Genomic DNA, 123,294 nt, shown 5'->3' with positions numbered 1-123,294 from the left:
GTGCGTTACGACAACGGCGCAACTTAGACTACTTTCAGATTTGTGCGCCTGTGTAAGCGTGTTCGTGACGTACAGGATTGCACCTTTTTGGGTCGACCGAGGACCAGAAATCCTGGACTGACTCCCATTCTCCGGTCGGTTTGGTCTAGTTTCGTTAGGTTTATTTTCAGGTTTTTTAGGTTTTTGTATTTATGAGGTACACTCAAAATTAGATAAATAAGGGTTCAATTTCTAAAAACCAATAATTCTCGGTCCGATCGATTTCAATATCTTATCAAAGCTCTTATTGGTCGTCTATCATTTTTATCGTGGTTTTTCGATTTTGGTCCATTCACACAATTTTCGATTGGTCTAACTGTCTAAGAACCCAAACTGAATCATTCGATTGGTTCAACTTTCCTGTTCATTTTCATTTAGGTTTCGTTTTGACACCGGTACTACATCCCCTCCCTTGTCATAACATTGAAAAAGCAAGCAATCCTCTGGGAAGCTTTATCCCCTCAATTTGCCTGCTCATCAATTTCCTCAATTCCATCTAATAGGGGGTAAAAATGACCACCCTACCCCCTATCAGAACACACTGTCTGGGTGGGATCCACCTCCCTCTATTAGAAGGAATTGAGGAAAGTGACGGGCAGGCAAATTGAGGTGATATTTTTTCGTAGAACAATATGAATCAAGAGCAGCAAATATCTTTTTTTTAGGAGAAAAAACCTGTTGGATGTACAGAGGACGCTCTAGATTAGTTACTTGTTAAATTTCTAGTCACTCCATTATCATATGGTCTACTTTACTTTGCATTCTTTTCTTAGTCAAAAAAATTGCTTGTCTTCAACAAAATTTTCAACTTCTATTATAATGCATAAACAAACACTCTATTTGGTTATATTTTTCAAATTCTGAATTTTTGGAGGCCAAACTAGGATCTAACCCATCCTGGGCCTGGAGGAGTGTGCTAGAAGGTCGTAAGGTGCTCAATGAAGGATTGGTTTGGATTGTTGGTGATGGCAGCAAGATCAAGATTTGGGAGGATGCTTGGCTCCCATCTTCTCCAACTCTTCGAATCCAATATCCAAATTACAGCTCTCAATAAGGAATTTTCATGACAGAATTGATTGATCAGCATAGCAGATCTTGGAAGGTCGATCTTATTGATTCTCTCGTTCACCCAGTAGATAAGGCAGCAATCCTTAGTATTCAAATCAGCATGTTTCCATTTCAAGATTTTTTAACTTGGGGAGGGGCTAAGAATGGTGTTTATTCAGTCAAAACAGCCTATCATTTCCTCTCTAACTTGAAGGATTTTAAGACTGCTACTGCTGCATCCACCTCTACTCGGGTGCCTTCTATTGTCCCTGACAAGACTTGGAAGGTGATATGGAATTGTTTCTCCTTGTCGAAGATTAGAAGCTTCTTATGGAGAGCCTGCTCCGAAGGTCTGGCTACTGGGACTGCTCTCCAACGTCGAAGGTGCTCAGTTGACCCCATTTGCCACCGTTGTGGGAACTCGGAGGAGACTGTAGATCACATTATGCTTGACTGCCCCTTTGCTCGTGCTGTGTGGTTTGGTTCTCGGTTGTCATATACTCCCCCTTCCCCTGCCCCAAGCCTCAAGCAAGTGATTCAAAGCTGGAGCTCTCTCCCCTCCTCTACCTCGCAAGCGGCTAAGGAAATTGCTGGTCTTTCTGCTTTTATATGTTGGTATTTATGGAAGGCCAGGAATGCTTTCGTATTCAAAGGACACCGATGGACTCCCCTCGAGGTTATTTCCTTTGCTGAGAAGGATTTTCAAGAGTTTGCTAGTCAGAATGGCCCAGCCACTAAGCAGCAGATGGCTAAGAGTCCTATGCAACAGGCAAATCTTTTGTGGAACCCACCTCCTCTTAGATCCCTTAAGCTGAATACTGATGCCTCAATGATTCAGGGAAAGGGAGGCATTGGATTTATTTTTAGAGATCATCAAGGAAATCCAACTTCTGCACACTCCGAGCCGATGGTCTTCTCTTCCATACTTCAGGGCGAGGCCCTTGCTATTCGAGCTGGTGTTCTTCAAGGTTATATGGATGGAACAGACCACCTTATTGTCGAGTTTGACAATCAAGAGCTCATCTCTATGTTGACAAGAATACAACAGGAAGCTCCCTTGGAGATTTTCTCAATTCTAGAGGACATTAGGAAGCTTTCCTCCTGTTTTTTATCTTGCACATTTCACTTCATTCCCAAGGAGATCAACAGTGTGGCTGACTCCCTGGCCCGGAGGGTTGTGTCCGTAGTGTGCCGGACTACTTGGCCCCTTTCTACTCCTTGGTTATCTGATCTTTGTAATTCAGATACCTTGTGTTTTTCACGCTCTCCTAATATATAAGTTTTTCTTTACCCCCCCAAAAAAAAAACACTCTATTTGGGACCCGGATCCTCACCAGAGTGCATCAGAAGGTTGGGTAGCACTTGGGATGTATGCTCAGGTGTTGCCAATTGTCGGATGCGCGTTGGAGAGGATCCTCTTCCCTCTATTTGGCTTGAAACTTGACCTCTACATGAGGAAAAATGAATGGTACGTACCTTTGAATAAAATTTAAGCCTCTATCATATATTGATTTTTGGGTAATTTACACATACCACCCATGAGGTTGGATCCACATCCTCTACTTCCTCAACCCTACTTCCATGAGTTCCTATCGCACCACGTGTCCTGACAACCATCCAACGGTGGTTATTTAAAAAATTCAAAATTTTTTGAAATCCACATTACATCCATTTGAACCACTTTAAACCTCAAACCAATCCCATCTGACTGGTTTGAAACAAACCAAACCGGTCTTAACTCCATCGATCTAAACACATTCCATGTCACTCGGGTTCCCAGATCCAGAACCTCTCCTCTCTTGAAACCCTCCCTTTCTCGCTCATCCCTCTCACAACTCCTTGGTGGCGACGGCGACGGTGACATCTGGCTGCTACTACGACGGCGATGGCGATGGCGATGGGGACGGCGACGACTACTGCGACGGCAACCAGTGAAGGAAGGCCGTGAGCAAATCTGGCTGAGCTTCGGTCCTCTCTACTGCAACCAGATGTCACCGTCGTCTTCGACGGTGAAATTTGTTAACTGAAATTCTTAAGCTTGTTTCACAAGTTCTAAAATGGGTCATGGCTATTCCGCTTATTAGGTTTTTCAAAGCTAACCTTTCTGGTATTTTGTGAAATTTTAAGCTTCCCAAGTTGAGCTAAGGTGAGAAGATGAAATTTTATGAAGTATGTGACAAAAAAAATTTTTATCAGCTTTCTATAGAAACTCAAGTTTCTCGGCTTTGCTCTTCTGGAAGTTGTGGTAGTGGTAGTGGTTAGACTTGATTGGATGAACCAGAGCGTGAGAATGACTGGAAAGATTATTGAGTGACCTCCTAAGCTCTTCAAGATCAAAGGGAGTGGGATTTTAATCCTCTCCATTTCTAGATCCATTATTTTCTATTATTTCCCCCTCCCACTCAATTTGATAAAACTAGCACGGCCCTGTACGTTACAAGAGCTCCCTCTTGATTTACCCACTTCCATGGCGATATTTGATTGGGGGAGGAACCCAGAAGGGATATTCACATACTTTTGATGAATATTATGTTCTAATTGAAAAGCTTGGAGCTGCTGAGAAGTTCAAGGCCACATCGATAGAATATTTTTTTTTTTTGGTAAACCACATCGATAGAATATTGCTGCAGATGAAAGATGAAGGGTTGATTTTTAACGAATCCCTTTTTATTGTGACTATGAAATGGTATGGGAGAGCTGGGTTGCCTGGGCAAGCAACTCTCGTCTGTGAAATTACTTTCAAACTTCTTTATCGTGTTGCAAGTCAGAAATTGATTTCGGGGGTTTTTGTGTTAAAGTTTGGAGTGGTCATGAAAGCCTTCTGTTCAGCGAATGAGATGGATTATTATGCCTACTCACTACGAAGGGAGATGATGAAGCATGAGTGTGTACCCATGTAGGCGCAACGTATGAAGATCGATCCGCGACCTCTTTCTGGTGTGGTGCACCCGAGTGTGGGAGCGGTGTGGGGATTGTTGTTGATGGTGTAGGGAGTCGCCACCTAGATCAGGGTCTAGGACCCACAAATAGTGCCCGTTCTTCAGAGAAGGGCGCTAATTAACTCCAATGACTCAATGGATGGTCTGCTCCAGATCTCTGGGTAGGTGTCAAGTTACGGGCTGGGAAGGTGTTAGGCACCCAGCAACCGCCCGGTCGACGACCGGTCTTCCTAGACCAAACTCTATTGTATACTGTTGTGTTATGCATATTATGCACCTAATTAAACTATTTTATTTTTTGTGTTCTGATTATCTTTGTTGAAATTTATGGACCTAATTAGGCTAATTAAAATTAATGTTTTAATCCTAATTACTACCCCTAAGTTAGGTGATTATGTAGAGCCAAAATGGCCAAAATTATGAAAATACCCCTAGAGGACCAAAATATGTACAAAAGCAAGAAGTCACATTTAAATGCTGAAATGATTAAAACATGATTAATGGCATGCATGTGAATCATTAAAATATATACAATACTACAAAGTGGTAAAATTACCAAAATGCCCCTATTAAGGCAAAAATACAAATATGCATGAAAATGCAAACTTATACTTAAAACATGCTTATGAAAGTTAAAACATGCAAATAAAGTGATAGAAACCTTTGCAAGGCCCTAAATATGATTTGATCATAAAATGACCAAAATACCCCTGAGGGCAGAAGTGACTTTTTATGCATGGTTATGATTCATGGTGGGCATGTATGCATGTGAAAACATTCTAAAACAACTTAAAACAGAATTTAATGCTTAGAAATGTATTTTTTCTGATTTTCTTGGATTTTCACAATAAATAGAAAAATGACATCTACATCCCTAACATGGTAAGGAACACCTATGAAAATGATCAAACTTTCATGTCAGTTATTAATGATCCCATAAAATCAATCCTGATGAAATATGTATCCCATAATTTATTTGTGAATTTTTATGCATTTATACTATTTTTAATATTTTCTGAAATGCTAAAAAGAAGGGAAAACAAAGAAAAATACAAAATCCCCATCACAGATCCAAATTGGATCAAACCAGAGCCCACACCCACTAATCAAAACATGATATTTAACATGGTCATAATGATTTTGTCCAAATCCCCACCCACAGATTCAGATTTTACATAATCCGAAATCCTTCACAGGGGCAAAAATATCACAAAAAACATGATTTGGAGCTTGAGAAAATTAATGGACATCAAGCAAAGTGGGGAACATCTTCCCTAAAATTTTCAGAAATTTACCACTCTTGTGTTATTTTTAAAGATTTTTTAACTGAAAACAGCCTCTTTTAACTAAAGAAAATCAAAAGAAATACATAAAAACTAAATAAAGATATATAAAACCTACCCTTGAAGCGTGGAAGTGTCTGGGCTCAGTCTACATATCCTTGGATAGCCGGAATTATCGCCGGAAGGCACCGAAAGCCACTCCAAGTGTGTTCGCCCCGAATGGCAAGAGTGGTGAACAAGGGGTATTTGAGGAATTTTATATGTCTATGAAAGCATGATATGGAGATGTCTCTGAAATGGATGGACAGAGGGGAGAACGAACTTCACAATGATAATTTTTTCATGACTTTGCTCGGTCTCTAAACCCTCCAAATGGCCTGTTATTTATAGGGGAAAAACTGTTCGAGGAAATGTCTCAAAGACACTTGGGGCCTTAATGGCTGGGATAAGGCGAGTGATGGGCTGGCTGGGCTTGCGTGTGCCTAGGCCTCCTGGGCAGCCTGGGCCTGTGCAGCCTTATCTTGGCTCAGGCAAGTGGGCATGAGGCCATCAAGCCATGTGTGGCTCAGCCTAAATGGTGGGGGTTTGTCCCCTGCCGACAGTCCAGCTGGGCCGGGTCAGACTAGGTTGACCTGGTTTGGGTCAACTCAGTTTGTCCCACCTTTTTATTATTGTTTTTATTTTTTTATATATTCCTTTTAGAGATTCCATTTTAAAGGTCCACATTCAAACATCAATATCTTTTGATCCGAATGGCCGATTTTGATGCGCCACAGATCTCCGCGAAGGTCTCAACATGTACTTTCCATCCGTGTGGCAGATATGGTCAGATTTTGCCTAAAAATGGCATGAATATCGAGGAAAACACGTAAATGGTGTTTCACACTGATCAAGGTCCAAATGATACCGGAATTACATGAAATTTTATGTGTAAGCACAATATGACCAAATAAAGTTATCCAAATGGTTTCAGGTCACATCGGGTGGCTTGGGTACCAAGAACCATGCCAGGGGCAAAATGGTCATTTTTATAAAAGTTATCCGATTTGGTCGAAACTTTTCGTGAAAGCTTAATATGACCAAATAAGGTCATCCAAAGTGTTTTGGACCAAATCGGGCAGTCCAGATACCAAGAACCAGGCCAGGGGTAAGACAGTCATTTTGACAAAAATGCGTCAGATTGGAGTGAAATTTCACATGTGGGCTTAAAATGGTTAAACAAGGGTGTCCTAGAGATTTGGGCTCTACTTGGGACAGTTTGGTTACAAAAAGTGGGGTAAGGGTAAATTGATAATTTTCTACCATTTGGTCACCACGCAAGCCAGTCGAGCTTTAATCATCATCGCCGAGTCACACTTCCAAGGTGCCAAAATTCAGCATCTACAACCCAATTCAGTAATGTATAAGAATACATGCTCTCACCAAGGATGACAGGGTGAATGAGGCATTGAAGCTTCTGGAAGAAATTTTTTCTGATGGGAGTATGCATTCATTCTTTATTGAGATTTGAAATCAAGTGAAGAACCAATCAATGGTGCTCAATCCCAATTTCAAATTGCTGCAGTAGAGAGGACCGAAGCTCAGCCAGATTTGCTCACGGCATTCCTTTGCTGGTCGCCATCGCAGTTGCGGTCGTCGTCGCCGTCGCCACCGAGGAGTTGTGAGAGGGATGAGCGAGAAAGGGAGGGTTTCAAGAGAGGAGAGGTTCTGGATCTGAGAACCCAAGTGATGTGGGATGTGTTTAGTTTGATGGAGTTAAGACCGATTTGGTTTGTTTCGAACCGGTCAGATGGGGTTGCATTGAGGTTTAAAGTGGTTCAAATGGATATAATCTAGATTTCAAAAAAATTTGAATTTTTTAAATAACCACCGTTGGATGGTTGTCAGGACACGTGGCATGCTAGGAACTCATGGAAGTAGGATGGAAGTAGGGCTGAGGAAGTAGAGGATGTGGATCCCATGAGGTTTGACGAAAAGATAATTTTACCCTCCAATTTTGGAAAATTCTGCATACCCCCTTAAGGTTTGCAAATGGTAACAAATAAGCCCATTTCGTCAATTCATGACTAACAACGTTAAAAATTTAAAATGAACTGATAAAATTGCCCTTGTAAGAAAACAAACAAAAAAAAAAACCTGCAACTCATCTTCCCCTCGTTTGGGGAAGATGAGTTGCTTGTGGGGAACATCATAAATTCCAGATTTGTTGTCGCCTAGGGCTACTGGATCGATCCAAACCATTTGGGGAATAATAGTGAAATAAAGCAAAGGTAATATTGGAAAAACCAGAAATTAGACATTAAGAAATAGAAGAACCTTTCTTCTTCTTCCTCGATGAAAGACCAGGCAGTAGCTCCAAACCTCGAAGAGAAGAACTCCATGCTATGAGGTTCACTCGAGCAGAAATTTTGGACTCAGGTACTAAAACCCAATCTCTATTGGAACCAGCCAACAAACTCGAGGTTCAGCAACCTAAAAATCAAGGGGTTTGACAGGAAGCAGCACCTGGCGGAAGTTAGGGTTTCAGACCTTCTGCAAATATTGTTCCTCACCACAGGAATGGGGTTAGGACTGGGGGTGCAAAAAATTTATTCGTATAAGGGTAGAGAGTCTTCGATCTAAGTTTCAGATCCATTGAACAACTCAGAAGGAACTCAATCAATTCTGTCATAGCTCAATTGGTTCGGCAATAACAGAGTAGGGTAATAACAGCGTACCAAAGGAAAAGAAGTAAAGAGAGAGGAAATAGTGAGAGAGAAGAGAGAATATCAAAGGGAGGGATGAGAATTGCGCACTCAGCTCTTGGCAACAATACGGTAAACTAGGGCTGCAACAGGGTTGGGTTGGGCCGGGCTTTATAGAATCCTAGTCCAACCCTAAGTCCCCTTAGCTAGGCCCAAGCCCGACCCGACCCTGACTCAGGGCCAGAAAAATCCAACCCTGACCCGCCCTCAGGGTCGGGCCGGGCCGACCCTAATTGGCCCTGATCATGGGGAGGGGAAAAGAAATGCATGGGTTGGAATGGGTTGGGAAGAACTTATTAATTTTACATAAAATAACAATATAATAAATTATATTATAACACTTATTGTCTTCATATATAGTATATTATATAAAAAAATGTGGGTGAAATTTAAAATTCATAATGTATAATTTATATCAATATATATTTTATAGTATAACTTAAATCAGGGTCGGGCCGGGCCAGGCCAAGCTTAGCTTGAGGCCTCAACCCTAACCCGACCCAACCCTAACTCAGGGCCAGAAGTTTCCAACCTTGACCCGCCCTCAGGGCCAAATATCTCAGCCCAGACCCTGTTCGGGCTCAGGGCGGGCCAGGGCGGATTCGGGCCGGCAGGGCCAAACTTGCACCCCTACGGTAAACCCTTTTCATTCAATTTTCAAATCTCAAATCGTTGGGTTACATGCCCTTTATAAAATAAAATTCCTAATCCTATTGTAAAACTGAAATCATAACTCTTCTCTAACTCTATGTAATCCAAAACAGAAGACAGATTTTAAATAAAATTGGATCTTACTTTCCAACGATTCTAATAACATGAATACAATAAGAAAGATTACAAAGAATCCCTACTTGATCATCTTCTAACTGCATCAGATCGTAATCTGGAATTTCAGAGCTGTCTTCCATGGTGTTCCCTACAAGGATACCTGCAACTCATCTTCCCCCAAACGATTTGGGGAAGATGAGTTGCAGGTCTTTTTTTTTTTTTTGTTTGTTTGTTTTCTTACAAGGGCAATTTTGGCTACCGAATTGAGTGTGATGCAAAAGATCAAACTTACATCTTTCATTTCAAGTTAAAAACTCGGGAAAAATATTTTATCAGAATAAAAAAGAGGGATATTAATCATATTCTAAAAATAATCTAATTAAGATTAAGTTTTTCTCAAGTCTGCCTACCAATGGCGATTGTATCCCTATGATTGGACTTTGGGTTCATCATTAACTCCCACTTCTTCTTATTCATGATCCCAAAAACCCTTTTCCAATCCAATCAAAGAATCATATGGAGTGCATTATCATAAGAACCACATAATCATATGGAATGGATGAAGAGATTCTCTCTTCACCATAGGTGGAGAGAAATTGAGTCCATAAATCTATGTACATGTGGACCGAGTTACCTCAAGCGACGATGAATAGTTGATGGCTATGATTGCGCTTAGATGGGACCGAGTTACCTCAAGCGACGACACACACACACACACTGCTTGGTCGCGTGCCCCTATTAGGTTTTAATAATCGGTATTGGTGCCGGTCTCTGTTGATACCAATCCGGATTAGTTTGGTTTACCTCTGTTTTCTTAAAAAATATAGATTTTTTTTTTTACATGTTTACCCCTTGTTCGTAATGATCCACCCACCCACACACACCCTGCTTGGTCGCATGCCCCTGTTAGGTTTTAATAATCGGTATTGGTGTCGATCTCTGTTGATACCAATCCATATTAGTTTGGTTTACCTCTGTTTTCTTAAAAAAATGGATTTTTTTAAAATATTTTTACCCCTTGTTTGTAATGATCCACCGGTATGGGATTGGCCAAGAATTGGTAATGGTCTTCATAGATACTGATACAAATCAGCTGATCCGATACCGATTCCTCAAACCATGACCCCTATGCCGAGACACAAGGAGTGGCAAAATGACCACCCCATTCCCATGTTGGATGCCTAGCATGCGAGCCATGCCCAATCAACCAAGCAATGTTCTCATTGCTGTGTGTGGGCGTGTACCTGTGCCCACACACAACCCAACACAAAATGACCGCCACACCTTTGGAAAGGCCCAAGGGGTGCGATGGTCTTTTTGCACCAGACTGAGGGCAGGTACACACCCGCACATAGCACCAGATAGTATTCCTTTTCCCCAAAAAATAAACTTTTCATGTAGACCACATTTTTGGGTGAGAACGGGTCCGATGGGACGGGGCCATATCCCATGTGATGAGCCTGCACGTTTAAGAACGTCGTGCAGCCCACCAAACCAACACGCCAACTTAAATGGCCCACCAGACTTTTGCAACTTTTGTACGGTATTGGCTATTTTTATTTTTCATTGATGCTCTGGAACTTTGCATGTGTATCCATAAAGAACCAATTAAAACCATTTTAGCTGCGTAGTGTGGGTGGATCCAGCATCCGAGTTGGGTTTTTTTTTTTTTTTTTCGGTAAAAAGTAAATTCATTGAGAAACCGAGTTGATACAAGCAGTGACATCTGAGTTGGGTTTGGAATTTATATACATGGGGACCTTTATCTGCTCCATTTCTTCGGCAGGTGCATTTTCCCAATTTCCTCTAATAGAGAGGGCGGAAATGATAACCCTACCTCTACCCGAGTGAGGTCCACCCCCCTCTATTAGAGAAACTTGGAGAAATGGACCGGACAGAAAATGGAGTAGATAAAAATACATAAACATGGGAGAGGGTTTCCCACACCACCAATGTGGGAGGAATCTCTTACGTCACATCAATGACGGCACAAAATATCATTTTATCAACAAAGGGACTTTCGATCATGGTGAGAGAGAGAGAGTACTAGTAAGTGTCCCACATGGTCAGGATAAAAAAAAATTCCTACACGATAGATGTGTGGGATTATGGATGCAATTCACAGTGTTAGTGGTCAGCAAAACTGATACCAATACAATTACATATCGATCGTATTGGTCCATATCGGGCCGATGTTGCATGAAAAAGTAAAATTTCACCAAAATCTAATGTGCAAGTTGATTCACCGATACCGTACCATATCAGTATCGACTATGCCTGATATCGATACTTAACCATATGTAAAATCTTAATTTTAATTTAGTAAAGGGAGAGGGTTTTCATAGCCCACCAATGAGGAGCTAGTGATGAACAGTTTTGCATGTAGGGGGTAAAGAGGTCATTTAATGTGAGAAGGACAAAGATGAGAGAGGGAGAGAAAGGGCGTGCACCTCATTGACAACCTTTTTCCTTCAGTAAGTCATCAAATAAATCATTTGAGGGAGAAGGTTCACTGAGCAAGCGGCAAAGAGGAGCATAAATTGATATGGTACATAAGAGGGCAGCAAGGCTTTCTCATGTAAAGAATAGAAAGATATACTCAGAGGTGCTAGCATACAACAATGTCACAACGTGTTTACGGGTTTAACTTAAAAGAACAGCCATTAGGTGGATGAGGTTATATTTATTCCACCAAAACAGGGTACTAAATTGGATTATAAGTTCATGAATCAAATTCATTTATAATCTAAACAGCCCCTCTCTCTATCTCTCTCTCTCTCAAATCTAGCATGAAATAAATATATAATTATGATTTCTTAGATCTAGATTTGCACACTTTGCTTTGCTTGTTAATTAAGTTAGTTGAACATTTAATCCTTCTGAGTTAATAAATTATAAAAGGGTTATTTCCAAATGCCTCCTTGAAAATGGTTAAACTTACAGTTGCCCCCTGAACTTTCACTAATTCCCACTACAAAAAATATGATTTTTCGCGATGGTAATAAACCGTCGCCAAAAATAGTTTTCTGTCGCTAAAAATATTGGCGACGGTAATTTTAACCGTCGCCAGTCCGTCGGCTAAAGTGATGTCGGGGAAAATAACGACGGTAAAACTGCTCCCGTCTAGCAAAATTATTTTTAGCGACGCTTTACGTTTCCATCGCTAAAAATATATTTTTGGCGACGTTTAGTGTTTCTGTCGCTAAAAATTTATGTTTTACGACAGTTTTAATCGTCACTATAAATGTAAATATTAGGCGACGGTCTTTGGTATACCGTCAGGAAAAATCTAATTTATATGACATAAATAACTGTCGGTAAAAATGAATCTTTAGCGACGGTCATATGTTTACCGTCGCCAAAAAGCCTCTTTTTTTTTTCCCCCCTATTTATTATAGGATATTCATTTCTTGTAATTCAAAAAGGGAAATTTTCACCTGTAATCTACATCCATATATAATATTCATTCCCTAAAAGAAAAACCATTAACTACAAAATCCATATAAATATTGCATTAATGCATTGCTTTCCATTAACACAAACTCAAAAGGATTCCTTTAAAATTCACTTTCAATCAACTCTCCACCAATGTTGTTATACCCAAAACATCAACAAAAAACAACCCAAAGAGAAAAAGTTTCTAGCCAAAGGAACATCATAATCTAATACTCCTTCCAATAAAATACGTCATCACCGTTGCTCTCCACATTGCAGATCAAGAACATCATAATTTAGTCCTCCTTCCAATCTCCATCCTTTCGAATTTCATAGTTGGAACTTTCTAGCTTCTAACTTCATTGCACCTGAAGGAAACATAGATGAACAAATTACAAATAAGTTAAAATCCTTTGAAGGACTAAAATAAACAAAAAGGGATCATCTTGACAAGTCATCATCTTGACACTAAGAAGTGGCAAACCATATCCACCTATGAAAGGGCTTCATATTCCTAAGATCTGAGAAGGGACAAGTAAGGGAGGAGAAAGATCAAAATTAAAACAAGGGTACTGTTAGTGCCACTACAACAGAGTAGGGTTGAAGAAAGAAGAAGAATAGAACAGCTAAAATGGCTAGAGAAGAAGGAGAAGGCAGCCGCACAGCCAGTAGATGCACCACACCAAAATTCTATCTTTCAAAAAACTGCAACTTTCATTGGTTACAACCTTGTATTTAAATAGGGAAATAAAGACTCATATCTAGACTAAAAATGAAACAAACACTAAATCAAACTCTACCACTACCTAGCTAGGGGTGTCAATAAAGCCCGGCTGGCCCGAACCCACCCGAACCAGCCCTGAGCCCGGCCCGGGCCCGACCCTGATTTTTTGACCCTGAGGGCGGGTTTGGGTTTAGTTATAGTCTGACCCTGGCAGGGTCGGGTCGGGTCAGGGTTTAGATCCTGGGCCTAGCCCAGCCCGACCGACCCGACCCTATATTAATTATAGGTATATAATATTACATATATATATATATATGTATTATATACTTAATATAAGTATTTTCTTGACAAAAATAAAAAACAGAAGAGAATTGTACATAGATGACTACTAGCTTTGTCATCATCATGAAGTGGGAACCCATAAAAAGAGTCACTGACATGATTGTTATTTAGTTGTAGCCCCTATAAGCTTCCAGGCCTATTGAGGGGACACCGTTACAATTGTAGAGAGAGAGTTTATACACACACCATTTTTTTCAACATATTTATTAGCTGTCCCATAGGTTGAGATCCTATGTTACAAAAACATGGTCTAATGAGACACGTGGACGGTGCCATAAATCAGGACCAACCCGACCCGGCCCGACCCTGGCAGGGTCGGGTCAGGGTTGAGAGTTTCTTGACCCTGACAGGGTCGGGTCAGGGTCAGGGTCAGGGTTAAGGCCTCTAGGGTCGGGTCAGGGTTTAGGCAGGCCCGGCCCAACCCGACCCATTGACACCCCTATACCTAGCCTATCGAAAGTAAAACAAAAGATGACAAGAAATCCAAATGATAAATCTAGATCTACATAAATAAATAAACTTTGATATCCTACTAAACGAAAACTAAATTTGGACCCGATTCATCTCCATCTGGGCTCCCCATCGAGTTTGGGCTAGTCCAAGGAAGTGTTCCTGCATCAGATATCCTCTACAAACACTTACCAACAATCTACGATATACAGATACACAAGCACTCAAGCAGCCATCCTCTCATGTAATAAACAAACCACAACCTAAAATAAAAATATCTACAAGCTACATATGTCACTATTTTGTTAATAGAAAGGTCACCATATTAAACCATTGTAAGTACCGTGGTCCTCGGGACGAGAGTTCCTCAGCCTTATGGCGACAAGGATTGGCTTCGATGAATAACGGCGTATCATTCCGATATATCATCATGGAGATTGGGGTCCTGCTTTATAAAGAAATGGAGTCGTCACCTAGGATTAGGGCCTAGGACCCAATGGGTGTAGCCCCATCCGGGGTTAGCGGAAAGGGCTACTTGATTCCATATGGTCTGGTCAGAGATTCAGGGTAAGTAGTCAGGTTACGAGGGTGGGAAGGTGTTAGGCACCCACCTCGCCCGGATAAACCGATCTTTCTACTAGATGCTGGTTTTTGAATATTCTCCGTTGATAATATATCTTATACTAACATGTAAGGCTAAATTATGATACACTAATCTTGATAAAGGGAGAGAAAATCATTTATTATGTACACTAAACGAGTTGTTTTAATCGTCTACATTATGCCAAAAATAATGAAAGGGAAAGAGACAGATACCTGTCTAGAAATGCAAGAAATAAATGAAAGCGCACCGAGGGCGAAATATGTGATGTCCCACGGCTCAGGTGGAGACGGACGATCGGCTTGTCTCTCTCTTGTCGGATAGAATGAGGCTATACGAGATGAGTTTTATCACTCAGACTTTGGCCAGAGTAATGGCTATATAAGAGATTCTCGTTATCTGTATACAGACAGAACAACGGCTGTAAAGGGGGTTTTTCGTTATCTGTACACTGACGGGATAACAATACCCAAGAGCAGGATCGCTCTATGCTTGGATGGGTAACCGAAGGATCTACCCAAGTCGAAGAACTCCACTCACTCACATACTCAAGAGAGAAAGACGGAGGAAAAGAGGGTGAAAAGGGGGCAAAACAAGCTCTGGAGGGTCTCCTTACCCGAGAAAAGCTTGAGAAATGAGGGGGGGAGACCCTCCTATTTATAGGGAGGGGTCCCCTCTCTCTCCTGGCTAGATAAGTCCTCCACGGCGCCGTGGAGATCTCCACGGCGCCGTGGAGATGTCCACGACATCGTGGGGGACTTTTCCACGGCACCGTGGGTGACGTCAGTAGGCTGATGTCACACCCCCTCATGGCGTCGTGGAAATCCAGTACACATCCCCACGGTGCCATGGGAAGGCGTCCACGGCGCCGTGGGAAGAGTCCACGGCGCTGTGGTGGGGGAGGGTGAGCAGTACCTCCTTCAGCATTTGATAAAAAGTTCTTATAAGTCATTTTAGGGATGTTAGGGTGATTTGGTTTATATGTAGGGACAAGAGTCCTTCTTGAGAGAGATACCGATGTCTGTCCATCTCCTGTTGTCATCATCGCCGGGGGGTGACAAAATTCAGTGTCTACAACCATCAACAATCATCAATAAGACATGAGAGTGCGGATCAAAATCCTCACAACAAAAAGAATGGAACAGTTCCTAACCCACCTCTCTGCATGTTTTGAGTAATTCACTTTCGTCCAGCCTACTTTAACTAATGCCTCAACATATTCAGCAAGTGCGGAGGGATTGGAATGTAGTGAAGGTTGACTTTCAAATAGTCTTCTCACTCCTTCTGGATCACTTCGGCGGTAAAGCTCTTTAAGTAGTTTGGCATCAGTTGCTCCATCTGCTTCACGTGCTCTCCAAGCTAAAGTGCCAACATAGCTTGACAGACGCCTTTGATGCACATCCAAAAGTCTACTCTCTGCAGGCAAAAGGAAAAAATATGATGAACAAGTAATCAACAAAATAACCAACTATTAAAATAAAAACCAAAGCGACAGCTGCAAATATGCATGGTTTGCTTTGTACAGAAAGAGTCATGAACATCTCTGCCTGTTAAGAAGTTTAGCAACTATTTACTATTCAGTCATAGCAAGCAACCATATAAAGGTTGGTAACCCAAGCAAGAATATTAGTATCAATAAATTGTTGTGGAGTCGGTCTCTCTGTAGGTGGATTCCTATTTCCTAGGCATTATCTCTTTTCTGCTTATCTTGCACTTCTAGTTTCTATTTACCATTATGGCAACCCAATCTAGGTTCCCAATAACATAATCAACCATCATTCCCCATGTTGTCTCCATCAAACCACTATGCAACAAAACCCCTAACCTGCTCACTTCAACCTTAGACACCGATTGGAGTGTTTTTCACCTATTTATTTTCTAAAACCCAGTTCATGAAATTATTCAAGTCCCCTAAACCATTGTTGTTATTCACCTAAAGCTCTAGTTCTACCATCCAAACTTACCCATCTCCCATCATTAATTCCAACCCTAGCACTAAATTGATCCTACAACCCTCAAGCTACTAGTCTTCCCCTACTGCAAACAGCAGCAGTTTTAGAATATTTTTACCTAATCGACTACCTAGTTTGGCTGGAGGCTGCATTAGTTGCAACTATTGGAGATACTACCATTGTGGCACCCTATTATTAGATCAAATTTGGGTATCCTGTGATTGTCCTACATATGGTCAACACAGAACAAGGTTTGGGCAACAGAATATAGTAAGACTTTAATTTTTCTTTCCCTCTATATATTTGTTGATGTTATTATATAATAAATCACATTAAATGAATTAAGACATGCCAGAACTGACATTCAACCATACCAAAGAAGTGACTCACTGCAGGCTAACAAGCTTACTAATCACACAGTACATTCACCCACTGTGATAATAAAATTGAATTTAACTATGCAATTAAAAATGGTATATCAGTAATCATACCTTCCTAAGGCCCACATGCACAATGGCGTTTTGTCAATTTTAAAATCAATACGACCACGTCTCACCTCTTGCACTACCCCAAGAACATCACCGTCACTGAAACTAGCTATGTAGCAGGAAGAAAATAATTAAGGGCATTGCGATCGATCCATATGTTTACATCCATTCAATATCAACAAGTGGATAACTCACTTTGGGGTTTGGTATCAAACCACGTGGTCCAAGAATTCTTGCTATCTGTAACAGGAAGATCAAAACCTTTATTTGAAGAGAAGTACTAGTTGATTTGGTTATACATAATATAAATAGTATAAAAAATCCCATACCTTTCCAAGACGGGGCATGAAAATGGGCATCCCAATACACTTGTCAAAATTGAGTTTCCACCACCTGCAAGAATCCAAGTTGAGAAGTTTTATAAGTTAAGATATAGTTCAAATTAGAGAAAACATTATATAGTGAGATAACATGATAAGTAACAGTGACTTGGTGATAGCCAAAAAACAGCAAATTTTGTTTTCTCTCTACATGGTCTCAATTCTCATTCTAGATCCTACTGGTATGATATCGTTTATCGTAAGGATGTAAATAATAGTGTTAAAAAATTAAGGCAAGGTATTATGACAGTCATAATATATAAATTGAAAGGGAAAGTTCTCCCTCTCAGTTCTCAGTGGTTTATTTATCAGAGATCAGAGATTTCATTTATTGGAGTATGCAAATTACTATTTTTGATTCCCTCAATAAGCTCATCTGCTCCAACTATATCAACCCTTGCAGCTCTAGCTTCATCTGCAACAGCTCCTTCAGCAAACATAGCTACCCGGACAATCTAATAAGCAATATATTTCCTTTTAATGAACAAAGGAAAATTGAAGGTCACCTTTCCAGTACCATGTGGCAGACTTGCAGCACCACGCACCATCTATGGCCAAGTCAGATACAATCAAAGTGTAAATGTAAGTTGAATATCCAATCAATTTAAACACTGAAAATTCTAGTAGCAATAGTTGAAAGACATTAGAATTAAAATAATTTCATACAACTTGAAACAACAAACAACTTGAATAGAACTTTTGATTTCCCATCTCACAAATATAGGGTTGAATGTGCCGCTATAAGAGCTGCAACTTATGCCTGGCTTGTATTTCTTTTGGATAAAAGAGAAGAAAAAAGCAGCATGTTACATAACTGCACAGAAAATTTGATAAAGCTTGTCACTCAAAGCACTCCAGGGTAATGAAAATTGGCAAGCATAACTGTCATTCAAATAGGATTTGATTTTCTGTGAACAGAGTTTTATGAAATCTATAAAATGCATTAAAATCTGGAATATGAGAAAAAGATTAAAGGAGACACATAGACACCAAAGTATCTCAGATGATCAAAGAACAAATATAGCGCAAAAGATTACCCCAGAACTCCATCTCTCAGATGATGAAATCGCAAAATGCAGAGTGAGGCTGAAATCTCCAACTCTCACAGCGTCGGTTCCTTGTCTCCTTCCCCTGATGATGAATAACAAGACATTAGCTATTCAAAGTCTTCTACTCTTCTACTCTCCTCCTTTACACGGGCGATGAAAATGGGATTAAAAATAATACTTGGTACCGATGCATTCAACTTCAAGCCCGCCGGTTCCGTCGTTATCTCCTTATCCTGGTGGAGCGGTGGAGCAATGGAATAGAGATTGAAAGAGGATTAGAGCGATTGAGAAAGATTTGAGAGAGATTGAGTGAATAATAGAGCGCAGGGATTTTCAATAGAGGGGGAAAATAGGGTTTCGAACTTCTGATTATGGCTATAGAGATATTAGGGTTTGAGAGATTGAGTAGTGAGAGAGCGTAAGTTCGGGGGGAGAGTGATAGGAGAGAATGGCGGGATTTTGTGAGGGAATAATGGGTGTTGTTTGGGTTTAAGAGAAAGAAAAGCGGGAAGAGGAAAATTGCCAAGTTAAAAGCTACTCCTTGACGACGGTAAGAATCCAACCGTCGTTTAAATTCTATTTTCCACGACGGATAACTAAAAAACGTCGTCCAAAATTTATTTTCAACGATTTTTTTTTTTTTGGTAAGGTATTTTCAACGATGGATAGGTATAAAGCGTCGCCCAAATTCAATTTCAACGACGAATAGTTATAAAACGTTGCCCCCATTATATTTTCGACGACGGTTAATCCGTGAACGTCGCCCCAATTCCATTTTCGCCGACGGTTAAATGTAAACCGTCGCCCAATATTATATTTTGCTACAAAAAATTATAAACCGTTGCTTAATTTTATTTTTATCGACGAATAAATATAAACCGTCGTTCTATTATATTTTTCACCACGGAAAATTGTACACCGCCGCCCAAATTATATAGGGCGACGGTAATAAACTAACCGTCATCGAAAATCATATTTGGCTACGAAATTCTATTTCTACCGTCGGCAAAAATCATATTTCTTGTAGTGTCCACGTGCACCCCTACTTTCCAAACTAAGTACCATTATAGTCCCTCCCGTTAGACAGAGACATTATGTTACAACGGATCCTAGTTTTTGAACATCGATGGACCATTCTACCCCTGTATAAGGTAAAATGACCAAAATGACCTTACTTGAAAAAACACACAAAAAAAAAAACCTACAATTCATCTTCCCCAAATCGTTTAGGGTTTGGGGAAGATGAGTTCTTGAATCAGAAATCAAGAATGAAAGTGGTTTAACTCAGATTGTACATGTAGGATGGGTGCAAGGAGGTGGTAGGAGGAAGGGTCTTCAAGTGTACCACAACTCTGCTCTCACTGGAGGGAGAGACAACAGATAGAGAGAGAGAGTTATGTGAGAGGATGAGGTGGGTAGGAACAAGAGAGACTGAAGCCCATCGCTCATCGTTATAGCTTATCCTACTGTTGTGGCTTTCTGCACCTATCGTGTCTGCAACTCCAAATCTCCAACCAAGGGAGGAAGAACAGAACAGGGAGAAGGGGAGGCTAAAAAAAGAGAGGAGCAGAGCAATGAGGATAATAGGGAGGGAAAATGGGGGAGGTAATAAAAACCCTAATTTCTTTTATTATCCAGAAGAGAAGAGCTTGATCGACTTTTGATTAATTTTTTTGCTTACAGTTCTCACTTGCGATGCTTATGTAATTTTTGTTACATCATCATGCACCATCATCTTCTCGAAATACCAAATTGACTCTTGGTAGTACCCATTCTTCCCAAACCCATTGATGATACTGGTCCATGAAACTATATCTCTCTGAGGCATGCTTTGGAACAGCTCAAGAGCAGAACCCATATCGCCGTTCTTGCCAAGGGCGTCAAGCATAGAATTGAAGGCGACAATGCACGGTATGGTAATTTCTTGAGCAGCTCTATCTCTGATTAACTTCCTTGGCTCCAAGACCTCCCTCTCTTTTCCCTTTCTCTTTCTATTGATCTAGAAGAAATTCAATTTTCCAAACAGATGCCTCGGCAGATTCCTGAGTTTTCCATTAGAAAATCAAGAGGGGTAGAATTGAATTTTTTTCTTGATTTCTGATTCAAAAACTCATCTTCCCCAAACCTTAAACGATTTGGGGAAGACGAGTTACAGGTTTTTGTTTTTTTTTTCCAGGTAAGGTCATTTTGGTCATTTTACCCTATCAAGGGGGTAGAATGGTCCATCGATGTTCAAAAATTGGGATCCGTTATGTTATAACGTCTCTGTCTAACGATAGGGAATATAATGGTACTTAGTTTGAAAAATAGAGATACATATGGAATTAGTGAAAATTCAAGGGAGCAACTGTAAATTTGGCCATTTTCAGAAGAACATTTGGAAATAACCCATTATAAAATGAAAACTGTTTCACGTGTGTGACAAATTTAATTTGAACCGCAAGATAGCCGATTATCATATTTTGAAGGCAAGTCTGAGTGAGAAATTCAACATATGCTTTCCTCCACCATCTCCATTGGGTTTTCTTCTCTCTTTAGAAGAAAATTTTAACAGAAGAGACCTGTTGGTTAAAGCATTCAATTTTCAAAATTAATGAACTTTAATATCACTAACCTAATCAACTACCTTGTCTACCTTCTCTTATGGACAATTCAAATTTTCCAAGCTATCCCTCTAGCTACTTGTTGGTTAATAAGTCTCACAAATCACATTTAATGATATATTGAGATCTTTACTTCCAACCATCTCTCTTTTCTCTATAGCTATTTAATTAATGTGTCTTGAATTATTACTCTTTTTCTTTAAGGGGACAGACACGGCGGTGTATGCCGTGCATGTGAGAGGGTGAGAGTTTCAAGGCATTAAATAGGAGTGGAGTTTTATGATTTTTCTAACTCCTTGTGAGAGGGGACACGATCGTACATGCTTGCACGGCCGTGTATGAAATCTTTGGCCTTTCTTTAAGTCTCACTTGCCATGAAAGTCTTGGTCTGCTCCTACATGGTACCAACAAATGGCTTTTGAAATTTTGTTCACAAATACTGATTCTTCTACAACAGATGAGTATATATGTTTGTGATTTTCTATTAGACAAAGTTATCCTCCACCCATTGAGAACGGTTCACCCACCATCCTAAGGTTTTAATTGGTATGTTTCAAAATACTCTACCGATACCCATTCCTGCCCTCTCCTGCCCCTTCTTGGTGAATGAGATCTCATTCACAGTGGGTGGAGGGAAACTCGATCCTTTTCTATTTGAATGACTATAAAGAACTTCTTATGCTTATTTGGATTTTGGGTTGGGTTCAAAGTTCAGAAAATTGAAAACCAAGATCCAAGCATATGGGTGTTTCATTGGGTAACCAAGATCAACCAGAAACCCATGGTCCTACTTAAGATTTGTATCAGCCTAATATTGGGTGTTTTTATGAATAATTTAGCGTTTAGTTTAAGATTAATTTCCATGTAACCATGTATCGTGAACTATCCTATTTGGTACAAAAGAAGAGACAAAACCTTTTTGCATATGAGACAAAACACCATAATGAAAGCACCATTTATTGTACGGAAGTTTAAGTTGAATGTTAATTGCCTGAACCTTTATGGGCCTTATGGCACTAGCATGGTTTTAGATATTGGGAGCAGAACTGCCGTATCAGCATGGGTCATGGCCCATATCGATACCTGGCCCACAAGAATCAGCTGATGTATGATACCGACAGTCTCATGTATTGGCCCAATACCTATTGATACGTATCAATATTGGTATTGTCGGTGACCGATTGATACCAATGCCGATACCATGAACTACATCCATCGGCACCAAGCTCGTTGTAAACAATCGTGGTTACACCAAGCAAAACCCCTTAGTTTTTTGGATCTAGCTAGTTAGTAAAATGCAATTATGGGTCTTCTCCAAGAGAGAAGAAGTTGAGAAATAGCAAAAACCCAAAAAATCTGAGAAACCCCCCAAGACCCACATGTACATGAGTTGGGCCTGGGTTTGTTATGCTCAAATATCAGGTTTGGCCCAGGATCCTGCCCAACCCAAGCACCCGAGTTGCAGTACTTCATTTCCTACTCAAGGTGCAAACCTAGAGGCATTGCTGAGCACCAAAGAGGATAAAAATCCACTTCCATGAAGGTTAGAGCTGTTAGGGCAGCACCAACTATGCTCTTGTAGCAAGCTTTGCTAGGGCAATTTTTGTAGCTATAGTTAGTTAACTTAACACAGCAAGCAAGAGTTTTTTACATGCTAAGACAAATGGAAACTTGAAAGCAGAAAAAGTGGAGCAAAGAAAATTAAGCCCAAGAAGCAATGGCCCATAAACAGTTAGTACTTCATCAGGATTCAAGCAAAAGGTCCACTAGAGAGCAGAAACTTAATGTTGAATGAATAAGATGTCTCTTTTTGTCCATTTGAAAGAAGAAGAAAATAAAGAAATAGCAGAAACATTGGAGAAGGAGACAGACTTCCAAACCCAATATATATATATCCACTGCATAATCCCTTGGAGCTAACCTTAGTTTTGGGATTGGATTGCAGAGAGCTAGAGTTGACATAAAAAAACAAGCCTGATATGCATAAAAACGACCCACTTATGGTTGATCGACATGTGGCATGAGGTCTAGGCAAAAACAACCCATTTTTACCGTCATACATCTTATATATATAGGGGCACTATACAAGGTAACGGGATGCTTAATTGCATTTATTACTTTCACCTAATTATTCACTCATTCCCTACTCTCACTGCTGTTGCTTGGATTATTGACTTTAGCATCGAAGAATCCACCTCGGAGCCAGCTCTGACCCTCTCTTTTGTTCTATTCTTATCTTGTGATGTGCAAGTCACACTTACATGGCAAGTTCAGATTCTAGTGGCAACAGAGCCCAATGAAGTAAAACCCCATATTGGACCATGATCATGACCTAGGAATGCTCTCATGTGGAGTTCTCTCCATGTTCCCTTTCCTTAAGCTGGGCCTTTTCAACTGTGGGGAGAGGAATAGACACACCGCCTTCATGCGGTAAACTCGAGAGCAGCACCAATAAAGGCATGTACGTGACAGGGTAGTATATAGAAGGGACAAGGATCATTAAGGGGGGAGAGGCACAACGGGCACTAGCTTGTGGTATGCGGGCAGTGTGTCCAGTCTTTTTCCATAAAAAAATTAATATGTTATTAGAGCAATACCTAGAAATCTACAGCTCTTTTAATCACCCTGACCACATAAGTGGACATGAAATCAAAAATGGATCAGTGCACACAAGAGAATCTGAAGACCCATATGGTATTGCACTCTCATACAACCCCTCCTCATTGCTTTCCTAAACACCAAGGACAGCACCCTCCAGTTCATAAGACAAAATAGAATACCCTCTCTGTTGTTTCCTAAACAAGAAGAACAGCACCTTATACAGTTCATTAGACCTGAAGAAATTCTTTGCAACACTGGTAGTACTCATGACACTTATTGGATCTCCATTGCTATATCTTCAAATAATACCAGAGCCAGCTATAGATTTTAAAGGAGAACCATCTGTAGAGTCCATCACCTCTAATTTTTTCTTCCCTCAAGAACCCCTGCATGGATCCACTAGTTCACCAAGGCCCCGTTAGTCCAGTAGAGACCGGCCTACAGACTCTTAACCGTGCTTCAAAATCAATCCACAAATCCAAGCGACAGAATACAAGACATCATATCCTTAACAATCCCATCTTGAAAAGCAATATTAACTTTGAGTGATGATGAAGGGTTTTGAGGCATAGTTGAGTGCCTCGTGGTGTAATGGAGGATGACATTACATGCATATACCTGAGGCATCAAAATCCATTGAGATATGTGCGGATCCATTGATGTGGGTACCATGTAATTAATTACTTTGTGAAGAAGAAACATCAAAGTTGTATGAGCATGCAAAGAGATAATGGCATGAAGAGATCACTTTAGGGTTCAGGAGGTTTGAAAAAATCTTTTAAGAACAGCTAAATAGGTGATTGTGGGGTTCATCAATTCCATCTTATTCATTGACATTGTGGAATTCATCACTTCAGCCCCCACTAAGGTTGACCACTCCACCTCACCTCACCTTACCTTATTTTAGTGCATTACCCCCACCAACAACAATAGCAGTGGTTGTAGAAAGGTGCATACATCATCCATCTACTTAATAGTTCAAAGCTTTTGGATTAAAATCTAACATGGTATCAGAGCATCGTGTCTATTATACTAATTAAACATCCGTGTATGATTATTCTGTCTTTCTTTCCATTTGTACACTCATTCCGGCTGCAACACATATAACCGGAGGAGAAGCACTCCTATATTAATTGGCCCGACCCCTCTACATGTGCTCAATCATTCTGTCTTTTTTCGTACACAATCATTCGATTAAAACTCATATACTAGTTGGACCTCTCCACCTAACAGATAATTTGAACTTTTGAATTGAAATATATAACATATCATAGTAAATTCTCTGTTGGATCTTATCTCAATTTGAATATTTATCTTTCTATCTTTGGACTCCATTAACTAGTTGCCTCCTCCTCTTTCTTGCAGTCTCACTGATTTGATATTTCCAATTTTTTTTTAATGTGGGTTTCATATCAGATCATCTTCTTCAAGTGACCCGTAAGTCCGTAACTAGTTGTGGTTGTAGTAGTTGGTGGTGATGGTGGATATCACGTGCACCATACCTTGTCCAACCCTTCATAAGAATCCGACAAAGATTCACTTGCTGACGTAATTAAAAGCACTTCACTCAATCACGTGGGTACGGCCTGGGCCACAATAATGTGACGTGTCATATGAAATGACATCATACGTGTATGTGGGGTTGTATCATAATTTCAATGTCAGCGGCGCCGAGAACAGTAAACCAATAATGGAACCCAAACCGAAAGACATTTTTTTTTTTTTTTTAAAACTCAAAAAATAAGCTAAAATGTAGCACTAAGTGTGTAAAAATAGCAAGATAGTCCGTTCTTCAATTCATTATCGTTGATTGAAGTCCATCCAATCTCAGTCATTGAATTACTTACCTAAGACCGGCTGGGATCGTATTCTCTCTTTCTCTCTCTACCCTACCCTCTCCCCTCTGCAACTCTGTTAGTGCTCACCCCATCTCTTTCCCTCGCCCTATACCATTTCAGTCCCCCTTCCCCGCCATCTCTCTCCCCCCTCCCCCCTCCCCCCTCCCGCCTCTCCATATCCCTCTTCCCTCCCCCACCACTCTTCTCCAACTTGCCAATTGGGTATTATGGCCCCGTGCAGTTTTGTGGCAGCAACTGCATCTGGCAGAGGCTCGGCGGTGGTGGAGAAGGCAGATCCGATGGGTTTGGTGTTGGCGAAAGTAGAAGCAACCATGTTGAGGTTTTACACGAACGACACCCCGAGCTTGAAGATCACTCCCATCGTCATCCTCGTCATGAGCCTCTGCTTCATCGGCTTCGTCACCGCTGCCCACGTCTTTGTCAAGCTCTATCGTTACAGAAATGTTCCTGGAGCTTGATTTCTAATTTCTTGCTCCCCACCCCTTCTTTAATGTTGTTTTCCACAATCTCATCCCCCAGAGTCTCAGTCACCACTTATTGCTTTTGCACGTAATTTATTGGAAATCAATCAATCCAGTTTCACATTTCATTCAATCTTCTCTACACTGGGGAAGAGTCATCGGTGGCTCGTCGCCGCCTTCTTTCTCTTATCAGGTAACCACAATCTGTTTCTGCAGTTAGATCCCTTTAAAATGTTTTACAGTAACAGCCGAGAACCAGTGTCTCTGCAAAATTCAAATAACGATATAAATTAATCTTTTATTAAATCTACGGCTACAATTAAAGATAAGTGAGATTAAGTTGGCTGTTCTCCCGTTCTGCTACCAGCCACCCCAAAGAATAATTAAATTCAACATCTCCTTTCTAATCTCCATCTTGTCAATCACCGACCATCTGTATCCACGTGGCAAAAAAAAGAGATCGATGTAACGTCCATGAAAACCGGAACTAAATGGAATATTCTTTTATGTTGGTAAAAAAATCCTTGCTTCACCACCCTCTTAAACGTTACACTGTTAACACCATTTTTATTGTAAGTTGATGGTAATACTCAATTGCCCTTGTTATTTAATCTAGGGGTTTTTTTACAAATGCCTCCCTGAAAATACCCATTTGTTCAAATGTCCCCTACAACTTTCTGATTGCAAATCCCCTTTACTTTCAAAACTTTTAGTCGCTGATGTTAATTTGGAACGTTAAATGTTAGTTTCAGGATATCTAATGACCAAAATGTCCTTCTAAAAAAAATCCACCATAATTTAAAAATAAAATGATCAAAATGCCCTCATCTTCTCCAAATGGTTTAGGGTTTGAAACTAAAAATCAAACCTTAAACCATTTGGGGAAGATGAACCCTAAAGTCAAACCTCCAAAACTGAAAATCAAACCTCCAAAATTGAAGTTGTAGTGAAGAAATTTGTGGATTAGGACGTATTGATCGACCCTTCCTGCATCACTCCGATTGCGATCCCACCCTCCGTTCTTCCTCTCCACCCCATGTTGCCCCAGCCACACCCCAATGCCATCCAGTGAACCTAGTACCCAAAAAGAAGTAAAAGAAACAGATGCAGTAACAAAGTCAATACCGGAAGAAGAAACCAAGTTCAGCTCACAGAAAAGCTCAAAATTTCACTTAAGAGACACAACAAGGAAGCCAAGCCATTAAAGAAGTTAAGAAATTACAAAGAGAGGTGAGATACTTCACGCTGGGAATAAAGTCAGATGAGCCGCTAAATTTAATATGTTCGGAGGATTTTGCATCTTATGAATGGTCAGCACTAAGAAATTACCATGAATTACAGAGAAAAAATGGTTTACAGTCTCATGATTGAAAGAGGCGAATTGGCTTTCTACTCAGGAACCTACCTCGTTCTAAGCTTTTCTTGGGCTCGAGCTTGCTCTCCCCTATCTCGAAACAGTTGGTGTCAGACCAAAACTCTTGAAAGGTTGCCAAAGCTTTGCTGGATTGAGTTTTCTTGCTTTTCATTCACTCGTTAAAAGTGAAATCTGTTCCATTCAGTTTCGATAGGACCATGTCGATCAATACACCCTAATCCACAAATTTCTTCACTGCAACTTCAATTTTGGAAATTTGATTTTAGGATTCATCTTCCTCAAATGGTTTAGGGTTTGATTTTTCAGTTTCAAACCCTAAACCATTTGGAGAAGATGAGGGTATTTTGGTCATGTTATTTTTAAATTTTGGTGGGTTTTTATCAGAAGGGTATTTTGGTCATTAGATACCCTGAAACTAACATCTAACGTTCTAAATTAACGACAAGGACCAAAGTACTACAAAGTTTTGAAAATAGGTGGGAGTTTGCAATTAGAAAAATTGTAGGGAGGCATTTGGACAAATGTGCATTTTCAGGGGGGCATTTGTCAAAAACCCCTTAATCTAATTCCAGAAAATTATCTCCTCCAGTTTCCTGCTCGGCCTAATTCCCCAGTTCCTCTAATATGGGGTGGTAGACTCCACCTGAGCAAAGTATTTGGGTAGAGGTAGGGTGGTCACCTACCCGGTCAGGTTTGTAAGTTCCTCTCATAGGGGGTTGGAAATGACGACCTCACCCCCTGCCTGGATAGGGTGAGGTCATCATTTCGGCCCTCCCTATGAGAGGAACCTACGAACCTGACTGGACAGGGAACCTAAAGGGAGAAAAATTCGATCATTCCAACCTCCCCTGTTAGAGAAACTAAGAAATTGTGCAGAGCAGAGAAATGGAGGGGAAAAAGATCCTCTAATTCTTCTTACTTGTCTTATTTACATATGATCAATTTTTTAATTTTGTTTTCTATTTCCCACTCAAGACAAATTATAAATGTGTAACATATTTGGTATTCAAATTATAGTCTTAAAAATCATGATCAAAACTTGGATAAAAAGTCAAATATGAATAAAAATGAAGAATAATTTCTTGTTCGATAATTGGGGAATGCAAGTGGTATTCCAAAAGGATGCTCATGGATGCTTCCGCTTGTAGATGTAGTTGTGTTGCACTGTGATGGTTCTTTTGTTCAAGATAAGACATCTTAATTATGGAGGTTGGTTCGTGATGCGACTGGTGTTCCTATATTTTCCTATAAGTGTTTGTAAAAAGTTTGTGATGACAAATCTATCGTGGGTCCGGAGTTATTTGCTATTTACATAAGTTTGATGTTATTTCTCGAAAGAGATTTCTAGAAGATCTCCATCTAATCAGATTCGAAGTTGGCTATAAATATTTTTGATAACTGAGGAAATAATTATTTATCGGTCTAGAGATCAATTGGAAATATCTACCACAGTTGATTAGACTAAACTTTGTTGGATAGTGGCTGGTGTTGTTGAGTAATACATTTATACTGATGACATAGTGAACAGAGGAATGGTATTTGTTTTGATATCAATGGCCGTATTGATATGTACAAGTGTTATGGTAGTGTTCCTGAAAGTTGTGGTAATGTACTAGTTAGTTGGATTCATCAAACAAGTCAGACACTTGTTGGCTAGTTTATTGACGTTTCTGAACATGTGTGATAATGTTCAAAGGTGTTTGGTAGTGTTTTATGGTGTTTTGTTATGTTTGATGGAGGTTGAAAGCAACAAGGTTTTGGTTAATGTCAGTTTTCGAAACTGCATCATAGGAGCACGCAGAAGGGATAATTTTGGAGTCAATTTTTAACATCTTTTGGTTGAATCTGAAGAAGTCATGAACTGGAGAATTGTAGTGTGATGAGTCTTCTTTGCAACGCAATTGGAATCATCGAATTCTAAGTTTGTATGAAGAAGTTATGTTGATTTCCGTACTGTTGTACAATTTACAAGCAAATCTAGACAGACTATGAGTTTAGATGTGATACGGCACATACGGTGAGTATTCCAAGGTGTTCTAATGATATTCAAACTTTCAATAATTTGGATCCCACCTTTCATGTTTTGAGCGTATGAGTCATGTGGATGCATGTGGTATATCATGATGCATGATGTGCATGTGAAAGATATCGTTGAATATAAGGCATGATATACGCATTTGATATCATGAAGTATGATTGATGATACAATGTTGATGAGTATCATGTGGTTTGCATGATGACGTCCATGGTGATGGCAAGATGAATGATGATATCATGCATGTTGGGATACATGGTGGTGGATATTATCTCTTATGCATGCATGAAGACAAGGCATGGTCTTATGTAATGCATGCATAATGGGATGTAAGTGTGTTCGGTTATGATGATGGAATGCATGGGAATGCATTGTGATGCATGGTAGTTCATGGGTATGGTCATGATAACATGTGTGAGTGGCATATATGGATAGCCGATATCATGGTAGCAACTCTTGAGGTGGCAGCCTAGTGTGGTTCTATTGCTCAATATGGCAGCAGCCGGGTTGCTCATGAAGCCACATGGCTATTGAAGGTTGAAGGTCAAGGCCACATAGTAGCATTGCCCACCAAAGGTTGAAGTGTTTTGTTGGTTTGGCCGAGGTGGCATTTTTTGTTGTTTTGGAGTAATGTGGGAAGCTACAAGGCCACATGACCTTTTGGTTGCCAAGGACTAGCAACTCTGATGAAACATGAGATGGCATGGACATGATCACGAGTTAATTAAATCGCATGTCTATTAAAAATGTTGTGGGACCCACACATTCAATGATATGGTAACATAAGACTTGGTGACACGGCATTGAAGAGTTAAGGTGTGAAGTGCTATGTGTGATGTGGCTATAAAGTAGGCCACATGGCCTGGGTAGCAGTTGGGCAGCCAGGGCCCTCACACATGGGCGGCAACAGGGCCACATGGTCAACAGGCTAGGCAGCATATAGGCCAGCAACAGACACATGGCATGACAGCCGTGCACGCTAGGCAGCATGCCTGCAGAGGCCCTTGCACGCAGGAATGCCAGGTATGGCCATGGCCCTGGGTGCATGGCCCTTGCGGCAAAGCAAAGCCTTGTCCAAGGCCTAGGTCTTTTGTCGAGCAAATGTGAAGCGTCTTTATATGGGGTAATTCAAAAGTCGGCATTGCTTTAAAATAAACCTCAAAAAGCCCAGGGATCTTTGTGAATATATTATTGAGCACATGCAAAAAGGTTCACTTAAAGGATTCTATTTATGTTTAATCTGAACCATACATCTCATATTAAATCTGATGGATAAGGTTTTATCAACACTTTTAAATGAAGGTCTAATGGCCAAGATGACACCCAACCTGTTGTGATACTTATATCAGCCACGATTTTAATGGTGAGCCGTAAAGTGTCACTAAAAGGTCCTAAATTGATAATTTTGCCCCTGCACACGAGAATGGGTATAACTTTGCCTATAAAACTTCAAAGGAGTGATTCAAATTGGAAATTTTTCAGAAAAACGTGAAGAACACATTAGGATGCAGGGGAGAGCTCATCTGTGCCCAAAATTCAATTTTGTGAGAAAGATGTTCAATGCATTTGGATGCATGGAATCACTTGAAGATTGCTTGAATTCATCACTTTGAAGGTGTGTGAGCTTGGAGGAGTTTGTGATGATGCTTGTGAGTGAAGAACTTCAAGTGGTTAATCTACTTTGGTGAACTTTCTTAAGCTCTTTGTAGATCCTTGATTGTTGAACACTTCGGTGAGCTTTCTTAACCTCTTTGGTGAGATTTCTTAACCTCTTTGTAGATCATAGTGAATCATATTGGGGATTGGGGTTTTTATGTTTCACCATTTCATTTTCATTGTAATGTTCTTGTGAGTTGTTGCTCACAAGGTGTTTGATAAAAAACCTAGATAGACGTAGGTACTCACGGTAGGGGCTGTGAGGTGAGTATTAGTGCAAATATGAAACCCAATATGAGTATTGTACCGTAGATGTAAGCATATTGCCGAACCACGTATTTTTGTGTGTTGTGTGGATTGTTATTTGTGCATTTTGAAGTGTTGTGTGCTTGCAGAGTGGGTATGCTACTCTTGATTGACCTTACCAATCTTGGTGGAAGGCGGCGGGGGTACACACGAATTGTAGTTGAGCAATGGGATGCCCCAGCTAATGGTGCTTATAGGTCACTTGCCCGTATCATGGTTCTAAGTTTCGGTATCATCTCGCCCGTATCGAACAATATGTACCAGTTTTGCTAGTCACTGATACCGATATCGTATCGATAGCACGATACGAACAAAGGGTAAAATGATTAAAAAACAAAAAAAATTATTTTTCAAAGAAATTTAAGGATAATTTTATCCGATACAATCGATCCAGGCCGATACCGATTCGAATACCATGCACTAAAACCATGTAATGGATACCCATCACTATTATACTTTGTTCAAATAAGGGACAGAGATTGAGCCCACGTACAGTTGGGGACTCGATAATAAGTAATGATGATGATGTCAAGGGATAGACAAGGTATGCGTCTTTTGATAGACATATGATATATGATTTTATCTTCTCCACCACCACTCCGTTCTTTTCCTTTCTTCTTCTATTGGGATAGACTGCTCCACTAATCGGTTTGACATTACTTCTATGCTCTGCACGAAAGGAAGAAAGGCAAACAAGGGATAGAAAAAATGAGAATAAACATTTAAGAGGAAGATTAATTTGACTATACTCTTTATAAAAAAAAAAAAAGTAATTGGAGCTTTGATTTCAAAAAGTATGTCATATATGGTTTAATGAAGCATTGGAAGTTTATTTTTGTGAACAATAACATAAAAATGATTAAATGGAGTTAAGCTAAGCTCACGCAGCTTGAGCTTGGTAAAGCAAAATTTGGGTTGAGATGAAATTTATTTTCTACACGCGATAGGGTCTAGCATAGGCTGAAATATAACTTCTTGATAATAGCGACATTTTTTTTGGTCAAACGCACGCGCCAACTCAAAAGGGTTAACATAGGTTTGAGATGGTAAAATGCATCTCATCTAAAAAAAAGCAAAAGGTTTTATGGATGATCTTGTCTATAGAGTATCTTTGGATGATCAATCTAGTCGGAGAGAAAGAGAGAGTGTGTATATATCACTTGTCAAATTTCATACTTAAATTTAATTATGTACCTTGTTATTGTGCGTTTTTTTGATCGTCTAAATGTTGTCGTGCACCATCTTGGTAGTCTAGTATTTTGAAAGCTTTATTGTGTCACTTGATTAACTTCAATTAAATTGAAACATAACATGTCAAGAGGGGAACTTTGAGTCAATCTCTCTCAAAAAAAATTTAATCCTCATCAAACATGTTAGGTATTGAGGTAATCCCACATTGACTGTGGATGTTCCAACTATCAACTATAAGAGCCACAAGAGGTCACCCCACTTTAAACCAATTGGTTTTAAGATGTAAGCTTAATATGGTATCAAAGTGCGTATGTTAGGTTTATGCCAGTGGTGGGCCCTTCTCGACCCACGAAGACAAAGTTTAGAAGGTCTACACATAAGGTGGAGTATTGAGATAATCCCACATCGTCTATGGATGCTCCGACTATCAAGTATAAGAGCTAAAAGAGACCAACCCACTTTAAACCAATTGATTAATTTTAAGATGGAAGTTTAATACTAAGTTATCCATATATACCCTACGGACAAGTGCGCCCATAAAACTTGCTCTCATAATAATTAATGTGTGATTTTGGCACAACACCCATGGATAAAAATGGTGAATAGGCTCCTACCATGTTGGGGCTGAAATTTTATAGTTAGAAAACACTGGAAGGTCCTTTGAAAATCCAAGACTGTCAAAGAGAGTGCATGGACATACGTAGAAATAAATGAAAGAATAAATAATTGAATCCGAAATTGAAATTAAACAATTGATTCATTTAAATTATTTAATAAATATCCAATAATCACAATTGCCATATATTACAAATACGACAAACCACACCAATATTGCATGTGGGTTGCCCACTTGCAAGTCACTTGCTTTCACCATAACTTTAAGCTTTCTTTTGTGAAATTTAAAATCCAAAAACATTGACTTGATTTTTATCGAAGTTAAAAAAAAAATACAAAATGTGAATTACCTTCATCCAATCACCTGATATAAGATACTTTAAAGAAAAGTATCTAATTTTTTATTTAAAATGAAGTCAAAGGTTACATCACCATTGAAACTAAAAGATCTGTCAATATTAGCCAAATAGTAGATCCAAGTGTGGATTGGGCCATTGGATTAATAGAAAGAAGAATTACCTTAAATTTTCATTCTACTACGTACGTAGTTACGCACGCATGACCCACTTCTTCTTCGTGGTTGTTAGATATAATATACAAAAGGAAAGGAGAAAAGAGATGCGCTCACCCAGTCACCCTTCCTCTTTAATCTACGTTTAAGTACGAATCTTTTGGAAGTTGAGGATGCCGGACACAACTGCGAGCGGCGGCTCCAGAAAACCACTCCTTTGATGGTGGTTCAGTTTATGCAAGGCCAAAAGCAAGAAGACACATGTCAGGTTAGGAGTGGATATTCTCCTATACTCCCCCACAAAGTTGTTGGGGTGTAATTTTGGCTCTGTCGGTCCGAGCCTGCCTTGATCTGCCCTGAGCTCAAATAGGACTTGGGCTGGACTTTTCAGCCCTAAGGGTGGGTTAGGGTTGAAATTTTCAGGTCTTGGGTTAGGATCGGGTTGTGCCAGGGTTGAGGCCTCGAGCTAAGCCCAGCCTGGCCCGACCTTGTGTTAGGTTATGCTTTATAATTTTTTGTTTACATTTTGCATTTTTTGTTTAGTATCTAATTATCTATTGGTTTATCCAAAAAAAAAAAGGGTAATCATCTATTGAACAAAAATATTTACAATTTCAAGATTGGGCTAAGTTTTTTAATATAAAGAAAAGTCTAACAGCCAATTGAGTAGGAAACAAACCAATACCCAATTACATGTATCTCATTTTTTTAATGCATAGGACGAAATAAATGGCAAAAAATCAGGCTAAAGCATGGCCAACCCGGCATAGCCCAACCCGATCAGGGTTAATCTGGGCCGGGCTGGGTTGGGCAAAGCCTGACAGGGTTGGACCTGGGCTAAGACATCTTAGCCCGGCCTAGGGCCGGGTTGGGCTTGGGTTCAGCTAAGAAGACTCAAGGTTGGGCTAGGGTTTTAAAAAACCTGGCCATGTTTCACCTCTAATTTATATCCTTGTTAGGCCACAAACCATTCGTTTGATGGGGGTGTGGTGGTCATTTCGCCTGTGCCCTTGTATTTGGGCACAGGAGCACCATCATTTTTTAGATAGATACCTATTTTATGGGGAAAGGAGGAAAGATGAGAAACAAGAGGCTCGAACCCAAGACATCGTGATAGGGTGGGCTTTTACGTTCCACATGATACCAACTGCGCTAAACAGTTCTCAAATGAATAAATAAAGGGGAAAGTTTTCACTATGGGGCCACACCCAGACATAGTGGGGACGAAATGACCGCCTCACCCCCATGAAAGGCAAAAATCCTACCACTGAGATGCCAGTGTGCGGTCTCATTGGCTGCCACACGCACTTGGCCCCTATGCTCCCCCACAAAGAATGATCCCCTTGTATCTCTTTATCTTATTAATTAAAGGAAAAGGAACGACAGCTGGTGCTTTACCATGTAACTACAACCAGGCACAACCCTGTGGGAAATGACTGATGCATCCCTTGAAAAGGTGGAAAGGACCAGGGATACGCCGGTCATTTCACACATGGTTGTACATGGGTGCAAATACACACTAAGCCACAACACTAGTTAGAGGGTTCTTTATCCCCTCCAATTCCTTGCCTGGCTCAGTTCCCTATTGCCCCTAACAAGGGGGACACAATGACCACCCTACCCCTGTTCGGGTGTGGTCCACCACCCCTTCATAGAGGCAGTGGGAACTGGGCCGGGCAGTGAACCGGAGGAGATAGTTTTCCCCGGTTAGACTTCTTTCTCCCCTTAATTAATGGGAAATTATCAACGCTTCCCCCTGACGTTTGCCTATATTTTAAAGCACACCCACTAACTACCATAATATCAACCGTCCCCCCTACTTTACCAAACTAATTCCACAGAGACCCCCTATTGCTAGTTAAGAGCTGTTAAGTGGTGATGTCAACAGTTAAATAATTTTTAAATGACAATTCTGCCCTTCTTAGTGGGCGAACTACCTAATCTACCCTTTCAATTAAAACACCCACAAGCCCTTCTTCTTCCTCACACTCACATACACCCTTGGAGAATCCACTACAACCTACCAGTCTTCTGAAGAAGAGACCTACTCCGGCGATAAAACAGCCCAGCGTCAACCGACCACCATCCTCCTCACTCCGGTTCTTCTTCTTTTAATGGTATGGAAATATGGTGTTCTTCATTCATGGTGGTTTCAGTTTTCAAATTGGTTTATAAATGCCCGAGTTTGGCTGTGGAAGCCTATGGATTTCAGGTACATTATGGTCAAGTTCTCTTTTTGCCACATGTATTTGAACAATAATGACCTCTCTTAAGCTGCTGAAGTGCCTCTGGACATGGCTTGGAGTGCGAGAGAAGTGTAAGTCCTGGCTGCCCCTTTACCTGCTATCACTTCAAATGATGAAACCACTTTTTCCATTTGATGATAGTAAGGCAGGAAAAAGATTCTACTTTGATGTGTATCTCTTCTTCTATTTAATATGGAACTTGCTGAGCGGAGATTACTTTTTTCTCTATTACTGTTTATCTCTTCTTCTTCTTCTTCTTTTCCCTGCCATATAGAATTGTAGAAAGGTAAACAATGCCAATGGCCGGAAGCAATGTACACGAACCAATGGGAGATCCCTTTGCTTGAGTTATGGACGTCAATGCATCAAAAACTTTCGTTGCAAGACCAATCCTGTGGTAGAGAATGTCACTAAAATTGATATTTAATTGAATATCTTATGACGTCTATGGCTTGAACTTACAAGGAAGATTCATCAAGTCTATCGCATGGCTCAGGACAGAGAACCCAAAGTCACAATACTGTAATTCCCTCCTCTCATTGGGGGTCTGAGGCAGATGATCGTCTTGATGAGTCAATTTCTTGCGCACAAAAGAAGGGCTTCAAGCATCCGAGAATCTGTATTGGAATTTGGAAATCATCGATCATGGTTTCCAATTTGCTTTCGTCTCCGTCTCCGTCTCTGTCTCCATCTGCATCCCCACCTCGCCCCCATCAAGAATCATGGTGATCATCTCTTGGGCCGGCCAAGCAACCCCAACTGCTTAATGGCGCCTTCGAGTAGCAGAAGTGTTGGACAAGTGTGTGTCCATCAAACCTGGTTTGGTCTGGTTCAACCCAGTTCACCTTTGTATTGAACATTTATACATTTTAGTTTAATATTGTCACATGCGATATAAACTTTTTGAGCATTATGTGTCCGTAAGTTATACTTAAAATGGTAGTCACGACTAGGGTTTGGGCTGGGCACCCTTATCATATGGTCGTTGCATTGGGTATGCCTAGACATGTGATGTCAGGGTACGAATGCGAGTGCTCACATGTTTGATGTGTGCATTGGCGAAGAATCTACTTTGTCGATTCCCTCATGTATTACGACCGGATGTAGGAAGGGATAGACATGTGTCACCGACACCCCACTGAGGGAACCCCTCACCGCAAAGTGTGATCGCATTCTTTGGTTCATCAATGACCGAGACTCAAGCGAGTCAAAGCCGGTGTTCGGGAATGCGTGAACACTTTGTGAGTGAAGGAGTTATCCAACACATCACCACGCCCGATTGGGGAACACCAAGATAGAGACTGCTGTGCATGGTCGGATCGAATCTGGATCCAGTACCATTTTGGAAATGGTTTTGCAAAATTTATTTTACATAAAATGATACATTATTTATAGTTATTTCAAATAAAGTGTTTTATCGAGTTTTGTGGGACCCGATCGGATGCACAGACGCTCTTATATGGATATGTACTATGGATTGGGGTTTGGCAGTACATGTGTACATGCCCTAGATTCCATAATGATGGTGTTGATTAGTGGGGGGGTTGTATATGATAAATTGTTATCATACAGGGAGTTATTTGGAATTTGCTAATTTAATTGGTTCTTTATTTAATTAACAGATTTGGTGCTAATTGTAATTATTCATTAATAATTAAATAAAGAATCTAATTAATACTTTCCCTATTAGATTCTGCTTCTTCACCGTGGTAGCACTTTGAGTTTAAACAGAATCGCGGATCGAGAGAGAGAGTCGGACTCTCGGTAGGGCTCTATTAAATCTATCTAGGATTTAATTAAACCGTATTATTATAAATAGGGGACCATAAAACACAGAAGAGGAAGCTCTCCACGTTTTTGGAGCAGACACTCTCTCTCCTAAATTTTTGGTTTCTCTCTCTCCCTCTTGTGATCTCTCTTCTTCTTCTTGCTTCTCTCACCTGTGTTTGAGAGTTGGGGTTTATGAAACCCTAGATATGTGCTGAGGAGTTTGAGGGCATCTGGGATTGGCGTGTAGAACCTTGGTAGCACCATTGGAGGTTCAGATCCGTTTGCTTGGAGCGTTCACTGGAGGAAGAACCACTGCTATTGGAGGAGCAACACTTGAGGCTCACTAGGTTAGCAGTTCTTTATTAATTCCTTCTGTTCATTGATTATTAATATTTATGGGATGCGAATGAAACTCGAATCGATTAATTTCCGCTGCGCATTCGAGTATGGGATGGATCCCTCTTGCCATGTGATGGACTAGAGACGATTTTCTCCGTCCCTATTGTGATAATTAATTTTATGGGATGCAATAGGGAAGGAGAAACCCTAATAGGGATGCACCAGGGTTCCCATGGAAAACCATGGGACACCCTAAAATTAAAATGGGGCACCCAGGGGACACCATGGGATAACCCAGAGCGTGGAATACCCTAATTGGTTTATAATTGGTTTCCCTACTGAACCATGGTTTGATCCCTGGACCGTTGTTTGACCAACAAGAAGAACACTCAGCCAGGTCATCCCCTTCGAGATCAGAACGTCTCCTCTAGCGCACAAGCTGATTGCTCTCTTTGACATCAGCTTCCTGATCGCGAGTAGAACTACAGGAAGTCAAGGACATACAATCATCGATCATGTTTTCTAAAGAGAACAAGAAACACCTGACAAACGGTCTCCGGATTACAGTTGCCAAGCCGATTGTTCAATCCAATTATCAACGACGAAGAAGAACAGTAAATGGGTCCCACTTCTATTGATAAAAAATAAAAATAAAAATGGAAGAGAGGGAAGAGAAGTTTATGGGTTTTCACGTGTCCCCTGAATAGGGTACGTTTTTTATGTTTTAAGTGTAAAAGGTGATTTAGTAAATTATATACATTTTAGAGGTTATCACTGTTAAAAAGTAACGGTTGATATTAAGGTAGTTAGTGGGTGTGCTTTAAAGGATCCAGATCCTCTACTGTCGAGCTGCCTGGTAGGACCGTGCTGCCCAGACACGGGGCTGCACACAATGTCCACCTTACCCCCACTCGAGCAAAGCGTTTGGGCAAGGGTAAGGCGGACATTGCGTGCAGGCCCATGTCAGGGCAGCACGGTCCTGTCAAGAAGCTCGGCAATAGAGAATCCAAATTCGTGTTTTAAAATATAGGGAAACGTCAGGGGTGGCCCTGATAATTTCCCTTAATTTAATTAACTAATCAAAATCATTAACCACGGATGGAGAGAGAATGACAAGTGGCACGACGACGAACGTAAGTGTGGCGTGCAAAGCGATTTCCTTCCGACAATGAGGTCAAGTCCCACCAGGAGCAGTACGGACACAGCCCTTCCGTCTATCTCAGATGACGTCACATGCGTATCCCTTTAGAGTATTAGACCCATACCACCATCGCTTACGTCAACCCCCATTTCCTCCCCCCGCCCCCCTCCTCTCTTTAATTTATGACTCTGAGTCGTCGTGTTACCACTTACCCCCCATTTCTGGGAATCTGGGCGAGTGAGAGAGAGAGTCTCTCCCCTGTGGGACGTATAGCTGACGTCATGGTCACTCCAAACCATGTGACCTCCAACACTCCCCGGTCCCCCTGGGGGAGTTTTTCCCCAATATAAAATTCCAAAAATGACCATGACTAATTCACCATCGATTCCATTGGCCTAAAAACAAGACCACCCGATCTCCTCACTGACGTCAGCAACTGCAAAAGCCAATCCATGAGGATCACATGTAGAGCGACGTACTGAATCGGCCTCATTGTGAATCCTTATAAAAAACCCCACCGTCGACGAAACAAGAAACACTTGCAAAAGCAGAAGCAAAACCTCTTCTTCTTCTCTCTCTCTTCTCATACATAAACACAGTGACCGCCGGCGATGCAAGGAGTAAGAAGCTTATCAGAAGGAGGATTGGCGCCGGGGTTACTGACAATAGACGGAGGGGAAACGACGGAAAGGAAGATAGAAAGGCTGATAATGGAAAATCCGGTGATCATATTCGGAAAAACTTCCTGCTTCATGTGTAACGTCATGAAAAATTTACTCTCCACTCTTGGTGTTCACCCGCCCGTCATCGAATTAGAAGAAGCCGAATTGGGAGCACTCGCTGCTCACGATAGCCAGGGTGATGGTGGAGGAAGATCAGGGGTTCCGCCTCTGTCTACACCTTCTTCACCTACACCGGCAGTGTTCATAGGAGGTACGAGGTTGGGAGGATTAGAGAGTCTGACTGCGCTTCATCTCAGTGGACAACTGGTGCCTTTACTCAGAGATGTTGGTGCTCTCTGGATATGATATATATGCTGTCTGTGTATGTGTGTATCTTCTTCTCCATCATCAAATGCTCGCATCAAATCCCTAATCTGTATTTAAATGTCGAATTCTAGTTTGTATACAACATATCTGTGCCTTTTTCTTCTTCTTCTTCTTCTTAATTTGGGGATAGATCATAGGAAATTTGATCGTCCTTTGTAGCTTGTTCGTAGGGTTTGGGATTGAATCGATGCACAGATGTAAATAGAATATCGATGAAGAAAGAAGGTAAATTTACCACATTTGTTTTTTTCAGTTTCAGAAATTTTGTATTTTTTCTCATGTGGGAGGGAGGTAAGTAGGGAGGATTTAGATTCGAACTCTTTCTGCAATTTTGTATTTTTTTTTTTAAACTATATATATCATCGATCGTTCTTCGTTTTTCTTATAAAAGGAAATCTAAGGAGGAAGCTAGTAAAGTGCATTTATTAATGCATTAGATTGTGTGTGACCATGAACGGATGGTTGGGAAATTCGATCCCGTACCCATGTGGAATACTTTTATATTCCTTTCTTTCAGTACTATTTAAGCCACGTTTTTGCTAGGTTCAAGGAATCACCTGATTCGAATCAGAATCGGCGTTTTCTCCGAATTATGTGGATTCTAACCCTCCTCATTATGGATCGGGAGCTCCAGAGTCATGATCCGGATCGTCCAATCTCAGATATCCCTGCAACTTAAGTTTCTTGTATTAAAATCGGTATAAATTTATGGTTGTGATCTGCTATAAGTTTTCTCTGGATGAGATTTAGTGAGTAGACCTTGTCGGATTTATTGGAAAGGATCTTGAACTTGAGGAAATGACCAGAGTTTCTTTTTCGTCTTCTAAAGCCATCATGTTCATGGTGGAAACCCAAAACCCTAATTTCTAGTGCGGAGAGGCATGAATGGAGGAGGTGGTGTTCTTGTAGCTTTTGAGGAATTTGGGAATTAAGGCATGTGCCAGTGTGGTATGGTTAGGTGAGGTCGCTAAGACCATCACCCCGAAAACTTAAGCAATAAAACGACCGGCAAGCTTAGGATTCAAGTAATCCCAATACTTCGCCTGACCTCAGGTAACTTCTTTGGTTTGAAAACTAGGGTTAAAACTCAGAAGTTGCTAATAAGCTCTTGCACGCCAAGAAGGAATAAGCATGAGTAGTTGAGAGCCATTTGAGCTTTGCTACTGCTCAATACCTAGCAATTGGTTATGTTCCGCTTCTTCTTCAATATATATATATATATATCAGTTATGCCCTTGCTGAAGAAGATGGAGTTGCATGAAGCGAATGATAAGGATTGAGAAGTTCTAGAATTGAGGGTAGAGAGAGGATTGCATAGATCTTCATTTCACCATTGAATCAAGGCCCCATCTTTTACTGGAAACCATAACCTCTGTGGATGCCTAGTACTCGACAAAGGAAGAGGAAGGAGGAGATGAGAAGCAGAGCGGAGAGAGAAAGAGAGAGTGAGTTGCAAGGGTGAGGGAGTGATTGAGAGAGAGAGAGAGAGAGTTGTGGGGGTGAGGGAGTGATTGGGAGTAAGAGAGACTTGCAAGACAGAGAGATAGTTGTGCAGGGGTGAGGGAGTGATTGGGAGTAAGAGAGACTTGCAAGAGAGAGAGATAGTTGTGCAGGGGTGAGGGAGTGATTGAGAGGAAGAGAGAGTTGCATGAGAGAGAGAGAGAGAGAGAGAGAGAGAGAGGGAGGGAGGGAGGGAGAGAATTGCAGGGGATGGGGAGAAAGAGAACTAGAGAGGAAGAGGGAGACCCAGAGAAGGCAAGGGTACAAGCGAGAGAATTGTAGTGGACACGAGAGAAAGAGAACTAGAGAAGAAGAGGGAGAACCGGAGAGGGCAAGTGTAGAAGAGATAGAATTGCAAAGGACATGGAGAAAGAGAGCTAGAGAGGAAGAGGGAAAGCCAGAGAAGGCAAGTGTAAAAGAGAGAGAATTGTTGGAAGGGATATGGACAAAGAGAGCTAGAGAGGAAAAGGGAGAGCAAGAGAAGGCAAGGATAAAAGAGAGGGAAGAAGAGGGAGAACCGGAGAGGGCAAGTGTAGAAGAGATAAAATTGCAAAGGACATGGAGAAAGAGAGCTAGAGAGGAAGAGGGAAAGAGAAGGCAAGTATAAAAGAGAGAGACATGTTGCAAGGGATATGGACAAAGAGAGCTAGAGAGGAAAAGGGAAAGCAAGAGAAGGCAAGGGTGAAAGAGACTGGTTCATGTCCTTGTACAAATATTGTCAAAAACCCTCCAAGGCCACTCACATGGAATCCAGTCCTACTGTGGTTCTTTCGTGGATTCCATGTGAATGACCCTGGAAGACCTTGGATGGTACTTATACAAAAACATGATCCTCACTCAAGCAATTTGGATCCTCTATTGTTGGGCTGCCCGGCAGGATCGTGTTGCCCAGACACGGTATTGCACGTAATGTCCCCCTTACCTTTACCTAAATGCCTTGCCCAAGTGAGGGTAAGGCGATCATTGCACGCAGCACCGTGTCTGAGCAGCACGGTCTTGCCGGGCAGCTCGACAGCAAAGGATCTGGATCCTTCACTCGAGAAAATTGCAAGGAACATGGAGAGAGAGAGAAAGAGAGAGAGAGGGTTGCAGTGGTGGCGGAGAAAGATTTTTTTTTTTTCATTTTATTCACATTGATTTTTAAGACAGTTAAGAAACTTTGGATCGTCTTGCTAGAATCGGGCAATCACAACTCACCCGGATGGGAATTGCCGGGTACTGATTCTGATTACTAAAACCTCTCTCTCCCTCTCCTTTAACTGCCCACACCCACCCTTCCACACTATTTCTAGAGTTCTGCATGCATGCCAGAACATTTTTTTTTATTTTTTTTGATAAAATGCCAGAACATCTCCGTTGATCTCAAAAAGAAAAAACCAACCCAAGTTGACGTTTCTTTGTGTATAAACTACTTAGTACAACTACAATTACTAGAGTCTCATTAAAAACAATGTTCTCTCTCACTCTCATTACCAGAGAGTCTCATTAAAAACAATTTTCTCACTCTTTCAAATCCAATAGTAAAGCAGGGTTAAAGTTCAACACTTCGACTCTGAGTTGAGTTTCAACTTTCAACCAAAAAGCATAGACACTTTGAGTCGAGTGACTGAATCTGTCAGTAGAGTGAGAAAGAAGTAAAGTTTCACAAATCATAATGGAGAGAGAGAGAGGAAAAGGAAGGTGATCAAGTGCTTTCATTAATTAGCTCTATTAATTATCTTCTGGTTGGTATCGAATACTGATGCCTGATGGGGGTTTCCTTTCCGCACCTTTAGGGGTTGGAATTGACGTTCCACACACATGCATCACTGTTTTTACCATTAATTAATTATTATATTCTACTATATAAAATGAATTAAATAAATGAGTCTCAAGTTCTATAGTTCTATAGTTCTATTTACCTAAAAAGAAAAAAATTCTATAATTCTTACTAGAGTGTTCAATTCTACTACACTCCGGGATTTTTATCTTCCATAATACATCACACTTAATTGAGATTTCAATTGTAAAACATGGGCTGTGATATCTTTTTATCTTCGTAAGTGTTGGATGAATGATTAGATTCTCAAATGTGATGCACTGCACTTGAGAGGATAAAAATCATAGTATTGAGCTCCTCTCCAAGGAGCCCAGTATGCTTAAGGGGCATCCAGTCATTGAGTTGTACCGCACACATCCTTAGATGTACATCAAGATGTGTGTGGCATAACCCAACCCTTGGATGCCCCCTGAGCACTCCCTGGGTGTTGAGCTCCCTGAAGAGGAACCAGATCCAAAATCCGACTCTAAGACGAATTTTTCAAGAGGGGGGGGGGGGAAGGAGAGGGCTCCCTTGTTTCCGGTGAAGAACGGGTAGAATAGAAAACTTTGACCAATAGAGACATAAAAGACTTTTTCTAAGGGATTTGTTACAGTGTTTCGGGTGAGACTATGCATTTTAACCAACCTGAACTCGAAATCTTTTCCCCCAAAATATTACAAAATAGAAATCAGGAAAAGAAAAGAATAAATACAAATTATATATGAACACAAAATGACCCACAACTTATAATTTCATGGAAACTTTTCTTTTTCTTTTTTTGGTGGAAGGTGGGTCTGAGTTATCATAATATCATGGCAGTTAGGTAGGTACAATACTTTTAGACTTTAGGGATATTTTGGTTGTTTTAGGACATTTCATTAAAAGGGTCGGGCATGAAAACCTAGCTAGAGGTTAGAACTTAATTAGAACATATTTTAAGCTTTCTTCAGGAGAAAATAATATAATATGATCATTAAGCTTTTAATGATAAATTTAACATGGATAGATCTGTATCGTCTAATAATCACCAATCATCAGATTTCCAAATTATTTAATACAATGCTTAACAGACTCGGGTTTGGAGGAAAGTCAAACTAGCTAGGCCTAGGGTAGCCCATGCATGGAAGATATATAGAATGGTCCATCAAATCTACAACTACAAACCCACGATTTATGTCATATTTGTATAATCATATTGTATGACAAGTGGTTATCGAATTAAGAAGAACTTACTGGAAATGTGTTTAATTATCAAATGGATCTTGGTATTCCTTATGTGAAACCCGGTCAAATTTTCGAATAAATTTGAACTTTTGAAATCTGTGATGTCAGGTTCTGGTTCAATATTTGGCCATGCTAACCTCAAGTTGAGGGCCATCTTGACTAAGAAATTCAGACCTATCTCATGACTCGTCTGTAAAGGCATTCCGATCAGCCAACTACCGTGGCCTTAAATGAGTCGGAGGTGTCTAGCGGAAGACAACACATAAGCTTGGCATGCTGGATTGATGGCCTGCGAAGCCTCTCTCTGTCTTAGGCCGAATCCCAGGTAAGAATCCCATTTTATATGTATGTATGTTGTATTTTTAATTAATTAGTGTATTAGGGGCAGAATAGTAATTTTGACCTTATGGGACCCCGCACGAGCTACTATGTCAGTCCTGCTAGCCGACAGTGTAACCTCCCCTTAATTAAACTCAATGTAAGTATAATTTAAAATATATTTATATAACGTTTTGTACGACCAAATAGGGTTACAAGGGTACTTTAGTAAAATTATCGCTGTGGGACCCAGTTCCCCAGTGGGGAATGCTGTTTCCATCTCCTCCTCTAAATTTGATCTAATTTCAGCCTAGACTATGCCTAAATAGATTTCTGCCATTAAAGCTTTTAATCCAAGCTTAAACAAAGGAAGTTCCACCTAATTTCTTCTGTTTAGTGTTGTTTAGGTTCAATATGCTGAATCTTCATGGCTGTACCTCTAATCAGCCCATTCTTTGTTTCTAATGGCAAACCATAAACCCTAAGTCAACTAATTTGGGTTTAAATTATGAAATCCCTAAATTAGGAAGCCAAATATGAAATTAGAAACCCAATTCTCTGCTGATTTACTCAATTAACAAACCCTTGATAATCAATTTGGGTTAATTTGTTAAACCCCTCAAATTGATTTTTCAATTTTGGAATTAATCATGAAATTGGACCCTCAATTAAATGGACCCACCTTAGAATTAGGTGAAACCATGAAATTAAGCCCATGCATGTCAAGATCGACCATTAGGAACAAGATCCCAATTCGCCCTCTCGAATCCGGTTCAATATTTTTGGACAGAAATGCCCCTAGACCCTTGGTTAGACCTTAGGCGCCTTCGACCCTAACACTTGATCTTTTCTAATGTTTTAGGACCGTGTTGGGCTGTATACTCTATTCTTGTCTCGTATTGCTGGGATCTTTGAAGGGTAATCGAATTAGTCTAGTCTGCAACTTCGTAAGGGAATTCGACTTTAATTTTGGAGTGTTTACCATTTTAATTTGTTATTGTTCGATTGCCATGTCATGCATCATCAAAATTATCCTGTTCATATAGTTTATTAGCTTTTATTTACTTGCATTAGAATCGCATGTGAATTAGGTTGCATTGGCATCTTGCATTTGCACTGATATTTACTTGTTACTGATGATTATTACTGGAGAAATACTGTTCTATTTAAATTCAGCTATTCATACATGTGCTATCATGCATAGTTTGCACTGGGCTAGGCTGTTATATCATAACCCAGTACTACGCCCCTTACCAACAGGGGGTAAGGTGTTGGACAACCCGTGGTACGTACCGAAGGGTATGCTTAGGGTACCATTCACTGTCCCATGTTAGCGTGTGTACTCCTTGTGGGAATAAACGTAGGGTTGGTCATTGAGGGTCTGTTGGGTTAGCTGCCTGGTGATATGCTTTCCTGGCGGGTCCTCACCGTGGTAGAATGGTTTCGCTCGGGTGACCGACGTCTGGAGCTGCCTGGTGTCATGCTTTCCAGTTGGTCATTGGGGGTCTGTTGGGTTAGCTGCCTTGTGTCATGCTTTCCTGGCGGGTTCTCTTCGAGGTTAGCATCTACCACAGTAGTACTTATACCACATAAGACTTAGTATCCATGTTAGGAGCATGCTAGATTAACACATTCATCATGAATTATTGTGTTGTGTTTTGCATGCATTTCCTTACTGGGCTCAGTTGAGAGCTCACCCCTGTGGATATCCCTATTTTTCAGGTGATTTAATTACTTTTAATGATGGATTTGCGGCGCTGGAGTTGGAAGTGCACGATACTTCGTGCGCATGTGATGATTGCGCAATCTTCCGATCTTGGCCTAACAGTCCAGGCTATCTCCCCACTATTTTATGCTTATAAATATTTCTATATTGATATAATATAGTTTTTGTATAGTTTTACCCTGTAGTACCTTTGAGAACTGTATAGTAGTATCACAAGCTTTGTCCTTTATATAAATGAAATATCACATAGACTTCTCTTACTACTGATGTTACCTTTATTATTTAATTGTTTCCGCTGCCTCTGATTACTGTATTTGTGAGCAATGATTGTAAATAGGGTACTGCACTTGTGATCCTTGGGGATTGGTTGGATGTCAGAGATATCCCGCCACACTTGGCCCTTATTTACCGGGCCGGGGTGTGACACCTTAGGTTTTAACCTAAATTTGTTTACTACTAGAAATGAGATGGGACATACCATTTATATGGTCGCCTTACTGTGTGAGTGTGTGTACTTAGGAATGGAGATTTCATAGCACAAGTGTGAATATACATACAGTGTATACATCGAAATGGACCATACAAGAATTTTGCTGCTCGATTTGCAGAAAAATTTTATCTGTTTCACCAAATACTGTATTATGCACGGTGAGCGTGGGACGAATTTAGCTCGTCTCCAGGGAGGCATGCGCCCAGGGTGCTGCTAGGGGGCATCCAACGGTTGAGTTGTGTCACACACATCTCGGCGCATGCCTAGAGATGTGTGCGGCAACCTAACAGCTGGCAGCACCCTGGATGTTCCCTGCTCTCAGGAGACGATCCTGATCCGTGTGGGACTCCATTTGGTTAATTGGTAATGAGGAGCATAAAAGCACCAAAATGCCATATACTATTTCAGGAAAGCCCACTGATCCCCACAGAAATGGGCTCTATAGAAAGCCAAAAAAAAAAGGAGATGGAAACAGAAGAGACAATTGATGAGGACTTCAGACATTTCACAAGAAAATATGTGCTACCATTGAGGGTCTCAGTACATAATTGTCTTCTTTTTCAAACATTTTCACTTGGCAACTAAACAAGTAGTTAAAGAATAAAGAGACACAAATGGTTAAGTAACTGAGGTTTAACAAATGTATAGGAGACAAAGGGCGGCACACTAACTAAAGCAATTATAACTGAAAGATTTTATGTGCTGTCCCATGAAAAGGCGGAAATCTTACCCAAAGCGATGCTTGAACGGCGTGTGATGGGTTTAGAGCCCCAGACAGCGATCAACAAGTGATGATAAAATGAGGGGAAAACCAATAGAGATGGTTCAGGTGTATGAGTAATTTCTTGTTCATGATTCTTCTTAGGAGCAGTTACTATCACTATCCTACGCTTACCCTATATTTATTAAAACTATCCTACCTTAAACTTCTTTTCTAATACTCCCCTGCTTTTAAATTTTTACATCTCCTTTAACCCCCATATTTTTAAATACCTAGATTGTCCTTCCGTTTCACCTAGTAATCTGCTAATCTATTTAACCTACCATTCTTCTTCTATGTTTTTACTATTTTTGTCATTAAAATAGTAATAAATCAAAGCACCCACCTGCTTCTTCTCTCTTCCGTATTTACTCCATTTGGTTTTTTTTTTTCTCAAATTTTCAATTTAATTAATTTTTTATTCAACATTTCATCATCATCATTCTTCTTCGAACAGATCGACCTGCTTCAGTTCTTCTCCTTTTGTAAGATGCAACCCAACGGTGGACACCGTGAAGAGGTTACCGGTGAATGGTTTGCCACGTGTTTCTTAACCAACGTATCAGGACAATAGTTGTTATCCTTGTACAAGTACATGATCCGGGCTCTCTTCAACAAACATAAGTTACATAAGTTACCGGGGAATGGTTTGCCCCCTTCTTCTTATTTTGATATCAGTGAAATTTGACTTCTAGACCTTATTTAACATCGGACATTGATATGTTGTACATTAAAAGAATTAATGTAGCAAGCCCAGGACACACAATGGACCATGCTTGGGCTAAGGAATTGGGTCCATCCCAAGCAACTAAACCATTCTATGTGTTGTCGTGCATTTTTTTTTTAAATGAAAATTGTCACTTGATGGCCCAACCAAATAAGCTTATCTGGTTGATCTATGTAATTCTATCATGTGACAAGATGATGTGGCAATTCTGACCATTGGATAGAAAGAGTGATATTTGAATTGATCACACTGTAGTCAATCTTCAATCTCAAAGCGAATCAAATAACCTCCTATGTATTTTTAGACACTCATTTATTTTGCCATTTGACTAACTTCAATTGGATTGAAACTTGATAGATAGGAAATAGAACTTGAGTTCTACTTATCCATAAATTTGGGTTCCATCTAAGGGTGTCAATCTGGGAGGTTCAGTTCGGTTTTTCGGTTTCGGTGTAAGTTTTAGGGAAACCGAAACTGAACCAATAAGGATTAATATTTTTAGTTCGGCTCAGTTTGAACTTGGGTCGGTTTGGTTTGTGCTATTATTTCAATTTGGTTTGATTTGAAACTCGGGTATAGACTGTTTTGGGTAGGGATTAGGTAAGATTTATAGGGTTCAGGGGGTCGTTTCAGTGCTCGGTTTGGTTCGGTCCTATTGGGCGGGCCAATCGGTGGCCTATCGGTTTATCCCAAATTGAACCAAATGGTGCTCTAACCCGCACATCGAAGACCAACCGATAATGCCTCGTTTCAGTTTGGATCGGACTCAATCGGACCAGGTCTGTTTGACCGATTTAGTTTAGGTTTTGACACTCTTAGTTCCATCGAATATGACACATGACAGATTTTTGGACGAACAAAATAATTGACGTGTATCCTTCACTTATATGCTATCATAGATCATTATCCTCTCTGGTTCCTCTCATAGGGGGCCAGAAATGCTGACCTAACCCCCTGCCCGAACACACTGCCCGAGTGAGGTTAAGTCGTCATTTTCGCCTCCCTATGAGAGGAACTAGACAACTGTACCGGGCAGGGAACCGGATAGGATAAAAATTCATGCTATCATCCTTAATCAGAGTCTTAGGCTGTGTTTGTTATGTATTCTCTAAATATAACATGGGACTATAATGCATTCAGAGGTGAAAAACTATTCACTTCAGAATGCATTTTTCATTTTAGGCTCAAAATCTATTCTATGAATGTATTCCAAACTGAGTCCAAGTAAGTCAGTGATGGGTCTCTGTTTATCCAATCATCCGTTACGTTGCAAAGCGTGCCACTTCAATGCCACTCCACCTGGAGTAGAGTAGATAAAAGGAGGAGAAGGACATGGCAACGGCATTAGTGAAGACAAGCTTCTGTTCCTGCGCATCCGTGTTTCTGAACGTATCAACTTTCACTCTAACAACAACCATGACAATGTGCTCAAGCTTCTGTCCTCAGATTCCCATCCATCTGAAACTACGACCTACCTCTTCGTTTCCTACTAAACCCTTCTTCTCCTTTTCTACCAAGGTTTTTTCTTCTCAGACTTCCAATGCGGCATCGAGAGGTATTTTCTTCCTGAATCCTTAGCAAATTCATGGTTTGTGACTTTTAGGGTACCTGATTTATTATTTTCGATACTAATTCTCTACATGAGGTCGAGATGTTTTTCTAATTCATTTGAACTTTTTGATTTGATTTGATTTTTCTTTTTTGGGCTAAGCTTCCCGGTAGATTTACGGTCTGTTTTTATGTGTTTGATCTTCATTTGCATTGAATTGAGACGTTGCGAAGGCTGAACCGGGGGAAAAGAAAAATTAGGCTTCATTTACTTTGGAACTTAAGAATAGAAAAGATATCTAATTCTTAGTTGGAGCAATTATCATGATGCAGACACAGTTCCTCACCCGTTACGTTTAATTTAGTCCTCTAATTCATGAATCTGTATGTAACCTGGACACTTATTATAGTGATTACTTTTGAGTTTTGTGTGGAAATTTTTCGATGAGGACATATAAAGCACCAAATTAGAGACTGAAATCTCTCTCTCTCCAAAGAAAAGTTCTCTGCTTTTCAATATATCTTCCCTTTTCCTTTCCCTGTTTTTTGTTGTTCTTTGAATATTTGGGTGTTGCTTGATTTCCAAGCAAAATCATTTTGTCTTAGTTGTCTATTTAGAAACAGGTTCCCTGTATCTTTATGTGTTTTGAATTCAACAGCTTTAATTGGGGAATCTGAAAATGTCACAAAAAGGCATTGCATCTAACTGTTTGAAGCGCGGCATAAATCCTTATGTTATCTTGATTACTCTTTGTTATGCATTCTTATTTTTTTCCTGCCTATTTGTGTTTCCATTTGTCAATTTCTCATGCCACATATTTAACTGTACCCATTAAGATCGAAAGAGAACAATCCACTTTCTCTCTCTCTCTCTCTCTTCTCCCTTGTGGGTTGGGGTAGCATGGGGGTGGCTATTTCTCTAAGTGGAGTCGTCTGATTCCTTCTTTTCCTCTTCATTAACCTATTATCAAAAAGGAAAATGAAAGTTAATATTATCTATTAAGAAGAAAAAAGGGGGATCAGTAGTGGTAATAATGTTTTTATATTCGGACAGTGTCATTTTATCCCATCTTTTTCAATTACTTCTACTTAATGGAGGCAAGATATTTTTATATATTTGTTGTGAGTGGGGTTCCGTCACGGCATGATCCAAAACCCTTTCTTCACACCACCATAACTAACGTATAGCAGTTTGGTTAACCCTAAAATTTAGTGGACATGTTATCCACGTCAACATCTAGCCATGGACCAAAATTCAGACAAATCTGATGTATCATTGTGTAGCTGAAAAAATTGCATGAAGTAGGGGAACTTAGTTTCCATAGGGATTGTAGAAAAATCAAGAAACAAGCCCCTTAGATTGTGCATCATATGGTTAAGATAGGCTAACAAATTTGACTCGTGGCCTATTAAGGGCTCCTTCATCTATCCAACAGTCAATTTGCCTACTTGTACGTCCATGTGTCTCTAAAGTGGGGGGGGGTGACGGAAAGGGTTCCAGGGATTGCCGTGACGGAGACATTTTTTCATATTTGTTTTGTTAGTGCTGATGCTTTTAATGCTTATTATTTCAAACTTGCAGTGGTTGAACAACCAGCACATGTTGGCTTCCTGGGTCTTGGAATCATGGGTTCTCCAATGGCACAAAATCTCATAAAAGCTGGGTATATTTTGATCACCTTTACTGATGGAGAAATTGTTATTTCACTTTACCATTGTCTAAGAAAATAATTAAACATGAAGATTTTACTTGGAGTCATGGCACATAAACATGGTAGTTCAATTCAAGCTTAAAAAGAGTAATTGAGGAAAATGAAGATTCTATTTGCAGTCATGGCACCTAAAGACGATACTTGAATTCAACCTTAGAAAGACCATAAGTTTAAGATGTTTAATGGAAGACACAAACTTGCTTACTCCATTCAGTTATTCTTTAGTTGTATAACTAAATCCAGCAATTTTCAGGTACTTCATATTTTGCATAGTAAGCTTCTTCAAAGATTTTGGTCCCATTCCCTTCAGTTTCTATCTCTGGTAGTAGAATAATGGATGATAGCAAGTTTAATTCCTCGACTCGTATGTTGTAGATGTGATGTCACAGTCTGGAATAGGACCAAGAGCAAGTGTGATCCTCTCATCAATTTGGGGGCAAAGTAAGTTTTTGATGTGCAAACTTTGTATTGTTTTGATAAGGATGGAAGGATTTTGTGCTTTCTATATTTCCCTATGGTTCTCCCTCTCTTTCGTTCTGGACCATTTGTTTTATGGTTAACTTTTACTAATAGCTAAAACAATTTCTTAACCATGATGATGGTTTACCTTACATATGACAACATTAAACTAGTTGAGACTAAGAAATATGTAGCTGTATTGAACATCCCATGCAGGTCTGCAATGCTCATGTAGTTAATATACGTCTTTAGCAAACATAATCTTAGACATGAACTGTTATTGTTTCTGCAGATATAAATCCTCTCCTGAGGAAGTTGCCGCATCTTGTGACGTCACATTTGTGATGCTAGCTGATCCTGAAAGTGCAGTGCGTATATTTGATTTAGTTATAGTACAGTCTGCACCATGTTTCAGGTGTAACTAATTATAGTTACTCTTTCAGGTTGATGTTGCCTGTGGAAAGCATGGCGCTGTCAATGGAATGAGTCCAGGGAAAGGGTATTAATTTCTTATGCTGCTATCATGAATTGAATTTTTAAACTAAGCTGTCATTGGCTTCCATCCTTAGCACTTTACAAGTCTTTGTTTTTGGTTTTGTAGTTCTCTATTATGAGGGGTTAAATCTTTTCTTTGTCCTTTTTCATTAAATGAATCTAAAACCTTTCTGATGTTTTCTCAAAAATTTATAGGCCACGTACTTGGATTTACAGAAGGTGCCAGTATATGCATGATTTTCTCACATATTCTGGGCGATGCTTTAGTTTTTTGTGTCAGTTATTTGTTTTCTGATCTTTGCTTTATTTATTCATATTAGTTCATTTAGTAGGACTCCTGAATGAAATTAATTTAATTAAATTATCAAAACATGCTCTCCTATGGTCAATTTGGACGTATCTTTTTGTCTTTTGAAGGTTATCTACACATTGAATTTGCAAACTTAATAGTAAAGCAGTTTCCAGTTTTTTGAACCCACAAAAAAGAAAGGCTTCCAGTTTGGGGAAGCAAGCATGAAAGTAATAATGACCCTCCCCAAACTAAGTGGTCACAGGTTCGAGTCTGGAAACAACCTCTTTGCGAAAGCAGGGGCAAGGCTGTGTACATTATGACCCTCCCCAGACCCCGCAGTGGCGGGAGCCTCGTGCACTGGGTACGCCCTTTAAGCATGAAAGTAATAAATTCAGTGCATCTGGACGGCAATCCAATATGGGTACTTCATACTTCCTTTTGTTGAACTACATTTCATGTTAAAGCAGTCTGGCCTAATTTTATCATAAACCCGTAGCATTATTATTGAGTTTCCTTCTGTTTCAAAATCTGGAGGAACTCATTTTATATTTTCAAGCCTTTTGAACCACATATAAAACATAGGATGCAATAAGGATATTAAGTTATTATGGTTGCAATTATGTGTTTCCAAAGTTTGCTGTTGCCTATCCTTAAGTTTGTTTAGTGACTGTCTGTGGTTAAAATTCTCTTTGGATGAGCATTGGCAGTTATGTAGATGTTTCCACGGTTGATGATGTCACCGCTAAATCAATAAGTAGACACATTAGAGCTACTGGAGCATTATATTTAGAGGTAAGAAATTTAATTATTTGTGGTTTCTCAATTCCTTATCTCAAATGTTTCCTCACTGCAAAGTGATATACCACTATCAACACATGCTTAAATAACAGCCAGCTAGTTTTAGTGCTTTTTTAATAGGCTCCAGTTTCAGGCTCAAAAAAGCCTGCAGAAGATGGGCAGTTAATATTTCTAACAGCAGGTAATTACTACGTCTTGATGTGCAATTCATTTTTATTCTTGTATGTTATTCATTCTTTCCATAGGATTGTCCATTCTAACATGAATTTTTATCTCAAATGGCAGCTTAAAAGACTAAGGCCATCTTTGGTATAGTTTTTATTTTTTATTTTTGCCTTCAAAAACGTTTTTGATTGTGTTTGGTATTGTTTATGGAGCCTATTTCGATTTAAAAAAGACTGAAAAAAACCAAAAACCAAAAAGAGATCTAAAGCCGTTTATGGTTTTTTGTTGAAAATCACTTTTGATTTTTTATGTGGGACTTTAATGAGCACGTGCTCATAGGTCTCAAAATCGAAGGGTAAGAACGTCATTTCCATGTTTAATTAGAAATATCGATCTTCCTCCTCCAACGTCTTCTTCTTCCTCCTACGACCCCATCCCTCACTTCCATTCTTCTTATTTTTCCTGCAACTCCAACCGCCCCCTCATCTTCTTCTTCCTGCCTTTTCCCTCCAAAATCCGAGCTCACCAGTCTACCTTTCCAGCAGTGCCAGCACAATATCACCGCCGTCCATTGCCAGCCTTCTGGTCGAACAAGACAAACGGAGCTTATCAAATCGAGGTTATCGAACGAGACGAACGGGGCGAGTGTGATCGCGAAGCTTGCGGTGGAGATCAGATTTTGATTTCGCATCGAAGACTTGGATGATACCAGACTCGCCACCAGCTGCCAGAAGTTTACCGTCGAAACGAAAAGTGGCGGAGTAAGCGACGTCGCTGAAATAGGTGATCTTGAATTTGGATTCAAGAGTTCGGGAGTTGTAGAGGGTTACAGAGGCTGAGAATGTGGCAGCGAAGTCGTGTGGTGGGTCAGGAGAGAAATCAATGGAGGTGATGGCGGAAACTAGGCCTTGGATTTGTTGGGTCTTAAAGGATCTCTAGTACTTAGATTCTAGAGATGAAAAGGGTTTCTTTGGAGTGGGTTTTAACCGAGATTTCACAGGAAAGGTCTTCCCCAACTGGTCATCCGCCATTAGAGCTCTGGTTGAAATTTTTCTTACCCTCTTGACGCCAATGAGAGGATAAATTGAATATAGTGGTCTTGGGTCTACTGGGGCTATGTCGTTTGCAGTATAGTAATTTTTATTTTGATCTGTTTGTCTTGGATCTCTACTTGTTATAAATTTAATGGAGATTCACAGTTTTTGGCAGGTCATTTCTATTTGATCCATTTCTGACCAGTTTTTCCCAAAAACTTTGATGGTGGATTTCTTCGATTTTTTCCACAATCATATTCTCTGTCACAGTGATGTTACCTTCTAGAAGATGCAAGTAAGTTTTCCTCTGCTTCTCCCTCCAAATTCCCAAATAAAAATGAGATCTTGTGTCACCACCAACACTGCTGCCGATGCCGATGATGATGCTTCTTCATCTTCTTCTTTTTCTTCATCAATCCAATTCAAAGTGGTGCATTTAGGATTTTATAAATCTTTCATCTACTCAAGAGAAACCATGGGGATTGATATTTTTTCCTCAGAGACAGGGGAATGGAGTCAATCCACGGTGGTTGTCATTGGCCCTCGTGGCTCTCGCTGGAGCTCACTAATTAAAATCAGCACGATGATACCCAACAACTCGGTTCTAAGTTTATGCTTTGGGAAGGAAGATGGGTAAAGGTGGCATCTCTCCACCCACCCACTTCAAAAAACTATTATGCACATAGGTATGCCAAACATATTTTTTTGTCTACAATCTATTCTGTGTAGTGGTTACCAAATGTTTTTTATGTTTTGACCAAAAATGGTTTTCACAGATGATTTTTGTTAAATAGACAAAAATCAAAAATAAAAAGCATACCAAAGAGAGCCTAAAGTACTTGGTATTAAATTCTATCCTGTCTCCAATACATTGCACTTTGGCCATCAGCATTTTTTTTTATTCCCCTTCTTCCTACATTTCTCTGCTCATTTTTCTGTTTCACCAAGCTGTGTTGTATGGCACAACCAAGGGCCATGTCATAGAAACTGAAGCCATGGTTGCAATCTCACAGGTGACAAACCTCTATATGAAACTGTAGCTCCACTCTTAGACATCATGGGGAAGGTATTATTGTGTTCCATCATATCCCTCTCTTGTTCCTGGGTCCAAACTCCAAAGTCTTATTATCTCAAGCTTTCCTTGTGCTTTTTGATGTCTTTATTCTGTAGTCGAGGTTTTACCTTGGGGATGTTGGTAATGGTGCTGCTATGAAACTTGTTGTCAACATGATCATGGGAAGGTTTGAACAGAACTTGAGTCTATGAATCGACAATAGATTGAATAGATTAGCTTTTGCAATTTTGTTCCTTCTGAATAATTGGCAGCTATATTTCCTGAAGCTTTAATTTTGAAAATGTGCAGTATGATGGCTTCTTTTTCTGAAGGGTTACTTCTTAGTGAGAAAGTAGGACTGGACCCAGGTGTACTAGTTGAGGTATTTCAAATGTCATAGGCATATCTTCTTGCAATTTTGATCACCTTGCATTAGGACTGAAGCAAGTCAGTTACCTTTCATTGAACTTTTTTTGCAGGTAGTCTCACAGGGTGCCATTAGTGCCCCAATGTTCTTGACCAAAGGTCCTTCAATGGTTCAAGCCACGTATCCAACTGCATTTCCTTTAAAGCATCAGCAAAAGGTCCATAGTCTTTCCAGATTGCCAAAAATATATGAACTTACTGCATTCTCATAGTGAATTTCATGATGGCAGGACCTAAGGCTTGCTTTAGGATTGGCAGAATCCGTTTCACAGTCAACTCCAATTGCAGCAGCAGCTAATGAGCTGTACAAGGTAGCAAAATCTCAAGGCCTCAGTGACGAGGATTTCTCAGCAGTTATCGAAGCTTTAAAGAAAGATTGAAATCCCTCATCGACTGAATGAAGTCACCCTCTGTGGTACATGTTCTTTGCTTACTGTATGGCGTGCGATAGAAGTTCATGTTGTTCTTTGAATATTCAAATAATAAACACTGAAATGTGTTTTTTTTACCTTCATTGGGTTTTAGTGAAAGGTTATGGGCATAAAATTTCAGCGTATCTATTATGAACACATGAAATTTAAAGACTATATAACATCAAGATTTTATATAACATAAAAGGTACTAATGTATACAAAATCGTTGAACATGTTAAAGTTTGCCAATTAGGAGATATGTACATATCAAAGGAGTCGGTGTTTTGCAGCATTCAACCAAAGTTTTTCCTTCCTAAATTACTGGATATTCTTTACTAGGGGGCAGACCATAGCCTGAAGTTTTTTTCGAGGGTTTCCCTCCCTTCTGAACTTTTCCCCCCTTTTCTAGTTGGGTACTCCTCCCTTTAGAATGCCAGTCTCACCAAACATTAACCTACTGACAAGGTCTAATGAATCTGCCCAGTCTCACCAAGCATTAACCTAATGACAAGGTCTATGAATCTGCCCGAGGTTTGCAAGGTAGCAGCATGGATTTGGGTAAAGATAACCTTTACTTCTAAGCCTCCATCAGTGCATCTGGAGGATGTAGATTCAATAGTTGAGCTAATCTGCATTTGAAAAAGTAGTGCTACAAATGTTACAATTTTTGGCAGGTTATGGCTTATGGGTTCCCCTTCCAAGCTTGGACTGCTGTGGACTGATCCAAGCTATGATCCTTCATATGTGGATTGCTACTTGTGAAGGTTTTGTACTCTGAATATATCTATCTTAAGATATTTAACCCGTCCATGGTTAGCAACAACCCACCCATATGCTTATTGATTGACAAGGACCTCGTATCATTTTCAGATGGATCTGGATCTTGGGTCTGTGGTAGTAGGGAGGACCATGAGGGACTTCTAAAACTGTAGTAGTTGACTGAAAACCACTACTTCGAATCATTTTGATAGTCAGGAAACTGGAATGGTACACTACTGATAATCAAAACTGGAATAATTTGATGAACATTAATGCATAGCATTAGGTGAAGGTCATCATATTGAAATTGGAAACATCCACTGTATGACATTTGTTATCCTTGTTTTAGAGTTTAGACTGTTAGTTTGTTCTATAAATCTGCATGAAAAGAGTAAAAAATGGCAGTTTTCTATGGCCCTGGGTCAGTTCCTTTCCATCTAGGGATGGAAATTCCTAGCCTAGCCCACTTAATCCCTGCCTGAGCTCGGTGGAAGCCCGAAAATATGAGGGCTGGATGGGGCTTGAATATGACAGCCCGGCCAGAGCTGGCCTGGCTTATTTATGTATGATATATTAGAAATTTAATATTTCATATATACTCGGACCCCTAAACCATTAAAAACCACAGGGCTCAGAGGTCTGCTCAACGTCTCACATAAAGGACAAATGGACTGGGATTCAAAAGAACGCAAAGGGCAATGAATAATTGGGAAGATACTAAGAAATAGATGTGTCATGGGCTTGAATGGATTTCTAAGGTGCTTAAGGAGGCTTTGATTTGGGACATTGAATAGGTGAGAAGGCACTATCTTAAGAGTCCAGGACCAGATCCTGGCCCAACCCATATGTGGTGAATGTGGGCCCAAGTAATGAGGCCCAAAAATTGAGTCATGATGGGCCCTTCTAATAGTTTAGGCCCGGACCCAGGCCTGTTAAATTGCTACCCTTAATTCTATTACAACCCTATTGAAATTACAATCCGCATACTGCTACTTGTAAGTTGTAACCGTGTTGGGATCCCATTCTTGTACAAGAATGGCTCACAGCCGTACAGATGGAATCCACTCGATCGAGATCCAGTCTCCTTGTAACCAATTGCCTATGTGCCACCAAAGGAGAGATGATTTGGTTTATGAAAAAAATTACTTTTTATATCCTTAAGCAATGAAAAATTTGTGAATATAATTTTTGGGGCACTGTTCTCTGTGCCGCAGTGCAGGTTGTGCCCAGGCACATGGGGGTGGGTGCAATGACCACCTTGCCCCCTGCACAGGTTGCCTATGTGCCTGGGTGCAGCCTGCACTGCGGCACAGAGAACATTCTTCCATAATTTTTTATCTTTTCTTTCTGAGAATTAAAAAAATAATTGTGCAAGCATTGGGATACTTGTAACGCATATTTTAGGACAAATTTTCCTTCACCATAGTGAATTAGTGATGGTTCACCACACCATTCAACGGTTCAAAAACCCCTATAAACCCCTATAGGGTTTTAGTATGTTCCCTAAAATACCTTCCCAATACCCTCTGTGCACATCTGAAGCCACGCGATGAATGGAGTTCCATTCACCATGGCTTAAGGAAATTCGACCTTAAAATTATTGATGCATTGCTTGGGAGTGCAAAAGATATTCATTAAACATGATTGGTGGGGTTATGAAAATTCCATTACTCCTTATGTCAATTTATAATAAACCATATCTTACAAGGAAAAACAAAACATATCTTCCAAAATTTTAAAGTCCAGTTCCAATCCATTGGCCTTTATTGAGAGTCATCAAACCCAAACACCCCTCTCCGCCCCAATTGTATCCCAACTAAATGGGATCGACTACTTGGATATTCTTTCTCCGATCAACTATATTAGAGGCTTAGCACTACTTTTTTGACTCTGAAAAATATAAGATTTTTGACAAAGCCCATTAATTTATGCTCCTCCAAAGTCCAACCAAGAAAATCTTTTTTGTTATCTCAAAACTGGACATTCTGTTAGAGACCTCCTTAATAAATTATTTTTGTTAAAATGATTTGAACATTTGGGCAGGGCAATCAAGCTCGTATTTTAACATAATTTATGAAAGGAAGTGGTAAGCCACTTTAAATCAAGAGATGCTGATAAAGTGGAATGTAAGCAATGTTTTAAGGAGGCGAACCGGCATCCAGATCGGTCTTAGCTGAACGATTTTGATCTGATTCCAAACCGAATCAATTGGAACTGGTCTGAATCGGCCAGAATTAGGATCGACCTTGGCCGATTTCAATCAGGCTTAACCGATCCTGAGTTTTAAAACCCCCGAATGGAAGGCATTTTTAGGGTTTGGCTAATTGACCCTCATGACCAAGTATTTGCTTTGATTATTCATGTCACTCAACGTGCACTGTTGGTTATTATAATTCTGGTTCTTAGTCCAAAGGTTCCACTTAGTGTATGAACTTGGTGTTGCCATAAACAAATTTGTCCGTTGCTTTTCCTATTTATTATTATATTAGGGTTTTTTTTTTGGAGAAAGAATGCTATCTGGTGTGTGAGGTATGCTGCCCTTGCGCCCAGAGTCTAGACATAGTGGCTGTTATTTCGCCTGCCCTTGATTTGGGTGCAAGGGCAATGCACTGCACGCACTTAAGTAGCGTTCTCTTTCCTAATTTTTTTATGAAAAAAAAAATCACTAGAAAAAAGAAAAAAAGATAATTTTGTCTACTTCATCCAGCAGCTAAGGTAAGGTCATTTGCATGCAATTTAAGATCTTAGTCTTCTTCATAATACAAACATTACTTTCCTTATTTTTCTCAAATCTTTGTATCTCCCATGGGCCTTCTTTCTATATTTGATTACATGTTTCATAAACATTGAGGTTTGGTTGCAAAGAAAAATCATTTTTATAAGAAATGAAAAAAAAATAAAATGGTGTTAGGTTGCAAGGAAAATCCAAATATTTTCTTGAAAAATACAATATATTTTACAAGAAATGCAAATATTTTCTTTTACCCCCCTTTCCCATTTTCCTGACAATTAAACGAAGCGTGAAAGACTTTGATGAAGTTGTTGAACAGAAATTTTTTTTAAATGTTTGGGTTGTTTCCACTGGGTATAACTAGGGGTGTCAACCGGAAGGGCATGGTCGGGCCTCATGGTGCTTAAAGCTTGCATCATGACTGCTTGTTTATATAATCGGGTAACATAAATGAATCTTACTCGGGCCTTAAACAGTGCAAAAAAAGGCTATGGTCCAATTTAAATCTAAACGGGTTGTAAACGGTGCAGCCTTGATAATTATGACCCTAAGTCTGATAGATGATGATTAGGAAATCGCCATACACCTCAAGGCCCAAATCACAATATCTAGGTCCACAATCTAACCAATAAGAAGTTCAGGGCAATTCAGTTCATACCACTTGATCGGATCTAAGCCTCAGATCTAGACCTCACAGTTACTAAAATGCCCTCTAGCATAAAACAGTTATTCACCACAGCCTTTAAAAGATTATTTTTCCGATGAAGAGCAAGATCAGTACATGTAACCAGTAATTACTGAGGCATTATAGACAACTTGAGGGTGAGTAGGTGATGGGGAACACACTATAAACTAAAAAAATCAAACCGACTACATCTGAAGCAATGAAGGCAACCTAAAGGGTCGGGCCTGGAATTGGTCGGTTGGTCCGATCGGGTGCCTAACGGTCTAGGACCCCACATTGGGATCACCAGATTACTAAACGTGCTGGGTCAGGCCTGGAATTAGCACCCCTAGATAAAAGTTATAACACATCTAACAGGTCCATGTCCATCCAAACATTCCTGTGATTGGGGCATTTCAGCTTGGCTCCATTTGTTTGAGTTTAAAATTTGTGAAAAATTATTAAAATTTATTGATGTTTATCTACTCATATGATCGGTAAGTTTATCATGTTAGTCCAAAAATCCGTCATGTGGCATGTGGGATGGGGGGCCAAACTTTATAGACAAATATATCCTTAAAACCTTGTTCACATGTCAAGTTGTAATCCAAACGGAGTTTTCCATGTGGCAAGATAGAGCTTTGAAAATGTATAGGAGATACATGCCAATATAAAGGGGACTATTGGTTGAATTTGGGTCTAAAATCTGAGAGATGGTCTATCCAGACTATTCATTATGTACACAATGGTCACAATGTTAGAATAAATCGATCCGAATAGGGACAAAATCCCAAAAGCCAGGATCTACATAGGGCATTCAAGAACACAACCAAATAAATAATAGAAACAGGGATAGAACCACTAACCTTGTTTCGCATTTATAGTGATGATGATCGCAGCGAAAAATAAAGAATAAGATCTAGGTGCTTCCCCTCTATTTCCAAAGTAACTGGCCTGATGAAAATGCCGAATGCGCAAGGACGATGAATACTGAATATTTCCCTTTCTGAATGCACTCCTCAAGAACAATTGAGAACTAATAATTATGATGGGTAGAGGGGGGACCTAGCTCTCTTTATATAGTAATTCCTAAAGGGTCTCTCTCATCATAGTCCCAGTAGGAATCTATCTGGCCCACAGTAAGCCAGTCCACATTAGACTTCTAATACAACTTAATGACCTCCCTAATTAGACCAAAACTCTAATTAGTCTGGTTTAACATATTTAATATTAATCCATATAATATTAGAATATTAATTATAATGGAATTCAAATTCTAACATTCTCCCACTTTGACTTATATTAAATTCTTTATTTTTAAAGAGATTTAAAAACAGTTTTGACCAAAACAAATCACAGGCTAACAACCTTTTAGGAAAACTTTATGTGCACTGTTTAAAAACAAATCGGTCTAGAGGTCGTATTAGAAAATCAATCTTGTCCCATAAAGTTTTAGACATCGAATCATGGCGGTAACTGCATCTATGATCAAGCGACACAGAGCCTTCCATGGTCACGAGAGCCCTCAACTCCACTAACATGGATGCAATGTGGTAGTGTGGCAATGAGATAATACTCACGCAGTGATTCCTTATGTATTATCCATTTATCAGTCCAAAGTTTCTCTTCTTTAAGTGGCACAGGCTCATTAAAGAAATAAACTTTGTGATTCTAATGAATCTGTATGTCTCATTAGAAATAACTCGAGTTATACTTTATGTGTTACAAGACTTACATTTAGGCTAACAACTTAATGCCCTAGCCTTACTTAAGGTTAACACATTCCTTAAGACTTTAAAATAAAAAATATATTCATCATGTCAATAAATAAAACACTCATGTGTTTAAAAGAAACTGCATGCAATGACACCTGATATATATATAAATCAAAGTTTACCATAAGGTAAAAATACAGATGAAAAGAAACTTTAAATTATAATGAAGCAAAATAAAACAAACTCCCACTAACTAACCACATCCCATGATGCAACTAAGCTCATGCTCATGACATGTCTCTCAAAAACACAAGGGCGAAGACCTTTGGTTAGGGGATCTGCTACCATATCATCTGTACTAATATGCTCCACTGCAATGTCACCTTCCTTCACTTTCTCCTTTATGGTCAAATACTTGACCTCCATGTGTTTAGACCCTCTAAGTCCTTTATTGTTGTTTATAACCAACACAAGAGAGGTTATCACAAATATCGGATGGGTCTATCCACAAAATCTACAATGGTCAACTCCTTTATGAGATTTACGAGCCAAATAGCTTGAGTAGCAGCCCCATAGCATGCTACAAACTCTGCCTGCATAGTCAAAGTGGTCACCAATGTCTGCTTTTTACTCTTCCATGATACTGCTCCTCCTGCCATCAAGAAAACATAACCTGATGTGGATTTTCTGTCATCCTCACACGCCAGTCGAGTCAGTCTGTATACCCCACTAGCTTGAGTTCGAGAACGTGTCGTAAGTCGACATATAATCTCTTGTCCCCTTCAAGTACCTCAATACTTTCTTGGCGGTAACCCAGTGGCTAAGATCGGATCCGATCGATACCGCCAAGAAGTCCCGTCACAAAAGAAATATCCGATCCGTGAGACTGAGCATACATGATACTACCAAGTGCGCTAGCATAAGGCACCTTCTTCATTTCAGCACTCTCAGCTTCATTTTTTGGGTATTGTGTCGAACTCAGTTTGTCACCCTTGAGAATAAGAACATTCCCAGGTTTGCAATCTAGCGTACTGAACCTCTCCAGAACACGATCAACATAAGCCCTCTGAGAAAGACTTAATAAACGGCGAGAACGATCCCTATGGGTCTCAATCCCAAGAACAAAAGAGGCCTCACCAAGGTCCTTCATGTCAAATTCTCTAAATAAAAGTTGCTTTGTATTATGCAACATCCCTAGGTCACTGCTTGCAAGCAGAATGTCATCCACATACAGAATGAGAAAACAGAATTTGCTCCCACTGACCTTGTGATATATACACTGATCCACTTTATTTTCCATAAAACCAAACGAAGTCACAACATTGTCAAACTTCAGATACCACTGCCTAGAAGCTTGTTTGAGACCGTAGATAGACTTCTTGAGTCTACACACAAGATGATCTGAATCATCCACTGCAAAACCCTTAGACAGAACCATATAGACTTCCTCATCAAGATTGCCATTGAGAAAGACGGTTTTAACATCCATCTGATGCAGCTCCATATCAAAATGAGCTACCAATGCCATGATCACCCTGGAAGAATCCTTCGAGGAGACTGAAAAAAAAATCCCATTATAGTCTACTCCCTCTCTCTGAGTGAATCTCTTGGCTACCAGTCTGGCTTTAAACCTCTCAACTTTTCCTTTGGAATCTCTTTTGGTTTTATACACCCATTTGCAACCAATGGGCTTACAACCTTTAGGTAAATCAACAAGCTCCCAAACATCATTATGTTTCATCGATTGCATTTCATCTCTCATCGCATCTAACCACAAATCTGACTGAGGACTAGAAACAACGCCTGAATAAGTAACTGGATCGACCACACAACCAATGTCATAGTCATGTTCTTCCAGATAGACCTCATAGCTAGGTGATATAGCTGACTTTCTCTCCCTGGTGGATCTCCGTAATGGTGCCACTACTGCCTCAACCTGAATCTGAGGAATCTCAGCTGGAACTGCATCAATGATAGGATCCTCAACCGCATCCTGAATAAGAGGAATCTCATCAGGTGCTACATGAATGTCGGGGACGGTATCAATATCAGGCTCCTGAACTCCAGCAGGTGTAACCAATGGCACAGTATGCCCCACATCCGTCTGAATAGGTAGAAGAATAGGTACTGATGTACCAACCATGTGACTATCTTGAACAGTCTGAGAACAATCATTCTTTTCAGTCACATCAAATTCCAGAAACTTTGCTGTCTGTGACTCCACAATCCTAGTACCTCCATAGGGATTATAAAATTTATATCCCTTCGAATGATCTGGGTAGCTGACAAAGTAGTAACGAGTAGTCTTGGGATCCGACTTGTTTAAAGTCGGATTATACAACTTCACTTCTGCAGGGCACCCCCAAACTCTAAGATGGTTTAAACTGGGTTTACAGCCGGTCCACAACTCAAAAGGTGTAAGAGGAGCGACTTTAGTAGGTACGCGGTTAAGGATATAAAGAGCAATTTTCAAGGCTTCACCCCATAAGAACTTAGGTAAATTAGTCCTACTAACCATATTCCTCACCATGTCCATAAGGGTGCGGTTACGCCTTTCGGTGACCCCATTTTGTTCAGGACTTCCTAGCATAGTAAACTGACTAACTATTCCATAATCTTTAAGGTATTTGACAAACGAGCCCTTAAGCTGTCCAACATCGCCATGTCTGCCATAATACTCACCCCCACGATCAGATCTAACAATTTTAATAACTTTCCCTAACTGTTTCTCAACTTCAGTTCTAAAAATCTTGAACTTGTCAAGAAATTCAGACTTTTCTTTAATTAAGTACAGGTATCCATATCGGGAATAGTCATCTGTAAAAGTGATGAAATAATTTTTTTTATACATTGTGGCTGAATAGGGACCACTGATGTCAGTGTGAATGACCTCTAACAGGTCAGAACTACGGACTGCAGTTTTCTTCTTTATTTTGGTCATCTTTCCCTTACAACAGTCGACACAAGTTTTTAGATCACTTTCGAGAGTAGGCAGGATGTCAGACTTTATCAGCCTTTCTACTCTTGCCTTAGAAATATGACCTAGCCTCTTATGCCACAATGTGAAAGACCGTTCTTTAGGTAAGGGTATTTTAGAAACAATGCTTTCAACATTACAGGAGACGTAGATATCAGTGGAAGACAAACACAATCTGTACAATTCATTGAATATAAAGCAGGAACCAACTTTAGTTGCATTAAAAAATAAATTAACCATAGTATTCTTTATTTCAAAATAGAAACCACTACTGTCCAAAACTCGAAATTAAATTCCGCCTAAAGGACGGTACATAAAAAATGTTCTTTAAAGTCAATTTAAAATCAGAATCTAATAATAAAATGACATCTCCCACAAACTCTACTTCAGAATGTCCATCATTTCCTACGACCAGCCTTGATTCATCCTTATTTGGCCTCCTCCGATTTATGAACCCCTGTATGGTAAAAGCAACATAGTTATTGCACCATTATCTAGCCACCAAGAACTGGATGGGGTTTCTAATAGATTGGATTCACAAACAAAAGCCAAAGAATCATTACCTGATGGCTACTTGGGCTTGAGTAACCAAGCCTTATATTTGTCGCAGCCCTTCTTCATGTGACCCTTGCAAAAGAAGCAGCTATCACTCTCTTTCTTCAAAGTGTCTTTCTTGGGTCCCAAATTGTTAGTCTGATTGGACTGTTTATTGGTAGACTTATGAGTATGTTTTTTAGACTTTTTACTCTTATGGGCTTTGAAAGTAAACAAGGCAGCAGGCTTTTTCTCTTTCTTCAGTTTCTCTTCCTCAGACACAACCCTAGAAATTAGGTCATTAATACTCCAGACTCCATCTTGGGAAATGCAGTTGGTTTTTATGATGCCAAATTCAGAAGGTAGGGTATTTAAGGCTTGATGGACAATTAGGGCATCTGGAAGAGGAATGTCTAAGGCCTTGAGTTTAGTTTGGTAATCAACCATCCTAATATTATAATCCCTAACACCCCCAGAACCATCATATTCCATATTAAATAACCCTTGCAGAAGTGTCCCAATCTCAGCATTCGATGAAACTTTGTATCTCTTGGAGATTGCATCTAGCAATTCCCTGGCAGTACATTTCTCAGGCAGACCACTTTTTAGGTATTCCGGTATCGACCTCTTTATGGACAGTATACTGAGTCGATTACTCTTTTGCCATGCAGCATGCACAGACTTTTCATCCTCAGTACTATCAGCAGTTAGATCCATTGGTGTATCCATAACAAGGGACGTGTGCACATCTGCCATTTCCATAACAAACATAATGTCCTCTTTCCACTTCTTAAAGTTTGACCCAGTGATGAGCTCAATAGTAACCATGTTATTATTGACAGAGAAGGTGACTGAAAATTTAAACAATGAATAGTACAATAATTAAAATGATGCAAGTACAGCTTGAAAACTTTATAAGCTAATGAGAATTTTACATACATCATTATGAAAACACCTTTGGGCTGAATTCTCAACATGCAATTGTAAAAATCCTTACATACCAGTGGCCATGGGAATACAACTCAACTTTCAAAATCCACCACCTTTGGGTGTGCAAAATTCTAGGGTCAACCTATTCACATGCATACTGTATATGTACCCCTTCAAGTACCAATACATGATCACCACCTTTGGGTGTATGACTACACATCAAAGTTGAAGGACATCCCACAGCTGTATAAGACTAGTGTTTCACAAATCCAGCAAGGAAGGTCGCTTTGGCGGCTGCATCCTGTCGAACCTATGAAACCCTCTTTCGGGATTTTTCAAAATTACTTACATCCTTAAACAATGTGTTATTTTATAATTTATGACAAGAGGCTTTAAATGTTTTAAAATTAACACAAAAATAATAATAATTCTGTTCATCAAGGTAGGTATTCCAGCAGGTTAGAAATTGGTTCGGTTCCCAATAGAATGAACTGATAAATTATATAGAAGGGCATGCATCAAAAGAATACCAAAAATATTTAAAATATGCATATCTGATCAAAATAGAGGACACCACTGTGTAGAGCATAGAAAAACAGAGCCAACGCAAAAAACGGGACCCCAAACGGAGTCTCGTAGCCCCCAAAAAGCCCAGTCAAAGTTTTCAGCCAAAAATGGTTGACTGTAGTGGTTTGACAGGTCCAAATGGTCAAACCGGTTTAGTCAGACCAAACCAAAATTGGATCAAACCCGGTTCACCCAAACGGTTCACTTCTGGCCCAACCGGATCCTGGTCAACCCTGATCGGATAAAAAATATGGGTTATCGGGTCGGGAAACTGGTTGACTCGACCCGACGGCGCACGTTAGCAAGCTTATATAATTGTTAGGGGCGCACGATAGCAAAACCCCAGAAATTCTTTTTTATTTTATTTTAAATCCAATCGGAGAGTGAGATCCACTCGCCGCTGCCGTCGGCGCATGAGAGCGCGTCCTGTGGCCGGCGGCGGTGATCCACCCATCCAGATGTTCAACTCTCTGAGCTCTACACTCCCATGTGATCTGTTTCGATTTTCGCCAGAGAAAAATTTTGGCAGTAAGCCGTGTCCGTACGGGTTTTTTGAAAAATTTAAAAAACCCTAAAAACCTTTATTCAAATCGAAAATTTTTCGATTTTCTTAGCATGTTCTATTATTTTGAATCCATATAGGTTCAAGAACGGATCTATGGAGGCTCTGATACCACATGTTATAATAAATCAATCCGAATAGGGATAAAATCCCAAAAGCCAGGATCTCCATAGGGCATTCAATAACACAACCAAATAAATAATAGAAACAGGGATAGAACAGCCTGACATTGATACCGTCCCCGACATTCATGCAGCACCTGATGAGATTCCTCTTATTCAGGATGCGGTTGATGATCCTATCATTGATGCAGTTCCAGCTGAGATTCCTCAGATTCAGGTTGAGGCAGTAGTGGCACTATTACGGAGATCCACCAGGGAGAGAAAGTCAGCTATATCACCTATCTATGAGGTCTATCTGGGAGAACATGTTAGAATAAATCGATCCGAATAGGGACAAAATCCCAAAAGCCAGGATGTCCATAGGGCATTCAATAACACAACCAAATAAATAATAGAAACAAGGATAGAACCACTAACCTCGTTTCGCATCCATAGTGATGATGATCGCAGCGAAAAATAAAGAACAAGATCTAGGTGCTTCCCCTCTATTCCCAAAGTAACTGGCCTGATGAGAATGCCGAATGCGCAAGGACGATGAATACTGAATATCTCCCTTTCTGAATGCACTCCTCAAGAACAATTGAAAACTAATAATTGTGATGGGTAGAGGTGAGATCTAACTCTCTTTATATAGTAATTCCTAAAGGGTCTCTCTCATCATAGTCCCAGTAGGAATCTATCTGGCCCACACTAAACCAGTCCACATTAGACTTCTAATACAACTTAATTATCTCCCTAATTAAACCAAAACTCTAATTAACCTGGTTTAAGATATTTAATATTAATCCATATAATATTAGAATATTAATCCTAATGGAATTAAAATTCTAACACAGAATTGCCAAATCATTTTACCATGTGGTATTGTAAAATTTTCATTTATATATTTTATATTTTTCTATTATTTAACATTTTTGCTTTTTAGTTTTGTTTGGACATGACCAAGAAGCACATCTGACCGTGATTAAGGGAAAGAGCCAACCACATGAGTGGGGTGGAGCCCTTCATGGGTCACAAAAGCAACATGATCAAAATACTATCATCATTTTGGGCAAAACAATACCCTAACATTTAGCATAAAAAAAATCCTGAATTTTAAAATGAATAATGTTTTTTAGTATGTTTCAATAATTTCTACAACCCCCCACCAATTGTTGTAGTCCTTACACAATTTTGTTTTAGTTTCTAGTCAAATTTTACGCCGAAACACGCGGAGCCCTAACTAGCAAGTTTTTAGATGGTCCTCACCATTTTGATTGTTAGATATGTTAAGCTAGCTTTAAATAAGTTCATGTATCAAAATTTTTGACTGAAAACTCAATTTGGAAGATTCAATAGCCCAAATTACGTGAGAGAGAGAGAGACAGAGAGGAATTATTCTCATTCAACAACATTTCTAAACTATTGGTTTAAACATTAGGTTCTGATAGTCTCAATCATGTAACATGTGTCCAATGATTGCCAATAACATTATTCACCTCTCCCCATACTCCAACAACCCAAGAAAAAAATTTGAAAAATAGTTGAGCCATAACTGATCCCAATCATATTAATGACATGAACAACATATATATTTATTTATTTATGAAACAATTTCATTGTGATACATAGAAGAATTTTATTGCCAAAAGGAAGGGAACCACAAACAAGATAACAAGGTTGAGTACTACTTAACTTGAGTTATAGAGGATCAGTTGACTCTAAGATTGCTAAAGGGATTCGCTCACTACATGAAGTTATATTTGAATCAAATTATTTTTCTTTGTTTTTTTTTTTACAGTACTTCAAATTACAAATGTATACAAGGGAAGGGACCATTAAAATATAAGCATTAGAATAGAGCTATTGAAACAAAACCATCAGAATAAAACTATTGAAAGAGAATCGTTGAAATAGAGTCATTGATAAAAAAAAAAGAAGGGAGAAAGTGGAGTGAGCATTAAATGTTTGTGATGTCATGGGAGCATTAATGACTAACGACATTTTGGTTGCATCATATTGTTACAAATAGGGTTTTAGTATAACGATAATTGGGTTAATTCCAGATCAAAACACCACTTTTTTTTTTTAAACCTAAAAAAAGTTATATTTTAGTTGATTCATTGATATCATATTCATTAGGTATCAGTATCAGGTATCGCCGATACTTATTCGATTGATACGATACCAAAACCTAGATATTGGGTTACAAGGGTATGCACCTTACCATCCCCACCCCAAACAAAAAAAAAGTTTTGATAACGTGATAATCTATTTACTGGGATTTTCTTAGGCAACCATTCGTTTACGGCGATAAAGTTTAATTGACGCTTTAGAAGGGGCTAAGTTTTATTTGGCCTTATTTAGATAGTGGGGACATAGGGAATGGGATACTACAATGTGGGAAATTATGAAAACTTTCCTTGTAGTATGGGAAAATGAGATTATTTGGATGCATGAGTGAAAAAGTGGACGACCAAATTTAATTTGTCAGGTTTTTATCAATGCCTAAATTTATCCACCCCATCTCCGTCAAAATCCTATTGCTGGCAATTCTAGAGCGGGATGTAGTTCCAGTTGTTCTTATTCGAACAAATACATTGCATTTCAAAAGCCATTACTGTCTCACCTAGATAAGTATGCTATTCTCGTGCCAAGTATCAAATTTTACCTAGTACTTTCAATTCCATATCTAATTAATGGAGGTGACAAACGAAAGTTACAATAGTCATCTCTCACCCTCTCTATCGATGTTCTTTCCATTTCACAAACTTTCCCAGCTCACTCTTTATTTTATTTTTTATGAAAATATAATCAGACAAATCACACACCAATTAATCCCAAAAGGTTAACCGACTTCAAAGTGTAATCCCAACCCATTCTTTGAACAAACATGGTTTGCCGTTGTTCATCTGTATCTCTAACTTCTAACTCCAACATTTAAGATTCACTTTTCAAAATTTTCTTTGCCATTGTCTCTCTCTCTCTCCAACTTCTAACTCTATTTTCTCAAACTTTCCCACCCTCATCCCATTAAACAAACAAGATTTTGCGAGAGAGGGGGAGAATTAAGTGAGTCGCAGCACACCGCACCGCACCGCTCAATATTCGGCTCTTCGGCCCCACAAGTGACAAGGACACAGCTCAATTCCAACTCGTAACTCCAAAGTCCCAACTCCGTCCATCTTTTTTTCCCTCCTTTTTCTCATCTGACTTCTGACGACCACCAGACTCTTCTTTAAAACTTCTAGGGTTTTTTGGAACATTAAGCCCTAGGGTCTTATTCGCCTCTCGTTGTCTCTGCTTCATGAGTAACAACAACGATCAGTTGAACATGGCCGATCTCAACGCCTCCCTTCCAGGTGCCGCTGCTGGTATGGTGACTCCCATTCACTAGCAACCCTAAATTCCTCTATCCCGTTATCCCTTCCTTTTTTTTTTTTTTTCTAATCTTTGTATCTTGATCCACTTGCAGCTCTTAGCGCCGAGGATAGAGCAAGTCTTGTTACTGCTCTTAAGGTGAGATTTTCGTTTTTTCTCTACATTTCTGTTGTTCCCTATGGAAATTTTTTTGTAGGGTTCTTTTCGGGTGGCTTTAAGGTTTTTGGGTTTGTACAGGATAAGCTTCAGCATCTTGCGGGACAACATTCTGATGTTCTCGAGACTTTGACACCAAATGTCAGGAAGCGGGTAGAGGTTCTCAGAGAGATACAGGTTCGGCTTATTCCGTTCTTTGCACATCTAAATGTACCCCGACCCCGAGGTTCTCAGAAATAAAAAAGAATATTGCTATAGATTTCAAGCCCGGTGGCAAACTTTATACGATGTCTTCTTAAATTCTTACAGTTGCTACAGGCCTACATGTCATTCAATTGGAATGACTCTTTGTTGGCGCTAGATAATTTATGCTTTATTTCCTTTGCCGTTATTAGATGTGGATTTTTTCTGTATATTTTGAATTTCTCTTTGTCTTCTTCTTCCTCCCCGAGGGAAAGATTCACGAGTTATGGATAAGAAAAAATGAATTGATTCAGTCATAATAGCGGTGTAATATACTGATTATGTTTTCATTATGTATAGGTCATTGTATCACAAAAAACATGGCCTACCTGTTTCTTACTCTCCTTACCCAGAAAGGGTAAAAATGTTGGTCTGGATGCCATAATTGTGAAAATTTATTGCATATATATGTCCAATTGATGGTATCCAGGTCTGTAATCAACTGTGGTATTGTTGTTTGTATATCCTGTTATTTTGATGGGTGAAGCTTGGCCAATTTCATGCTCATTAAGGGCATGAGATCCGGTCATTTCAATGTAGTTGCATATTTCCTTATGAAAGGAGCAGTTGATGCAGTGTACAGGTCCTTGGGAATTTGCATGCAGTCTCTGAAAGACCAATCTGGATTCGAAAATGATTTTCTTTTTTAGATTTAATTGCCAGCAAAGCAATCGTAAAATGCTTTTTTTCTTTTTATCCGAAACAATCTTCATATTTGAACGAACTTTATGTTTTCTAAGTGATGTGGATCCCTTTTGATGCTTTTTAAGCTGCATAAGGAAAGTGTGCTTCATCCTCTTAGATATTTTTCTGTTTATTTATTGAATTACATTTTCCATTCGTTATTCAACTTGCTGGTATTTTTTGTGGGACCATAATAGTTGACATGAGCTGGTTTCATTTCTGTAAGTTTTTCTTGCTTATTTTGTGCTCATTCTTTAACTTTTTTGCTTCCTGCTTCCAGCTTCCATCCCGGTCATGTATCATCCTTTCAATACTTTTGATCATAGTTGTCAAGGCGTCGCCTATGCGTTGCTTCGGTGACTGCCTTGGCATCTAGGCGCCTTGACAACTTGTGTCGCCTTGGTTGCCTAGGCGAGCAATTTGCTCGACTTGGTCGCCTTACGTCCAGGCCCCCTCCAACGCCTTGGTTCACCTAGACTCTGTGACAACCATAGTTAGTAAGTTCACGTATTAATTGCTGTATTAATACGCGTATCTGATCATATTAATCAATAAGCTGACTATTACCATAATTTACCAAGTATAATTTTATACGCGACTTTGAGGAAACACCGTACTATACACGTATTAATTGCATATTAATATAGATTTATGAGTTTTAATTAAACAAAATAAAAAAACTAAAACCTAAAAGCCCAAAAGCCGGTGAGAAAACCCCCAAACCTGAAACCCGAAGACTCTAATTCTAGCAAGCCATCTACTCCTACAGTCAGGGAAAACACTCTTTGATCAACCTCGAAGACTCTAGTTCTGGTCTATATCCATCAAATCCATGTATCTCTCATCCTTCTTTCTTTCTCTCTCCCTCTCTCTCTGTCTTTGTTTGTGTTGATAAGATTATATAGATTTGCAATTCTTCACGAACTTTTTTTTTTTGAATTTGTGTTAGCTGTTTTCGATTCATGGTTTTATCATTTCTTATTGGAGGGTTACTCACAAACATGGAATCCCAGCTTCCTATTTGAATCAAACCCCTTCATTTCCTTCTCGATCTGGTATTCTCCAAGAGTGTAGCATCCTAAGGAACCGTAAGAGCTTGTTCCAAATCTGTACTAGAGAATACAGAGAGTCCAACAAGGTTTGGACTTCCTCCATCGCACATAACAAACAGTCTGATCCTCTTGATTTCGGGTTCTACTGTAGTCCGATTAGAATTTTGAAACCAAACCTAGACTCACCGTGAGAGAGAGCATAGGCTGTTAGGTCGTTCAAGTGCTAGCTATAACTTTCTGGATTCTTTTAGCGCCCCCCAAAAAAAAAAAAAAAAAACTGGATTCTGACCCTAGTGCCTAATTCATGATAATAGTGGATACATACCTTGGCTTTTCCAAGTCGCATCAGTTTGCAGTCAATTGTTTGGTAATGTAGTCGATAAGAAGTGTATTGGTTATTGACTTGCAGAAATGAATTCAACCTATTTAGCTCTAGTTGCGGTTTTTGACTGATACATGCTATTATTTGCTATGATAGATTATGGTTGATGGATTACCCATCAACATTTGTTTTGATAGACATGGTTAAACTTAATTAATATTAGATGTAGAGATCCAAAAGAATGTGAAATGATTTTAAATTGGAAAGCCATATTGGTTTTAAGTGTTCATGAAGGAATGAGAGATTAGAATTTAGTTGCAAAAAATCAGTTTGCTCCTTGATTTTTACTAGGATAAACCCGTATTTTTGCTCTCGGACTTTTACAGAGCAACCGTATTAAAATACGTATTAAACATGTATCATGTCATTACCGTACGTGTTTTATTGCGCCTGATTTTTGAAAATGTATTATTGCCATATGGGCCGATTAATTGCCGTACGTATCCGTTTCCGTATAATTGTCGTACCCAAACTTACTAATTATGGTGACGACTATGATTTTGATCTTTATATTCGTTCTCCTGGCTCTTGAGATGTTCCGGCTGATTATCCATTTCCTTTGCTAGATTTTGGCAACCTAACACACGATTTGCACATGAGGATGTCAGTAGTTTAAAATTACTTGTTACTTGCTGTGTGATAATGCATATATATTTCTCCTCAGACATGCAATGCATAGATCTTCCTCCATCTCACACACGCTAGAATTCACATGTACAAATAAAGACCTTTCCTCTGTTTTAGTTTCTTGAATACTTGAGGCCAATAGATGCTCTTGTTTTTCCTTTCCTTCTTTTGTTCAATGATGAATTTTCAGGTCATGGAGCCTTCTAATGATTTCTTGATTTGCAGAGTCAACATGATGAGCTGGAGGCCAAATTCTTTGAAGAGAGGGCAGCACTCGAGGCAAAATACCAAAAGCTGTATGAACCACATTACACCAAGGTATGATATCAGATTTTCATTAATAAACAATAATAATTTAAAGATGTTCTTTTCTTTGTTAATTCAATGCTTACAACATTGTAGTTCAGTTCCTAGCTCTCAAGCCTTGTTGGTTTTATGTGTGACCGACTTAACTGTAGGTTATGGCATCTTTGTTATATAGGTGAAGATGAGGTGTGAGGTGTGTTGTGTGTTTGGTATGGATATCTTCAGTAGTTTTACCCATTTTGACCCTCAAAATTAGATGTGGGGACTCAGCTACCATAGGTTTGACAATCAGGAACGGTTATATGGAGATTTTGTTCAAATGACATACAATCTCCAAGTAGGTAAGGAAGCTATATTTAATATGCTAGACTCATTCATTATTGATTATATCCAATGAATGATGATAACATTTAGGGAGGGGGATTGCTGCCAGGCTGCGTGGCTCCTGCACCAGCATGGGGGCCAATGAGAGATCATGCTTGGGCATCCAATAGGGATGGGATTTTTCATTACACTAGGGGCGGGGTGGTCATTCTGCCCTTCCTGTGTCTGGGTGCAGGCGTCACGCAGCCTAGCAGGCTTCTCAACATTTACTAGCAAATTGATGCATCATGAACTAGCAATATGACATCAAGAGCTCCTGATGCAGTAGCACTTTCATGGAGTGGCACGAACCCGTTTGGAAACCTATTAGAGATGAGGCAGGTCCAAGTCGAGTTTTGGTTCATTAGGATATTATATTTGGGGAAGTTAGATATGTAGGGGATTAGATTCCTTGTTTGAGATAGTTTTTTAGTGGAGTCAATTTCAGTTTGAGTAGAATTCTTCTCTCTCTCTCTCTCTATTGTGTGTAAACCCAGCAGTTACACAGAGATTGAATGAATTGAAGAAATTAGTTTGAGTTTTGCTGTGGTGCTAAGGCGTGGGCCTGCTGGCTGAACGTGCTTCCTTTCTTTCTCATCTCTTTTCTTGTTTCTCTTTCCTCCCAACTATTCTCTCCTCCCTTCCAGCTGAGCTCTTTGAACTTTCTTTCTAACTGTTTCATCTCCTTCCCTTTTGCCTGTTCTTGGTTGTTTCTCTCTTTCTGGATAACCCCTGTTTATGGCGATATCCACAGTTCTAATAGATTTGATCGATTCCTACCAAATCTCTTATTTTCATTCTTAAATGTTATACACATATTCCTTACCTGAGGGCGATCCAATCTGGGAGGTTTGGCATCATTATCCCTCATGGGTAGTGAGATTTGAATTTTTGAAGAAATTTGTAACTGTTATGTCCACCTAATCTGATTTAGAGACTACTCTTTATTTAGTTGATGATTTGGGCTGCTATTGGTTGCCAATGTGAGGGCTCTAATGTAGGAACTTACCCATGAAGTTTCAACTTGATTGAAGCCCTATGCGTGATTTCCCTCACCTGAAACATGAACTGGTTACCCCTGGTTTGGTGTTCTATCATGGGTTGAATAAGGTAGTGTTTTATTAAAATTACAGATAAGCACCTGCCTTCTAAAAATTGGTTCTGTTTAGTCCCATCCTTGTTTTAATTTTCACAAATACCCTCCACTTCAGTAATTATTCCAGTTGAGTCCTGAATCTGTTTTCCTCTTCCAAGAGGATCCTAAGCTTTTCAAAATATTTACAAAATTGCCACTGCTTTCTTATCTTTTTGGATTTATTCACTTGGGTGACCCAGGGCATGCTTTAGCTCCAATATAATAAGATGTGTGAAATGTATAATGATAAAATAGGGTTTTTCACAACTGTCCAGGCATTGCGTGGGATTCAACTTTTGACTTATTTAATATTAGCAGATAATGGTCAAGGCTTGGTGTAGTCCAAATGTGGCATCTTGTCCAGCATGGGTTCTTGGGGTAAAGTGGTTCAGGTATAGGTGAACATCCATGGGGTATGCTTGTGTAGGGGCCTTCATTTTGTCCCTTGCCGATATTATTGTTTGCTGATACTTCTAGAATTTTTGTATGGTTTCTTTTTTCCTGCTCTGCTAAGTAATTCTTTTGCATTTTCCTCAGCGATATGAAATTGTGAATGGTATAGTTGAAGTTGGAGTTGCAAGTGAACCTGCGAAAGACCAAGGAGAAGATGAAGCCACAGAAGGTACGTAGAAACAGAAAATATAGATACCTCAATTTGCTTGTATCTTTTTATTTTTAACTAGTATCTTTTTATATTCAATTGTCCAGAGAAAGGGGTGCCTAATTTTTGGCTCACGGCAATGAAGACTAATGAAGTCTTAGCTGAGGAGGTATGTTGATTGAATTAGTATTATGTACTGCTTATTGTTTTTGGTATTGAATTTTGATGTTGCTTTTCCTGGACTCCAGATCTCGGAGCGTGATGAAGGGGCTCTCAAGTATCTCACAGATATCAAGTGGCATAGGATTGATAATCCTAAGGGTTTCAAGCTTGAATTCTTCTTTGATACTAATCCTTACTTCAAGAATTCAGTTCTGACAAAAACATATCACATGATTGACGATGATGAACCAATTTTAGAGAAAGCAATAGGGTACTTTGTTTGCAACCTCAGGAGTTTTTGCGAGAGTGTTTATTTTGTTCTTGTTTACCTCTTTCCTCATAATTTACTTTATCTTGGTTTGTGTTGTAGGACTGAAATTGAATGGCATCCAGGGAAAAGCTTGACACAGAAGGTCCTAAAAAAGAAGCCAAGAAAGGGATCAAAGAATGCCAAGCCTATCACTAAAACTGAGAACTGTGAAAGTTTCTTCAACTTCTTCAATCCACCTCAGGTTCCTGAGGATGAAGATGATATTGATGAAGAGGAAGTAAGTATTAGATCAATATTTGACATTGGCCAATGAAGGATGATGTTCTTTAGTTGATTTTTCCCCTTGGGTTTCTTGACAGGCTGAGCAACTTCAAAATCAAATGGAACAAGACTATGACATTGGGTAAGTCAATTCTTGTTTTGTTATGGGAAAGAGTTACCTGAATTCTGACATATTTCATGTATTGTTATGTGGAGATCTAATGGAGGGTGCTAGTTAGTGAAAACTTGTTCAAGATGCAAACATGGTGGCTGAAATATTTATCTAATTATGATGTGATTTCTGTGGAAGTTAGATTTTTTTTTCCTTCTTTGTTGTTCCACCTGGGCATGTTTCCTTGGACCCTCTGAATTAGCTATGGGATTGGTTGATGCCTTATGCAGGTCGACCATTCGAGACAAAATTATCCCCCATGCTGTGTCATGGTTTACAGGGGAGGCAGTCCAAGGGGATGAGTTTGAAGATATAGGAGATGATGATGATGAAGATGATGATGCTGAAGATGAGGATGGAGAGGATGATGATGATGATGAAGAAGAAGATGAGGATGATGATGAAGATGAAGAAGAAAGCAAGAGTAGGAAAAAGGTACGTTTATGAATCCTTGGTCTTGTTTCTGATTTCACTTTCATCGGCTGCACCCAAGTTGAAAGAATGAAATTACCCTGCCATCTTTATAAGCATTGTTGGTTTGCTTATAGTCCCTAACATGTCCCATTTGACACTGTAAACTGCAGAAGAGTGGAAAAGCCCAAACAGGAGGAGGTCCACAGGGCGAGCAGCCTCCAGAGTGTAAACAGCAGTAAGTTTGAGAGCCAATAGAACCATGCATTGACTGGGCCAACTTATTTGTGTGAAAGTGGGTCTCTGTGAATTGGAGAAGAATGAGAGAGTGAGGGATGATGAGATTTTTGTTGGTTTATTTTTCTACTTTGTTAGCAGTATTATAATTATTGTTTTTTTTAGTTTTTTTTCTCTTTTCCTTTTTCCCGGGGTGTGATTATATAGGTAGGTAGGTAGGTAGGAGGTGCCTTGCAATTTGTTAATGCGTTTTGGGTTCTCTCTCGTTACCCAGTGTTGTGAACTTCCCAATTGCTATTTTAAGCATGTGATTGTTCTCTGATTTACATTTGCGACTGAATTTCCATTGGTTCCATTCAAATTTTAGTGTCGTTTCTCATGTGCTGTTGTCTAATAATATGGGGAGAAATCCTCTGGAGGTTTCCGTGGAACTGGAGATCTTTGGCATCCAAGTCTTTGAATTGTGACTTATGGTGATAAACTAAATGAAATGTGCTAAACTTTTCTTTATACACAAATTTCAAGGACCATTTCCTCTGGTTAGGGTTTCTAGATAATTACTTGTTTCTGAAAAAGAAAAAGAAAACCATTGTTCTAAAAATTGGTGAAAAAACCTTTTTCTTGTCTTCCAGATTTGGTGAAATCAGGGATTGCGGTTTACAACAAAAAAAAAAAAAAAAAAAAAAAGAAGAATTCAGAATTGGGGTTAGTTGATTTTCATCCCGAATTTGAGATGTTAAGAAAAATTAAACTTGTCTCCGGAAAATCTATTCCCTCTATCATAATGAATCCTTGGGTGAAGTTCAGATGATGATTTGCTAGACTTCTTTAATGCACGGTTTTAGGGATCGATGTTGGATTCGTTGTATTGGTTGATCTGTATCAGTATAAAACCCTGCGGCGAGAGCTTGTCGATGAGAACCGCAAGACCGAGTACTGATACTGTGAACTAAAACCTTATTTCAAGGTGGAGCGAGTGGAGATTTTAATTCAATTTCTTAAGAAACTGATAATAGAAAAATAAAAGTTAAAAATTTCTTCACTAGATTACCGAAATTTTATTTGTTCACTTGCCGAACTCTGTTTCCACTCAAACTTTACCTGTGCAAAGAGAAACCTTGGGTCTTCTTTTAGCCCTATCCAATCTGGCACTGTGGCATATATTTGTGCTGGTTAGAGATACATTTTAAACCTGCTAGATTAAAAAAATTTTAGACAGTAAACAAACAAATTCACCAAGGATTCAAAATGGAGGTTCAATTTTGTCTGATGAAAAAGCTGATACTGGGCATGCAATTGCCACAAGAATATTATTGTCTCACATACATTGCTACCAACTTTACTTCCCCCATTCCCAGCCTCCCATTCCCTCTTTTACATTCTTTCAAAATCCCTCCAACAAGGTGCTCGGAAGAAAAAAATTGAATTCAATTCGAGAAAGTATTTCACAAGTTTGGTATCCACTTCCCAACAAAAGAAAAAAAAACAAAAACCTAACTCTTTTATTTGTCAATAAGAGGAAGGACATGAAAATTGCCATGGGAGCTCAATAGGAAATTTTAATTGCCATGGAACCTCAAACTGGAAAACTGACAATTACATTTCATATCGTATGCATTCCGCATAAGCTGGCAATTAGCCCCATAAGCATATCCTGAAAGCCTTCCAAGCCACAAATATTCTCAATTTCATTTGGTTAATGCTGCTGCCAGCATGATCCAATTGATAGAATCTCACTTTTTAGCTACAACCCACCCCAATTAATAAATTTTTTGATCTCGTCATACAAAACCAGGATCGCAGCAGCCCCAATTCCCCTAAACATGTTTGAAAGCGCACCACGGTAGAAGGAAGCAACACCTTCCGTCCTATAAATCTTCCTCCAACAGTCCAGGGTGCTCTTATACATGGGCTTCTCCAAACCAGATTGCATCATTATTCGCCTCCTTACAGTATCTAATGGATAAGATAACAAGCCTGCCGACGTTGTGACAGCTTGGGCAACCACCCAACGCTTCCACAATTCCAATTCAGGTTTAGACTCTTCAGACATCATCTCTTTTAGAGTGTCAAAGCCCCCAAAGTAAATGCCACGGTGGATGATCATCCCATGTAGAGAGGCAGGAAGGCCGCTGTAGATGCCCTTGATCCCATCTTTCCTGCGAATGGTACTGAGGAAGTGCCAAATGCCCCTGAATTGACGAGCTTCAGTCTTTCCTACATCTGCTGCTAAGCGTGTATGAGCAATATCAAGTGGGTAGATGATAATCAGTGTTGTACAGCCAGCTGCAGCCCCAGCCATGAAGTTAGCAAGAGCACCAGACATGAGAGGATGATCTTGAGGATTACCACTTCTTAATATGGTTCTGTAGAGGTCCTGTAAATGGCACTAGGGAATAAGGATACAGACAACTACTTTTAAGTATTCTGAATTATGTCAAGAGCAGTAATGTTGGGTATTTCATGCAAAAACATCCTCAATCCACATTTACAATTTTTTAAGGCTACAAAGCTCAGGGAAGTAAGAAAACAGTAGGGTGCAAAGAAAGCTACATAATGCTTAAGTCTCCGAGTAAAATGAAGAGAACAGCTTAGCAACTAACAGATGAGGGGCTCAAACAACCTAGAACAGTTTATTAGAATTGTATTCAAACCATGGCAGGTTGATCCCCCAATAATTCCCCACAAAGTCACTTTTGTTAAGGATTTTGGTGGTGGTAGTGTCCTTGAAAGAGTACATCTAGCTGTGAAGAGATCATACCACTAGTTATAAATATATGTTTAATGAATCTCAAAGTTTTTGGATTTGGCAAACTGGGATAGTTTCATGGATCCAGCTTTATGACGCCATTTGAATAGTGATTCATGGCTACTTGGTTCTATTAAGAGATGAGATGAGTGGCTTCCATTGCCACTAGTGCCTTGCAGGATTTTTTTGCCTTAAAACTTTATTGTGTACTACCCAGTCAGACAATTTGAATGACTAGCTCAGATATTCTCCTTCTTGAAAGATTCATATCCCTGAGAAGCTAATTATGGGTCTTAACCCAGACGAGCATTAAGGAATTACTTGACCTGATAAAGAGCAAGTTGAACTGTCACAAACTGCTCATTAAAAAAACAAGAGGCTCACCTATTTTAATGAGAATTTCATTGTTTGGACTGATGTTAAACTGAAAACTCTGAAGGTGCTACTAATGATAACAAATATGTGGAAACTGAAAAGTAGAAATCAATAGACTGTGTATCAGATGTTGCTCCAGTAGAGTTACAAAAAGGGCAGAGATCACTGGCCAAATGGTAAAATGATCTCCTCAAATCTCAATCTTGTAACGCGATCCACCAGTATATATTACATTATATTGAAAAAACTTTCATAAGGGGCCTAATTCCGAAAAACAAATAAATGATACAACACTATCACTACAATGGTGCGAGAAATATAAGCAACATATATTTAAAACTTGCCATGAAAGCTAAAAGTTTTTGGAGAAAGAATTTATGAGATTGCGAGTGCTATTATGTCACCTCAATCAACAAAATTTTTAGACCGTAAATAGTTGAATCCAATCAATCAGAAAAGATGAAATAAAGGAAAGAAAGGAATAGTCGAAATCAAGACACAGAATAAATAGATTGAAGATCAGGTCAGATTACAATGAAGAAAGCAAACAATAGTTGGACCCAAAATCAGATGTCTTTTCTTCTGGACAATCCTAATTTCAAGTACCTTAGGTGGGCTTCCTGCCTTAGCAACTGACGGTCTTCACGGATGGATCATTCATAGTTTTTTAAACTGGACCAGAAAGTGAACTATAAACATATCAGATTCTGGGGTTTTCCCAGTTTCACAGAGAACCTAACCAGAAAACTACGAACTGAAAATGTCTCTGGTTTCAGTTTTCTGGTCCAGCCATTCTGTATGGTTTTAACAACTATGGAATCATCTGACCCATGTAATCTTTTTATTTTCTTCTTTTCTGCTCTGATATTTTTGAATGCTAGAGTCTGACATACCCAACCTCCTTTATGCTTTATTTTAATGAATACATGATCTTTCCCTCAAAAAGCAAACAATAGTTGCAACTTATGGATACTGGACTTGGTCAGTGGAGGCTCTGATCATCTGATGATTGTGAGGGATTCAACTCACGCCACTAGGTGACAGACCACTTCTAAAGATCCGTGTGTCTATTCTCACGATGTCAGACTCCCAAGGAGTGCAAATGAGAAAGCCCATAAGCTGTGGCCAAGGATTTCCTCCCAGGGAATGCTCTGTTACTTATCCCAACACCCAAACCCCGCCCCCCAGAAGAAATTTCTCTTCATTTCTTCTATTGATTTATTAGACTTTCCTAATGGGCTAGTTAGAAAAGGGTGCAAATTAGACATTGATGGCTTTTATGTTAATATAATCACAGAATTTGCAACCAATGACTGTGCAAGCATGTAAACCCTTCCAAGTTCTTTGTTACATGACTACCCGTTGACAATTGAACACTATCATAATGTGAATGTTGGGATCCCTATGTTCTAGAGGAAACTCAAGAAAGCACTTAAAATCCAATTAAGGAAAGTTGTGAAATAAGACAAGTTACTCGCAAAATTAGAAGCTTTTATTGGGATTTCATATCATACTTAAAAAAGTAGCTCTTTGTATCATTACTACTCACTTCTGATCCTTAGTTCTTTTAATTAATAAAAAATAGGTTGAACTATGAAATTTGTCGTTAAACTGGTGAAAATAAAATAGAACTATTAGAATGAAGTCCATGAACAGAATACTCCGCCCATCAATCAATGGAGCATTTGTTATGGAGACCGTTTGTGATGGAGACACAAGACAAACCTTTCCCAACAAGAAAGAATTTCTTCTGCAAAAGTCATCTCGAGGTATAAAATGGTAACACATACAAGGTGAGTGTAAGACAGCGGGGTTCAAAAATCTAGTTTGTGCATATCAAGGCAAGAATCATTGGTGTGGACTTCTTATATAACACTTTTATCCAAAACACATGCATTTAATCTTCCATGTGGCAGTAAGAATATTGTTGCGGAGCAGCTTCAGTTCAAATCCAAGGTTTTTGGTAAGGACGAGAAACATGACCAGTGAAGCCCAGTGACAATGGAAAGTGGAATTATTAGTGAAGCCTAGTGACGATGGCATGTGGAAGCTCTGAATATTCGTAGAGGTCTCTACTTCTTTTGGATTTGTTCTTTTCTGTTTCTAGTATAACTACTATTCATGGCGCACCCTTGCGGGAGAAGGTATTGGCATACAACCTAACTCTGAATTCATGACAGCTACTACAATGCATATCCTCAAACGTATATTATTTCAAGTCTTGTGACTTATATTGTGCTAAACGTCCATGCCCCTGGCAAAATTGTAGATTTCTAGAATACTAATACATTTGGGTTCCTAATGTCATGTTGTGAGTTCACATCTGCATAATAATGTTTTCTCTTATTTATATTAAGAATGAACACCACATCTAGATTACTAACTTTGTCATTTCCTTGGAAATTGTCATATATGAAATGTACAGGTTTCAACTTCTCCTTGGAAAATCCTCATTATTCAGGTTCCTATGTCCAAAAATTTAAAGGTTAGGCAGGTCAAATTCCTAGACACATACTTGTACACATCATCCATAACCAAATACATGTAACCTAGTTAGTGAGAAAAGTATCAGTGGAGTACCTGACATTTACATTCCTATAAATAAGATTTAGAGGAGGATGGGCCTTGGTGCAACGGTTAAGGTTGCTCCATTGTGACCTAGAGGTCAAGGGTTCGAGTCTGGAAACAGCCTCTCTGCGAAAGCAGGGGCAAGGCTGCGTACATTACGACCCTCTCCAGACCCCGCACTGGTGGGAGCCTCATGCACTGGGTACGCCCTTTATAAATAAGATTTAGAGCAAAGTGGTCCTCTTACACCGGGTACTTTCACCTTAGGCTAACTGCAATACCTAATCCATTAGTTTACCTTGGTGGTGGAGCTTAATCAAATGTATGATAATGGCTTCTCTCATTCTCTGCCAACTCCTGAATGTTTATGCTTTACCAACAACAAATCCTTGCTTCTTTCTCACAAAGTTCTTAATCAGCTTCAACTACATTTTCAAATTTTTTGGAGACATGAATTGAAGTTTGCAATGTCAAATTTTGGTACAGCAAGGAGAATGGGATTGTGCAGTTGGTGTTAGAACCTAAGTTCATGATACAGTTTTCTCTTTTTCTGTTTTAACTCAACCTATTATCATATCCAATCAATATTTATTTATAAAAGCCAACATACAGAATCAATTGCATTAACACAATGAACTAAATACACACACATACATACTATCTTGAATTAGGATAACACAACTCAAAAATCATGGACAAGAAGAAAAAGAAAATTATCACACCAATTTAGATAGATTTAATATAAAAAAAGACAATATTTTGTTTTCATGGACCTCCATATCAAAATGGGAAAGGGGCCAACATTGGATCCAACTTTGGCTTTGAAATAGGCTTCAAGAGGTCATTTTTAGGTATGTGCAGCTTTATTTCTACTGTTTGCAAATGCTTACTGCAAGGCCTAATGACAGCTCAACAAGCTGGAGTTTCTACAGATAGCACACATCAGTTTAGAATCAGAGAGGTTCTGATCAAAACAATTGTGACCCTTTCAGATAGTTACATCACAATACCATAGAATGATGATAGGTGGTTTCAGAAAAATCAATACTCTAATTAGAGTCCAACACAGCTGTGAAGATTTAGCAGTTGGATCCTGTACCACGCAAGAAGAACTAGCCTGATAGCATGATGAAGATTTTAATGGGGAAATTAATTCAGATACTTAACTCCGCCAGTGTTTGCTTCCGGTCCCAAGCCCGGGTAAAGGAGGAGGTTGGTGTGTCAGGTCGGCAGCCGGCACTGCAAAAAAACCAAGCCAAATCCTTTTACATGGATTCTCTCCAGCACGGAGGAGTGATTTGATTCAGATTGAAGGAACTAAAAGAGCTAGGGGCAGACCTAAAATGACATTAGGAGAAGTGAGGAAAGACATGCATTGCTTAGGCCTTGTATCAAGTATGACCTTGAATAGAGCTGATTGTAGGGCAAGGATTCATGTAGCTGACCCCATTTAGTTGGGATAAGGCTGAGTTGTAAAAAGTACTTAGCATTATACTTCACTAGGCATAGAGACGTCTAGAAAGGACCCAATATAGAATTATAATTCGTCATATATACATAAAATATAAAGAACATAAATATGGGGTCATATCAGAGGAATAGTAAATAGGACCCTAAACCTAAACCGGCAGCTCCACATTCATGACAAAATTCAGTAGTCTATCTGTGCCTAAAAATCAACAAAAAACTTGCAAAGCCTTCTTATCTTCCTCAGACATTAAAGAGTCAAAGAATTGTCTTCACAGTAAAGTCATTGCAATGTTCTTATATACATTTGGTTTTGAGAAACTTCATATTGCCTACTCATTTTTTATTTTTATTTTTGTTCATAGTTCATATTGCTTAGTTTGCCTTGGGCTGTAGGCCTTTCAGGCCTAAGAGATTTCTAGCCTGAGACCTGATGGCTAATGACCTTGAGAATAAAAAAATTACTTGAAAAAGAAAGCCCGCCACCCCCCCCTCCCCGGGTTATGCCTATAAAAACTTGGATGCTTGTTTTAACAAGTTTATGCTTTATTACCTTCAAATCATTCCACAAGTCCTCCCATTTGAATGAGGTACCAGGACGAAAGAAAAACCAACAAATCTCAACTGAAACAAGCACGGTATGTTGCACCAAAATCAATCTGCACCTAAAGAACTATTCTTGGAAATCTTGACATTGCTTAAATTGGGATACCTATTGAATGCTTGCTGGATAACGCATTCTGATCATTTATACATGGATGATCAATCATTCGTGGTTAGAGTTGAAGCAAATCACACACAAAAAGAGAAATTTGGATCTGAATAAGTGACAGCGAATAAATTACCAAAAGAAATGAAAAAGAACGTATATCTAACAAGTAGAGTCATATGATGAACAAAAAGAGAGAGACAAAGAGAGAAAGTAAAGAATGAATGTGAGCATGCACCTTGAGGGAAAAATTAAGGGCAACAGAGGGATAGTAGCGGAGAACACTGCTTCCATTACCCCTCCATAGAGATAGGATACCCTCCTCCCTAACGGTCCGGACAATACAATCCAACATGCCTCTAAACCTGCGCTGGCCACCACCACCAACAATCGCGAGATTGCTTTCCTGCGTCTGCAAAAGTAATTTGGCTCTCTCAATCGGAGCCACAATAGTGTGAACCACTCCCCCCATTACTGCTGCAGCCAACATATCCCTATGAAAGTTTGCCAACCATCTATACAACCTTGAACTCGTACCCACGTCCTTCTCATCATCATTACCTTCCCTCATTCCTCCTCTCTGTTCTTGGAAGAAATGGCAAGAGGATAGAGTAGAAAAACTATTGAGTTCGAATCTTCTGTGAGTTTCAGAATTGGATATATCAGATTTCACTTCCACTCATGCCTGCTTTCAGAATCTCAGCATCGACGAAAGACATTACCTACAGATTTAGGTATGGACTTCGTCTCAGTTGCTCGTATCTGTCTATCTGATTGCAGAGTCTAATCGTCGGCGAAAGACAGATTTTCAAGAAACGACTATAAAGAAACAAATTTTCCTCTGCTTCAATAGTCTCGTTCTTTCGTCTCTTTCTTCTCTTTCTTCTCTTTCTTCTCTGTCTTCTTCCTCTTCGCCTGTGTTGTCGTTCTGCTTCTTCTTCTTTCTTTCTTTCTTCAGAATCTACTCTCCATCACCAATCGCCTGTTTCAATTCGCTCTTGGCGCTTCAATACACAGAGATGTAAGATGTTAGGTTGTGAAAACTTCTCTTTAATCCCTCAATTATTTATAGATTTAGATAAATGATTGTGTTCCCCAGTTTCCTCTTTTTTGGAATTGAAGACCTTTAATAGGGGGATAGGGGATGGGGAATTGGGGACAGGCACCAAGGTGGTTCGAACTCATGACCTTTTGGTCTTTTTGTCAACTGCGCTTACCCCTTGGGGTAGGGGATTTATCCCCTCAATTTACCTACTCCTCAATTTCCACAATTCCATCTAATAGGGGGGTCGGAAATGACCACCCTACCCCCTGCCAGAATACACTGTCCGGGTGGGGTCCACCTCCCTCTATTAGAGGAATTGAGGAAATTGATGGGCAGGCAAATTGAGGTGATAATTTTCCAGTTCTCTTGTTTGTTACATGTTGTTTCCCATCATTACAATCGATCCACCGTCCGTTTCCACTAAATTTGACGGCTTTCAATCACCTTGTATTGGTCGATACCTTAGAATTCATGCAAAATTCTTCAACCGTTCAATTTGAAGAGAATTGACGCCATGCAACTCACAGCTAGTTAAAACGTTAGGTGGAGATTCTGGGATCCATACCTTCACGAATAACGATCACGTTAAGGCCCAGCCCATACTCCCGGTTATTGGGCCTTTCCCCTATGGTAAAGTGATGGGGGCCATTATGAAATTTCCCAATTTTAAATTTCTTTGAACACGTGTCACCTTATAAACCGTACGATCATATCAGGCCTAGTGGGGGTTTTCCATTTCGGGAAATTGACCTTTCACTAGCAGCCAAGGTTATAGATATCAATATCAATCTGATTGGGGAATATTGAGTCATATTGTACATAACCATTTTTTGAACAATATAAGCTGTTTTTTTAGTTTTAAACAAACACAAATGCACTTAGAATGTGAAAGACAAAAGTACGAGTTTTTCTTTTCTTGTTTGTTTGAGAAGCATACAACAAAACTTGTTTAAAATGTTAAGAAACAGGTATCATGCTCTCATCAAAGAAAATGGAAGTTGGAGTTCCCTCAGTGGATTTTCTTGGCGTCACCATTCATAATGGCCAATACCAGCTCCAGCCCCACATAGGCAAGTCTCTTCTCCAGTTTTCTGATGGCCCTCTCAATACTTCTCAGCTCCAACAGTTCCTTAGGATTGTGAACTACATGGCAGAATTTATCCCTCATCAGACAACTTATACAGGACCACTGCACAAGCTCCTCAAAAAAAGCCCTCCGCCATAGACGACAACTCATACCAAGGCAATCCAAGCCCTTAAGAGGATTGCTACAACTTTGCCCCCTCTCCACATACCTATTCATGGTACCCGCATCCTTCAAACTGATGCTAGTGATGAACAATGGGTAGTCATTCTTTTGGAAGAAGCCAATGGTTAAAGAAAGATTTGTGGATATCGAAGTGCACAGTTCAAGCCATCTGAGCAACACTATCATTCGACTGTCAAAGAAATCCTTGCAGTCAGAAGAGGAATTGAAAAATTCTAGTTCTACCTCATTAGTCACACTTTCCAGGTTGAGATGGATATGACAGCCTTTCCAAAGATATTATAGTTTAGACAGAAGGTTCTCCCAGAACCACAACTTCTCCGATGGGCTCAATGGTTCTCCCAATGGTCTTTCACAGTCAAGCATATTAAAGGCAAAGGCAATGTGTTGACATACTTTTTATCCAGATCCAAGATACCAATCTTACCCACCGTTCCTATCCTCTGCATGCCTCTCTGGCCTACAGATCTAGAACCATCCCAGCCTCCTCCAGACCCCGGACCATCCCAACCACCTCCTCCAGATGACTCGGATGACCTTACTTCTTTGCTCCCTTCCCTACCACCCGAAATCTACTGTGATATTTCGAGACGAACCATGGTCTCCTACAGCACCCAGACATATCAAGATATGCTCAAAGTTCTGATCTCCTGTCATGGACTCCTGTATGATTGGCAAACCTGCCATCCAGATCATCTCTTCATTACCCTCTTTTCCATGACCTATTACTACAACTTTACCAACGAATATGTAGTCTTCTTTTGGCATCTCCTCGTTGTCCATACGATAGCTATGTGTTTTTCTAACCATGCTCTTCTTCATTACCTCAGGCAGACCACAGTCATCTACCAACTCCCTTCCAGGTCCCAATCCCACAGATTTATCCGGCCAGCTGGCCCTTCCCACTTTGCCAGATTTCTCCAACTTTGCTCTCATTTCCCATTGGATTAGTACTCTCTCAGCCCTTCCCATAGATCAGTACTACGTCATCATCCTCTTTCACCGACCTGTTACACATATCCACCCTACCCTGGTTATACCTCCCTTACCTCACCACTTGGTCATTTATGACCCCACCTTCTCTATCCAGAGCACTGGAACTGATGACATTTGGGAACATCGAGATGATAATGATGAGTCATGAAGCACTTGGATGGCATTCATGCGCATTATGTGCCAAGAGAACGATGTGGACCCCTCCACGATACTGGATATCCTCATCAACACCACATACTCTGCATGGGATGTCAATCATTCCACTCTCCACCATCTTGTCATCCATCGCATCATGCAGGTCCACGTCGAACACGAAGTGGATAATTATTTACTTTTGACTCCTGACTCATCAGGGTATGACACCGACTGAGATAGATCCTCTTTGCTGTCTTCTTTAATTTTTGGCTTACTTTATATCTATCCGTAATGTGTGGCTTTACTTTACGTCTGTCCGTAATGCGTGGCTTTACTTTATGCTTTTAGCTTTACGTAATGCTTTTGCTTTTGTGTTTGTCGGCCATAATGCCAAGAGTTGTAATTTGAATTTGGATTTCATTTGGGTTGTAATTTTGAATTTGAATTTCATTTGGGATGCAATTTGAATTTGGATTACGGAGTTATTGTCTATATATACTCTTATCCTATGTAACTTAAAAAACAGAAGTTTAAATGAAAGTCTTCATCTCTCTTTCATCTCTCTTCATATAAATATGAGAAGTTTGAATGAAAGTCTTCATCTCTCTTCATATTGGTATCAGAGCTATGAGTTTCTAAGTTCTTCTCTTCATCTGTCCGGCGAAGGCTCTGCCTATTCTTGTATGACGGTCCTATTGGTTAGCTTTTTTTGATCTAGGTTCTCCAGTTATGGTGCATGGTTCAGCCAGTAAGAGTCCTTGAGCGTGTGAGATTGTGGCAGACGGCCCCCCTGTATCCCTATAATGCTCGAAAAACCTCTGGTGCAACCATAACCCACTCTGGATAAACCTTGTACAACCATTCACAAACCTAGGCCCATCGTGCATGAATAGTCATCCTCCTCCTGACAGGTGAAACCTCTCTTCTCATTATGAACCCCAACTATACTTCCTCAACTCGTTTGCCAGCTCTGAGTTCCTCCTCTGTAACCTTTCCACAGTCTCATGCCTCTAAGGTTGATTACCTGTACGAGTTAAACTACACTCCTTCTGATCAACAGGTTCACCCTACAAACTTTCCGCTCATCAACCCATATGATGTCTTCCCCAGACATACTGCAACCCTCTCTAAGACTATTCTGACACTTCTTGCTCCTAAGAAGTCCCCTGGCCTTATGGAGTATGTACAAGCCTCTCCTTTTTCTCAAAACCAGGTCACAACTTCAGGTACTGAGCAGTATTTTCCCATTGAGATTCCTCCAAAACTGATCCAGCAATGGCTTACTTTGGGCTATACTCATCTGCACCTTGGCGCGATTAAAATGACTCTCACCTTACATGGACGGAAGGGTCTTCTAGTTGTTATGTGTATGGATCTGTTGGACACCCGATTTAAACTCTACCAACATGTTGTCCTAACTAATGTTCAGTCCACACTGAACAACAACACAATGTTCTACACCTTGTATCCTAATTACAACCTTTCTTTGTTGGATCCAAACCTTCCTACAGCATGGAAGTTCCTGATTCAAATCACAGGTGCTCTTCAGGTGGAATCAGCGATAGTTGCAACTTTGCACTATCAGATTTGTTACCGCCTATAGAATCATGCTTTTGACCTTAACACTGGTCATACCTCAAAAGATTCAGCCATTTTCCTCCATATTGGTTCAGATCAGACCCCCACGATCACCCATGTTCCACGGCAGCTCAGCCGAACAGATCTCTTCAAATTGGTTCCAGATTCTTGGGTTTCAGCCTACGAATCGACCCATGAAGTTCAACCCACACCGCCTTTGGTGGCCACTGATCCCACCTATAAGCGGCCCGACGACGGCAGAACAGAGATCACTTTCCCTAAACCCACTAATATGGGTCTTCTTCTTTCATCTCCGGTTCCCCAGCTAGGTCTAAGATTGGATGCTCCTATTGCGTCTTTTGATGCTCAAGGCAATCCGGTCTATAGATTCCAAAGCTCCACAGGCCATAAGTATTTTGATGTTTGCAACTGCCCAGACTGCCTCGCATCTGATTCGGACAAAGCTCCTCCAGTTTCCTCTAGAAAACCACGACGAAAGAAACGATTCAAAGATCCTCTTTGGATACGTTATCAGCAAGGCTGTCCTAACGTCCGCCCCCTTGGCGACGACCCGAGCAAATATCAATTCATAGTGGAATATGGAAGCAGCAAACCTTGTCCATTAGGTTGTTGTTCATCCACTCCTGCTCCACCTTCTCCTCCACCATGTTATCCATTAACTAGTAGTGGAAGCAGCTCTGGAATCAGCAAGAATTTCCTAGGTGCAGCAGACTATGAAGATCAAGATAGACGCCTGCACAAATGGAAGGTCACACCTCCCAATCAAGTCTAACTTGATGGAACTCTTTCAGGCAACACTACAGTTGAAGCACAGCTCAATTGGCAGGCTGAGAACGCTATTGTGCAAAACCAGTACCTCCAGAAGATTGTGTCTTATCAAGAATACACTACTCTTCATCTCAGTCAGCAAGAGATCGATGTTCGTTATCTCAAGGAACGTATCGAAGCTCTACACAGGAAAAAACAAACTAAGCTCATGCACATGCTTACTCCTCATAACATGGCAGATGATCCATATGCTGACATCGAGTCTTTGTACTCCATCGACGATGAATTCTCATTAGATCTTCTGTTTGCAATTGAAGCTCTTGACTCAGACTCTGAGTTTGACCCATGTACTGAGTCTGACGGATTTGAACCCGTCTATCCTCTCTATTCACCACCTCCACCCCTGTACCCTTTAACCCCAAAGCTTACCCTTCAATTAGCCCCACTTTCCATTTACCCTACTACATGGGACCCTCGAGTCAAAATTATTGGTTATTTTGACACAGGTGCAACAATGACCATACTTGCTCCCCATGTTTTACCCCTTACTGTTGGAAGCCTCACAAGCAGTACGTTACTGCAGCAGATGAAAAAACCTTTTCTGTTGATTTGATATCCAAGGATCCTGTGAAGTTCAAGATTTTTCCCTTGTTAACGGTCAGCCATAAAGTCTTAGGATGCCCTTATTGGTTTTGATCTCTTGACCAAATTCCCAGGCCTTCAATGGAGTTCCCATGGTCTCACTTATAAGAAGCAAACCTTGCCGTGGACCACAACTCCTACCCTTCTCTCCCTAACTTCCCCAATTAAGGATATCAAGCAAAAGCTAATTTCTCAGTGTTGTGCAGATTCCCATACAGATTTTCTCACACAATGTGATCATCCTCTTTGGAAAAACTCAAAGTTCTTCATCAGATTACCCTTCAAGAAAAATGAAGATGCCAATCTTACTAAGGCTAGCCATTCTGGCATGAATCCAGTCCACGTAGCTTTAGCCCAAGAAGAAGTTTCACTGCTACAACCTAAGGTCTTCTTGAACCTACATTCTCTGCATGGGCATGTGAAGCTTTTTATGTCAACAAACGAGCAGAACAGACACGTGGTAAGCTCCGATTGGTCATTAATTATCAGTCCCTCAATGTTTTTCTGGCAGATGACAAGTTCCCTTTGCCTACTCGACCAGCTTTAATGCTCTAGCTATCAGATGCAACCATTTTCAGCACATTCGATCTCAAAGCAGGTTTTTGGCAACATGGTATCATGCTCTCATCAAAGAAAATGGAAGTTGGAGTTCCCTTAGTGGATTTTCTTGGCATGAATCAATATTTGAAGCTTCAGAGATCGCAGGGTTTGCAGAGGGTTTGGGAGGAGGGAAGGAGTCCAGGTAGAGTTCTTTGAGGAAGTTGAAATGGAATTAGGGTTTGTAGCCGGAATCAACGGGGAACAAGCTGGTTTGGTGGATGGAGGCCTTTGTGGAGGTACATAGGGGACAAAGGCAGGAGCTCTTGAATGAACTGGTTGAAAAGTGGGTTGGGTATACCGGTGAGGATTAGGTGGGGTTTTACAGTCTGGGGTCTAGATGGAGTAGAACTGGAGCTAGATGGTGGTTTTGGGGATTTTCTGCGGCCAAGTTTGCTTTGGCTTTGACATAAATCTTGCAGTTCTTTAAATAAGTCAATGGGAAAACTATGGTATGTGGGAGACGCATCATATTCTATTGCCGGAGGGGGAGGGAAATCTAGGTAAAACCGAGGAGAGGGAGGAAATGCATTTTTGCTAATAGTGGGTGAGATTCTGCCTTTCATGGGGGCGGGTGGTCATTTCACGCCCCATGTGTCTTTCAAGTTTCTTTTTTCTTTCAATTAATAGAAATTCCAAGAGAGAAAAGATGAGACAAACTAGCCAAAATGTTCTAAAGTGAACACACTCTCCCCCAGGGTTGTATCTGTTGTTCCTCGTCCGTCAGTTGATCTATTTTTCACATTGAATTTGCTAAAATTGACCGGTTTAGATCAATCCCAATTTTCGACATCTCGAAAGAAATGTAGCATAGGCACGTGCACACACACACACACATGCGTGCACACACACACGAAAGGAGAGAGAGAGAGAGAGAGAGAGAGAGAGAGAGAGAGAGATATTAATTTCAACACTAACATGGATGAGAATGTTTCCCAGGCACAAGTGAAAATCATTACAAGGTAAAAGGGTTTGGGTTTGACTTCAGCTAAACACCTTCCCCCAAGTACAAGGATTTAAACTATCCCCCTAACCTTACAAGTAGAAGAGGCTTAAGATAATGAAAACCCTAATCCTTATTAGAAAATGTTGATATTAGTATCTTATTAGTTTTTAAATCTAACTAATAGCTGCCCAAAATGGCTATTAGTAGTGTGGTAATTTGTTGAATTAGAAACAATAATTCAATAAGATACATCTTGGCCATGGTTTTATATCAAATCATGTCCCTCTCTCTCTGCTTGCATCTTCTTGTTGCCTCATTTTCTAATAGGAAATTTGAGCTTTCTTCATGCTCCAAGCACTCAATTTTGAGAGCTTTACATTCTCACTTCCATTATTAAACACATACAAGTGTGCTTTATCATTTATTGCTACTTCAGGATAAACCCTAGCTGTGAAACAAGCTTTTCCTTTGCCACCAAAACTCTCGACAATGGAGTGATCTATCTGCAAAAGATTAAACTCCAAGTATGATTATCAAATTAAAATGCAAGAGTAAGAAGTTGAAAATGAAACTTTCTATATATGAAGCTGACTCCAAGAAATCCAGTCAAGTACTTGTAAGTCCCTTAGAAAACAATTTTTTTCAAATCCATAAAAAAAAAATTATTGTAATCATTAGTATTAACTTCAAATTATTTCATCTTTGGTTATTAAATTCCTCTTTATTTTGTATCCAATTTTCCCTTGAATTTGAAAAGTAAAATCAAAATTTCTATAAAAAAAAAGAAGAGAAAAGTAAAATAAAAATTACATCTAAAAAATATCATAAGTAACGATAAATAATGATTACAAAAATTTCTTTTTTAAGGTTTAAAATTTTCACTTTCCTTCCCTTCTGTTTATTTTCCCTTGCAATCAAACGGAACCTTAAATAAATAAATGCATATATCATGAAGGCTCATAGCCAATTGTAAACACAAAATAAACCATGCAATCAGAACATCGATCCGACAAGGTCAATTCACACCCAAAAAATCCTAAAAATTCCCTGTTTTGAATCTGAGGATCGATTCTAGGGTTCATGAGAACTGATTTGGATCGAATTCAATCCCCGATTCCGTGTTTTAAAACCCTGAATGTAAAATCATTTAGATTTCATCAACTTACCAAGCTCCTCAGTGACAGTCCTTCATGAAGAGGATCCACATCCAGAAAAGCTCCATAGGTGGTTTTATCCAAGTCTTGCCCCAAAGAAGACCTGTTAACATCAAGTTAGGTCAGATTTTATGGGTGATGATGGCCCAAGGTAGACTTTGAGAGAATCTGGAGACTAACTAACAAAAAAAGAACTCTAAATACAAAAAAAAGGAAATCCTTGAAACTGACCTGCTTTGATCACTGCACATGAGCACCGCATAGCTCTTCTCAGCTTTGAATACCCTAAAAAATATGGCTGTTTGTTCTTCCAAGCCTTTGGAAGCCAAAACTAACAGCCCAAATGGTCCTAAACTTCCTTTTACAGAAGCCCCTTTTTCACTACAAAGCAGTTGTGGATTAGCCCAACTTGGGTCCATGCTTTCAGCCTTCTCCAATGTTGACAAGTTAAATGAGACATCCACATCGGCCTTTTAATAATAAAAAGCAAATGAAATAAAAAATCAATAACGCGGAAAGAATATTCTAAATTGGAATAATTGAGTTTCTAATTCAATTAATCAATTAACAATTAATTTGAATAATAAGTAAATAAATCAAAAATTAAATATAATAAATATTTTTTAAAGACAAAATGCATATTGAAAAATCAACCTGATGATTTTTTTTTCATAGAAAACTGATACGTCCACTCACAAAGCTGACACACTCTCATTTTATTAAAGATGTGAACCCCACTATATGATGCAGCTAGGGTTGTCAAAATCCAAACCGAACCAAGTGAACACCTGCTGAACAAACCCTTATCAGGCATTTTGAATTGGGTTTTGGAGAGCAGGAAAAAGGAACAGACCAAACTGCCCGAATTATTTGACCGGAAATTGACCCAAACCAGAACCAAACCGATAAGAGACTGAAAAAACATGTTTCTATTACCTTCTTTTTTTTTTGGGGAGAAACAGAACACCACCCTTGCACCCAGACACATGGGCGTGAAATGACCGCCACACCCCTAATCATTTCCATCTTTCCAAGAGAGTGACCGTCATTATGTGCACCCCTGTGTCTTGGCGAGACACAAGAGCAGTGTGCACTGTGCAACTGGGTGATTGACGCTCTTTCTCTTTTTTCTTTTTTCTTTTTTCTTTTAATTTTAATACTTATATGTAACACTGAAACCGAATTGGATCCATAATAATCTGATAAGAGAATCGATAAAAAATAAAAAATAAAAAATAAAAACTGAACCAAACCAAACCAGACCAAACCTAACGATTGACACCCTTAAATTACCCACGGAACTAACTCACAATGGAAGAAAACAGATAATGAAACTCACTTGTGAGGCAGTGACGCCCGAAACTTCAAGTAATGATCCTGCCTTTAGCTCTGTACTATGCCAATCAATTGGCTTTTCATGTAACATCTCGATTTCTTCGATTGGCCATTGCACCAGTTGCTTCCCAGTTTTGTCGAGCCAAATATTTCTCGGAATTGCCTGCAAATAGAATCACTAAAACTTGAGTTCTTTCTTAATTCTAATTATCCACACAGACACAAACACTTCTGCCTCAACTCTGCTTTTACCTGAATTCCTGACCATCCTTTATTGACATCATCTTGTACGCTATCAGATTCGTTAATCCAACCCCATAGTATCCTTCGATTCTTAGAGCTATCAAAGAATGTCTTCGAAGCATAAAATTTTCCATAATCATATCTCAAGCCTGAGCCATTGTCTATGGAACCATTATCAGGAACATACTTATCCTTTTTCAGATCATAAGTACCAATTGTGTAGTACTCATGTTTTGTATCATCCAAGCTCACTTTAAGCACATGCTTAACACTAGGGCCATTCACAGAAGTGTCAAGACCAACTGTGCTTTTCACAGAGACCGGGAAGAAATCTGGGCATTCCCACATTCCTGTGTTCTTGGATGAATGAAGTGGGTGGTGGGCTCTGACCCAGTGAATGAAATCTTTACTCCTATAGAGAATTGCCTTCCCTAGTCGATCGATCTTGCTTCCGATGATGACTCTCCATTGCCCATCAGGACCCTTCCAAGCAGTGGTGGGATCCCTGAATGAGCTTGCATTGATCCCATCAATGGGAGTCATGACAGGATTTTGGGTTGATTTGATCCATTCTCTCAGGTACGGGTCAGAGAGGTTCTTGGGTGATGCTAAATTTTGGACTTGGCGGTTTTGTGGGTCTATACCAGTGTAGAGAACGGCTGGTTTGTTGCCAGAGAGGATTGTAGTTGAACCAGACCAACAACCATTAATATCAGATTCTATGGATGGTTTGATTGCAGGTTCATAGTGAACCCAATTGACAAGATCAGTGGAAGTGGCGTGTGCCCAGACAATGTTACCCCAGACTGCGCCATATGGATTGTACTGGTAGAAGAGATGATAGATTCCCTTATAAATCATCGGTCCTGCAATAAGATTGGCATGAAACCATACTGTGTTAGTAAACAATTGTGCATTTGAAAAGCTTGAAATATTGATCCAGAGAGATTTGACTAACCATTAGGATCTGTTCATCCAATCCATCCAGTTATCCATTCCACAATCACAGACATGTCCAAAACATAAACAGAAAGAAAGTTAGAATCAGATTTCTAGAAATTGAATAAAAGCTACACAGGAGATTAAGGTTGCAGAAAGGAGAAGGTACCGTTGATCCAGTTTTTGGCCGGTTGGAAGTGGTACCCTGTTCTGTAAGGCTGATGGGTTGCTGTAGTGTTCTGCTGAGATTGAAGGTGTAAGGAAACCAGGTGAGAGGCTTCAACATGGACTCCATAGCCAAGAAGAAGAGAACATAATCCAATAAACCAAACAACAGTGAACGCCATGGCTTCCCCTTAAGAAGAAAGAAAGAGAAGTGGGTGAAGTAGAAAACTGCAAGTCGGGTATAAATATTAAGAGGAAGAGGAAGAGGAAAAATTGTAGTTGGTCTTCTCAACATATGATGTAAAAATCAAAAGGGTTGGTCTTCAAGGAACTACAGGAAACAACAATGGAAGATAGATCCAATGTCGACTTAAAGAGGAGGAAATAACGAAGAAGGATATGGGAAAATGAAAAATCAAACAATTCAAGAGTCATACTTGCAGAGAAGTAATTTTCAAACAACCATTTTTTAATTCTAATAGAAGCAAAACACTACTAAAATACTCATTTAAAACGTTCAGATAAAGTTTTTAAGGTTAAGAGAGAAAACAAAATGATGAGAGCCTATGATAGTCGGTGGAGGAGGGAGAATGTCAACCACTCAACAAGCAGCAGCCTCAAGGACTCAAGAAACCCTTTTCTTGAGTTCTGAGTAAAATCCCTTTTATTACTCCACTGGTCCACTGTTTCAGCACATAACAGTGCCCAAAACTGCATCTGCCAGTCCAGGATTTAGGTATTTGGATCGGATTGGTTGATCTCTGGTAGATACCGATAACTGTCCGATACTATATTGGTGGTGTACATACAAGGGAAGGAAAAATAGTAGAAAAAACCTATATCGGTATCTTGAGGGGCAAAAGTGTCTTTTCCAACCCGATACGCTCAATATGGGGCAACCAATAACGGTCCCCCCCCCCTCTCTTAATGTGCACAAAAGGTGTAACTTATCTGTCAGGATTGAAAAATCAGAATCGAATCGATTAAATCAGTTGGTTTGAATCTAAATCATATCTGCCATCCTAATCTTGATTTCACTCAATCTGAATTGTTTGATGACTCTGATCCTATAAAGTTTTGGACTGTGTTTCCCTCCACCCACGGTGGGATCCATTCACCGTAGTACGGGAGAGGTCAGGAAATCAGGAATAAGTATTGGGAGTGTATTTTGCAAAATATTACGAGGGGTTTGTGAATCTTAGGATGGTAGATGAACTGTCCTCTATGGGTGGAGAAAACAATTTGGATCTTCTACTGTCGAGGTGCCCGGTAGGACCCTACTGCCAAGAAATAGCAAGGCGAGGAATGATTGCCTTACCCCTGCCCAAGCGCTTTGCTCAAGTGAGGGTAAGGTGGTCATTTACCACCTTGCTGTGTCTTGGCAGTAGGGTCCTATCGGGAAACTCGACAATAGAGGATCTGAATTCGTGGAGAAAAACTTTGTCCTAGTTTTTATAGGGTTCAGATTGATTTTAACAAATTCATTGAATTAAAATCAAAATCAGAATTAAAATCAGAATCAAAATCAGCTGAGGTTGATCCCATTGCCGATTCCCATTATTACTTGAACCTTGCCTCTAGCCCATAGCCCACTTCTTTTGAAAAACAACCAAAAACTGGATTTTGGGTAGGCTCAAAAGCCCACATGGTAAGGGGAAAGCAAGGGAATTCCTGTCAAAACCAATTCCATGGTCGGCCTCCGAATCTTATCTACATCTTTTTTGGATAGGTCCAAATCTTATCTATTTATTGTCATATCAATGCGATCTTAGCATTCCTCACTTTATATTTAAGGCTTCCAACAGTTACCAGTTGTAGCATTAATTCTTGAAGATAGAGTTTGGGCATGTGCCCCAATATGGTCAACCTTGTGGTCAACACCCTTGCTTGGATTGTGCCATATAATCTGCATTTGGTCATGAAGGAGGTTGGGTAAATTTTTTAACATAAGAAGTTAAAAAAAACTAACGATAATGATGCAATTCAGATCATAATGAGACACTCCTTCGGTTTCATTGATTAAAGGTAGAGGATAGGACAAAGAGAAAAAGAAGGATCTATATATCGTTTAAATATACCAAATCGCATGGAATGAGGGGAGGAAAAAAAAGCATGGAAATTATGTAGTATATATGTATCTATATTGAATTAAAGATATGTGTGATGATGATGTGGTGACTAGTGAAAAAAACGTGAGAGATCAAGGTAATGAATTCTTAATTATAATTGTGCTACATTAAGGATCAATATCAAACCCTTAATTGTTTGTATTTATTATGGATTAGTTAATTAGAGGCATCCAAAATGAGGTTCTTTGGTGCATGTTTTTTGCTGATAACATTGTCTTGGGGGATGAGACAAAAACCGAAATTAATGTCAAACAAGAATTATGGAGATCAATCTTGAAATCAAAAAGTTTTAAGATAACTAGAACAAAAATGGAGTATATGGTTTGTAACTTTATAAAAGAGATGGAGATGGAGATTTTGCAAAGTGGACTTTTTAGGTATCTAGGATCAATCATCAGTAAGGAAGTGATATAGAAGATAATGTTTCACAAAGGATTAAAGTAGGGTGGTTGAAATGGAGAGGTGCATCTGGAGTGCTATGTGATTGACAGATTCCTTTAAAGCTTAAAGGAAAATTTTATAGGATAGTTATAAGACCGGCTATGATGTATGGTGCAGAATGTTAGACAGTTAAGAGACGTCATACAGACAAACTAAGTGTAGCGGAAATGATGATGTTGAGATGGATGAGTGGTAAAACTAGGAAGGATAAAATAAAGAATGACCATATTAGTGCTAGTTTGGGAGTAGCCCTGATTCAAGATAAGCTACGAGAAAGTCGCCTGAGGTGGTCTGGACATGTTCAATGGAGGCCCTTGGATGCCCCAGTTTAGAGGAATGCTTGATTCAGATTGAAGATACTAAAAGAGAGCTAGGGGTAGGTCTAAAATGATAGGAGAAGTGGTGAGGAAAAACATGCATAGTTTAAGTCTTTTGTCTAGTATGACATCGAATAGAGCTGATTGGAGGGCAATGATCCACATGGCCGACCCCAATTAGTTTGTTTTATACTGATTTTTAGTTGTGATTGTTATGATTCCCTTTCTTTATTCTTATTGTAATCGGATTATTGTTGTTGTTGTTGTGTCCTAGTAAGGAGCCATGTAGCTTTTTTTATTATTTCTCTTGAGTGAGCGTGTGGCTTGCTGCCCTCGCCAGTATGTTATAGGACTGAGTCTCCTTTTTAAGCTTTAGCTTGCTTTGCCTTTAGTCTGTCTTTAAGCTTATTTACCTCTTTTTAAATTTTCAATAAATTTTTTATTTAAAAAAAAAAAAAAAAAAAAACAAGGAGCCATGTAGCTGAACCTATTTGGTTGGGATAAGAATGAGTTGTTGTTGTTGTTGTTGTTATATCTATCTATACTGAATTGTCTATTAGGGATTTACTTCATGGTATCCGTGTTGGTATTGATCACCACTAATATTGATATTGCTATTGAAATAGAACGATTGTATCAAGTTGGATCAAATTGTTAACACACACAGGAGTTGTTGTTGCTGTTATATCTATTTATATTGAATTGTCGATTAGGGATTTAGGCCACGGTATAAGTGTTGGTATTGATCACCACTAATATTGATATTGATATCGAAGGAGACTCTCTCCTGTTCCAACACCATCAAGATAGTCATTTCACATGTGTACTAAAAAAAATGCAAGATAAAGAAAATAACATATGGAAATAAGACAGGAAATTAAAGAAGGTTCCAAGTTCGGTTCCAAGAGCATTTGATTGAATGGGATTTTTCAGTTCCCTGGGGGCTGAGCGGTCTTTTTGCATGCTCTTGTCTTCATAGCGTGGTTTTTGTACCTAGACACAGGAGCATGCAAAAACACCTCTCAGCTCCTGATAAAATCGAAAACCTATTCAAACCAATGCTTCTGTGTACACTCTCATTGGCCCCCTGTGCCGGTGCAAGGGCTACACGACCAATTAGCCCTTGCACCAAAGCGGGGGTCAATGAGAGTGCGTGCAGAGGTAGGCATCAACATGGATGTGATGTTTTATTTGACAAGGTTAAAATGGAAATTTTTCATGCTCTTGTGTCCGAGTAGGATCCACATGAACTTTATATAAGGGGGGGGGGGGGGGGGAGAGATAGATGTTGAAAACTTAAGACTTTCTTTTCAACACTATCAAACATTTATGGCTGAAAAATGTTTCCCAAGCATAAGTTAAAATCATTACAAGGTTAGAGGTGTCTGGAGTTGACTTCAACTAAACCACCCTAAGTACAAGGATTTAAACTATTTCCCATCCAATTGTAATTAGGCTTGAGATTTGATACTATATCTTTTAATTTAAGAATTAACTACTAGCTTCCCAAAACATCCTATTAGTGCTGTAATAAATTGTTGACTCAGTTAATCTTTCACTGGATAATGGGAACCAATAATTCAGTAAGTTAAATCTTCACTCGTGGTGTTATATCAAATCTCTTCCCTCTCTCTCTCTCTCTGCTTTAATCCTCTTTCTGCCTCCCTTTTAATAGGTGATTTGAGCTTTCTTCATACTCCAAGCCTTCAATTTTGAGATTCTTACATTCTCGGTTCCATTATTAAACACAAACAAGTGTACATTTTCGTTTATAGCCAGTTCAGGATAAACCCTAGCTGTGATACAAGCTTTTCCTTTGCCACCAAAACTCTCAACAATGGAGTGATCTATCTGCAAAAGATGAAGCTCCAAGTATGATTATCAAAATGTAAGGCTAATAAATTAAAAATGAAATGTTTTATGAAGCTGAACTCATGGTTTTAGTGTACGGTATCGGAACAGGAATCGGTAACCTGTAAAACCGATACGATATCGATACGGTATCAGCCTAAATCAGCTGTATCAGACAACTTTGCCCCTGATTGTCCTCAAAAATGAGTTTTTTGACATTATTACTCCTTGTCCGTACTGTGCTACCGATATCGGCATGGTATCGATATTAGTGACTAGCAAAACACGTACATATCGCCTGATATGAGCGATACAATACCGATACCTCAAACCATGGCTGAACTGACCAAGAAATGCAAGGCAAGTACTTATAAGTCCCTAGAAAACCATTTTTTTTCTCAAGGTCTATTAGACCTTGGAATTTGTTGTGGTCTGAATCTTGAGAGTGGTCTAATAAGTTTTGTGGTTACATTTAAGACTTCGATGAGTTAAGGAGGCTCGATGGTGTGTAACTGGCTGGTTATGTAGATGTAGGGTTAGGTTCTCCTTTATGTTTGTTTGCAAGAGAAATTAAAAGAAAGGGAAGGGAAGCGAAATGTTTAAACTTTGAAAAAGAAACTTCTGTAATCATTATCCCACATGATTATATCCCTAACTCAAGATCATTTCATATTTACTAATTAAATCCAATTTTACTTTTCATCCAAATTTCTTGAATTTTAAAAGTAAAATAAAAATTGGGAAAAAGAACATTGTTTGATCGCATGGCCCCTACGTCTAAACACAGGACCGTGCAAAATTACAGCCCAACTCCTCTTAAAATAAAAATCTCATCTGTACGTGTTGATGCCCCTACACACATTCTCATTGGTCATATGATGGTGCAGGGGCTACGTGACCAAGCAGCAATCTCTTGCCCATAAAATTTAGATCTAAAAGAATCATCAATAAGTATGGTAAGAAATTTAAGTAGCTAATATAATCACGTTAGGTAATGATTCTTTTTTAGGTTTGAAAATTTTCAGTTCCCTCCCTTCTCTTCTCTTCCTTTTGGCTGAAAGAAAAATTAAAGGGAAAGCAATGGAAGAGAAAATTTTCAAGCCTTAAAAAAAAACTTGTGTATTTATTACTTAACATGATTGTATAAACTACTTAAATTTATTATCATATTTAGTAATGATGGTTCTAAATATAATTTGTAGTTTAGGTTTCAAACCCAAGGGATTTGAATGCAAAGTACAGTGAAATTTAATAGTAAAATATAGAATACTTTGATGGAATTAATACTATAACCATGTGGGGTAATAATTACAAACGTTCTTATTTTAGATTTGAAATTTTACTTCCCTTCAATTTCTCTTGCAATCAAATACAGCCTTTATTTTCCTTTGCAACCAAATGAAGCCTTGAGTAAAAATTGCACTTATCACGAGGCCCCGATAAGCAATCAAGCTCATAGAATAGTCCACGTAATCAACTCAATCCAAAGGTTGGAAACAAGTTGCAGTTTTTTTATTTTTAATTTTTGGGGACTTCCTATTGTGACTATTGATGAGCTTGACTCTTCACTCATGAGAATGAGAAAATGTTAGTCATTTAGATTTAATCAACTTCTACCCAAAAAAAAAAAAAAAAAAAAATGTACTTACCAAGCTTCTCAGTGACAGTCCTTCCTGAAGAGGATCCACATCCAGAAAAGCACCATAGGTGGTTTTATCCAAGTCTTGCCCCAAAGAAGACCTGTTTACATCAAGTTAGGTAAGATTTTATGGGTGATGATGGCCCAAGGTAGACTTTGAGAGAATCTGGAGACTAACTAACAAAAAAAGAACTCTAAATAATAAAAAAGGAAATCCTTGAAACTGACCTGCTTTGGTCACTGCACATGAGCACCACAAAGCTCTTCTCAGGTTTGAATACCCTAAAAAATATGGCTGTTTGTTCTTCCAAGCCTTTGGAAGCCAAAACTAACAACCCAAATGGCCCTAAACTTCCTTTTACAGAACTCCCTTTTTCACTGCAAAGCATTTGTGGATTAGCCCAACTTGGGTCCATGTTTTCAGCGTTCTCCAACGTTGACAAGTCAAATGAGACATCCACATCGGCCTTTTAATAATAAAAAAGAAAGTAAAATAAAAAATCAATAATGTGGAAAGAGAACCAAATCCCGAAGACTTAAATGCAAATTGAAAATCTTTTTTAATTGAAAACAGAAAAAATATTATTAAATAAAATCATAAACAGAGAAGCTGGCTGATACGTACAAGAACTAGATATATGAACCAAGAAGCTCCTTTAGTTAGCAAATGAGCTCCTCTAATGCAGTCTTGAGATACATGCAAAAAGAAAAATCAATTCAGTGAAAAGGAAAGGCATGTTGTCCACGAATCGACATCCTCTACCTCCGCCGCTATTTCTGTGTGCACCCTACACACAACGAGGTGTGCAAAGACTGCCTTAATCTCACTCGGGCAAGGCGCTTGGGCAGGGATAAGGTGGTCTTTGTATGCCCCGTTATGTGTAAGACGCACACGGAAGTAGGGGCAGGCGGAAGTAGAGAATCGGGATTCTGTTGTCCACACCATATGTCCTCTCACAAAGATTGACACACTCTTTTCTAATTAAAAATACAAGCCGTGCTTTATGATGTAATAGGGGTATCAAAATCCAAATCGAACCAGTTGGGCCGATTGGAATCGAATGAGCAACGGAACAAACTGCAATGAACCTTTATCAGGTGTTTCGAATTGGGTTTTAGAAAAAGGAAAAGCAAACTGATTAGACTGTCCAAATGGTCTGACCGGAAGGTGAACCGAATTGAAACCAAACCAATAAATATCTAAAGGAGACCCAAATTAAAACCATTTTTTTTAAGGATCAAGCTTTCTTGACACAGATGCAGCTCCCGCCACAGCTGCACAAGATCCAAGTCCGAATCTGGTAGGAAAAGAATCTTATCCCGTCGTGACAGGAGCTGCACCTGTGCGGCACCACTAAACGACAAGAAAAATAGGGGTAAGGTAGTCATTTCAAAGGTGAGTCCCACCTAAGCCCCACATGTGAAATGACCACCTCCCCCCTGTATTCAGGGTGTGTTTTGGTGCTGCACAGTGCAGCTCCCGCCACAGCTGCACAAGATCCAAGTCCCATCCACTACGAGTGTGGGATGGACGGGAGAGTATTTTGCGATATGCACAGATCCTAGGATGGGTGGAGGAAAACTTTATATTTTTTTCTAGTACTTTTACGTAGCACCGACATAGAACTTAATCGAAACTAGCATTGGACTGATAATAACCCGATAAGAGGAAATCAAAAAAAAAAGCCTAATCGAAACCAGCTAAACCAACCAATTTTTTTATTTGGTAAGGAAACCAACCAATTGACACCTTACCCACCGACAGTTGGTTTAGTGTGCGAAAATTAAAATGCCAATATAAAACTGGCAGCATTATATCATCAAATTGGGTGCTGAAATTAATCTAAAAGTCTCTCAAATGGAAGCAAACAGATAATACAACCCACCTGCGAGGCAGTGACGCCCAAAACTTCAAGTACTGATCCTGCCTTCAACTCTGTATTATGCCAATCAATTGGCTTTTCATGTAACTTCTCGATTTCTTCGATTGGCCATTGCACCACTTGCTTCCCAGTTTTGTCGAGCCAAAGATTTCTGGGAATTGCCTGCAAAAACAGAATCACTAAAAGGTGAGTTCTTTCTTAATTCTAGTCCACACAGACACAAACACAGACAATTCGAGCTCAACTCTTCTTTTACCTGAACTCCTGACCATCCTTTATTGACATCAACTTGTTCGCTATCGGATTCGTTAATCCAACCCCATAGTATCCTTCGTTTCATAGAACTGTCAAAGAATGTCTTCGAAGCATAAAATTTTCCATAATCATATCTCAGGTCTGAGCCATTGTTGAAGGAACCATTGTCCACTGGGACAAATTTATCCATTTTCAGATCATAAGTACCAATTTGGTAGTAGTCATGTAATTTATCATTCAAACTCATCTTAAGCACATGCTTAACACTTGGACCATTCACAGAAGTGTCAAGACCAACTGTGCTGTTCACAGAGACCGGGAAGAAATCTGGGCATTCCCACATTCCTGTGTTATTGGATGAATGAAGTGGGTGTTGGGCTCTGACCCAGTGAATGAAATCCTTACTCCTATAGAGAATTGCCTTCCCTTGTTGATCGATCTTGCTTCCGATGATCACCCTCCATCGCCCATCCGAACCCTTCCAAGCAGTGCTGGGATCCCTGAATGAACTTGCATTGATCCCATCAATGGGAGTCATGACAGGATTTTGGGGTGGTTTGATCCATTCTCTCAGGAACTGATCAGAGAGGTTCTTGGGCACTGCTAAATTCTGGACTTGGCGATTTTGTGGGTCTATACCAGTATAAAGAATGGCTGGTTTGTCTCCAGGGAGGATTGTAGCTGAACCAGACCAACAGCCATTAATATCAGAATCTATCGATGGTTTGATTGCAATTTCATGGTGAACCCAATTGACAAGATCAGTGGAAGTGGCGTGTGCCCAGACAATGTTACCCCAGACTGCACCATATGGATTGTACTGGTAGAAGAGATGATAGATTCCCTTATAAATTATCGGTCCTGAAATAAGATAAGTATGAAACCATAATGTGTTAGTACTTGGGTTTGCCCCAATTGGATGTCAATTCCATTGTGCATATTAAGAGTTTGAAATTTTGATCCAAAGAGAGTTGACTAACCATTAGGGTCTGTTTATCCAATCACATCCAGTTGTACATTCCACAACATAAACCCAAAGTTAGAATCACTGTTAGAAGTTGTATTGAAGCTACATAAGAGAGAAAGTTGCAGAAGGGGAGGAGGTACCGTTGATCCAGTTTTTAGCCGGTTGGAAGTGATAGCCAGTTCTGTAAGGCTGATGGGTTGCTGTAGTGTTCTGATGAGATTGAAGGTGTAAGATAACCAGGTGAGAGGCTTCAACATGTACTCCATAACCAAGAAGAAGAGAACATAACCCAATAAACCGGACAACAGTGAATGCCATGGCTTCCCCAGAAGAGGGAAGGAAGAAAAGGGAGAAGGAGGGGGAGGGGGGGAGGAAATGAAAGGGTGAAGACCTACAGCAAGTTTGGATATAAATATTAGGAGGAAGAGGCAGAATTGCTATTGGTCCTCTCACCTCCACCAGGTGAGGTCAAAACAAAGTGTAGGTCTTCAAGAAACTACAGGAAAAAAACCTTAGAACATAGATCCAAAGAAGCGTAGATAGATTTACTAAAGAGACTCGCATAATATATTTTCTGGGACATCTCCTCGGTCTTTTGTTAATATATTTTCTTTCTTACTGTTAATAAAAAAAGAGACTTTACATAAAAGAAAGAAAGACTCACATGTCTTGCTCTGTGGAACAATTTCTTTTTGTAATTATGGAGAAGACAGGGTTATTAGGCTATTTAACATGCATATGGCTTCTCTCCCATGCGGCCCGGTGGGCAGCGCACATCTTGCGGTTGGAGAGGTCTCAATCCACACGTCAACATGTCGGGATATGTGTTGGCATATAGATCGGAGCTCCCCAGCGGCACGATGTGCGTTGGAGAAGACCCGGATCCGTTTAACGTACTTGCTGATAGCAGGGGTAACTGCTGACAACATTGTCTCTCTTTTGATTTAATTTTAAGTTTTTATTTCTAGGGAAAAAGATTTCTACTTGGTGGTGTTTCCTTCACCCTCTCACAGGACACCGTGAGATGATGCCTCTGTCCCTTGGGTAGATATTCAGACGTGCTCACCCATTGGCCCAAACGCTTGTGTAGAGACCATGCGACCAAGTAGAGTTCTCTTGCCCAAAAAATAGCCCAAGGACTTGAATACAGTTGGGAACAAAGAGAGGAAAACTTGGAAGAAGGAAGAATAGATTCCTAGGATTTGATACCTAAATTCCCTATGCCTCCATATTGGGGATTCTCTCTCTATTTTTAACTCAAAAAATAAAAATTGAGAGAGTGTATGTGGGACGGGAATTTTGCTTCTTAGAGAAGAAGATTCTCAAGTTCTTGGAAAAACCATTCTCACCTCATTGAGAAGAGAGACGAAACAAATAAAGGGTCACCACTTAAGTTAGGGTTTAGGACTCACAAAACAAATAACTGATTCCATGACGGTTCCAATAGAGACCTGTGCAATCAAATCAAGGATTCGGGTCATGTGGTGGTTTAGGGAAAGTGTTAAGCACTTCGATCCATTTGGTTAAACCGATTTTCTTATTGTTTAGTCAAAATATAATATAAAAACACAAGAAGCCAAATAAAATAAATTAAATGCATGTCTAGGGTTAGAATTGCATACCGGAGGCGACTGGCCACAAAATCGAGGTTAGTTAGTATACAAGAATTTAACATAATCAAATAAAACATCCTAAATCACATACGTTTAATTTACAGTAATGTCATTGTATACAACAAAAACCTTAGATCTTATAATAAGAAAAAATAAAATAATCACGACATATGAATGCATGCAACAAGTAGATAATTGCAAAATAAATTTAAATATAACGATTCTATCCTAAAGTCATGATAATAGAATTATATAATTATTAGAAATTTGAATATAAAAAAAAGGTAAAATGACCTAAATACCCCTACATGCAAAACCTAACCTAACATATAAAATAAAATTAAATAAAATTATAAAAGTAAAAAAACTAACCTATTCTAATTGTTTAACAGTAAGAAGCATAGGAAACAACAAAGGAAATAAATAAAATTATTTAGAAATTCTTGCATTAAAATATCCTATTTTCCTAGAATGCAAGTATACTTAGAATAATGCAAAATAAAATCTGTAATAACTATTAAATATATGGAAAACATGTCTAACATACTTAAACATGTAAAAACCTAACCATCCTATTGATTTAAGATCAAAAGGACTCAAAACTTACATAAAGTGACATATACAACCCAAAAATGAAAAACACAGAATTTAGAAACCCTAAAAAATCAAAATAAATATTAATGAAAAAAAAAATCTAATATGTAGTAGTTCATAGAATTGAGTTGCACCACCAAATTTGATATGTAGTTCATTTAAGAATTCCTTAACAATCAAAATATTAACAAATCATCAATCCATCCAGAAAAGTTGTTCATGTGGAAATATTCATCCACATTCTCCATGTCGGAAATCTTTTACTTTCAATTTGTTTAGAGGAAGGGAACAAGTTTTCTACACCAATAGTGTAGGAATGACTAGTTTTCGACAATGACATCTTATTTTAGCCACAGGGCTTTATTTCCTGAGCCCAAATTTCCACATGTCAATATAATGCTTTAAATTTTGTCTGAAATGGTCGATTTGAGACTATTTATATTCCCCCAAATAAATCTCTGTATTTTTCTTCTTCAAGAGCAAAGTTAGTTTTGTATATATATGAAGTTCCATCGTGTATATTTTTCTTCCACTTCAAGATCAATGCGTATGTCTAGCAAATGCAAATGGAAGTCTATTTCAGTTATAACTAATAAGGGAAAGAGAACGTCACTCGATCGTGCAGCACACGGCGCCCTTGCACCTTAACAAAAGGCTGCTTGAAATGACCGCCCACCTCTTGGAACCCCAGAAATGACCAGGGGTGCGGTAGTCATTTCACGCAACCCTGTGTCAGGGCACAGGGGGGGCGTGTCTAGTGCGACCGGGTGGCATTCTTTCTCCCAAGTAATAATTTGGTTGCACCTGTCAAAAACCTAGACCTCCAATTAAGCCAAGCAGACCTGATGAAACCCCTAGCCAAAATCATTCATTCATGTATATCTCGGATTGGAATGTAGTCTCCTTGGTTGGTCTCTTTCGAGTGGAAGATCTAGAGTTGAAGCATATTAAAGAGATAATCGAAAAATGTTAGAATTGAAGCAAAACGAGAAAGAACTCCATTGGGAAGCCACTCGAATCTGAATTTTTATCTGCTGCTGTAACTGGAGCGCTGCTGTGCGTATCGTGCGGCGTAACAGTGGTCATGTATGCACAGTGGGTCCCTCGAATCTCTGCTTAGAGTAGGAGGAAGTGTCACCGTATTAAGTTTGCCTTGAAAGATCGCAATGTGAGCTTGTTATTAATGCTCCTTTTTGGGACCTAGTACCTTTAGGTGGCATCTTAATTTGCCTTGTAATACATTTTTTCCTCTTTGAAATTTAATATATTTATTTATTCACCAAAAAAAAAAGATTTAACTGGGTGACCAACCTACGTACAGTTCAAAGTGGCCTTGCGGATCGAATTCACAGCCTTACGGGCATTGCGTGTGTTTTCATGGCTGGACCAGTGAACCGAGCACAACCCATGGTCTAGGAAATCAAAGCTAGCCTGGGCCCAAATTTTCTTCTATGCTTCGCTATTTTAGTTCTCATGATGGATGTTTAAGAATGATCATGGTTTGTTTAAGTTTTTATTTTGCTTTAAATATGTAAGAGCTATGCACATTATTGTAGTGAAGAGTTTGATTAATGAAATTGTTAATCAGTTGATGAGTACTTAAGAGTTGTAGCTTTCTCCACCCTCTATGTTAATGTTTGCATATCAGTCCACGAAAGAGATCAGGATCCCTAGTGAAGTTTAATTAGTAGATGGTATACAATAGAGATGACTAATATGGGGATGTGAAAAAAAAAACTTTCCTATTCATCACCCAAAATAAAAAAGACAACCCTGGAGAGGGGGAGTCTATATTCCAGCCTGGCCCGATCCCGTCTTCTTTTTTGTATTTCTTTCTTCTTTTTTCTTTGTTCTTCTAATTCTCTCTTCTTCTCCCCCCCCCTGGCCCAACCCCTACACCTCCGTTTCCCAGCCTTGCTCAACCCCTACATCTCCCCCTACCCCTCCCCTTGATCAAAGCCAATTAGGGTTAGTCTGGCACTCTGGCCAGATCCTAAGGGCAGATCAATATTAAATTTTTCTGGACATGAGTCAGGGTCGCGCCAGGACCGAACTAAAGGGACTCAGGGTTGGGTTGGGATTTTAAAAAACCCGGCTCAACCCGAGCCTATTGCAACCCTAGTTGCTCCCTATACCACTTGCTCAAAAAACTCTCTCCTGAACATCATAAGTTAAATATATCGGAGAATATTCTCTGTGCCGCAGCACAGGCTGCGTCCAAACACATGGCCCTACCACTCAGGGGGGCAGGGTGGTCATTGTGCCCACCCCCATGTGCCTGGGCGCAGCCTATGTTGCGGCACAGATAACAGCACCTCTAAATATATTTTGGGAGAGTGATTTCTGAGTAATAATACTCTCTAAATACAACAATTATATAAAAGGGTCTTATCATCCTGTTCATACGCATGGGTCAACCATTTTAACACAAGAGATCACCAGCAGCTTCGAGTGGATTCTTTTGTCCTGATTTTGTCATTGAATAACAGATGTTTAAGGCAAAGGTTTACCTTCATCGATAGAAAAGAATAATTCCTTCACTGTAGAAAAGAATTGAGTGATCTCATGATTTAACTCTTGGGTCATCATTATACTACCATAACCTATTAATCAAGTCGAAACTAGCCTCTTCTCCTCTCTATGGCCATTTGTATCGATGCCTATAATGAAGGAATTTTTTCTTCACCATGGGGTGAAGGGAACTCGGTCCACTATAAAATGTGCATAAAATTGGTGTATGAACAGCATAACATAGAGCCCATCGTTTCTTCCATTTTCTTAGGATAATGTTTCAATTCCTTCCCTATTGCCATTGTTCACCTACTTCAATTCGTTTTAATAAACTTTACTAAAAAAAAAATTATTTTTAAAAGAGATTTTCCATTTCCATTTCTACCACTTTTATTTTCTTTCTCCTCATCCTTTCCAATGGTAGAAGAAAAGAAAAAAAAAAATAAAAGACAAGTGAAAATATTCCAGGAATATGTGAAGACCCACATAAGAAAGTATAGTACAAGGGGGAATATCACGTGGGCTAAAATTTCACAAGTATAGGCCCGCATGGTGTTTAGTGTATCATAATACGTATCTAGGTGAAAGGTTTCATACACTGTCAATACTTCATGCAGAATCACAGAATAGTTTCACATCACTTGGAGATGTGCCATGGTATATGTTATGGCTTCCTTATTTGATACGATGCGTTTTAAAATCGTGCGAGTCTCGGCTCAAAGCGAACAATATTATACCTAGGGGTGTAAGTTTGGCCCTATCGGCCTGAGCCCGCCCTGAGCCCAAACATAGCTTGAGTTGGATTTTTCAATCCTGAGGACGGGTTAGGGTTCAAATTTTCAAGTCTTAGGTCAGGGTCAAGCTGGGCCAGGGTTGAGGCCTCGGGCTAAGCTCAGCTCGGTCTGGCCGTGTGTTAGGTTATGCTTTACAATTTGTTGTTTACAATTTTCAATTTTTGTTTAGTATATAATTATCTATTAAACAAAAATATTTATAATTTTAAGATTGGACTAAGGTTTTTTAACCCAAAGAAAAATCTAATAGTCAATTGAGTATGAAACAAACCAATACCCAATCACATGTGTCTTATGTTTTTAATGCATATGACAACGTAAATGGCAAAAGCAGGGCAAGTTAGGGTCAACCAGGCCCGAGCAAAAATCAGGGTCAATCAGGACCAACCCAACTGTTGGCAATAATCAGGGTCAATCCAGGTGAACTCGGCTCAGCCCGGCCCGATTAGTCAGGGTCGGGTTGGGGTGGGCTGAGCCCGACAATGTTGGCTTGGGCTGAGATATCTCAGCCTGACCTACGGTCGGGTTGGGCTTGGGTTGAGCTAAAAGGACTCAAGGTTGGATTAGGGTTTTAAAAAACCCGACCCTGTTTCACCTCTAATTATACCAACAGTGAAAGTATGGATGTAGAACCATGAAAGTCCCATATCGCTTGAAGATGTGCCATGGATCCTATCTAATGGATGAAGTGTTAGACCGTTTAAATTTTAAATCTGGGGTTGTTGAGCCGGGAGCGCATATTGGTGAAGCTGAAACCCATTTGAAAATCACATTATTGAGGAATGAAACCAGAATATATCAAAAGAAAATCCATTAATACTTATTAGTTACTGTTCCTTTTATATTTCATGAGGGAACCAAGCTCATCGAAAACACAAAAAACTTTATTTAAAAGTATTCTATCTTACATACCCATATAGTGCCAAACCAAGTTAAGTGGATTAACAGAGGACTGAGACTGCTGGCAGCATTTGAGACGTGGTTTTCCTTCCTTCCTTTCTTTTTAAATGAATGACTCCCCCCAATGGAAGATTACCAAAAAAAAAAAACTCCCCCAATGGAAGGTCAATCTTTTTTTTTAATTTTTTTTTATGGGTTCCAAATGTCATTAACTCAAGAATACTTGTTAAAGACCTTTTTACGAATGGTTATTGTCCTTCTAATTCGTATTATTAGAAAATAAAAAAGTTTAAAAGAAGGTAGACATGAACTGTTATCCATGAGCATGTCTACTGAATTCAATCGACGAAGCAATCATGTTGGCATAAATGCAGAAAGCGCAAGAGGATTGATCGATTACTTTAATAACTAAAATGCCCATCATGTAAAAATATATAAAATCAACATCTTTTCATTCTTTCTCTTCCTCTCTGTTTCAGACTCTCTGCAAATATACTCTTATCTTTTTACTCGTTTGCTTTTTTCTACTTTTTAAGAGAAGGGAAAGGCGGTTTGATTACTCTTATTTAGTCCAAAAGATTTTTATAAAAAAAAATTGTATATTATGTGCATTGAGGAAAGCAAAATAAAATAAAAAATAGAATGACCTTTCTGGGTTTGGAAGGTAACAAAGGAAAAGACAGAAAGTGGGCCGTCAGAGTAATCAATTGTGTTGTGTTGGGTTATGGTTTGAGGTATGGTATTGAAAGGGTAATCCCTTCTTGTCCACATCTCTCTCTCTCTCTCTCTCTCTCTCATGGGTCTTCAGTACTTTTGTTTGATCTACTAGGAATTTCCTCTGGTTTATTTGTTCATGTTATGGACTTATTGAATTTTCTTGCAATGGGCAAGCAAGGTTGCTGTTTAAACATGAAGAACAAGAAGATGAGCATCTAGAAGGATTTGGTGCAGTTCCACTTTGCTCTCTTTTTTCTTTGAACTTCTTCCTTTTATTTTGTTCAGACTCTGTTTGGGGGTTAAAGAGAAATTGAAACCATAGTTTAAGCTTGGTTTTACCTCCTTTTCATGTATTAGTCTTTCTAGAATTGGTGTTTGTCTTCAGATCTAGTAGTTCTGTCACCACCCTCCAAACCCTAGAAGGACATATCAGGGATAAGTTGATGATGATGAAGGGCTTGATGCTCCAACAGCAACCAGTAGTGGAGGAGAATATGTCTAATTTAACTTCTGGTTCTGGAGAAGCAAGTGTTTCTTGTGGTAACAGAACTGAAACTGGCACCATCTACCCAGAGCAGTCCTTTGCTTCAACAAATCAAACTCCAGTAGTGAAGAAGAAGAGAAACCTTCCAGGCAACCCAGGTCTGAAATAAATTTCTAAACTCCAATTTTCAATTTGGTGATTATGATTATTTTTAATTCTAATTTTTCTTGGTCTTGAATCAGACCCAGATGCAGAAGTGATAGCTTTATCTCCTAAAAGTCTTATGGCCACTAATAGGTTCATCTGTGAGATTTGCAACAAGGGATTCCAAAGAGATCAGAACCTTCAACTACACAGGAGAGGACATAATCTTCCATGGAAGCTAAAACAAAGAACAAGCAAAGAGGTAAGGAAAAGGGTATATGTGTGCCCAGAAGCTACATGTGTACATCATGACCCTTCAAGGGCTCTTGGAGATCTCACAGGTATCAAGAAACACTTTAGCAGAAAGCATGGAGAGAAGAAATGGAAATGTGACAAGTGTTCAAAGCATTACGCAGTTCAAGCAGATTGGAAAGCTCATTCCAAGACTTGTGGCACAAGAGAGTACAGATGTGACTGTGGAACCCTTTTCTCAAGGTAAATTAAGAATAGAACAACCAGATTTTTAACGAAAAATAAAAATTTAATAAAACAAACCAGATCAACCTATATTGCTATTCTGTATTGTTTACCAAATTAAAGAAAGACTAAATACAATAATTCAAAATTCTTTCCTTACCTTCATTGAGTAATTCAATAAATGAACTCTACCATGCTCTCATTTTCTGTGCCAGGTAGAGATAAGGAAAATATAACAATCCCAGATCTAAGAAGAATATTGGAAATTTGACTCTTTATATTTAACTTAATCCCATTAATCAGCATTCTGTCTCTCTCTCTCTCCCCCCCTCCCACACAGAGAGAGAGAGAGAGAGAGTGGCTAGCAGTAGGAATCTTTAATGTTTATCTACCATGCATTTTGTCCATTGGAAAAGAAAAGCCTGCAAATAGAAAGTGAAAGGAACAAAACAGAGGCAGAATGCTTTTTCCACAGTTTAATCACCTTGTGATGGTTTGCTTTTTCTTGGTTTTTTGTGTTTGTTTGTTTTTGGTTGCAGAAGAGATAGTTTTATCACTCACAGAGCTTTCTGTGATGCTTTATCAGAAGAGAGTGCAAGAACTATTACAGCAAACCCATTTCTCTCCTCTCAATCTAACATTTCAACATCACATATAAACTTACAACCTCAATTCAATGGTCATGTTCTTCAAGCACTTTCCCTTAAAAGAGAGCAACAACAACCACAATATTTCAATCTCAAGCCAGAGATACCACCATGGTTAGCTTGTTCATCATCAACCTTAGGAGCTGGACCAGGTCCACCAACACCACCTCCACCCATTGAAAACCCTAACCCTAGCCCTAGTCCTTCTTTCTCTCATTACCATCCATCAGCCTCTTTACACATGTCAGCTACTGCATTACTACAGAGTGCTGCTCAAATGGGTTCAACAATGAGTAAACCTTCATCTTCAGCCATGTTTATACCCCACCAAGCTCACATGTCTGCTAATATTGGTTTGTCTTCACGTGAAGAGATGGAAAGTGGAATTATTCATGGATTGGGTTCTTTCAGAGACAAAGCTAGTGTTGATTCTGATCTAATGGATCACATATCTGCAACTACAAATGCTGGAGCAGGAGCTCATCCTTCTCTACTTCAAGACATGATGAGTTCTTTCTCTTCTGCGAGTGGGGTAAACAGTTCTTCCTTTGGAGATGGCTTTGGTGGGTTTTTAAGTTCAAAGAGAGATTTAAACCCAATTGAACATGAAACTTTCTCAAAATCCAAGACAACACCATCAATTACCCATCATAGTAGACATGATGAAGGTGGTGGTGGTGGTGGTGGTGGTAATGGGGGTGATGGCTTGACTAGAGATTTCTTGGGTCTTAAAGCTTTCTCACACACAGACATTTTCAATATAGTTGGACTTGATCACTGCATGAATTCTTCTGCATATGATCACCATACTCAGAATAACAAACAATGGCAAGGTTAGCTTCTAAAATTTTACTTGGGTTTTGTTCTTTTTTTTTTTATGTTTCTTAATTACTATTCCTTCTTTCCTATTTATTTTCCATGCTTATGTTTAATCTTTCCTCCCCTACGTTTCTTCTCTCTTTTTGGTCTTCCCAAAGGGAGTGACCTTTTATAAATCTAGTATTTATCTTCTTCTTATTTGGGTCAATCTCTGTAATTCATCAATGGTTATATACAATAAGAAAACCAGAAAGGGAAACCCTAGAGTTCTCCATACTTGTGCTAGAAGATTATGGTAGGTATTGTTTTTCATCAATTATTTGCTTTCTTCTTGTGTGTAAGTCTACAATGACCCGTGTTGTGCACACAGTAAGGATCAGGCCCACAGATCATTTGGACCACATTTCACATGACTCTGAAGCTTGTCAATCTGATTTGCCTAACCATTTAGTATTAGTAGTATGATACACGTGATGCTGCATTTACCCATGATGGGAAGATGGAATCTACTTGTATGGACAAATCTTACAGGTACGTCAAGCCAATAGTGACAATTCGGATTCTTTATGGTGCGCTACCCGTAGCAGCCTAGACACATCGTTATGCACAATGTCCGTCTTACCCCTACTTAGGCAATACACTCGGACAGGGGTAAGACGGACATTGTGCGAGACAATGTGTTTGGGCCGCTGTGGGCAGCACGCCATTGACGGTCATGATCCCAATAGCGAGCAGTGAAATAGTATAGTCAATGAGGAGAAAGAGATGGGGCACATATTTATATAATAAGGAGATAGAGGAGAAATGTTGGAGAGACTATGAGGGGGGAAGCATACGCGACTCTTTTACCTATTTTAATCTTGGGAAAATGAATTTTGTTGGGAGTTTTCCTGAATCTATCTCTCTCTTCTCCCAATGAAATGATTATTTGCCTCTCTATTGTCAGAGAAGAGAGAGAGAATCAATGAGTGCATATGCTACACTACCTCACAGAAAAGGATGTGTTTGATTGTGATGAGAATCATGAAAGAAACAAAAAACTTATCAATGGAATGTTTGGTGAGATATGAACTTGATGTAAAAGTGAAGAAAATTCCGAGCAGCGATTAGGGCAGGAGAAGAAAATTATTAATTTTGATTTTTTTTTTTTTTTTGGTGGGTATTTTCAGTCACTGCACTTCCAGCCAAACGGGTATCTTAAATAATAATTAAAAAAAAAAAAAGAAGACACAAGTGGTCTGTTGGGCTGGTCAGATGATTTGCACGTTCTCATATAATGGACAACACTAGAGCCAAGCCATGCCCTCTTAGCTTAATTTAAAGTTTAGTAGTGTTTTAGTCTCTTATACAAATCTTCCAAAGGACAATAACCCGAGATTAAATGGCAGTCTTAATGTTTATACTCTAACCTGTGACTTGTTTTTCTTTTTATTCCCTTTTTTGGTTTGGAGTTTGACCTTGTTTTTTCTATTTGGAAGCCTTTGAAAGGAGAATCTTGAGGTAGCCTTTTAGACTTTAATTAATATTTTAATTAAAATTAATCTAATCTTCTTCTCTTTTTTGGGGGGTAAACAAATATAACTAACTTAAATCTAAATCTATCTAAAGTTGTAAAAAGTCTGAATATGCATTGGTGAGAGATGTTATACAGTTGAGGTTATACGATTGGTAGGGTTGGGTGCTCAAAACATAGGATACTCAAAATGAAAGATTCTTGAAATGCGATTCATGGGCAAATTAGCACTGGCTAGAGATGCTCTTTATTTTATCAAAAAAAAAAAAGAGATGCTCTTTGACACTTTGTGTGGGTGCAAGTGGGATTCAATCCCGAGGAGGATCAGTTATATTCCATATATAAAGGGTTATGGTCTACTAACTTCCTCTACATTTTGGGATCTGCCCATAATATCCCCATTTGAAATTACCTCCATTTTGAAGTAGAGAGAGAGAGAGAGCTTTTGACATAAACCTTCAAATGTTTAAGAGGGATTTTTGGATTTTTATCTTTTCAAGTGCGGTCCAATGCACCACACTTGAGAATCCAACCGTAAAAATATGGATAGTGGTGTCTTTTTATCTTCTCAAGTATTGGGTACACAGTTGAATATGATTCTCAAGTGTGGTGCACTAGGTAGTGCACCGCACTTGAAAAGATAAAAATCCAGGGTTTACACCCATATTTGTTAAGAGAGAGAACTTTTGACATAAAACCCTCAAATGTTTAAGAAGAGTTTTCACCCATATTTGTTAGAGGATCTCTCATTACTTGTGATTATGGTGAAAATGTTTAAGAGGGGTTTTTCACCCATATTTGTTGGCAAGTTGTGGGAGGGGATGCTAGTGTCCGGTTGCATAGTTATGCCATTTTTATTTAACCTATTTAAACAGTTTGGAATTGCTTAGAAGTATCATAAGAAAGCATGAAATGAGACCACAATGGGAAAAGGAATCGTTTGTAAAACGAACACCTAAACAAATTAAGGCAGTGTTTGGTATGCATTTCAAGTCGATTTTGTATTCTTGGGCGATAAAAATAGTTGTTTTATCATCCAAGAATGCAAAATCGACCTAGAATGCATTCCAAGAATACATACCAAACACATCCTAAATTTTGTCATTCTTGATACACACAAATTTCTGCTTTTGTACTTAAAAAAGAAGATTGTGTTGTGGCAGGCATAGTTCTTGGTGAGGGTTGATGTTTATATTCTACGGTTTGAGTTGTGAGCTGCCACCGAGAAGCCGTTAAAAGACTATAGGACTTTTAGAGTTTATATAGGGGTAATGCCAAAAATTGTATCTTTTTGGTTTTTTCTTAATTGTCAACGATGGGGGTTTATTAGGGTTATAGGGCATTTTTTTGTAAACATAGAGAGGTGTGAGGAAGAGAGCTTGCAACTCTTTTATCCATTGGCTGTGAAGGCTGTTCTCATCTCATCGTGATCATAGGCACCTTTTCGAACGACGTATATAGAGGTGTCAATCAGTCGATTCAGTTTGACTTCAGTTAGGTTGAAACGATTTTGACAATCCAGATCCTCTACTGCCGAGCTGCCCGGCAGGACCGTGCAGCCCAGACACAGTGAGGCGTGCAGTGACCGCCTTGCCCCTACCCAAACGCCTTGCCCGAGTGGGGGTAAAGCGGTCATTGCATGCCTCACTGTGTCTGGGTTGTACGGTCTTGCCGGGCAGCTCGGCAGTAGAGGATCATGATCCTGATTTCAGGGGGAGAATTGATGAATCCAAAACCAAAACCAATAAGGGAAGGTTCAGTTTCAATTTGATTTGGATTTGTTTTATTTTGAATTTCTGTTATCAGGTTGTTATCGGTTTGATATTAGATTCGATCCGATTTACCATATACATATATACATAATTATGGGGGGGGACATTTTTTATATGTGTTGTGACAAATTCTGACTGGTGAACCGGTCCGGCTGGTCGGGTCGTCCCTGAGTGGTCCTGTATAGTCAAAACCACAGAAAGACAAAGAAGCCCCGGCCTGAGCCGGTTAATCTACTCCGATGTCTAAGTCAGAGCTTGCAACAGATAAATCTCAAACTAAAGAGCTTGAGTAAGTCAAAAAATTCAGAGCCCCCATACCTTAGCCTGGCATGACTATTTATAGCTTTAAGACGCTGTACGATACTTAAACTTCTCTGTTTGTAGAGGATAACTTCGGTTCCCCATAATCCTCGTTGGCAGCGTCCCTAGCTGACACGTGTATGACATAGGGTCACGCCTGACGTGTGATTCTGAGGTCATGCGAGGTGCATGACCCTCCCTTGACTGGGGTCAAGGGGTGTAGGCTATATCTAACCATGGTTAGCATGATTTCCCGACATGATCGGTCGACCCGACCTATGTGTAGGTCGGGTTGAGGGCTGGTCCAACTTTTCCACGTGTTGCAGGTCTATTAGCTGTGGTAAAATATGGTCTATCATAAGCCCCCCACTCTTATTGGGTGTATTCGCCTTATTAGAGTAGGTCGGGTATGTCGTGTCGTAGACTTCCCCGACCTGAGCTTATGGTCATATAGCCTGTTAGGCGCATTTAATGCCGTCTGTACCATGTCAGGGATTCGGCATCAGTCACATGATGTGTTATCTCCGGATCTGACGCGTGGCATCCGTCATTATTGGCCTCGGGCAAGTGAACCGTTGCGCATTCCTGGTCGTTCGATCAGTGGTTCTCAGCAATTGGATCGTTGGTTTTTCCCGCTCTTTTTTCCTATAAATAGGCACTCTTTCTTCAACCTTCGTTAGCCATTTTTTGCCATTTTGCTGTTGGTGCTCTCGTGCTCGGGTTTTCTTACCTTTCTGTAGTCGGTTCCTACTTAGGTTCTCAGTTCATCCTTTCCTCTTTTTTCAATAGTAAGTATGTCGTTTGATAGCGAATTCAAACCTATACCTGGTAAGGGGAGTGTCAAGGGTTTTAGCGAGGACAGTGATCCAGAGGTTTCCTCATCGTAGGATCTTGATGATTCGGATGAGAGTGAAGAGGTAACGTCCCGATCATCTCGAGACCATCCGGTCGGGCCCATATCCGTCCATCCTAACCACTCAAGGGCGGAGACCTCCTGTCATGTCAATGCTGATTGAAACCCCGTCTTGCCCAGTCGTCCTGACCACGAAGAAGGGCAGGGGTCGGTAGATCATGATGACGAGGGTTCTTCTGACCCTGATGACGCGGAGGAGGTGGAAGTGGCGTATGTGGTACTCCGCCAGTGGGTTTCTCAAAAGGTCGAGGACTACGAGTGCACGTATACTGACGCTGCTATCGTGGCCCTTAGGAAGAAGTATCATATTCCTCCCGATGTTGTTACCCGTCGGCCAAGGTCTGTATCCATATGGACGCACTCAAGGCCGGCCTCAGATTCCCTGTTCACCCTTTTGTTGTAGATGTATTGGACCATTGGGCCTTGGCACCAGGTCAGGGCATGCCAAATTCCTGGAAGACTATTTTTGCCTTTTTTATTTACTTGTCGATTCGCAATCGTGAGCCGACTCTCCCCCTTTTTGCTTACTTTTACTGTTTGAAGAAATACAACGACGGTTGGTATTACTTCAGCTACCGCGACCTGGGTGAAACGTGGAAGCAGTTCAAATTTTTTGATGAAGTTCCGCCGTCCAACAAATTTTGGAAAGGGAAATAAGTTTTTGCAGTTATCCCCGGCAATCCCCTGAGATCGGGATGGCCAAAAATAGATCTTCGGGTCGGAAATCATTTGGTTGGTCTGACCCGAAAGGAGCAAGAGTCGGTGAAAGCCACTCTTCTAGGACCCAAGTTTGATGTACAAAACCTTCACTCAGAGGTCTTCCTCGTCAGATGGGGTCTAAGTTCGGGTCAGTCCAACCCATTTTTCGATCTCCTTTCCATATTTCCTTAAATGATTTCTTTTGTTCTCACTGAGTGTGTTTTTCGTGTTTTAGTGAAGCTCGACCTGGCTCGTCTTGCTACTGCCGCCAAGAGCCAGAGAGTTTCAAAG

At 39.5% G+C, this 123,294-nt stretch overlaps 6 protein-coding genes and 1 long non-coding RNA gene across 9 annotated transcripts; 3 read left to right on the top strand and 4 right to left on the bottom strand.

Annotated features, from left to right (window-relative positions):
• Window positions 1–39,871: 39,871 nt before the first annotated feature.
• Window positions 39,872–55,716, bottom strand: LOC122656566. Its single transcript, XR_006332125.1, has 3 exons — window positions 55,707–55,716; window positions 42,428–42,435; window positions 39,872–40,009 (listed from the first exon to the last, which is right to left on the bottom strand). It is a non-coding gene; the product is annotated as an uncharacterized LOC122656566 (long non-coding RNA).
• Window positions 49,839–57,074, top strand: LOC122656565 (glyoxylate/succinic semialdehyde reductase 2, chloroplastic). The gene is made up of 12 exons (XM_043851145.1): window positions 49,839–50,100; window positions 51,676–51,757; window positions 52,181–52,246; window positions 52,557–52,632; window positions 52,708–52,763; window positions 53,759–53,843; window positions 53,970–54,030; window positions 56,062–56,114; window positions 56,219–56,289; window positions 56,412–56,484; window positions 56,582–56,686; window positions 56,759–57,074. Exons 1-12 carry the CDS (start codon window positions 49,878–49,880, stop codon window positions 56,906–56,908), a joined length of 1,101 nt encoding a protein of 366 aa, XP_043707080.1. The 5' UTR covers window positions 49,839–49,877; the 3' UTR covers window positions 56,909–57,074.
• Window positions 57,075–71,717: 14,643 nt separating this feature from the next.
• LOC122656534 (nucleosome assembly protein 1;4-like) lies at window positions 71,718–79,256 on the top strand. The gene is made up of 11 exons (XM_043851093.1): window positions 71,718–71,855; window positions 71,957–72,000; window positions 72,100–72,195; window positions 75,232–75,324; window positions 77,348–77,432; window positions 77,519–77,580; window positions 77,660–77,844; window positions 77,944–78,121; window positions 78,204–78,247; window positions 78,508–78,712; window positions 78,862–79,256. Exons 1-11 carry the CDS (start codon window positions 71,789–71,791, stop codon window positions 78,928–78,930), a joined length of 1,128 nt encoding a protein of 375 aa, XP_043707028.1. The 5' UTR covers window positions 71,718–71,788; the 3' UTR covers window positions 78,931–79,256.
• A 1,170-nt stretch (window positions 79,257–80,426) lies between these two features.
• On the bottom strand, window positions 80,427–93,392 carry LOC122653534 (probable ADP,ATP carrier protein At5g56450). Its single transcript, XM_043847393.1, has 4 exons — window positions 93,387–93,392; window positions 91,359–91,361; window positions 87,032–87,373; window positions 80,427–81,302 (listed from the first exon to the last, which is right to left on the bottom strand). Exons 3-4 carry the CDS (start codon window positions 87,362–87,364, stop codon window positions 80,670–80,672), a joined length of 966 nt encoding a protein of 321 aa, XP_043703328.1. The 5' UTR covers window positions 87,365–87,373; window positions 91,359–91,361; window positions 93,387–93,392; the 3' UTR covers window positions 80,427–80,669.
• A 1,704-nt stretch (window positions 93,393–95,096) lies between these two features.
• LOC122654672 (beta-fructofuranosidase, insoluble isoenzyme CWINV1-like) lies at window positions 95,097–98,854 on the bottom strand. Its single transcript, XM_043848878.1, has 7 exons — window positions 98,629–98,854; window positions 98,479–98,487; window positions 97,530–98,386; window positions 97,282–97,440; window positions 96,174–96,412; window positions 95,955–96,045; window positions 95,097–95,291 (listed from the first exon to the last, which is right to left on the bottom strand). Exons 1-7 carry the CDS (start codon window positions 98,804–98,806, stop codon window positions 95,109–95,111), a joined length of 1,716 nt encoding a protein of 571 aa, XP_043704813.1. The 5' UTR covers window positions 98,807–98,854; the 3' UTR covers window positions 95,097–95,108.
• A 1,678-nt stretch (window positions 98,855–100,532) lies between these two features.
• Window positions 100,533–117,895, top strand: LOC122654673 (protein indeterminate-domain 7-like). Of its 2 annotated transcripts, XM_043848880.1 has the most exons (5): window positions 100,533–100,551; window positions 115,621–115,748; window positions 115,821–115,877; window positions 115,962–116,358; window positions 116,880–117,895. In XM_043848880.1, exons 2-5 carry the CDS (start codon window positions 115,679–115,681, stop codon window positions 117,823–117,825), a joined length of 1,470 nt encoding a protein of 489 aa, XP_043704815.1. In that variant the 5' UTR covers window positions 100,533–100,551; window positions 115,621–115,678; the 3' UTR covers window positions 117,826–117,895. The 2 variants fall into 2 exon arrangements, with proteins under 2 accessions (XP_043704815.1, XP_043704814.1); XM_043848879.1 differs by having other exon boundaries at window positions 115,621–115,877.
• On the bottom strand, window positions 103,164–108,522 carry LOC122654671 (beta-fructofuranosidase, insoluble isoenzyme CWINV1-like). 2 transcript variants are annotated; one of them, XM_043848876.1, is made up of 7 exons: window positions 108,247–108,520; window positions 108,120–108,128; window positions 107,141–108,000; window positions 106,888–107,046; window positions 105,230–105,468; window positions 105,012–105,102; window positions 103,164–103,362 (listed from the first exon to the last, which is right to left on the bottom strand). In XM_043848876.1, the coding sequence occupies exons 1-7, from the start codon at window positions 108,422–108,424 to the stop codon at window positions 103,180–103,182; spliced, it is 1,719 nt and encodes a 572-aa protein (XP_043704811.1). In that variant the 5' UTR covers window positions 108,425–108,520; the 3' UTR covers window positions 103,164–103,179. The 2 variants fall into 2 exon arrangements, with proteins under 2 accessions (XP_043704811.1, XP_043704812.1); XM_043848877.1 differs by lacking the exon at window positions 108,120–108,128 and having other exon boundaries at window positions 108,247–108,522.
• Window positions 117,896–123,294: the final 5,399 nt, after the last annotated feature.

The sequence above is a fragment of the Telopea speciosissima genome, chromosome 3 (genome assembly GCF_018873765.1).
Source record: "Telopea speciosissima isolate NSW1024214 ecotype Mountain lineage chromosome 3, Tspe_v1, whole genome shotgun sequence".
Classification (NCBI taxonomy): Eukaryota; Viridiplantae; Streptophyta; class Magnoliopsida; order Proteales; family Proteaceae; genus Telopea; species Telopea speciosissima.
Note: the sequence above shows the minus strand (reverse complement) of the source record. Positions and strands in the feature narration are given on the sequence as shown.

Excerpts from the sequence above, each read along its gene's own strand:
- LOC122656565 (XM_043851145.1), top strand. The coding sequence starts at position 49,878 with ATGGCAACGGCATTAGTGAAGACAAGCTTCTGTTCCTGCGCATCCGTG. Across the intron at positions 50,101-51,675 it reads TTCCAATGCGGCATCGAGAG|TGGTTGAACAACCAGCACAT; the intron begins GTATTTTCTTCC and ends TCAAACTTGCAG. Across the intron at positions 56,687-56,758 it reads CTTTAAAGCATCAGCAAAAG|GACCTAAGGCTTGCTTTAGG; the intron begins GTCCATAGTCTT and ends TCATGATGGCAG.
- LOC122656534 (XM_043851093.1), top strand. The coding sequence starts at position 71,789 with ATGAGTAACAACAACGATCAGTTGAACATGGCCGATCTCAACGCCTCC. Across the intron at positions 75,325-77,347 it reads ATGAACCACATTACACCAAG|CGATATGAAATTGTGAATGG; the intron begins GTATGATATCAG and ends CATTTTCCTCAG. Across the intron at positions 78,122-78,203 it reads ATGATATTGATGAAGAGGAA|GCTGAGCAACTTCAAAATCA; the intron begins GTAAGTATTAGA and ends GTTTCTTGACAG.
- LOC122653534 (XM_043847393.1), bottom strand. The coding sequence starts at position 87,364 with ATGAGGGAAGGTAATGATGATGAGAAGGACGTGGGTACGAGTTCAAGG. Across the intron at positions 81,303-87,031 it reads CCCTTAATTTTTCCCTCAAG|GACCTCTACAGAACCATATT; the intron begins GTGCATGCTCAC and ends TGCCATTTACAG.
- LOC122654672 (XM_043848878.1), bottom strand. The coding sequence starts at position 98,806 with ATGGCGTTCACTGTTGTTTGGTTTATTGGATTATGTTCTCTTCTTCTT. Across the intron at positions 97,441-97,529 it reads AAGGATGGTCAGGAATTCAG|GCAATTCCGAGAAATATTTG; the intron begins GTAAAAGCAGAG and ends TTCTATTTGCAG. Across the intron at positions 96,413-97,281 it reads CGGGCGTCACTGCCTCACAA|GCCGATGTGGATGTCTCATT; the intron begins GTGAGTTTCATT and ends TATTATTAAAAG.
- LOC122654671 (XM_043848876.1), bottom strand. The coding sequence starts at position 108,424 with ATGGCATTCACTGTTGTCCGGTTTATTGGGTTATGTTCTCTTCTTCTT. Across the intron at positions 105,469-106,887 it reads TGGGCGTCACTGCCTCGCAG|GCCGATGTGGATGTCTCATT; the intron begins GTGGGTTGTATT and ends TATTATTAAAAG. Across the intron at positions 105,103-105,229 it reads ATGTGCAGTGACCAAAGCAG|GTCTTCTTTGGGGCAAGACT; the intron begins GTCAGTTTCAAG and ends TGATGTAAACAG.
- LOC122654673 (XM_043848879.1), top strand. The coding sequence starts at position 115,679 with ATGATGATGAAGGGCTTGATGCTCCAACAGCAACCAGTAGTGGAGGAG. Across the intron at positions 115,878-115,961 it reads AAACCTTCCAGGCAACCCAG|ACCCAGATGCAGAAGTGATA; the intron begins GTCTGAAATAAA and ends GTCTTGAATCAG. Across the intron at positions 116,359-116,879 it reads TGTGGAACCCTTTTCTCAAG|AAGAGATAGTTTTATCACTC; the intron begins GTAAATTAAGAA and ends TTTTGGTTGCAG.